Consider the following 116,502-nt stretch of genomic DNA (forward strand, 5'->3'; position numbering starts at 1 on the left):
GGGCTCTCACTCTTCAATACCTCTCAGTAGTTTTTGAATGAATAACAGGACATCCATAATGGCTGCTGCAGCTCCCCTACCCCTCCTGCATTCCCTCCCTCCCTCTCCAGCGTCCCCACTAGCATCCGCACAACCCCAGCAACTGGAACACATTCCTTGGGCCTTGGAAGGGAGTCTGCTTCCGTTTCCCTCATCACCTCCCCATCTCTAACCACTACACGCTCATCAGTCTACACACAAGAGGCCGCTCCTGGGGGTTTTCCTGCTTCTGAAAATTAGAAAAAAGACTTTTAAACATTCAGATTATCCCAAAAAGCTACACGCAGCTGTGTGATTTTAAACTTAGTGTGTATTCTGCCTAGTGACTGGTGAGAAAGCAGGCTCAGGGATACCATTGGCTGGTTGACACAGAGCTGGCCAGCCCTGGGCTCTAGACCATTCAATGACATTTAGGGACTCTTTGGTCACAGTGGACCCGGTCCCAAGTCTGGTGTCTGCACACAGAGAGACTAAGGGGTGGCCAAGAAAAGGGTTTCTTTCTCCGGCAAGTTTTGTTTCCCGATTGTGATTATGAGATTAGAGAGAAGAAGGACAATAGGAAAATCTTCATTTGAAAGTCGGAGGAGATAAAACGCAGAGGAGAATTCAAGAAGGTAGGAAAGGGAAGATGGGGCGGCAGGTGGGGAGTGAGACGGGAAGGCTGGGGTTCCCGGGAGTGGGGCGGCCTCGTCTGTCTGTCCTTACGTCCCTGTGCTTGCTCTGCAGGATTGCAGGGGAGGTTGGGGGTGGGAGGACGAGGAAGGGTATGGGATGATATCAAGTGACACCTGAAGAAACTCAACTCTGGTTAGAGAAGTGAGCTGGAGAAGGCCGAAAACTGCCTCCTGGATCCTCACCTAGTGGCTTATCTGTGGAATGTATAAGGAGTCAGTTTTGGGAGAGGAAGGGCACTGCCCGACACAGAAGTTGGGGCACTGAGGATCCCAATGCTGGTCACAGGAAAGTTTGACTTCCATCAGAGCTGGTGCCACATTTCTCCTCATCTGCACCCCCAGGCCTTGCGTCGCTGCTTCTCCAGGGAGCCCAGTCTTTGGATGGAAGTGGCCGCTGCTTTGCGCTTCTCTGTGCCCCGCTCCCTTCTGTCCTTCATGTTCATCAGCTGCTTGGGCCTGCTCTCAGGTAGGGGCTCCTGCCTCGAGCTCCCGCCAGCTCTTCAGAGGGGAGAGAGGGCACTCCAGTCTACAGAGAGGAAGAGGGAAGAAGGTCTGGGGTTGGGGTCTGGCAGCTCGCATTCTGCACGTGCTCCCCGGATGTCGACCAGCACTGTCAGATAGCAACCCAGGGAGAACCACAAAGGCAGGCTGCAAGTACAATTTTAGGTTTTCCAGTAGCTGCCTTTAGAACAGCAGAAAAAAACAGATGAAAAGATTTTGATCATGCATTTTGTTTAACCCCAAATAACCAGGATACTGTTATTTAAACTTTTAATTAATGTAAAATATGAACAGCGAGCTATTTGACCTTTTTTACTCTAACATTTCCAAATTGTGTGTATTTCACACTTAACAGCACATTCCAGCAGGCGCTGGCCTGTGGCTGCCTTAACGGACAGCTTGAGTGTTAGGGAAAATCGAAGCACAGGGTCTGCAGGAGGTGCTCTAAGGACTCTGTGGTCACAGTGGACCCGGTCCCAGGTCCATGGCTTTCCATATGTGAAGCATATGTGTGCTCCAATAAATACAAGCCTCACTGGGTACCCCCACCAGGCATCTGTGGCTGCCAGTCAACCTCAGCGGCCTGCCCCCAGAATCCTCTGGTGTGGCCTTAGGAAGATTACTTTTGTCCCCTGGAATATCCGCTTCCTTTCCTGCCTTAGATCTTTGATAACTGTGTCTTCTGATTCTGCTCCTTTGTTGAACAGCCCCGTTTACTGTCGTGGGGCCAGCTGACCCTGTCCTGGCCATGGTGGGAGAAGATACCATGTTCCGCTGCCACCTGTCCCCCGAGAAGGACGCAGAGCACATGGAGGTGCGCTGGTTCCGTGCTCAGTTCTCCCCGGCAGTGCTTGTGTATAAGGGTGGACAGGAGAGGACCGAGGAGCAGATGGAGGAGTACCGGGGAAGAACCACCTTGGTGAGCGACCACATCAACACGGGGAGTGTGGTGCTTGTCATACACAACGTCACAGCCCACGACAATGGCATCTACCACTGTTACTTCCAAGAAGGCAGATCCTACGACGAGGCCATCCTGCGCCTGATGGTGGCAGGTGCGTATTTTCATTTTGCTGGTTGCTTTTTCAGGGTGACCCTTAGGGGAGGTTTCTCTCCTAACTTCAGGCCCTGTTGCAGCCCAGCAGGTTTTAAACAGGGAAGGTGGTGGAAAGCCTGGGTGGCTCAGTGGGTTAAGCATCTGCCTTCGGCTTAGGTCATGATTCCAGAGTACTGGCTCCTTGCTCAGCTGGGAGCCTGCTTCTCTTTCTCCCTCTGCCTGCTGTTCCCCCTGTTTGTGCTTGCTCTCTCTCTCTGTCAAATAAATAAAATCTTAAAAAACGAAACAAAACAATAACAGGTAAGGTGGCTTCCTCCTCCCAAGGACCAAATGAATGGGTTTGTCCTGCTACACTGTGGGCATCAGTTCCTGAGAAGCACACACAGCATTCCACTGTAGCCTTGAGCCAGAGAGAGTGTTTAACTCCTACAGATAATTTTTTTTTTAAGATTTTATTTATTTGATAGAAAAGCAGGGGGAGCAGCAGAGGGAAAGAAGCAGGTTTCCCACTAAGCAGGGAGCCCAATGGAAGGCTCCATCCCAGGACCCTGGGATCATGACTCCAGCTGAAGGCAGACTCTTAACCGACTGAGCCACTCAGGCGCCCCGCTCTTCCTCTTTAATAGATTCTATAAATTTGTTTTCTAAATTTCTTTTAAAGTATTTTTTTTTAATTTATTTGACACAGAGAGAGTACAAGGAGGCAGAGCAGCTGGCAAAGGGAGAGGGAGAAGCCTTGTATGGCATTGACCAAAACAAGTCAGTACAGGAGAGGGGAACTATGATCCCCACCTCATTGCCCGGGGAAATGACAATTTTTTTTATTTTTTATTTTATTTATTTATTTTTTTAAAAAGATTTTATTTATTTATTTGACAGAGATCACATGTAGGCAGAAAGGTAGGCAGAGAGAGAGAGGGAAGCAGGCTCCCGGCTGAGCAGAGAGCCCAACTTGGGGCTGGATCCCAGGACCCCGGGATCATGACCTTCTAAAAGGCAAAAAAGAAAAAAGAAAAATTCAGAGTGGGAAAATTTCTTTTTGCACTCCCTCACATCACAGACATTCGATAAGTCTTTCAGAAAACACTTAACAGACCGCTTCTATGTTTAAGTCACTGTTCCAAGTAACAGGTCAAAACATTGAAGGAAAGACACGAAGGTTCCTGTCCTCACGGTGCCCATGTTCTAGAGTGCAGAGAGCCAATTAATACGATATTTAAGAAAAAAAATACGGAATATTTAAACTATCCTAGCTGGTGATGAGCACTGTAGAGAAAAGAAAGCAGAGAAGGGTTGAGACGGCAAGGTGGGGGTTGGGAAAATAGCTTCCCTAACGGGATGGCAGGGAGCACAACGAGAACGAAGTGCGAGTGAATTGCACCCCTGGGGGCTCAGAAGACCCCGCATGAAGTCCCAGCACAGCACCCCGAAGCTGGGTCTGGAGAGGGGACCATAGACTTTTCTCATCGAACTCTTGACTGTCAGAGTGAGAAGAGTCACTGTCCGTAACTGCATGGGGACAACATAGGGACATCCTTCATCTTGATAGTAATTTTGCCGTTTTTGACCTTTCCCCAAATGCCAGTGTAGTGAGAGTGACTGACATGTCCAGATGATTTCTTTAAAGCATGATATAGTATCAAGCCCGTTAGCCCCACAGGAAAATGAGAATTTGACCAGAGGACTTGGGCAAGGCTTCAGAATAGAAGTGGCATATAAACCAGGATTTCTAAGAGTTTATTAATAATGGTTTTAAGGTATGACCTCACTCTTGGGGCCAGTGTATTATACTTTAGAAGAAATGTTTGAAGGCTGGAAGAGCTTTAAAATACACCTAAGTAGGGGCGACTGGGTCGCTCAGTGGGTTAAGCCGCTGCCTTCAACTCAGGTCATGATCTCAGGGTCCTGGAATCGAGTCCCGCATCCGGCTCTCTGCTCAGCAGGGAGCCTGCTTCCTCCTCTCTCTCTCTGCCTGCCTCTCCATCTACTTGTGATTTCTCTCTGTCAAATAAATAAATAAAATCTTTAAAAAAAAAATACACCTAAGTAAATCAATGGCATTTCAGTCAATCTGACCAAAGGAAGTAAGGCTTAGAGGACAGGGTGGCCTCGCCAGGGGGCCTCAACTCGTAGATAGTAGGAGACGCCATCTTTGTCACCTAGAAGGGCATATGTGATTAATAGAAAATATTGAAATACTGTGGCAGGAGGGTTTCTCAGCCCTGGTGTCCTGAGTCTTCGTAGGAGCACTGCCCGGCTCACCACGATGGGTATGTTGGCGGCAGGAACCCTCTGTTCTTTCCCTGTAAACATTACCTTGGCCTGACCTGCCCCAGTCTGAACTGAGTTGTGGAACTGCTTATTGTTTTTGTTGGTTGGTTGGTTGGTTCACTGGCTGGCTGATTTTGTCTTTAAGTCTATTGTCTCAAACTTGCCTTGACTAAACCCCGTGGAACCCCATTTTGTTTGTAGAATTTCCTTCCAACTTGCTGAATTCTTTTGAGTCTTAATCATAGTTCAGAGTTTCTACACCAGCCTTTCAGTGTGCAGTTGTTTTTTGTTGTTGTTGTTGTTGTTTATTTCTTTTTGGCAAAAATCAGATGGAGCAGGTAGTACTGAGACTTACATGATTGCTTTAATTTTGTCTTTTGTTTTCATTTTGTCTTTTAATTTTTTGGATTGCCTTAACAAAGGAATTACTTAAAAGAAGTTTGGATGTGAGGCTTCTGTGGCTCAGTGGGTTAAGAGTCTGCCCTTGGCTCAGGTCATGATCCCAGTGGCCTGGGATAGAGTCCCGCCCCAGGTCCCTGCTCAAGTGGAAGTCTGCTTCTCCCTCTGCCCTTCTCCCCCTGCACTTATGCTTGCTCTGTCTCTCTCAAATAAATATATAAAATATTTTTTAAAAGATTTTTAAATTTATTTATTCAAGAGAGTGGGGGTAGGAGCAAAGGGAGGGGGCAAGCAGATTCCGTGCTTACTGCAGAGCCCCACATGGCTCAATCTCAGGACCCTGACATCATGACCTCAGCCAAAACCAAGAGTTGGATGTTTCACTGGCTGTGCCACTCAGGTGCCCCAATAAATAAAATCTTAAAAAAAAAAAGATTGGATGAGATAGTGTTGTCCAACAATAAACAGGAATTTTATTTTGCTGAGCTGTTCTAAGATAAAATCTAATTTAATTTCATTAAGAACTTTGGATGATCTCTAGACCCCTGGCTAAAGAGGCAGAAGTCTCCTAGGTCTTGAACCACTAATTTATTTTATTAGAAATTTTTTTTCTTTTTAAGATTTTATTTATGTATTTATATGACAGAGAGACACAGCTAGATAGAGAACACAGCAAGGGGAATGGAAGAGGGAGAAGCAGGCCTCTTGATCCCAGGACCCTGGCTGGGATCATGACCTGAGCTGAAGGCAGACCCTTAACAACTGAGCCACCCAAGCGTGCCTTTTAAAGACAAGAATAAGTTGGGAAGAGCCTGGACTCGGGATTTTTTGTGATGTTCTGCTGCCATTGAGGAGGTGATACTGTAATCCTGAGGATCCCAGGAGCACCCAGATCTTTCTAATTGGTAGATGTTGTGGAGAGATACAAGGACATCCCCTGGGTAATTGAGCCCCTGGGAGGTACATGTCTCTGAACTGGGGTAGGGGTTGGTTCTGCATTCTAGTTCTTTCCATTCTCTCAAAAACCAACTACTCCTGATGACCTGTGGTTCACATGCAGCCTTAAACTGGGAGAGAAGGGACTGTGTCTTGAGGTCAAAAAGTTTCCCAAGATTCTGCTGGCCTGGCAGGCTTCTGTCCTTATCAGATTATTCCCAAGCTTGGGAGACAGGCACTGTGGAGAAGTCCTCCCAGGACGGAGAGTGAAATCCTCAACCTGCTTGTTTCAGGTTGAGCAGACACACTCACCCACAAGTGAGACAAGCAGACCCTCTAACTGAATGAATCAGTCGGCAGTCCCTTGGTTGGAGACAGACGGGTGTGTGCCTCTGTGATGGGGTCACGGGTGGCACACGAAGCCAAGTGCATTGTCAGTCTGCCCTCCGAGAGCTCACGATTTATTGGCATATTGGTCTCCTGACGTCCAGCACCAGGGCCTTCTTCCTTCTTTTCCTCCATCCCTCTCTCCTTCCCTCCCTTCACAGAAGGGGGACTGTGGGAGTGCAGGGAATACACCCAATCAGTTCTCTGGCCACTGGCCCCTTGCTGCCTTCCCCGTCCTTGGCTCTCCCCGTGGAGAGCTGATCTAAGACACTTAGGCTGAGACACCATTGCCTTGTTAGCTGCTTCCTGGTCTCTGTCCCCAGGCCTGGGCTCTAAGCCGCTCATTGAAATGAAGGGCCAGGAGGATGGAGGCGTGCGGCTGGAATGCACGTCCGGAGGATGGTACCCGGAGCCCCACGTGGTATGGAGGGACCCTCACGGTACGATCATGCCGGTGCTGGAGGAGGCTTACACGGTGGACACAGAAGGCCTCTTCATGGTCACCACGGCCGTGGTCATCAGGGACTGCTCGGTGAGGAACGCGTCCTGCTCTGTGGTCAACACCCTGCTTGGCCAGGAGAAGGAAACCATCATTTTCATCCCAGGTTGGTTCCCTGCCCTCTGGAGGCTTATCACGCCGAGGTAGGGTCTTCAGACAGACCGGAGCCTGGAACAGAGATGGAGAGATAGAAGCAAGGGACCCTGAACCCCAAGGCCTCTCCTCCTGTCTTTTCTCAAGGAGAAAATCAAAGTCTTCTCTGAGAGTTGTTTCTCTGTCCTGGCCCTTATCCTGCAGCATTTTCTTTTTTTTTCTTTTTTAATTTAAGTAATCTCTGCACCCAGTATGGGACTTGAACTCATAATACCCTGAGATCAAGAGTCCTGCACTGTCCTGACTGAGCAAGCCACGTGCCCCCTGCAGCCATTTTTAAGCATTTAGAACAATCATACATGGAGAGCGGTACAGGCAAGGGAGCCCTACACTCAGGGAGGGGGGGATTTTCTATCTACAGACATGCAGGAATTCATCCAACAAATACTTAACAAAGTATCACCTGTGTTCAAGGCACTGTTCTCAAGACCGAAAATAAATCAGTGAACAGAATACATAAAGATCCCTACCATCGTGGGGCTAACATTCTATGGTGGCAGAGAGCTATAACTGAAATAATTTAACTGTAGATTATATCAGATGGAGATAAGTACTGTAGAAAAATTTAACTGGGGGAGAGGACGGGGAGTGCTAGGGTATAGGGGAGTTGTAATTATAAAGAGGATGGTCAAGGAAGTCTTCACTTGAAAAGATGGCAGTTGGGCAAGTAACGAAGGAGCTGTGCAGATACTTGAGGTGCTTGCTTCTCTGCAACCAGGGAGCAGGAACAGCACATGCAAAGGGCCTGAGGCAGGAGCATGTCTGGCAGCTTTAAGGAACTCCAAGGGGCAGGTGTTGTGTGTGGTCAGGCAGGAAGAGTTGGGTGAGTCTGTGTGACACAGGGTTTTGAGCAGAGAAGTAGCAGAAATTCACTCAGCCTGCTGGGCTGACAGACTGCAGAGGGTATGGACAGAGGCAGGCATTGGGGAATTGCAAGCTTTCAGGCAAAAAGGAGTGGTGGTTCGTGCAGGGTGGTGACTGTGGTGATTCAGTGGTTGCTGTGTTCACCCTGGTCCTTCCCATGGTGACTCCAGGGGTCCCTGCTTTTTTGGCTCCTGGGCCCCCAGCCCTGGCAACTGTTATGGGATGAGTCAGTGCAGAGTCAGGGTCTCTCTCCCTGGTTTTGGAGAGAGGAGCCAATGGAGCACGGACCCCAGGGAGCACTTCCCATGGGCATCGTGAGGGACTCTGTCATTGGGGGTCTCCTTTCTCTCACTGAATGGGACTCTTCTGGTTCCCTTTTCAGAATCCTTTGCTCCCAGCATGTTTCCCTGGACGGCGGGCCTCGCTGTCCTCCTGCCTTCTCTGCTTCTTTTCATCACCGGGAGCATCTGTCTCATCAGGAAACTCCACAGGGGAAAAGAGGTTGAAAAAGAAGAGAAAGAAATTGCATGTAAGAAACTGGAGACAGACCAGATGGAAAAAGAGAAAGAACGTCAAATAAGAGGTAAAAGAATAGGAGGGTAGGTCGCTGTCCCACAGGGCCATGGTTCTGGCAGCTAGAAGCCTGGGGACAGGGAGGAAATGACCAGAGGCCGCAGCGAGGGGCTCAGACCCGTGGCATCTGGGGACCCCCCCCCCAACTTCTGCCTGCTTGCTCCCATTCTGCGGACTCAGCACCACGCTGCCGAACAGACACAAACCTACAGACACAAACCTAATAAGTTCTCATAACATCCAGCCACCAGTGCATGGATTGTTTCTGGAATCTCCAGAAGCAGTGGGGGTGTGGGGTGTGGGCGGGAGTGTTCATGAAGGGCCCACCCTCCCTCGTTTAACACAAACTCAGATTCTCTGATTTCTTCTATTGAAGACATGAAGTGGTTTCTGTTTCTTTGTCAGAGCAACTTGAAGAAGAACTACGTAAGTGTACCATTTCCTGAAGTAGTCCGTGCAGGTTTGCGCTCTGCTCGGTTAGCCAGCAACTCCTGAAGCTCGTCTGTCTGTCTGTCCCATTGCAGGATGGAGAAGAACCTTGCTACATGCCGGTGAGCGCCCTGGACATGCCCTCAAGCCTCTCCCCGCTGGCCCTCAGGCCTCTCCCCAGCCAGCAAGACCTATTAGAGGAAGTGGGCAGGGGGCTCCGGGCAGTGGAGGGGCTGGGATGCGATCACTAGCCACACCCCTGCAGCACTGGGTCCCAGCTCTGCCATCAGGGAACCCAGGCGATCTTAGCATAATTTCGTCTATTACCGGAGCCTCATCCTAACAAGCACTTTGCATCTTACATGTTCTCCCCTTCTGCTCAAAAGCACTCAGGCATCCAGGCTTTACCAGTTACCGTGGTACTCCAACCTTTCCTCTTTAGGTGAATTTCAAAACTCCCAGTCAGACATCTCAACAACGTGGGGAGAGGAGAAAATCACGTTCACACGACAGCAGTGTAGACCAGCTGAGTAGCAGGGAGGTGGTAGTACGTGGGCGATCTGCAGAATGGCAGGACTTGGAAGCCTTCCCTACATCCAGAGAGGTCAGACCCTTGCAGAAGCAGGTTCTGGGGATGTGACCCTCCCGTTTTCCCTTGGGAAGGGGATGCCCTTGGGAGTCATCTCTGTCAGTAGTCAGCTGGTGAAACTGGTGGAATCTGGAGAACCAATGAAAGGAACTTTGACTACCCAGGAATCTGCAGGGGAAATTGGCATTAATTGCTTCACTGGGAGAGGGGGCCGGGTGGGCCTCTTGGTTGGTTTAAGCCAAATTGGAATGTTCCTGACTAAAGAGAGTCCCAGAGACCATATGTTTTGAATAGAAAAGGGGGCAGAGTGGAGAATGTTGAGAGAAAGCGGGAGCCATGAATTTTGGTTCCTTTGCTAAACTTACCACGTTTTTAGAGCCCAGATGATCCCCTACCTGAGGCCAGGCTCCTGTCAGACGGGGTGGAAGTGCAGTCTCGGGGGTTCTGTGAGCCAGCTGCCTGGGAGTTGTGATCAAGTGGCCTTCGTGGAAAAGGCCGCCACACAGGGGTCTCCCACCACCTTTCTGGGACCTCCCTGGGGTCCAGGAATAGCACCATCCCCCAAGACCCCAGGCCTAAACCAGAGACTTCTTCTGCAGCCGATGTGGTCCTGGATCCGGACACCGCTCATCCTGAGCTCTTCCTGACGGAGGACCGGAGAAGTGTGAGACGAGGCCCCTTCAGACAGAGTGTCCCTAACAACCCGGAGAGATTCGACTGCCGGCCTTGCGTGCTGGGCCTGGAGAGCTTCTCCTCAGGAAGGCATTACTGGGAGGTGGAGGTTGAAAACGTGATGGTGTGGGCTGTGGGGGTTTGCAGAGACAGTGTTGAGAGGAAAGGGGAGGCCCTACTGGTCCCCCAGAATGGCTTCTGGACCCTGGAGATGTTTGGAAACCAGTACCGGGCCCTTTCTTCCCCTGAGAAGATTCTCCCCCTGAAAGAGCGTCTTCGCCGGGTGGGCATCTTTCTGGACTATGAAGCCGGAGATATCTCCTTCTATAACATGAGGGACAGATCACACATCTACACATGTCCCCGTTCACCCTTTTCTGGGCCCCTAAGGCCCTTCTTCAGGCTGGGGTCTGATGACAGCCCCCTCTTCATCTGCCCAGCCTTCACGGGGGCACGGGGGGTCCTGGTGCCAGAGGGCGGCTTGATTCTCCATAGGATGGGGACCCATCGTCGCAGCCACCGTGAAGAGTTTCCTGGCCTCAGAGCCAAGTAGAGAAGCCTTGGGCCGTCTCTGCTACCAGAGCACAGCACCCCGGAAGGAGATGGGCCCTCCTTCCCTGTGGACCCATGGAAGAACTGAGGGGAGGGAAGCCACAGCTGGAGGTCAGGGACTGGGGAAGCAGCCGGGGAGGTGAGAGCCACCGAAGGGTACGAGTGCTGCGAGCCTCACCCTCACAGCCGAGGGGCTCGGGAGCTGACGGTCCATTTCCAGCCCTCCCCTGAGCTTTCCAGACCACACAACAAAGCTCTCCCGGCCTAGAACTGAGCTGAAGGATGAAGACACATCTTGGCCTGGCTCAGGTGTCCCGTCAGTAAACTGGGAGTCTGTACTCCGTTCTGAGTATGGCCTGAGGTTTAAGGTCCCTACTGAGCAGGTGAGTACTGAACCAGGTAGATCCCCAGGTTCAGGTTCAAGGGGAAAAGCAGCACTTTCCAACTTTTTAACCTCAGGCTGCCTTTAGACATTAAAAATTATTGAGGGGGGCGCCCTGGTAGCTGAGTCGGTTGAGTGTCTTACTCTTGGTTTTGGCTCAGGTCTTGATCTCAGGGTTGTGAAATTGAGCCTTTCATCCAGCTCCATGCTCAGAACAGAATCTGCCTGAGATTCCCTCTACTTCTCCCTCTGCCCCTCCTCCTATTCCTCGCTGCCTCTCTTGCTAAATAAATAAAATCTTAAAAAATAAATAGATAAAAATTATTGAGGACCCCAAAGAGCTTTTACTCATTTGGGTTTTATCTGCCCGTATTTATGGCATCGCAGATGGAAACTGAGACATGTTAAAATGTATTTATGACACATATTAAATAGCAATAGTAAACCTATTATAAGTTAATATAAAACATGTTTTATGAAAATTATTTCTGAGGCAAAATAAATTGTATTGAGAAGTGTGGTATTCTTTAAGTTTTCTACAAATCTAATATCTGGCTTTTACTAGAAGATGGGCTGGACCCTCACATGCGTGTCTGCACTGAATGTTGGGGTATCACAAGCTGGGTCATCTCTAGAAACTTCACTGTACACAGGTGAAAGAATGAGAGCAAAAACAAATAATGTCATTATTATGTAAATAGTATTAACCTTGCAGACTCCTTGAAAGTGTATCAGGGACCGCCACCTAACCCCCACTCCAGATCTGCAAATCATAGTTTGAGAACCAGGATAGAGAATCCTGGAACGGAGTCAGGAGTCGGGTATCTAAAGTGATGTAAGTTTAAATGGTAGTAATCCAATTGTAAAAAGTAGGCTGAAACAAAGAATATTTAAAAACTTAAGGCAGTGACACATGGCCACCTTCTGGAAAGTATGGGGCACTGAACTAGCTGACTTGGTAAGATGGACGACTGGGTTATCAACGTGAATGTGTTTTTATTTTTGGTTCTCTTGTTACAATATTGTTTGAAAAGGTTTAACCAAAAACACAGGTCTGCAAGGCCAGCCGGAGAACCAGGGCTGCTCGTGAGTAGGCAGGCCAGGTCCAAAGACCTGCCAGGAGGGTCCTGGAATTCGAGCAGGATAGAAATCAAATGTGAGCTGGGAAAAAAGTGAGAGCAGCGTTTATGGAAGTGTGACAAGAGTAGAGCAGGCAGGGGGTCTGGGAGACTGAAGGGAGTGTCCTCTTCCGTTGGGGATTTATGTTGGAAAGGGGTTCCGAGTGCATGTTCCTTAAGGAATCTAGGGTAGGGTCCAATCAAAAGCATCAGGTGTTATTCCATAAATCACCAAAGGTCGGGCATGTGAAAATGGAAGTTTGTTTGGAAGCTAATGTCCTGAAACAGTCTTCTCAGATGTTATCAGGTGTACAGGGGCCTAGGAGGAAACTCAGAATGGTGCACTTTCTTGCCCCCCCCTCCCCCGCCCCCCCTCCCCCGCTTGGAGTGGGAACAGAGCTTCTTTGACTCACTCAGATGCAAGGTGAGATACTGAACATGAGTACGTGGGGCCTGGCAGAGATGGAGCCTTCCTAAAATGCAGTCCTTTCAGCTTCCCTGTCAGTAATAACGCCTGTGCTGATTTTGAGCAACTTGCAGCCTTGCAGTGTTCTGCATTCTGTACAGTAAAGCTTTGAGCAGGTTTGTGTATCCATTAAACGAGTTCACCTATGCCGAACTCAACCCCGACCACCTCAGAAAGGTTTTGACTCTTTCCGAGAGAGTCGAGTGTGTGTTGGTGGAGGGAGGGGTAGGGGGGTTGGGGGGTATGCTGTGGGAAATCGCTTCTAAAATTAATAAAATCACTTGGGATAAGCATTTAAATTTCTCCAAACTAACTTAAGATGGGAAATGAGACAGGGGATGAATGGAGTTAGGAGGTGAGTCATGCAGGCACCCCGGGCAGGTGGCCCCCAGAACGTTCTGATTCTTTCCTAGTCCTCAACGAAGTCCATCACTTACCCCCAGGAGGCCCTTCCTCACTTTGCCATTAAAAGTGGTCCCGAGGGTGCCTGGGTGGCTCAGTGGGTTAAGCCACTGCCTTCGGCTCAGGTCATGATCCCAGGGTCCTGGAATCGAGTCCCGCATCGGGCTCTCTGCTCAGCAGGGAGCCTGCTTCCCGCTCTCTCTCTCTCTGCCTGCCTCTCTGTCTACTTGTAATCTCTGTCTGTCAAATAAACAAATAAAATCTTTAAAAAAAAAAAAAAAGCGGTCCCGAGATAGAATAGGGGCTGCATTCCGACCTCATCCCTCCCCGCACTAACCACAAAGCCCAAGCCTCACAGCGTGTCACCTAAGAAGAAAAGGTTGAGCAATCCTTTTTTTTTTGAGCAGTCTATCTCATAGGAACGCGGAAGCAGGATGTTTGCCAGAAAGAACTTTGCAGGAGAAACCGGCCTAAACCAGCCTGTGCCGCCGTGGACCCCGGCGCTGACCCTTCAGCAGCTCCTCCCTCCGTGGAATCAGAACACTCGCGCCCGGGGGGTGGAGACCTGACATGCTAATGAGACGCGCGGGGCGGGGCCTGTGCCGCCCACTGCGCTGGCGCAGCTTCCCGGCTCGGCGCCCCGCAGCTGGTTGCCTTTTTTTCCCGCCTCAGCTTCCTTGCAGAGCGCCGGCGGTTCGGGTCGCCGGCCGGCACTTGTGCTCCCAGCCTCAGCCCCCAGTAAACGCTGCCGCATTTTTCTCAGCTTCATGCAGTTTCTGTTTGCGCTGAAAGCCAAAGAGCCCTGCGGTCGGGAACGGATTCTGGGGACCACGCAGGGACCCCGAGAGAGCCCCGGTGAGTCCCGGAGGACCCAGAGCCGGCAGACAGCGGATGGAGTCCCTCCGACCCTTGGTACTGGTGAGCGGCCTGGAGCTCTAGTTCGGCGTCTGGGCGGCGGTAAGTTGTGCCTCCTGCCTCAGCGACTCTGCCCCCTCAGTCAGGCCTCGCGCACTGCTTCGCCTGTTTTTGCCCCTCGGTCACTTGGGTTTGAATTTTCCGGCGGAGGAAGGTTTTTTGGCCTCGCGTTCCCGGGTCGAGTGTCCCCCGCCCTCTGACTCTCCCCTGCCTGATGTTGGTGCCCCGCGGGTCACTGGAGGAGCCTCTGGTGGGTTGAGCCTGCTCTGAGTGTCCCCTGACTCTCCCCTCCCTGGTGTTGGTCCCAGGTTGAGCCCGACTTGAGTATCCCTCCGCCCTCTGACTCCCCTCCCCAGTGTTGGTCCCCTGCGGGTCACTGGGGGACCCTCTGCTGGGCAGAGCCCAGCCTGAGTGTCCTGGGCCCCCTGACTTTCACCTCCCCGGCGTTGATCACCGGTGGGTTGAGCCCACTCTGACTGTCCCCGTCTCCGTCGCTCTTAGCCCCTCCCCAGCTTTCCTTCTGGCTGGTCTTTTTCCTTAGGGTTTCTTTAAAACTTGGAATTCTATCCAGACTCTCTTTATTGGGGGGTTCAGATCTGTGTTCTTTAGTCTGTTTTCTCTCCGATCAGGGGTATTGCCCTGAGAAATCTCACTGTTGTCTTTGTGAAAGTGGTGTGTGAGCTTCCTACCATCAGTCTTGTCTTGTCCCTGACCATCCTTTTTGTTTGTCCGGTGAAACATCTGTTAACTTGTTATTCTTTTAAGAGGGAAGGGAAATTCTTGGTGAACCAGACTTGGTTTTGGTGTGTGGTTGAAGAAATACAGATCTTGATCCGGATTCAGGGACTTCAAGGACTAATCATTTTCTGTACTAGAGAGCCACCTTTTTTAAGAAATCAGGCTTCCTTCATCATACTGGCCTGCCTCTGCCAAAGGCCCACATGGAACAAGAAGAGGTCCATTATTCCTATAGACCTGAAGTCCCATGGATTACATCTGCTAGTCAGCTTTCACCTTTTTTTGTAAGTCACCAGATTTTGTTCAACTTCCCAAGCTGGGCAACACCTTAGATATGATAAAGGACTCCCTTCTAGGAAGGGATCAATTTAAATTGGATGGCTTGAAGAAAAGGAAATTGCTATTACTATTTTTAGCATTGGTCCCAGTATAACTTGGGGGGCCAGGAATAATGGCCCCAAAATGGATCATTAAATTTTAATACTGTCTTGCAATTGGGGTTGTATTGCAAAAGATCTCAGAAGTGGAGAGAAATACCAAGACCCCAGATTCAGGGACTCTTGTAGAGTCTTTGGTAGAGTCTTGTAGAGTCTGTGGTAGCTTTGTTGCTACCGCAGGCACCCACCCACTCACTGCTGGGTTGAAACCAGACATTTTAAATGATCCCCGTTTCAGTCAACTGGGACCTAGTGCTCCTTCACTGGAGTCCCCTCCCAACCCCCTCTACTCCTGCAACTTTGACTCAAACAACCTCCCCTCCCTCTCCACCAGCTCCCCACCTCCTTATTTGAGTAGAGCTTCCACCCCCTTCTCTGGAGTGAGCCTCACTGGCACCCACAGCAGGACCACAGACTTAGGCTCCAGCAGGATCTGGTTCCCCTTGGGGAGGGAAGTGCTGTACCCGAGGGAGGGGTTCCTGTTTCTTTCTCCCTCACAGACTTGGGGCTGTGTAAGGAAAAGTTTGGTCATTCTTCCAAAAAACCATCTCCCATTTAGGGATGCAATTATTAAGTTAAATCTCACATCCCTCAGCTGACACTTGGCATTACAGACACATCTCACTGTTGCACCCGAGATGAGCGGGACGAGATCCTTAGGAAAGCTGGGCATTCTGCTGACAGTCAGGGGTCTGCCAACCCAGGAGACAGAGCACTTTGGGTAGGAGGAAACGCTGTCCCTGACTGGGACCCACAGTGGGATCCTGAGGGCAGAACCGACAGGGTGCTAGGGAAGCCCTTTATTACCTGCCTTTCTGAAGGGTTGAGGAAGCGCAAGGGGAAACCAGTTAGTTACGACCAAGTGTGGGACAGAACTCGGAAGGAGAATGAGAATCCAGCTGTCTTTCTAAACCAGGGCTAGAGGCCTTGCACGCGCGCGCGCGCACACACACACACACACCCCCCAGGGGAGACCCAGAGGCAGCCCAGCCTTTTATCTTCCCAACTGCCTCTGATATTAGGGGGAAGCTAGGAAAGTTAGAGGACCGCTCTCAGACCCTGCTGTCAGCCTTGGTGGAGGAGGCCTTCAAGGTCTTGAATAACTGAGACAGGACCAAGGAGACCAATACAGACAAGAGGTTAGTGAACGAGGCACAGATTTTGGCTTCCCTGATACAGCCGCCACCTTGGGGTGATTCCAGGAAGCCCAGAAGACCATAGCCTGAACCATCTGACCAGAGCAGAGGCAGCCTGGATGGAGAAAATGTGCCTGTGGCAAGTGGGAAGGCCAGGGGAAGGGAGCGGGCCCCATCCTGGCCATTCTCTCAGAAGTGGGGCCACCCCACCACAGAGAAGAGGCCGGAGGATGTGCCCAGCTCCATACCCACTGGGCCCCTCACCATCACACTGGTGGAGCCGGGGGTCACCTCTGATGTGGCATTTGGAAAACTAAATTCCTGGTGGATATGGGAGCTGCTGCCTTTGTCCTGCCTCACCCTGTTGGCCCCTTTGTAACTGTGACCATGTGGGAACTGGGATGGACAGATGGACGGACGGACGGACGAATGGATAGCCAAAGGTAAGACAGCTTAATCTCCTTATTGCCTGCGGGGCCTGATCCAGTGTTTTTACTCATTCCATTCTGAGGTCCCTGCGGTTGGGGAGAGATCTGCTAAACAATTCTGGAACCACAATTTATCTTGAAAACAGTGATATTAAAATGGAGATAGAATAGAAACCAGGAATCCATCCACGGGCATTGCTGAATGGTCCCAGGTTTGAGCCCTCAAATATTGCTCTGAACACAAAACCAAGGAGATCCATTTGCATGGATACTCATGTCCAGAGTAAGGTAAAAATGTCTCCTCCAGTCAGATAAAGTTAAAACCCAGTGCACGCTGTCCTTGGAAAAAACAGTATCCCATAAAATAAATCTTTAAGAGGAATCCAGCTGTTAATTTCAAAATTTCTCAAATATGGACTATTAAGCCTTATCAAGCCCCATGTAATACCTCAGTCCTCACACTGAGGCAGCCCAGTGGACAGTTTTGCCTTGTACAGGATTTGAGGGCTATAAATCAAGGAATTGTTCCCACACACCCAGTAGTACCCAACCTATATACTCTGCTTACCCAGGTTCCCAGCTGTGCTTGAGTTCTCACTGTCCTAGATCTAAAGGATGCCTTTATTATTATTATTATTTGCATATTCCTTTATGAGGAGAGTCAGTATTTACTAGCCTTTGAATGAAAAACCCCTGCTTAGTACATCTGGACTTTAGAGATCACCTATTTGGAAAGGTACTGGCAAGAGAGTTAGGACGGGAATTAACAGTGAGACATGGGATCCTCTTACGGTATGATGGTGATTGGTTCATAGCCAGTTTGACCAAGCAGGCCTCTGATCAGAATACTGGAAAAACCTTAAATTTTCTAGGGAGGATATAGGGTTACGCCATCAAAACAAAAACAGGGCCAGCATTTGGGCTTCACTCTGATACCAGGCCGTGGATCCCAAGAGGACCATCAGCGCCTTGCCTGTTCCCTAAACCAGAAAGTGATTCTGACTTCTGGATACAGCCGAGCTCTGATTCCTTAATTATGGCCTAATGGTGGAGCCCCTTATAAGCCTTGAAGGGGGAGAAAGGGGACCCCTACAAAAGACTGATGTTAGTGGGCCTTTTTTTAAAAAAAGATTTTATTTATTTATTTGACAGAGATCACAAGTAGGCAGAGAGGCAGGCAGGGGAAGTAGGCTCCCCGCTGAGCTGAGAGCCCGATGCAGGGCTCTATCCCAGGACCCTGGGATCATGAGCTGAGCTGAAGACAGAGGCTTAGCCCACTGAGCCACCCAGGCACCCTGTTAGTGAGAATTTTTAAAGCCTTGAAAACTGAGTTGGGTGAGGCCCCTGCACTGGGGATCCTCAGTTTGGATAAGCCTTTTACCTGTATGTCCATGAGAGGCAGGGGATTGTTTTGGGGGTCCTAACTCAAAAGCTGTGCCCTGATCAGAGACTGGTGGCCCATTTTTCAAAATAACTAGACCAAGTCGCAAGGGCATAGCCCAGCTCCCTTAGTGAGTGAGGCCTCAGAGCTGACCCTGAGTCATCATCTAACTCCCCATCAGGTTCAGACAGTATTAGAAATTAAAGGGCACTATTGGCTGACTGGAGGAAGGCTAACTAAGTAGGTTAACTAAGTATCAGGCCCTCTTGCTAGATAGCCAGATGTTTTTTTTTTTTTTTAAAGATTTTATTTATTTATTTGACAGAGAGAGATCACAAGTAGGCAGAGAGGCAGGCAGAGAGAGAGAGAGGGAAACAGGCTCCCCGCTGAGCAGAGAACCCGATGCGGGACTCGATCCCAGGACCCTGAGATCATGACCTGAGCTGAAGGCAGCGGCTTAACCCACTGAGCCACCCAGGCGCCCCTCCAGATGTTATTTTTAAAGTATGCCAGACTCAACCCTGCTGCACTGCTCCCATCTGCAGAAGATGAGGGTCTCCAGCGCCCGTCGGTGGAGATGAAGGAACAGAGGGAATATTCCAGCAGACCTGACTTTCAAGACAAATCCCTCGACCGTCCAGATAGAGTTGAGGCGAAAAGCCCACAATGGCCACCTCACTGAGATGAAAGGCTGCCGGAAGTGACATGGCATTTCTCCACCAAGTCACTTCCACATAGCTCTAAGAACTACCACTAGACTCCTGAGCCAATCAGCAGTGAGAAACCGCAAAAAATCTCTAGTTTACCTATAATTGACTTGTCCCAACAAAGGCCAGATGCTCAGACTTTGGGAAGGATCCCGCTAAGCCCACCTGCATTCATAAAGCTGTGTTCTTTCATTTCTCCGAGTGCCGCTTGAGTTTCCTCGGTCGCCTCAGATTTTCCGCAACATTTGGTTCCCTGACCGGAAAACCCAACCGTGCTGGCCCAGTGTGCCACCGATGTGGGACAGGAGACAGGCTACAGAGGGCAACGGAGCACCTGCCCTAGGGTTTAGGTGCGCCCTGCTGATTTCAGCGGACCCAAGGCTGGGTTCTCCCCAACAGCCGTGGCTCGCCTCCCCCCTGCCAGACCAACAACAGGAGACCGGGGACAACTGACCAGAACCACCCGTTGAACCAGGGAAGCCCCAGGGCCACTGTCCAAGCCAGACCCACCCCTGTGGGTGGAAGAGGAGACTGATCACCTCCCATCAGTCCAGGATAACCAAGGGGGGTGTCCAGCCTGTTTGAATCTGAAGAAACACTTGTGTGTATGAATGTGTCTGTACAGCTTCACAGCTTCTGCCACGGATCTAAGTGGGCTGCACCCTGAGCCTCGCGGAGCATCATACGGTGTAATGGTCATCTACTCTGTGAAGTAGCCTGTCCCGGGGTTTATATGGATAGACCTTAGCTAAGACTCTCCTAAGTTCCCACGAGGGACAGGAGCAGGACAGCACCTGAAAGTACCCCACCCTTTGTTTGCAACACTGTTCATGATGGATGGGAAACCCAGCAAACCCATTGTCTTAGATTGCATGCTTTAAAACTTCAGGAAAGGCTTTAGTGCTGACTACAGGGTACATATGACCCCGGGAAAACTGAGAACCCTGTGTGAACTGGAGTGGCCCACTTTTTGATACTGGCTGGCCCTCAGAAGGAACCTTAGACCTCCCCACCGTCCAGCGCATTTATCTTGTAGTCCTGGGAAACCCAGGACATCTGGACCAGTTCCCATACATCGATTCCTGGTTAGAGATAGCCAGGACCCTTCCCCCATGGATATGGTTCTGTGCCAATGGCAAGGGACAGTACAGGATTCTCGTGACACAACCGACTAAAAGCATCTGAAATAAGGCTATACATCAAGGGCTCCCACCATCCTCTGGGCCTCCAACCTTCTCAACTGCCTCAGCCCTCCCAACAGCACCTGAAGTGGGACCCAACACACCACCACCTTCCGTTTCATCACCAGGCATACCCTCTCCACCTTCTTTCACTCGCACGCCATTAGTTGCCCCACCGATGCCTCTGGCTCCACCAACAGCAGCAATTTCCCCACCGCCTCTGACTTCCCAGATACCAGTAACCCTGTAGCCAGCACCAGCCTCTTCGCCAGTTCCTAACGGGGACCCCTCCCCAGACTCTTGGCTGACTGTTCCTGATGAGAATCCCTCCCCAGAACGCGAGCCATGGAACATCAAACCTCGCCTCCGAATGCAATAAATTCCCACTTACCAGATGCCCCTCCAAGAAACTCGAGGTCTTGACAGAATTGGAGTAGATGGCACCCCCCAACCCCAATGGGGCAGACCCATAATCTACTACCAGCCCTTCACCTCCACAGACCTAAACTGGAAGCATAACACTCCTGCCTTTTTGGAAAAACCACAGGCAATGATCAACCTTACGGAATCCTATCTTCCAGACCCACCGACTAACCTGGGAAGACTGCCAGCAGCTTGTTCAACACCGAGGAAAGAAGAAGAATTCTCCAGGAGGCACGTAAATGGCTCAAAGAGCTGGCACCAGTCGGCTCCTTAAACCCAGAGGGAGGGACCCAAGAATCTGCCCCGGACAACCGGCCCGGTTGGGACTTCAACACAGAGGACGGCCGGAATGCCATCAAGTGCTACCAAGATGCTGTCCTGCAGGGCCTCCACCAAGGAGCCAAAAGACCTACTAATATGTCAAAAACAGCTGATGTGACTCAGGACAAAGTAGAGGCGCCTGGTAATTATGATGAGCAGCTCTGCAAGGCTTTCCACATATACACTCCATGTGATCCAGAAGCTCCAGAGAATCAACAAATGGTACATGCAGCGTTTGTGGCTCAGTCAGCCCCTGACATCCGCCGCAAACTCCAAAAACTTGAGGGTTTCGTTGGCATGAACATCAGTCAACTGCTAGAAATAGCAAACAAGGTCCGAGACACTGAAGCCAAACGAGACACTGAAGCCAAACGAGAGACTGAAAATAAATGAAACAACAAGTCACTCTGCTAGCCGCGGCCCTTCAGCAAGGGCCAACCACATGAAACAACAGGCTGATCGGAGACGCTACCTCAGCAGTGCAGAACTCTCAAAAGGGACCAATGTGCATACTGCAAGGAAATGGGGCACTGGAAAAATGAGTGCCCAATTTGAAAGCCCAGGTCACAAGCCCTCCACCCAACCCAAGATACAGGCAAACCAAGGTCCTGACTTCATCGGGCTGGCCAATATAGATTTAGATTCACGGAGACCAGGCTCAGTGATACTAGGCCCTCCAGAGCCCACAGTTAATATGAACATTGGGGGCCAGAAGATCACTTTCATGGTCGACACTGGAGCATAACACTCTGTAATGACCACCCTAGTGACACCCCTAACAGGACGAACCCTAACCATCATGGGGGCCACGGGATCGGGCCACAAGTCAACCCTTCTGCCAATCGTGGACCTGTAAACGAGGAGGACATATAATCTCCCATGAATTCCTATATGTCCCAGACTGCCCAATACCCCTATTGGGAAGAGACTTAATTTTAAAATTACGGGCGCAGATTTCTTTCGAGCCGTCAGGATAGGCCACCATGAATCTAAGCCCCACCAAGCCCTGCATTATCAGGTCCCTAAACACACCCCAAGATGAGGAATGGAGACTATTTGAACAAGAGCATCCTGAAACCAGCCCTGAAGCCTTCCAGACCGCAGTTTCCAATGTATGGGTAGAAGATAACCCATCCGGGCTTGCTGTTGGCGGGCCCATTATTACAGAACTAAAAATTGGAACTCAACCCCAACAGCAAAGACAATATGCGATCTTGCAGGAAGTTCAGTTGGACGTACAGGCTCATCTGCAGCGACTGAAAAAAGCAGGCACCCTAATTGAGTGCTAATCCCCTGAAACACCCCGCTGCTCCCAGTCAAGAAACCTAATGGTGACTACTGACCCGTCCAGGACTTGCGTGCTGTAAATCAAGTTACTGAAACCGTACATCCAGTAGGCCCAACCCCTACACCCCTTTAAGCCATATCCCACTGGACACTGCCTGGTTCACCTGCCGCGATTTAAAGGACGCCTTCTTCTGCATTCACTTGGCCCTAATAAGCCAGCCCCTATTCACCTTTGAATGGATTGATACCAGCACAGGGCGCCAGATGCAGCTAACCTGGACCCGGCTCCCCCAAGGCTTCAATAACTCACCAGCAATATTCAGTGAAGCCCTAGCCTCGGATCTGGCTGACTTTCCCCGAGATGAGACTGGTTACACAGCCCTCTAGTATGTGGACAACTTTCTCATCACCAGCCCCACTGAAGAGACCTGCCATTGGGAAATGCTCGACCTCTTACAACACTTGTCGAAGAGAGGATATCGAGTCTCTTGGGAAAAGGCTCAACTCTGTAGACAAGAAGCTAAATATTTGGGATTCATAATAACTCAAGGGAAGTGAGCCCTCAGCATAGAATGAAAGGCTATAATAACTAGGTTCCCATGGCCCACTGCTAAGCAGGACCTCTGTGAGATCCTGGGAGCCGCAGGATTCTGCCGGATCTGGATACCGGGGTTCTCAGTCATAGCCAGGCCCCTGTAGGATCTGCTAGCGGGACTTGGAGACACAACATTTACCATGGAAAGGCACACAAGACAAAGCCTTTAAGGAGCTTAAGGACCTACTTGGAAAAGCTCTAGCCCTGGGCCTATCTGACATTGGAAAATCTTTCTGGCTATATGTCCATGAAAAGGATAAAACAGCCTTAGGGCTCCTAACTCAGCCCATAGACCCCTGGAGAAAGCCAGTTGCATACCTGCCCAAGAAATTAGATCCCATCGCTTCTGGATGGCCCCCTTGCCTGCAAGCTCTGGCAGCTACCATACTCCTTATCAAAGGAGCCGACAAGCTCACTCTTGAACAGCAGCTAACGGTAAAGGTTCCCCACTCAGTAGTAACTCTAACGTATGGCCAAAGTCAAAAATGGATACCAAATGGCAGGCTCACTCAGTATCAAGGACTACTCCTGGAAAATCCCCACATTACCTTGCAGACTGTACAGGCTCTGAGCCCAGCCACATACCTTTTGACGGCAGAAGGAGAACCAGAACATAACTGCCTGGAAATCATTACTGAAGTATACGCCACCCGTCCGGACCTCAAGGACTCCCCTTTAACAAATGCTGACCTCACCCTATACACTGATGGCAGCAGCTTCCTGAGTAATGGTTCAAGGAAAGCGGGTTATGCTGTCACCACAGCCACGGAGGTCCTGGAAGCTAACGCCCTCCCTGCAGGATGGTAGGCTCAAAGGGCTACCTCTGGGCCTTAATATGGGCACTTACATTATCGAAGGACAAAAAGCTCAACATATACACAGACTCAAGATATGCCTTTGCCACCTTACATGGGCACAGGGCAATATACAAAGAAAAGGGGCCCCTGACATTATTAGAGATGGTACGGGCCCCCCAAAGCCTCGCTGTCCTTCGTTGTTGGGGACACCAGAAAGGGGATGATGAGCCTGCCACCGGGAACTGCCAAGCTGACCAAGCGGCCAGGGAAGCTGCACAAAACAGACAACCTGCCACCATAGCTCCCGTCACTCCCTTCCTGCAAAATCCCACATTAGTGGCTGCCGAAGATAGGTGGGTCAAGACCGAAGGAGCAGTCCAGCAGCCACAAGGATGGTGGATCCTCCCAGATGAGCGATTGTTCCTTCTGGCGGCCCTCGACCCTCATGCACTTGGGGAACAACATTCAACCTCGCACCTGGGAAAAACAGGACTGGAAGAACTTCTGGCAAAACACTTCTACATCACCAGACTCACAACACTGTGTAAGTCGGTCATGGACTGTTGGGTCACTTGTGCTAAACATAATCCAAAAATTGGGCCCACTCTGCCCCCTGGGCTACAATGCATAGGGATGGCACCCTTTGAAGATTTAGAGGTAGATTTCACCGAGATGGTCCCTCACCGAGACATCAAATGTCTCTGTCCTAGTCTGCACCTTTTCAGGATGTGTTGAAGCCTTTCCCACTCAAACTGAAAGGGCCAGAGAAGTCACCAAGGTGCCGCTCCAGGAAACTGTCCCCCGATATGGGATTCCACTGACCATTCACAGTGACAGCGGCCCTGCTTTCATCTCGAAGTTCTACGAGGACTAACTTCAGCCCTTGACATCTCCTGGAAACTCCATACGGCCTATCAACCTCAGAGGTCAGGAAAAATAGAGCCCATGAACCGTACCCTAAAGGAAACCCTCCAAATTACGTGCTGAAACCTCCCTGGGTTGGACAGAGTTACTCCCCTTAGCACTCCTCCGTTCCCACTGCATTCCACAGAAATATGGATACTCACCTTTTGAAATACTCTATGGCAGACCGGCCCACCTTATTAATCCCCACCCCCAGCCATCTCAAGGTCTTAGGGGATACACATCTCCAAAGCCAACTAAAATCCGTAGGACAAGTCCTTTACAAAACTACATGCCCACCTGTTGGAGAGAGCCCCTGTATTCTAGGAACTCCCATCCATTCATTTCGCCCTGGGGATGAAGTCTGGGTAAAAGATTGGAAACACACCCATCCGTCCAATGTGGACTGGCCCACACACAATAATACTTATAACCTCTACCACCCTCAGAGTTTCTGGCCTCACACCACGGATCCACCACTCATGAGTAAAAAGGACCAATCTGGAACAGATCTCTTGGACTTCACATCCATCACCATCAAGCCCCCTAAAAGTTACTCTCAAAAAGGGCCCCCAAAGTACTGGACTCAAAACTGGGGAATCCAGCATGGAGTAATACTCTCCTCCTGGCACCCCTAGAGACTCAGGCCAGTATCCATGTCTGGACACTGACTAGGGAATGGGTGGGGCATCCAGGGGGCAAGGGAGGAAAGAAATTGTTACTGCCAACCAGACCACCTCCCCAACCCAGTGTCCTACCTTCCAAGTACCACAGTGTCAGCTCCTGCCTTGGCCCTGGGCAAGCCTATGTCGCCCTGGGGACAATATACACATTTGTCCAGGAGACAACGGGATGTGGGGGTAAAGCAGATGGCTTTTGTTCCTGATGGGGATGCGAAACTTTTGCCTCCTGGACGGAAACGGACTCACATTTCACTGTTTCCCCTCTTAAAACTGGAAATCCAGCAGCAACTCTGTCTCTCACTCCACTGCGGTGCAAAAGTGCTTATTGGGATCAACACAGGTCCTGGGGACTCCGGCTGGATGTCACTGGAAAGGACCCAAAGGCCATACCTTCACTTCGACGTAATGGGGGACGGACTCCTATTCCCTCCTGTGCTCCCCCTGGTCCCTCTATTGCTAACTATACTCGCCAATTCCTAAATACCACCTGTCACTTCTGGCTTCATTCTACGTCTTCTCCTATAAACACTGCTTGCTGGATCTGCCTCCCCTTAACTGATTTACGTTTTGTCGGCATTCCTGTTCCCCCTGGATGGTTGATGCCCAACAGAACAGATTCCAAAACTTTTGGACCAGTATAGTTAAAAAGAGTTCCATTAACCCCAGCACCCATTCTCACTTGTTTCCTACTTCCTGGTCTTTCTCAGACCCCAGATAAACGCTGCCATAAATTTATGGCCCCACTCTCTTATTGCACCCCTCCCCCGGCATTTTCGAGAGAGGGGGTGCATTTGGCCTCCTCTTGAGATGTTGTAATACTAATGAAACCATTTCTGGTTGCATACTTGTCTTCTTGTCTCCTGTTTCTCTTTACTCGGACTTGAAGATCCAAACCCGAATAACCTCTGGCATACGGGACTGACGGGCTGTAGCATTACCTTTCCTGAGAGCCCGAAGCGAGGCTCGATCCCAGGACCCTGAGATCATGACCTGAGGTGAAGGCAGCGGCTTAACCCACTGAGCCACCCAGGCACCTGAAATATTTTATTTATTTATTTATTTATTTGATAGAGAGAACAAGCAGGGGGAGCAGCAGAGGGAGAGGGAGAAACAGACTCCCCGCTGATCAGAGAGCACAGTTCGGGGCTCGATCCCAGGACTCTGGGATCGTGACCTGAGCCAAAGGCAGACATCTAAGGGACTGAGCTGCCCAGGTGCCCCCAATCAGCTGGTTAAACAGGCCACCTTAGCTCAGGAGCCAGCTCAGATTACCACCATGAGTTCCCCAGTCACCTTCAGAACCCCCGATGGAACAGGAGGCGGCGAAGAGGTAGGAATATACAGAAGAAAGCCCTGGGTGGGTTATGAGAGAGGACAAAATTCTCATTCCTAAAGCCCAGCAGTAAAAGCTCATTCAACATTTCTATGATGTCACCCATTATGGAAGAGACCTCCTATACGACTTGGTGTGAAAGGTCTTTCCAGGATAGGGACTTAGACTATAAAACAAGTTACCCTCGCCTGTGACTTGGTACCCAAAGCAAACCACAGACCTATCCAATCAGCCCCCACTTCTTACACCAGCAACACCAGGGGATGTATCCTAGGGAAAATGGCGAAGTAATCTTTAGTCTGCTTCACCACGAGCTGGCCACAAATACCGCCTTGTATTTGTTGATACTTGTACTGAATGGGCAGAAGCCTTCCCCACCCGATCTGGGAAGGCAGTGGAGGTCTATAAATTCCTCCTAAAAGAAAGTTCCCCAGTTCGGGCTCTCTAAGTCTGCAAAGTGAGAGAATCCTTCTTTTACAGCTGAAATACGCAGAGCCTTTCAGCGGCCCTGGGAATAAATTATAAATTGCATGCTCCCTGGGCCCCCTATTCCTCAGGCAGGTTGAAAAGATGAATCATGGGGCGCCTGGGTGGCTCAGTGGGGTAAGCCTCTGCCTTTATCTCAGGTCATGATCTCAGGGTCCTGGGATTGATTCCCTCATCGAGGAGTCTGCTTCTCCCTCTTCCTCTCTGCCTGCCTTTCTGCCTACTTGTGATCTTTGTCTGTCAAATACATAAATAAAATCTTTAAAATAAAATAAAGAAAAGATGAATTATACCCTAGAAAAGACTTGAGGAAAAGTGTCAAGAAACTCCTGAGCCTTGGGTCCAGTTGCCTCCTACCACACTACCCAGGATTGCCACAGTCCCTAAGACTAACCTAAGACTCAGCCCATTTGAAAGGACATGGGAGACCCCTCCTCACCCCGATATTTTACTGGTTGGGAACATAAGCCAGAGCTTACATCATTTTATTTGGGCCAGGTGCGGAAAGCCACTGTGGATTATGCTAATCACATGCTACCAGCACCCCCTAGAGGTCATTTAGAAGTGACCCCTTCGCCTCCCTGCCACCCCAACCTGTGCAAATTAATCCAGGGGATTAGGTCCTTCTGAAAACCTGGGAAGGAGGGCTCCCTAGAGGGTCAGTTGCTCCCCAAGCCGAAAGTCCCCTATTGACTGATTTTAGCCACCCCAAGAGCAGTTAAGCTGCAAGGAATCCCTAGCTGGGTACATCTTTCTAGGCTATAACCTTTTTCTCCTGGACATCCTCAGAAATGCCCGGAAGGCCCAGAACCATCTGACTCATGTGAGCCTGTGGAAGACCTCAAATACTTGTTCAAGAAGCGACCCTCAGAGTCAGAGAAGTGTTTAAACCTTCGTGGTTTGGTTTGCTGACGTTGCTTTTTGTTGCCTTTGTTTTATTATTCCCTTCTCTGTGAGTACCATTTCGGGTCATCTCTCCTCCCTGGGAAAGAGACGTTCTGCCCCTGCGGGGTCTAGAAGATCAAAACCAATGATGAGACTGATGAAGTGGACTCTTCTCTTGGCCCTTCTCCCCGGGATGAGTTGGGAAGAAAATAACAAAGGCGGGGAAACCTGGAGAGAAAATGCATTTGTCAACATTTCTAGCATTGTGGCCTCAGGAAATAACCTCTCTGATTGTTGGATATGTCATCTTCCCCCACAAGACGGGGTTTCGAAGCTCCAGTTTGTACCTGTCAATGAGGATATTACTCTCACCTTGACTTCTGGTCCTATTAGGAGCGCAGCCTTTCTAGTAGTAGAACTCGATGATCTCAACGATATGAAGTGTGTTGGGCTTACAGACTCTTGGAACCAAACCGGTCTCCAGGTTAAGCGGCCTCTTCTCTGTCGAGAGCAAGGACAGCCCTGTTGCCCCTGCCAGACACGCACTTGCCTTACCAATGTGGAAAGCTTGCCCTCCGTTTATCCTATGTCATTTTCCTTGTCAAGCTCTTCATGTACTCCCAACCAGACCCACTGGTGTGTGGACTCCTCTCTTCTCTCCCAAGATGACAAACCTAACTTCTCCTGTACCTACTGGAAAGGAATAGCAACCCCTTCCTGGAGGCTCACCTATCAGACCCCGTCTGCCTTCGATAGCCAGGAGGGAATAGAAGAGGATTCAGAGCTCGATGGGGGGCCACTGGATGGAGGGCCTCTGTCCCCCAGATGCAAGAGTACACCTAACTGGGGCCGCCTTTTACGAAGCTGGTTTAACTCCCCTTCACCCCGCAAAGCTTGTACCCCACCAGGGTATCTGTTTCTCTGCGGTCCTCCCCAAAATAAGCTACCCTACGAAGGGAGCCCTAATTCCTTCTTCTCCAGGCCACTTCAGGCAGTGGCCTATTCGTGTGTAGATAATGTTCACTTCCGGGGAGAATGCACTTTGGGACGATTGGGCCCTAAAGGGTTAGGTGCCACTATATATAACATCACCTCTCAAACCAGAAGTAGGAGAGCTCTTGGGCGTTTCTTGGCAGCAACTGGAGAAGCCATAGGACTGGCTGCCCCCTGGAGGGGGTTTGCTTATCATGAAACAACCTTAAAAGACCTTACCCAACTCATAGAAAACCTGGCCACAAACACTGGTGGCAGTTTAGAGAGCCGCCAGGAGTCCCTGGATTCCATGGCTAATGTACTTGACACGCGGTTAGCTCTAGATTATCTTCTGGCCAAACAAGGGGGTGTCTGTGCGGTAGTCAACAACACTTGCTGTGCCTACATCAACAGCTCTGGGGAAGTGGAACTAAACGTTCAGGAGACTTACAGACGAACCAGATGGTTGCATGGGTTCGATAATCACACTGCCCAAACTATGGGACGCAGGCAGAGGCTCTCTACCTAACATTGTGTGATTCCTCCCTTTCCTGGGCTCTCTTGTGGTCATCATTCTTTTGTTATTCAGGCCCTGCCCCTTTAATCGTTTGTTTAAGTTTGTGTCTTCTAGATGACAGCAGTTTCCTGTGAACTGTGGTAGCACAAGGGTCCCACATAACCGGTCCCAAGAGGAGCGATGTCCCTATAGGGCGTTAGAGCATTTGGTGAGAGATTTGTACCCCTCCAGGTTAGGACAGGGACAACACCCCACTCGGCAAGAAGCAGTTTCAGAAGATGAGACCTTCGGCCCCTACTCCTTAGGAGTAAGCAGGGTAAAATCTCTCCGGGGGGGACTGAAATAGAATAGGGGCTGTGTCTGGGACCCTATCCCACCCTAACCACAAAGCCCATTGCTCTGCGTATCACCTACGAAGAAAGAAAAGGCTGAACCAACTACTCGTTTTTGAGGAGTGTATTTCAGGGATGCAGAAAGGAGATGTTTGCCAGAGAGAACTCTCGAGAAGAATCCAGACTAAACCAGCCTGTGCCTCAGTGGACCCCAGTGCTGACCCTCCACCTGCTCTTTCCTCCAGACAATTCTAAAGACAATCATGATACTCGGACAGTCCTAACACTCTTGGCCCCAGGATGAAGACCTGACATGCTAATGAGACACACGCTGCCTGTGGATGGGAGTTATCCGCTGCGCCTGCAAGCCGTTTTCTGTATCTCCACCCCTTCCAGCTGGGATGTCCCTGCTCTCCTGCCTCATCCCCTTTGCAAACTTCCTGGGCCTTTGTTCCCGGTGCTGCCTCCCTGGTACTGGGGCATGAGCCTCAATAAACACTCCCTAAATCTTTTCTTGGCCTTGTGTCAATATCTGTTTTTGCTGAGAGCCAAAGAGCCTTGGGGTTGAGAATAGTTTCACCCAGTCGCCTTTCTTGCCTTTCTCCGGTCCCTATTCTGTGGTCATGTGGATGCCTTTTTACTTCTTTTTCAGGGAGGGTATTTTTCATATGGGAGATTTGCTTCCTGCTGTCAGTGGGATGGAGGAGGGTGTGCGTGTCCTTGAACTCAATGTTTTCTAAGTAACTTTAGATAATCAATATTCCAGAGGGGTACATCATGGGGCACCCTGCTCTTTCTCCCTAGATCATTGTTGGGGGGGACTACCACTCCTCATCTTAGGTTTTCAGCTAGGACGGTAGCAAAAAGATTAACAAGAGAAAAACAGTTAACGCATCACAAGAGAGGAACCTATGTGAAAATAACTCTGGGGATGCCTGGGTGGCTCAGTTGGTTAAGCAGCTGCCTTCTGCTCAGGTCATGGTCCCAGGGTCCTGGGATCGAGTCCCGCATCGGGCTCCTTGCTCAGCAGGGAGCCTGCTTCCCCCTCTGCCTCTGCCTGCCTCTCTGTCTGCCTGTGCTCGCTCGCTCTCCCTCTCTCTCTCTGATAAATGAATAAAATCTTTAAAAAAATGTTAAAAAAAAATAAAATAACTCTGAATGGCAGCTTAGAATTCCAACTTATTTACCACCTTCAATAAAGGACAATCAATTTACAGAGAAATGACAGGACAAAGGAATACAAATTTAGGCCGCAATGGAAGGTAAAAAGAAGGGAGGGAGTCAGAGGAAAGTTTGCAGATTATTCTGGTTCTTCTCTGGACAGGTATATGTCAGTCTCCAGTAAAAGGAGAATTTATATCCATCCTTTAGGCAGAAAAGAGGGAAGGTAAAAAGCAGTGTTGGCTGTTTTTTTTTCCTTTTTATTTCTTTTTAAGATTTTTAAAATTTGGGGCACCTGGGTAGCTCAGTGGGTTAAGCCTCTGCCTTCTGCTCAGTTCATGATGTCCGGGTTCTGGGATCAAGCCCCACATCGGGCTCTCTGCTCAGCAGGGAGCCTGCTTCCCTGACCCACCCCCCACCTGTCTCCCTGCCTACTTGTGATCTCTGTCAAATACATAAATAAAATCTTTAAAAAATTTTTTTCATTTATTTTTGAGAAAGCATGAGCAGGGAAGAGGGGCAGAGGAAGAAGCAGACTCCCCGCTGAGCAGGGACCTCAGTGTGGCGCTCAGTCCCAGGATTCTGGGTTCATGACCTGAGCCAAAGGTAGATGCTTAACCAACTGAGCCACCCAGGCACCCTGTTATTTTTTTTCCTAACTTGAAAACCTTTAATTTACACAAGTAACTATTAAGTTCAAAAAGTAGGCTAAAACAGGTTTGTTTGTTTTTTTTTTCTAGCAGAGTTTAAATGCACTTAATGGATATTTCCAAAGAAAATGCATTTTCACGGCAGCGTTCAGAACTAAAATACTGAAGTCTTTGCCTCTAACTGCGGTGTCTGCTTCTAAATTACCTTCAGCTCAGAAGAATTTCTGTGACAAAGTGGCATGTTTGGGGTAGCCTATTCTGCTACCTTGCATCATCAGAATTTCTGGGGCTTCTTTTTTCTCCCTTTCATCTTAAGATTGATTCTCTGCTCATTGGTCATCACATGCCTGAGGCTTCTCATGTGGACAGTATTTTTATTTTGGAATGAAATGGGGCTGGGGAGGGGCACACAGGGAGGAAGGATGAGTTTGATTGCTTGTCATGGGTGTTTGTGCCTTAGACGTGCTTGGATTCCATACCTTTCAAGATGACTGCCAGTCAAAAGTCATCCCAATCCAGAATCTAGAAATAAGATTCCAGGTTTTTCAAAATTGGAAGGGATTCAGGGTGACTGGCTGGCTCAGTCGAAAGAGCATACAATTCTTGATCTTTTTTTTTTTTTTTAAACAAGCAAATTTTTTTTTTAATTTTTATAAAAAATTTATTTGACACAGAGAGAGAGCATAAGCAGGGGGAGCAGCAGAGGGAGAGGGAGAAGCAGGTTCCCCACTGAGCAAGGACCCCCGATGCGGCACTGGATCCCAGGACCCTGGGATCATGACCCGAGCTGAAAGCAGAGGCTCAACCATCTGAGCCACCCAGGTGCCCCAGAAATTCTTTATCTTGATTGAGGTTGCGTTCTGGCCCCACGTTGGGTATAGAGATTACATAAATAAGCCGCCGTTTTTAAAAAATTGGAAGGGGTTCTCGAGGTTGTAAAATCCCAAATACATTTAGATCTGAAGGAGATTGTGGTCTCTGAGAAAGCAAAAAGCAGGTATGACCGCTGCTGTCAACATCAGACTAGACCATTCCGTAACTGTGGAGACAAAACACCTCCCCTCTGTAATCAGGCCGGAGCACAGACAAAAGTACAAGACCACATGCAAACCACAAAAAGGACCATATGTGCCTGTCTCGGCTCGCTGCTGCTTTACCAATTACAATTTTAACTGGCTCTGTTCTACTTCCTAATAAAAATTGGAATATTGGATCCCAGTCTCCTGGTTTCCAACAGCATCCATCCAGAGCAACCTTTTCCAACCCCCCAACCAAACTGAAATCCTCTAAATTCCTCCCACACCCTCTCACTGAAACCCCCCACCTCCCAGCCCCCCCCCCCCCCCCCCGCCACTGTTCATGCTGCTTTCACAAGTACCATCAAATTCAACTGGGTTCCGCCACAGGTGGGCTTTAGCTGGTGGTGTCCAGCATGACCACAGACAAGTCAGAACCCCATCAGCCTCCCAGCCCTCGTTCCCATCCATCCCGAAGTTGGCTCCAGACTTTTGGGTAAGTTCCCCATGTACAGCAACATTTCTTAACATCCAGAGCCAAAAGGAACTTCCTGCAGATTTCTAAGAATTTAAACTGAAAAAGTGCATTCTTGTTCATGATTTATTGATCCATTTTCAGTAATCAGGTATTCACAGAAGGGAACAGTCACGCCATTGTGTGAATCATAAGCACTTACCATCCTCCTTCCCACGTCTTAAATCTTAATTACTTTAGTTCTGTTTATTTTCTAAAGAAACTCCTAAAAGAGCTTGGAGAATTCTGGGGTTATCCCACATTTTTCTTTCTTTTTTTTTTTTTTTTTTTTAGATTTTTATTTGTTTATTTGACAGATCACAAGTAAGCAGAGAGACAGGCAGAGAGAGAGGAGGAAGCAGGCTCCCTCTTGAGCAGAGAGCCCCATTCGGGGCTCGATCCCAGGACTGTGAGATCATGACCCGAGCCGAAGGCAGAGGCTTAACCCACTGAGCCACCCAGGTGCCCCCCACATTTTTCTTTAAACAAGGCTTTGCATCTCATAAAAGCTCTGTTATGGCAGAATGGAAGAACCACAATTGTACATACATCAGTGACTCTTCATTACTCTGGGATTCTGGGCTTCTGCTTACTGGATTTGAAGCCTCAGGATACATGAAAATGAAAAATACTGACAGCATTTTAGCAATAAGGGCAGAGAGAAGACAGCGCAGATTGCCTCAGCTTTCTCCTTAGGAGATATATAGGCCTCTTGGAAGGTGGCCCTAAGATTAGCGAACTCATTTCTCCCAGAGTAACTTGAAGGCACACTCGTCTGTAGCTGATAATTAGGAAAGAAGTTGAGGGGGAATGCGGTTGCAGGCAGGAGGGTGGTGGCTACAGGCTGGGCGTGGAGGCCAGGGAACAGGCCGGAAAAGGTCTTTTTGTGAGGGTAATAGACAGTTCTTAGCATGGTGTCTCATTTCTTTGGAGAAAAAAAAGGAGCCTTCAGAATCTAGCATTCACCCTCCCTCCCTCCCTCCCTTCCTCTCCTTACCTCTTCTCAGTCTCCCTCTGTGTGTGTGTGTATGTGTGTGTGTCTGTCTTGTCTGTTTCTCAGTAATCACCTGCATGCATGCACTTTTCTGTGATACTCACCCTGAAAGATCCTCAGCCAAAAGGGGCTAACCTCTGTTTTTTCAGGTTTTTATAGCCTCCCCACGGAGGGTGAATGCATGTAGCCATGCTTTGGAGGGTTTGCCTACCAGGTAGCGGGAAAAGAGGCAGGGGGTACATTCTCGAAAGAACTCAAACAGTGGCCCACACAACCCTGACCCTTTCCCAGGATCCTCCTATTTTCCCCTGTTCAGTCCAATTGCACTTGGCCGGCTCCAGAAAGTTCCCTGTCTGCCCCTCCTCTCTGTTTCCTGGAATTCTCCATTTCGAAAGCATTTCCAGGAATATGACTCAAAGATGTCCCCACTCAACCAGACCTCAGTGTCTTCTTGCTCCCCAGGGCACACTTCATCTCCATCTGCCTCCACGAGCCCCTCTAATACACAGAAATCCGTCTGTATGGTCTCCGAGTCTCCCCCCACTTTCTTTCTAGCTGCCCTTCATACATGCAAAACCTGGTGTGGCAACTCATGTAAATTGAACACAGGCTGGGTAAATAGGGGAGTGGGATCACTGTTACAATGTGGACATATCATTAGATCACTTCTGATTATTACCAATGTGCCAACCATGTGTGCCCCAAGAAAGAGCAGTTGACCACAAAGCTCCCTCGCAGGCCTCTGCATTCAGTACAACACCTGCTCCATGCCCATTTGCTCTCATCCTTTCTCCTAGCTCAGTTCAGCAAAAGAAAGAAGCCTGAGACCCTGAGCCAGAGCAGCCCCTCAGGGCCATCTCCACAATCATGGAAAGCCCGGAGCCGCCGCCTCACCTGTGGCTTCTGAGTAAGGATCGAAGTAAAGCTCTGCGGACCAGCAGCGGGGTGAGAACTCGGATCCTGCTCCAGACTGACCGGATCCGAATCTGCTATTTAGAAAACCCTCCAGGGAAGCAGAGGCTCAGGTAAGTTAAAGAAGCCTGGCTCTGGGAGGGACGGGGTGGGGCGGGGATGACCGAGTGCTGATAAATCACCCGGTGCGTTCCGCGGTGGAAACAGTACTCGGGCTGTTGGAGGGTGGGAAATATGCCTGATGAGAGCACAGAAAAGTAAGCAAAGGAACAGAGACAAACCATTTAATGCCCTCCCTCCTCCGTCCCTGAAAAGCTCAAGAAGTTGTACAGGAAAAGAAATTGACATCAGATGTGATACTTAGATCCATAAAAATCACAGCTACATAACCAATAGCAATGGAAACATTGAACAGAAGGAATCTATTTCTGTTGTATTAGGGTTCCCCAGAGAGACAGAACCAAGAGGATATATACAGATATATAGAAAACCATGTGTTAGGAGCGCTGGTTCCTGTGATTATGGAGGCAGAGAAGCCCACTGATCTGCCCCCTGCAAGCTGGAGGCCCAGGAATAGTGGGAGCGTAGCTCCAGTCCAAACCCCAAGGCCTGAGCACCAGGAAGCCAACGTCTGACAGAAGGACATCTGTCCACCAACTCAAGAAGAGACCAGACTGTCCTTCCCCCGTCTTGTTCCCTTCAGGCCCTCAGTGGAGTGCATGAGGGCCATGCACACTGTGGAGGGAAATCTCCTTTAACAGTCTGCGGATTCAGATGCTCGTCTCTTCCAGAAACATCTTCACAGACACACCCAGAGATAATGTTTTACCAGCTCTCTGGACATTGCTCAGCCCGGTCAAGTTGACACAGGAAGTTAACTGTCTTAAGAATTAAATTGTCATTGACTTCATTGATAGGGCTCTGCAAAGTAATATCGAAAAATGGGTATGTCGAGAAAAAGCGACAGAAGCTGGGGGGCTCAGTTCGGTTGAGCGACCAACTCAGTTTCAGCTCAGGTCATAATCTCGTGGGTTGGTGGGCAGGGGGATCTTCTTGAAGATTCTCTCCCTCTGCCCCCACCTCCCTAAACCCATCTTTAAAAAAATTATGTTAAAGTCTTGAAAAAAATGTAGGTAAATGCCAGATAAAACAAGCAAGCAGGTGAGGAGCTGTTTCTGGGGAATGAGGAGAGGGGAAGCGGGACTGACACTTTTCTTAAAAGCTCTTTAACTGTTTGTTTGTTTGGTTTTTTTTAAGATTACTTATTTTTTTATTGACAGAGAGGAAGATCACAAGTAGGCAGAGAGGCAGGCAGAGGGAGAGGAGGAAGCAGGCTCCCTGCTGAGCAGAGAGCCCTATGCAGGGCTCGATTCCAGGACCCCAGGATCATGACCTGAGCTGAAGGCACCCAGGCACCCCCTGAGGTTCTCTTCTAAACCCCTGTGGTACTGAGCACTTTACCTGTGTAATCTCATTTAATCCAGTGCCTTTCCAAAGAAGGCATTATTAATGACATTCCTAATTTAGAGGTAGAAGAAGTGAGCTTGAAGAAGTGAATGAACTGGTTTAAGGCCTTAGGATCTTGTTTTAGTGTTGTTTGACCCTCTTCTTTTTTCACCTGACTGCCTTTGATTTAGTCCAGCTCATCAACATATACTCTGGTCTTTGAGCTGAAGACCACAAATGCAGACCCCTCATCTCTCTGGGAAACTACAACCCCCCAACCCAAAGTAAATGCATCTGGGGCCTGGGGGCAGGCTTTGCTGAGAGCACTTCCCCCTTCCTTCTTCCTGCCCTTTAACTTTGCCCCTGGAGCCAGGAGCAGCTCTGTCACTCCGTGGTGAGTCTCCTTGGTGCCTCTTCCTCCAAGATCCGAGGTCAGTACCTGCGCCTGCCCTGGCTCCCTTGAGAGAGCCAGCAGCCAGGAGGGCATCTGCTGTCCTTCCCGCTCCTTGCTCCCCAGTCCTGGGCTCTCTAGCCTGGACCCTGTGCTCTCTCCAGCTCCCCTTTCTGTGACTTTCCTGTTTTCTCCTCCAGGTCAGTCCCCGGGCTTCTGTCTCTGCCTGCATTGCTTCGTCTTTATGGTCATGACAGAAATTGAATATCAAACTACCATATTTGGGGAAAAAGAGGCTTTTTGTAGAGCAGTGAGTGGTTCCAAGACTTGTTCATTGACAGGCAACCTATTACGGGGTGCTGCACCTCACAATTCCCTTCTCCTAGGATTGTCTTGGGGTTTTAGGGCCTGTGATGTGGTGGTGTACATGCTTGACTGTTATGCCTGAGTTTTTGCGTCTGAGAGACCACCCAGGAGCCAACACCTATGTAATCACACAAGGGTTTATTTGGTTTATTTGCCAAGCTTAAGCTTGGGCCCAAGTATACCCGATGCAGTGGAGTAGGGACTTGGACCCTGAACCAGACTACAGTCAGAATTTCTAAAGGCAGAGTAGGGGTGGACTCGGCGGTGGGTGAGGACAAAGGGGGTGTTCAGAAGGGCTATCAAGGTAAAGAAGACTGTCAGAATATTGGAGGCTGGGTTATTATCAAGCCAAGGCCGTTTGTCCCTCTAATGAGGCACTATCATGAAGACAGTTGGGAGTTTCCTGGTGGAATGTCACATTCCTCCTATCAAGCGTCCTTGTTAGTGAGATTTAGCATTGGGACATTTGTAAACCGAGGGAGATTCCTGTCTTGTAGGATTGTGATTTCTGCAAGTTAACTATTTGTTCACACGTACTACCGAGGGGAGGGGAGCGGGTGCAGAGGGGGTGCAAGGTGCCAGCTTTTGTTTTGTCAAGATGGCTGTACTTACGTCAGGGCTAGACTTGAGGTGGGTACAGCCTTGTTTTTCTTGGCCTCCGCATGACCAGACCAGGTGGTGGGTGTGCGGTGCCAACTTCTGGACCATGGGAGATTCTGCAGTGGGAGGAGGCAAGGGGGAGGCTTCAGGTGCAAAGATCTAGAGCGTCCCAAGTTGGAAAGAGCTGGAGGGAGGTCGCAGCAGGAGAAGGTTGAAGAAACTTCGTGATCTGTGCATTCCTCTCCTAGGCGGAAGTTCTGACACCGGAGGCCACCAGCAACGTGCTGCCCCAGGAGGGCTGGAGATGGCGGTTTCCCCGAAGTCCTGCCTCCACAGTTCTCTGCTCATCCTCGCTTTCCTCCCGCTGTCCAAGCCGGACTCAGGTAGGTCCCGCCTGGGTCTCCCTCTCTGTGCCCCCGGCAACCCGGGCTGAAACCTCTCCGAACGGGTGAGGCACCGCCTGGCTCTGGCTACGCCCTCCGCGGGGGGGGTGCGGGTGGACTCGGAGCTTCCGTCGCGGGGACCGAGTCGGGTCGGTGTCGGTGCTCAGCTCCCCCCGCACACCCCGTCTGCCCCCTGCTTTTCGCAGCCCGGTTCGACGTGATCGGGCCGCCGGAGCCCATCGTGGCCGCGGTGGGTGACGACGTTGAGCTGCCCTGCCACCTGTCCCCGAACATGAGCGCCGAGCGCATGGAGCTGCGGTGGTTCCGCGGGAAGGTGGCGGCCGCGGTGCTGGTGCGCCGGGACGGGCGCGAGCAGGACGGGGAGCAGGTGGCCGAGTACCGCGGCAGAGCCACGCTCGTGGACCGCGACATCGCGGCGGGGCGTGTCGCCGTGAGGATCCACCCGGTCAGGGCCTCGGACGACGGCGAGTACCGATGCTTTTTCCGGCAGGACGGAAGCTACGAGGAGGCCAGCGTGCACCTGAAGGTGGCCGGTGAGCGTGCGGGGTTTGGCTTCTCCGGTGACTTCTAGGCCGGGTACTTTTTCTTAGGGCCCCGTGACTTCGGAAACCACCGGATTCTTTGCCTAAATCCCTCTTAGGATGGAAGGGGTTGGCAGGCCTGGAGTGGGAGGTGACTGGCAGGTTGAGAGGCGCAGAGCATTTCCCCTGTAATTAGTTCAGTAAGTGCAGCCTTCTCCGGGAGCACACCCTAATATGCTTGACCCGGTCTCGGAACTGAACATGTAAGTCGTGTCCGGTTTTCACCATCAGGTGAGGCTGTGGTTCGCATCTTTTGAGGCTGCTTCCTGGATTCGTACCTAAGGTTGTATTTCCTGAGGTCCTAGATCCGGGCTGCTCCTTACATTCTTGATCCATTGAGAAAAGTTTTTGGTTTTTGTTTTCTTTTTGGCATCAAGCCCAAGTTCGGGGTGGAACCCATAATGGAAATGGTAAGCAGCCAGGAGGAAAGCCTGCCTTCAGCTCTGACTTTCCCACTTACCGGTGAAAAGAAGCGAACAAATCTCTTTCTTAGCCTTGTTTCCTACTGCAAACCTGGGCGTGCATCTATCAAAGATTTTGCAAGAATGAAATAAACTTAGACAATACCTAAGAAACTGCCTTGTTGAAGCTTGCAGAAGCATTATACACTTGTGAGATATTATTACTGTGCCTCAGACTGCCCCATGATTTGCAGCATACAGATGCATTGCCTTTTATGTATAGATTAAAGGTAAAGTTTAAAAAATACTGGGGTGTGATTGGGGTCCCTGCCTCAGAACAGGGTGTCCCGTGTGGTGGCATTATGTATAACTCACATTTCCTTTTCAGGGAATTCGCTTCAAAGTTGATTATAAAATCCTAGAGATGTGATGACATAAAACTAACATTGTTATCTTTAATAGACGTCTTTTTTCACCAAGTGGGGCTCGATCCCATGACGTTGGGATCATGACCTGAGCTGAAGGCAGCCACTTAACTGACTGAGCCATCCAGGCGCCCCTGGATGATAGACATCTTTGAGATTCTGCTGAAAGTGGGAGCCCTTTTCATGAAAAGAATCCACATTGTCATGTAGACACACACCCTGGAACTTGGATTTCAACTAACAGTGTGGACATGTGTTTGAGGACTTTTCTCTGCAGCTTGATGTTTTTCTGTACTCTATAGAATTGTAACAAAATAATCAGGATGAAGACAGAAGGGAAAAACAGCTTTATGTTGATATATGTTAGGACATAACTGTGTGTGGGGAAGACGAGGTTGAAACCCATTTAAGGAAATTCCTGTATCAGTATCACAGATACAGGAACTTAGACTGTCAGCTACAATCTCAATGCAGAGAACCTCTAATCCCCTTTCTCCTCAAGGATACTCCTTCTCTGATCATCCTCAAATACCTACTCCTAGTTCTCCTCCTCAAAGTCATTTCATAATACCTCCAACCACAAAGCCCTCTCCCCTCTCTGGAGCTCCCTTACCCGCCTCTAAGTCATTGAGCTCTCTGCTCCTACTAATTAGAAAAGCTCCTCATGTCTGTCCATCAGACTCCTGCCCTCACTTCAGACCCTAACTCCCAATATGGCATCCCTCTGTGATAAGGTTATGAAATGCCTTTTATGGATACCACATCTTCTTTGTGTCGTGAAATAGGGGATGAGGCCCTCCCACTCCCAGTCCCTGTGCGCTTCTCTTTCTCAGACTGTGTAACCCTGTGGTTATAAGGCTCCCGGAAGGCTGTCCGCTGAAGGACTAAGGCCAGCTTCTCTCGCCACAGCTCTAGGCTCTGATCCTCACATCCATATGGAAGTTCGAGAAAATGGAGAGGTCCGGCTGGAGTGTATCTCAGTAGGATGGTACCCAGAGCCGCATGTCCAGTGGAGGACGTCTGGGGGAGAGCAGTTTCTATCCACCTCAGAGTCTAGGAATCCTGATGAAGAAGGCCTGTTCACTGTAGCAGCTTCGGTGATCATCAGAGACCCCTCCATGAAGAATATATCCTGTTCTATACAGAACCTCCTTCTTGGCCAGGAGAAGAAAGTAGACATTTCCATACCAGGTCAGTGAAATCGATGCTGGGGTCCTATCAGACACAGTTTCAGGGCCCATATTACCCGGGACACTTGCCCAAGGCCCTCATGGTAGTTGTCTGCTGTCCCTACCTAAGCTCCTGACCACTGACATGAAGGAGTCCCACGAATTTCATTAGAAGAGAGAAGATTCTAAATGCATAACATCGGCCTCAATCTCAATGAAATTCTGGATTTTCCATTTTAGGAGATATATCTTAGATACAGAAGCTTTGTCTCTGGGACCTTCTGTCCTTGAGTAAAAGAAAACCCATTTCCAACCTTGCCCCTCTGTCTTCCCCATCCCATGCTAGAGCTCTATCTAGGGTTCCAGGGTCCGCAGGAAAGCAAATATTCTTATTATTCACCCCAAGGCTATCTGTGGTTCAGGCATGAACCTCTCCTTATTCTTTGGTCATTGAGTCCCGTTCTGTCACACACGGAGGTGACATTTTCCCTTCCTGATTTACTTCCTACATCCCCTTGGCTCCCATTCTGCATTGATAGTTAAGAAGGAATTTCCACATTAACATGAATCAATCCATTACTTTCTTTATTTCCCACATCCTCTCCCAAAATGACGCTGCTTTTTTTCTTGCCCATGATCAAAAGTTTCTAGGAAATCAGATACTGAAATAGATCACTGTTGTATGCCTTACAGAATTAAACACAATTACATTTTCTTGGAACATTAACTGGGATTACTGAACCAGTAAGGCTTTCTGGAATATAACAGAAGTTCAAGAGGTTGTGGGGACCATTAGTGTTGCTTTCTTCTAAATGAACACCCTTCTGCAAGTCTGGCCTTTCCTCCTGATGCCTGGCCCAGAACTGTTGATCAGCCTATACGAAGAACCACCGTCTGAGCACGGCTGACATCCAGGGTAGTCTTGTAGCAACTGGACATTTTCCATCCATAAAATAGGAATTGGGGCTTTGAACTAGCCTTTTCGTTTTGTTTCGTTTCGTTTCTCTTAGGGTTTGATTTATTTGACAGAGAGAGAGAGCACAAGCATGGGTGGGGGCAGAAGCAGAGGGAGAAGCAGACTCCCTGCTGAGCTGGGAGCCAGATCCCAAGCTCCTGAGAGCACGACCTGACCTGAAGGCAGGTGCTTAACCAATTGAGCCTCGCAGGTGCCCCTAGCCATTTCTTTTTGTTTTTTATTCTGCCCCTTCCAAGGGCAGGCTTAGTAAATCCCTAGCCAAAGGCCTAGCCAGTCATCACCTCTAAGTCCCCACCTCACCCCTAGGGAGCAGCACGCCATCAGGCCCAAAATTTTTCTGAAAAGCTTAGAGCAGCAGCCTTGGAAGTTCTGTGGTTTGCCCTGGGAGGAGTGGGAGAGAACCAGGTCATCATGAGATGCAGAGCTGGACCTGTTTGGAGTTGCCCAGCAACTCGTCCTTCTTGGGGCTTTTGTTTCAGCTCCCTTCCTCCCAAGGTTGACTCCCTGGATGGTGGCGGTGGCTGTCATCTTGATGGTCCTAGGATTTCTGACAATTGGGTCCATAGTTTGCACTTGGAGACTCTACAAGGAAAGATCCAGACAAAGAAAGGACGAATTCGGCTCTAAGGGTAAGTCACAGGCTGCTTGTCAGGCGTGCTACCAAGTGGGGTTGGACCCAAGTCCTTTGGGATGGCTGCCAATGGGAAGATACTCGATTCCAGAATTCTGAGAGTTGAGGAAGGGGGGATTATAAGGCACCAGAAGCCACTGATACCCAATATGAAGGTCTGGGGTGTAGAAGGAGTCAAAAGCAACGCTAACTGAGATATCAGACTGCTGTTTCCTTACTGCTCCCCCCCATCAGACTCTCTCCTCACTTCTAACTCGGTTTCCCAGTAAAGATAAAAGATCTGATCTCAAGCCAGTAGGAACTTCCTGCACATTTCTTAGGAAAAAAAACCATAATCCTTGTTCCTCATTTATTGATAAAGTTTCAGTAATCCTGAACTGACCTTTTGCTCCTTTGTGTGTCCCTCACACCAGTTTTCTCCCCTCCCTCATGTCTGCTTTCAAAGGTCATTAAGGTATTTTTGTTTGTTTTCCAGAGAAACTCCTGGAAGAGCTCAGTAAGTTCTCTCTTCTTGTCATGAATTCAACAACAAGGTGTTCTCTCTCCTGTTAGGAAACCCGTCACTGACTCTCTCTCTTTCATTGCAGGATGGAAAAAGGCTACGGTGCACGCAGGTCAGTGGCTCTGAACTTCTCAGACTCCTCAGGGGCTCTGAGGCTCTATCCCCCAGGGATTCGAAGTCCTGTCATACTTGGAAATAAGAACACTAACCCATTGTTGTGGTGAGGACAGATAGGGGAAAGATGATGGCGAACGGCCTCCACATTTTCCTTGAGGCACGTAGAAGGCCCTTGGAAGACATTTAGAAGACAAGCCCCTCTGACAGGGACCCAGTAGGCATTGGTGACAGTCAGCTCACACATGACGGGTGACAGGAGGAGGCCAAACAGCTCTCCTCCTGAGGGGGCCTGACAGCTTCTCGAACAGTCCTCTATTTCTTTTTGGAGAAGAAAGACTAAGTCTTCAGCACCTCACGCTCACTGATGCTGAGACTTGTTCTCTGTCTCTCTCTAGTGGATGTGACTCTGGATCCAGACACCGCCCACCCCCACCTCTTTTTGTATGAGGATTCCAGATCTGTCCGGCTGGAAGATTCACGTCAGGAGCTGCCTGAGAAACCAGAGAGATTTGACTCGTGGCCTTGCGTGTTGGGTCGTGAGACCTTCACGTCGGGGCAACACTTCTGGGAGGTGGAGGTGGGAGACAGGGCTGACTGGGCAGTCGGGGTGTGCAGGGAGAATGTGGTGAAGAAAGGGTTTGACCCCATGACTCCAGAGAATGGGTTCTGGGCTGTGGAGTTGTATGGGAATGGGTACTGGGCCCTCACCCCGCTGCGGACCCCTCTCCCCCTGGCAGGGCCCCCCCGTCGGGTTGGGATTTTCCTGGACTATGAATCAGGTGATGTCTCCTTCTACAATATGACCGATGGGTCCCATATCTATACTTTCTCCAATGCCTCCTTCTCTGGCCCCCTCCGGCCTTTCTTCTGCCTGTGGTCCTGTGGCAAAAAGCCCCTGACCATCTGCCCGGTCACTGATGGGCCTGAGAGAGTCACCATAGTTGCTGATGCCAAGGCCTTCACTAAGGAGATCCCACTGTCCCCCATTGGGGAGGACTCGGCCTCTGGGGATACCCTCCATTCTAAACTAATCCCCACCCAGCCCAGCCAAAGGGCACCTTAAGGAATATCCCAGCCCAACTGCTTTCTTTTGTCCTAAGCCCTCCCCTCTGTCCCCCCTGACACACCAGCTGCCAGGTCTACCCAGGCCCTGTTTCTCCCTGTTGGGTAGGAATCAGTTGGTCTTGGGGAGGTAGTGTTGTTGCTGCTAGAGAGTGTGGGGTCTAGGGCCTTCCTCCTCTGTTTCTGTGCTGATACTTGGGGCAGGAAGGTGACTCCGAAGCTGCTTCTAGCATTCTCCTATTCCCAGAGACCAAATCCTATAGGGAGAGAGAACTCAGCGATCAAGATGGGGTTAGACTGGCATGGGCTTATGACAGAAACATCTGAGTCTCCAGAATAGGGATGTGTAGAGGAACAGGTTTTAGGCAAGCAGGGGACTCAAAAGGTTCTGGGAAGATAAGATTCAAGGCTGAAATCCCATAAAAGAACTTGGAGGGACATCACAATGGAGGACTGTGAGGGGAACCCAGGCCAATGATGAACACCTGGCTGGCTTCTAGACTTTCTGGGCCTATATGTCCAGCTGTCAAAGACACGTCCTGGAGAGTAGAGGAAACTGGCCCTACTAGTGTGGGATCTAAGCCATTGGCTCGGGGGCCTGGGAGGGGATGAAATGATCAAGGCTGGGGACCAGACTGAAACTCTGATCCAGGAGAAAACTTCAGATGAAACCCAGTCTGGGTGGCTGGACTTGCCCCTGCTCCTGTTGTCCTGCCTGCCTCAGCCGGCCTGTTTCCCCCTGACCCCAGGGGTCCTTCCAACCTCACTCCACAGACCCCACACAAGTTTCCAGCTCTCTTCCTCTTTTGATATAGAATCTCTCCATCCCAGAGCCTTTCCAGGACCCTTCTCAGTGACATCACCTCTTTATCCACTAGGGTCGGGCCTCGGGGCCTCTCAGCCCTCCACCCTGCCTCTGGGTTAAACCCACAAATGCACCTTCAGTTCACTCCCCCCACCAGCCTTCACTCCCCCCGCCCTTCATCTCCAGGTCTGCATGTCCCCAGGTCTGCTCCTCCCCAGGCCCCAGACGCTGTATCCATCCCTGGGTGGGCCCAGCTAGGCTAGGCACTCCCGCTCAGTCTGCATTTTCCTGGCTACACGTGGCTCGTCATGCCCACGGACTGCAGATTTTTCCGGGCTCACACCTTCCATTTCCAGAATTTATTTTCCAGTTTCCAGAGTAGATGTTGCCCACTGTCTTAAGCTAATAAATAAGTATGTTGATTGCTGAAGGCGGCATCTGCAACTTTTCTTTATCCCGACAAGTGGAAGTGACATAAAAACAGGAAAGCAGCTGCGTGGGAATGCAACTGGCTGACCACTGGGGGTCTGTGTGTCTAAGACTCCCCTGCAGGCCGGGTTGAAGGGGTGGGGTTGGGTGGGAAGGTGGGGTTAGGGGGGACCCCATCTCTCCTCCTAGAAAGGTAACCAGACTCCTGGTGTAGGTGAGTGAGGCTACCTCTTCAAATGTTAACAGTACTTTTCCAGGAGGAGGCAATATTGGGGAAATTTTAAATGGTAATACCTTGTAATTGGAAAACAAAACAAAACAAAAAAAAAACCTTGGTGATCTTTAGAAAGCCCTTTTCCGAGGATTCCTGTTTGAAGAGCCTTAGAAGTTACCAAGGTGACATCTGTTGGCTTGGGAGAGTCTTAGGCGTGAAGGAGGTCAGGAGAAGAACAAAGCAACTAAGTGGGCCACATTTAACTTGGCCCAAGGGCCTGCACCCGGAGAACCAGATACAAAGGGCCCCTTCCTCTGTCATTTCATGGATCCCCAACACCCAGTGTCCTCTTTCCCATGCCCCTGCCTCTAACACTTCTCAGCTGACGCTGTCTACCCCATGCCACCCCTCCCCCGCGGTCCCCCTGGGAGAAAAACATTATTTACCTAGCTTTAAGTGTTCATTTGTGCTCAAATTATTCTTTTAGAAAGTCAAAGAAAAACAAAGTCCAAGATTTCTTTAAAAATACTTAAGAACCTCCGGCAGTTGCTCTGGTGTTGTAACGTATAATGTGGAACCTGAAATGTACACGTGAAATCACCCAGAACAGACGGGACTGCCCCCAAGAACCCCGCTCTGAGAACAGAAAGACGATCACAGATTTTAATAATCTCTGTGACTCCTCTCCCCTTCCCCCTTGACCTCCCCAAAATCCATGATTTCTTTGACCATTCAAGGAAAATGGCCACCAGACAAGAGTATTGAGCTGACAGTAGATTCGTTGGAAACATTTGTGTCCCTTTCCACCTCTTCCCACCTCCCCCAGGTCTATTCTCTTTGCATGAGACACTAAGGAGGAAGAACTTACCTGATAAGACTTGAGGCTCTCTTTCCAGCTGGCACCAGCTACCAGCGTCTAGAGGAAATGATCAGTGTTGGTAGGTCTGGCTTTATTTCCCAATTTTCTAAGAGACGACAGTGGTCATTGCTGTACCTCTAAAACTCAGAAAGTTTATCTGCATCCTTGAGAGAGATACTTGTCTTCAGAAAATGCTTACATACCATCTCCTCCCATATAACCACTCCAATAATCGGATTCTAACCTTCTCTACAGATTGTTTTCATTTTTTCCTCCCGGAGAGGTTGGGTTCTGGCGTTTCAGGTACCGGGGAGCACCTTCCTTCGGGGATAGTCACCATGGCTATATGCAGTGAGCCACGTGCAGACATGGCGGCACAGGTGGGCGCGCACACACGGAGCCCACGCGCATCCCTTGCAAGAGCCCTTTGAGCTCCTGCACTCTGATTCACACCTGTTGGGGCCAGAGCCCTGTAGCACAGAGGCCTGAACACTTCTGAATGCGGCTCTTCCACCTTGCCCTTAAAAGAAAGATTCACCCTAAAATAATGATCTCAAACTTGGGTGCATAGGAACATCCCCTAGGGGTGGAGGGAAATCTTACCAAATGCCATTCCCGGGTGGCACTATCCACAGGCTTTCCCGTTTCACCTCCTGCGGATGGCAGAGCGGGGCGTCGGTGAAGAGCTACAGGGTTGTTGTGCTTTAAGCCTCGCACACCTGGGCACGGCTGGGAATTACGCGGAGCGCCTGCTAGCCGCGCGCGGCTGGACTCTCCCCCCGGCGTCCGATTCGGTAGGTCGGGATGGGACTGGGAATTTGCCTTTAATTGGTTCCCTGGGGGTGGAGATTTGGTGCATAATTGAAGAGGCGAAGCACTGGAGTCCTTCCACGGAATTTAGACGTAGCCGCGAAGCGCCCAGGAAAGCAAGTTCTCGGGTGGACAGAGGCGAGACGACGGGTCTAAAATCCGCCTGGCGGTCAGCGGACTAGTTCGAGCTTGGTCTGAAACTCGCGCTTCGGGTCGGTGCTCTTCTGGGCACAGGGTCCTGACCGTGACGCCGGGCGAGAAAACCCGAAGCGGGTCCCGCCTGACTTTAGGTACGTTCGGAAAGTGGCTGCGGAAGACGCCTGGTGTCAAGGGCGCCCCCCGCCGGGTCTACGAGATACAGAAACGACTCGCTTTTTGTTTCCTTTGGGAACTATTGCAGTAAAACGCCCGTACAGCAACGCCCGCAGATCCTCAGTGCAGAGAGCTAAATGCACTCCGAACGAGACGCCGAACCAGCCGGTTCCCGGGGTGGGGGTCGGGGCTGGGGGGCTAAGCACCGGCTGGGAGGTTTACAGAAGAGGCTGGGGAGTCTGCGAGCACCTGCGGGCCCGGCCTCCGCCGCACTCCCCGGCAGCGACCTAGCGCCTCCTGCGATAGCGTGTGCACTCCGGCATCACGGGGGCTTTCACTGCCTCACTAGCATGCGGCCGAGAGGACGGAGAGTGCCCTGCCCGCACCCGGCCCGCCCCTCCCGGGGGCCCGAATCCGAGGTTGCACGGCAGGTGCCCATCGGCCGCTCGGCCACCGAGCGCCCCGGGCGGCTCTCCAAGGCGTACTTTCGGTCACTCTTTCACTGGAGTTCTCGTGTCTTGAGCAAAGGGAATAGTGTTTCCGCAGACCCAGAAATAAATTTGGAGCAAGACTCGCACCCGCAGGGTCAGGATGGCCGAGCGGTCTAAGGCGCTGCGTTCAGGTCGCAGTCTCCCCTGGAGGCGTGGGTTCGAATCCCACTCCTGACAAGCCGTCATTTTTCAGTGAACGTATCCCATCACCTTTTCCTATATTCCCCACCGTGGAATAATCAGTTTTTAAAAATTTCTTATCATCGCTCTAGAATTAAGCACTCTGTACCTGGAAGACATTTAAAAACTAATAATTTTCATCTCATCTCCTCTTTCTTACATTCAAGAAATTGAAGGAATGTCGACTCCTAAATTACACTGATCTTCCCAGGGCCCCTCTTTTGTTTTGTTTACTTACAGATTTCTTTTTAATACCCTTTTCTCAATCTCATTTCCTATCCCCCACCCCCATAAGAAATTACTGGAGAAAGGTCATCTTTTTCTTTCTAAACGTGTTTGCAGAACATGTACTTTTGGTTTTAGCTCTTGCGTTTTTAATTCACATAAATGACGCTGTTTCATGTATCCCATTCTATTTTTACTTTATTCCTGCCCTACTAGGGTGTTTAGGTTTATTTATGTTGCTAGACCAATCGCTTTTAATTGCTACACAGAGATGGGCAAGTCTGTCTTTGCCTACTCACACAGGGACGAGTCCCAAATTGGTCCCCACGCCTGGTCACCACAGAAAAGGGCGCCATCAGTGAACATCTTCTACATACTCCATTGTGAAGCTTTCCTTGACATACAGTGGGAGCCAATGGCAGGTCATGAGGGCCTGGCAGTTTGCAAAATTTGCACTTCATAACAGGATCCAGGACCCAGGGAATGTGATTTAAAAACATAGAAATTCGTGTTTAGTGACATCTTCAGAAATATCCCTCAGGTTCAAGTTTTCTGATGTCCAGCCTGTTTATTTTAAGCATTAATAGCTAGTTACAAATATTAGCATACAGTGTTTCTATTTTGAACTCCAAACTTGAGGATATTATTATTCTTACATGATTTATTGCCAAGCCGCAAGTAATGAAAAATCTCAGGTAACTAGAATCTTCTCCTCACCTTTCCTTTTTTAAAAAGAAATCCAATCTAATACCTGCTTACAAAGATGGTAATGATCTGTTTTATGATCGCTGATATTCAGAATCATTCAGACTTCTCCTAAATTCCTCAAAATTCACAGAAGCGTCCATACATACACTGAAAGAAAAGTGAATTGGTATTTCATAGAAAGATTGTCATCAGTAAGGTTAGAAAGGAACAACCAAACAAGGTTTTTCCTCTTATTGCCTAGGTGGCCACAAGTTCAGTCCATTTCTTCCCATTTCAAGTCCCCACTTGGGCCTCGGCAGCATATGACAGAGGAGGAAATGGCAAATAGGTGCAAAGAGGAGAAGCATTTAGAGATATCTGGAGGCCCAACAGGTTGGTTCAATGCAATTCAGGCTACATGGGCTTACCCCTGACTCTGCCACTTCTGAGCTGTATGACCTTCCAGGCTAGTGACTTTGTACCCCCGTACCTTGGTGCCTCCTCTTTAAAGTAGGGGAAATAATGGAACCTTCCTTTGTAAGGATGCAGCGGGCATTGTGTGACTTAGCATATATCGAGTGCTTGGCAAATAACAAATGCCTGGAAAAGAATAAACACCAGATAAATGCTACCTTTTCCCCCCATAGGGCATCTGCTATCTCTGGGGCCTGTGTGGAACTCTGGAGATCCAGAGACAGCCCTTGCCCCAGGACGTAGACAGGTTGGCGATAAAGTCAGATAAAAAGCAAGTAGAGGAGTGTTGCTATCCAGGGTCAAATGGGAAACACAGTCCCTTCTTTCTCCATCTCCTCCCAGGAGAACCATAGCAGTCCAGCTAGAGACTCGACTTACTTCACAATCAGTAAATTCAAAAGCCACCCTTACTGCTTTGGTAACACATGGTCTGTTTGAAAACGAAACAAAAACCCACGAAGCAAAAACAAAACAAAAACCCATGAAGCAAAAACAAAATAAAACAAAAACAAAACCCCATGAAGTACATGATACTTCTCAACTGTCAGGTCAAGTGCATCTGGGGTCTTCATGAGGCCACACATGGTGAGGATACTCAAAGGCCTTTGGTCATGTCCACACAAAGAAGAGTTTGAGGTGCAGACACACCTTCTCCCCTCATTGCTTCCACTTTGTAACCTCTGGTCACATGTCATTTCCTTTGCCTGGAGCACTTTGTCTACGTCTTCTCCCCAGCCTGCAGAAGCTGGTTAGAATTCTCACCCGGAATATTCCATTGCTTCAGTAACCAGTGCCCTTACCTCAATGGTGCAGATCTACTGAGGGCCTCTGGGCAGGAAGCATCCCAGGAAAGGCATTCCTGGACCCTGATGGATCCGGAGAGTGAAGCTTAAGTCAGATTCAGTAATAGTCATGGTCTAGTGTTGACTTCTACCTGGTGACTCAGCTGTCCTCTGCATTTGATAGACGTCTGTACTCGAGACCTGGAAGAAAGGCTTTCGTGAGCAGAGGATGGGAGGATGTAGTGAAAAAAATGCCTTTCCATTGCTGTTTGAGGCCTATAAAGAAAAGTGGGAGTTAAGTGGAAGAGTGCGTGGAGCAATTCTCCATAAGAATAGAGTTGTTTCCTGAACTAGTCCTCAAAGTCCTGGGACATTTTGTTTCTACAGATAGGACAAGAGATCGTAGTCAACCCTTGACCATCTACATAAAATAATGTGCTCTGAAGGTAAAAGCCAGCTGGTGGAACTTTCTGCACGGGGTGGTGGGGAGCTTGGTGGTGGGAGATGAGCAAGAGAGTTGCTAACAGCTACAGTGAGGTTCCATTTCTCTTGATTTGGTTTCTGTAGGGCCCTGGCTGCGAGTAGAACTCCAGACTACTTTTCCACTTCCCCTTTTTTTCCCTTCCCTCTTGGAGAGTTTGGGAGTAGGCGCCTCAGCTCTTCTGGACTTCCTCAAATCAGCCTGGAAGCTGCCATTTTCAGGTCTGCTTGTTCTAGGGGGCTAGCCACTCTGATAATATAATCAAGTAGATGCTTCTTTTCTGAAATCTTGATGACAAATATGTGTTCCTGTTTGATTTTCCCATCCGAAAAACTCCGGGCACAAAACCACCTTTTAAATTACTTACTTATGGCTTGTGTTATGCGGCTGGGTTTTAGTGGCTGCCAACAACACATTTATCAATCACAGCTGAGGTTGGCCTTTCTAAAAATACCGCCTGCAGATTGGGAGTGTGCATCGGTTTAGAATTCCCTCAGGAAAGAGAATAGAATGACCTGAGATGATGCTGTTGCTTGTAGTTTAAACTTGGTGATTTTGCGTGCTGCTTTCCCCTGTTCCTTGAGTAATGTGCTAAAATGCATTACATGCGAAATAAAGATGTTGAGATCAAGAAAGATAGAAATTCTTTCTCCCTAAAAGAACGCAATTCATCTTTATACCCTCTCTTTGCAAACAGTCAAAACGCCTACCCTTAGACCCAAATGCTTGAGTTAAATTCCGTAGGGGAATTTACCCCTAATATTACACTTGCATGGCTCGTCCTCTTCATTGAGGGTGGGAAAACCACAAAAGGCCCCGCTGGGATTCGAACCCAGGATCTCCTGTTTACTAGACAGGCGCTTTAACCAGCTAAGCCACGGAGCCAGCACGAGTCTTTGAGTTCAAATCGACAGTGAAAAGGAATGATCTTTGTTTTTCTTGGGTGCATTTCTGGATTTTTTCACCATTGAGGGTCAGGAGCAGCCCAGATGCTTCTCCAGACCCTAAAGATGAAGCAGTTCCCGCTTCGCCCCGGGAAGACCTAAGAAACCGCGCGGCTACAGGAAAACTGAGTCCCCTTCCGGCGGCGCCAGAGGCGTCTAGTCCGAGAAACTGCTGGGAGGGCGGTTCTCCTGCCTCCGAGGGGAATGTGACCTGCGGCCCGAGGCGGGGAACGCGCTCTGCTCACCCCGGAACACTTCCAGCACCTAGAATTGGTCCCTCGGGAAGCGAGCTCTCGGTCCTATAGTTCAGTGTTAATTAAAAGTCCAGTTATTCCTAACCCCATTTTTTCCCGTAAAATTGGGTTTCACCTGCTTGCTTCTTGCTTATAATGTTGGCTAATGGAATTCCAGAGTCACACCTTAAAAATACAAGACTTCATATTTAAAACCCAGTCTTAGACAGAAAGGAGCGACCCCCTCTCCTCTGCAACTAGAGAGGGAGAGAAGCTTTCTAGTCCCAAAAACTTGTCCAAAGGATCTGTTTGATAAGGTGTCAAATTGAGAGCATTCACAAGAATTTCTATATTGTCATGGGGACTTGTGTATTTGTAACTGTTTCCAGTTTATTCTATTCTCTGTAAAATAAATCTGTCCTTGGGAATGAAATTTGAACAGAGAGCATCAGTGAAACTCCTAAGATTTTACAAATCATGGGGCCATAACTGTGAAAGTAGCCTCCCCAGTGAAATTATGATTGACTATGTTGCTTGAAATTTATTGTCATGGTGATAATTCCCAAATCCAAATTTCAGTTTTTCTACCCTGTATCAACATTTGAAGGATTTTGCTGTCACACTCTAAAAGACAGCAGTTGGCACTTAACCTCCACCTACATGCATGATGGGGAGTGAGGGGCTGAGTGTGAAAACGTGACTCTACTAGATTTCTTATTTCAGTAAAACAGACAAAGTCTCTGAACCAGTTTGAGACTCCATGAAGTAAGCACCTATTTCTTTAATATTATAAGATTAACCATCATGTTATTATTAGCGTGCCTGGAGTCAGTATAATCACAAACCGCACAGTCACTTCTCCAACAGCTTTGACCTAACTGTGGCAGGCAGAAAGATGATAGAACCAACAGTATTTTGTTTGGGTTTTTCCTTTGGTGAGCAGCTGTCAAAATGTGCACAGCAATTCTTGGAAGTCAGCTGTTTAACAAGCCATACACAAATCTTGTGGCGGGGGGGGGGGGGGGGAATAAGACTTAGAGCAGTCATTTCCAGAAATCTGGGTGTGAATTCTACCTTCTACTCAATTCCCAGTGTGACTAGCAAAGACCATGGAAGGGACTCTCACATTGGCTCTCTTGAACATATCTGAAATTGAAGAAGGTGCAGATCTCCGTGTCATAGACAGCTGACAACAGGTGAGCGGCAGATAGTGCCATTTTCCATACACTTGAGAGAGAAACCCGAAGGACAGTGTACTGAGACACAGAGGACAGAGAGGAGTCCAGCACCTGATGTGCTCGCTCGGCTAGGCTATGCTATCCAGTTATTCAACTGAACACTAATCTACAGATTGCTACAAAGCTATTTTGTAAATATGGCTAATATCTACAATTAGTTGACCATAATATATATAATATAATATATATAATATAATATATAATACTATAATATCTACAGTTAGTTGACAGTAATATGGGTGAGACTACCAGCTGAACCAATTATTATTTCCAACCAGTTGAAAGGCTTTGAAAATAAAATGGAAATTTTCCTGAGGAAAAAGAAATTCGGTTTCAAGACTGTCACATCAGATCCTGCCTGACATTTTCTAAAGTACAGGCCCTCCCAGCAGAGTTCAGACTTGCCAGTCCTAGAAATACTTCTTCATTCATTCATATTCTCGTACTAGTTCTGTTTTATCTGGACTCTGTTTCTCTGACTGGTATAGCCGCTGAAGAAAAGACTGGAAACTAGAAACTGGAACTTTCAGAAAAGAAGGCACGGGAGAAAGCTCTCCAAAAACGAATGAAAGCTTGCCTCAGCTCAGGTCGGGTTGTGAGCCCGAGAGAGGTTTGAAGCAGCAGGAGAAGCTTTCAAAATCTGCACAACAAAGGGAGGTGTTTGTAGACACTGAGGAGAGAGCAAATGTGGACAGGGCCTCCAGTTCTCTGAGCTGAAGCCCATTTTAGTGGTGCAAGATGGAATCAATGGCTCCAGTGACACCTTGGGATCTGCTCTGTCCATGCTGGGTATGTGATTAGCATAAAATAGGACCAAGAATCACCTGTTTGCTTCATTTCTGAAAATTCAAGCATCACTGTTCATGTTTCCAAACTTCATTTTAGAAATCTTTTGCTTCTTATAGGGAGGGGATAGTCTCTGAACTGGGTTGGGAAAATACATTTTTATCTTGACTAACTTGTTACTGAAATTATGGGTTTTCTTCGATTATGAATGTAGGCAACAGATCATGGTTGTATTTCAGACTTTTTGACTTTATCACTTTCAGAAATCACTATTGTACATCAAAGTACAGTTGTTACAAATTGCTTTAAATACCATTTATGCTCATGCGTGCTTTGAAATTACAGTATTTATTAGGCCTCCTGCTGTATATTGTCATTTCGTGCATTAATAAAGGAGCACAAGTATTACCATATCATACATTTTTAATATTTTAATAACATATTCCAATACAATTGATTGCCCTTTGACATCTTCTTTATTTATCTTTTTTCGTTATATTTAAAAGTTATTTTGTGAGGCAGCCCATAGCCGCCAAAGTGCCCTAGGGGTACAGTACAACACCTCGTCAGAAGTCCTCTGCTCTACTGTCCTGGGGGAAATTCCTTGGTAGATAGACCTTAATGTTACGCAGAAAGAGCAGCAACCTGTATGATCTTCCTAAGGGCTGCTGACATCTTATGAGCTGAAAACAACTATTTTCTAAACTCATCGCGTATGTCCTCAATATCGGGCAGTTTCATTCGGTCCGTTAACAGCCCTCAGCATGTTCGCAGCGCTCCCCCAGGCATGGAGATAACAATTACTTCTCCGAAATACAGAGAGACCGACATCGCACACGAAGAGATGCTTCTGTGCTTGCTGAGAAAGCGAACGCGTGAGGGCATGCATGTGCGTGCGGGCCGATGCTGTTTCCCTAGCCTTCCGGGTTTGCCTTCAAGGGCTTATCGTGATTGTTTTACTTAGGTAATGCTTCACGGTCGTAAGCTTCGCGAAGGGCAGGGATCGTATCTTTTTTCTCCTCGGATCGGCTTCTAGCGCCTCGAACGGCAGGTAACACAAGCTGGTGAGCTAACGCGTGGATGCGGGGGGGGCGCGTGCAGAGAGGACGCGGCCGCTGGGGCGTGAGCAGGCGGCTGTAGGGGACCCGCCGGGCGCGCAGCCTGGGCAGCGGGGAGCGCGACCCCAGCGCGAGCGCGCCTCGCCGGGACCTGCCGGCGCCTGCGTCCTCACGAAAGCGGACAGGCGCCCCCACACTCTCGCGCGGGCCAGTGGCGCAATGGATAACGCGTCTGACTACGGATCAGAAGATTCCAGGTTCGACTCCTGGCTGGCTCGGGGTGCGCGGTTTTCTTTTACTCCTTTCCTCTGCGCACACCGCCGAGGTCTATGGAGTCCGAAAATTGGGGCAAAGGGAGGTTTACCTGCAAGTTCTCCGCGGCAAGAAGCCGGCGCTTTTAGCACAGCTGGGGTCGTCACCCCCTGTCGAGCCGGGTGGGCGTCGCTTAGGTGTGCGCGGAATATGCATGGTGCCAGGGCATGCCCATTGCGGTCAAGTTTCATAAAGATTGAGGACTCTATTGTTTTCCTCCAACTGGTCATTTTCAGAATAAATGGGTAAAGATTTGGTTTTAGGTTTGTACACTGCAAGAGCTTGATCTGCGTTCAGTGGCGCGCTTCTTGTGAGCGCTCGGGGTGCACGGACGCACACGCATCTGAACACTCATCTGCAAGGACGCAAGGGCGTGTTGGGCAGGGAGAATTGCGCTCTGGAGTATTCCCTTGCTATAGCGTTTCCGTAGTGTAGTGGTTATCACGTTCGCCTCACACGCGAAAGGTCCCCGGTTCGAAACCGGGCGGAAACAAGTGGGATCATGACTTTTAACTAATTAAATTAAAAATTTTTCTCACGCATTAAAAAAAAAAAATATATATATATATATATATATATATATATATATATCTCACATCTTCGTAAATACGTTCCCCGCCTTCTGTTGTCTTGTGGCCTGGCCGCGGTGCGGAAGCTGCACCGCCCGAGGTGGGTCGGAGTCCCGCGGCCCCGGCGGCGGCCTGACGTATTGCGAGGGGAGAAGCGGCTCTCCCCCGCTCCGACGCGAGGCGGCCGGCAGCCCGCAGCCCCGGAAGCGGTTCCTCGCCGCCCGCCACCTTCCTGTTCCCGGCAGGGCCCACTGCGAGCGTCTCCCCTCGGCCCCACGGCCCGCGCCGGCCCTGCCCCAGCTGAGGGCACCCGCGCGGCCCGGGCGGCACCTGGGCGCCCGCGCCTCTCGGACGGCCGCGGGACTCGGGTAAGCAGCGGAGGCTTCCGCGCGCGCCTCCCGACAGTGGGGGGGCCCGGCCGCCCCCCGCGTGCTGGGGACCCTCGGGCGGTCGGGCCGGGTCGCGGTGAGGGCCGCCGCCGCCCGCCCAGCCCGCCTCTCCACAGTAACGGTACCGCTGGCGGCCGGGAGCGCCAGTCTCCGGGAGCTGCGCCCGCGGCCCTGCGGAGACGCCAGGGCGGAGTTGGGGGCGGCGGCGCGAGCCCGCGGCTGGGAGCGGTCGGGCGGGTGGACCGGCCTGGTCTGGCCGCGGCCTCGCCCTCCCCGCTGCCCCGCTCCGTGAGGCCTCGCCTTCGGGAGAGCCCACCCGGCGGACGCCCAAGGCCCGCGGCTTCCGCCACTTGGCCCTGTGCGCTCCCCGCCAAAAGAAAGAAAACGAACCCAAAGTTAAGAAACGGACCAGCTGTGGATTCCGCGCGTTGCCTCGAAGCTTGAGGAGAGCCCCTGGCAGCCCCCGTTGAAATTCAGATCTTGAGCGCTGTGTGTGGCCTCCGACCTCTGGCTGACACACGGCCTGCTTCCGTGGCCATTGCATCCATCTGGGGCTTTCCCGGTGCAGAAGGTCTGGATATTCCCTGACAGCCTCGGGTATATCCTAAGGGTTGTCTTGGATGTATTAGGACTACTCCCGCTTCCGTTGTTTTTGTTCCTGCTGCTGCTACTACTACTACTTTTAGGCCTAGTCTCTCAGGCCCCATTGCTCTACGTTCCCTGAAATGAACGACTACTATGAATATGGTGTTTTTACGGCCATGAAAAAAGAAAGGATAATCTTTACCTAATGAGCTGTGGTTTTGTTTCTCTTCCTCTCTCTCCGCAGCTCCGTCTTCCCCGTCCATTATCATACCTTCTCAGAAAAACCCTTGCTTTTACCATCTTGTTAATTTCCTTGTTAGCAAGACAATAGTTAGCTTTGGTACGTGCTCCTAGAGTTGTATCTGAGACATTTTCATTTCAAGTCTCTTCTCGACCGCTCAGAAATACGAGTAAATGTGGTGCCCTGAAAGGACGCATGGGTCTCAGGGGCCTGGGAGGTGCTGGGAGATCTGTCCTCTCCCATCCCTCTGTGATGCCTATGGACGGGAGTCCTGTAGCTGGAAACGGAGTGTGCCCCAAGACCACCACTTGCAGATGGGTGACCATTTCATTGAAAGTCTGTGGCTCTCTGCTTCTCTTTCAACTAGGTGTTTTCTGGCAAAATGCAGAAGGAGACCTACGGTTTCAGACACTCTGCCCTTTCTCACCTCTTTCTACCACCCTTTCCTCCCCCAGTCTCCCTCAATGCCAAAGGGAAGCTCAGGCTGCCCACCGTGGCTGATACTTCCTTTGGAAGGTGGAGAACAACTGGGCTCTAGATTGTGGCCGAGAGCTCTTGCTCCTGCGGCACACTGCACCCTACCTACAACTTTTTATTTTGTTATAGGCTTTATCCTCTCTTTCCTAAGCTTGGTGTTAGCAGCCTTCTCCCAGGTCTTCCCTGCAACCGCAAGGTACAGAGCGAAGAAGGTGGCCTTCTGACTTTGGGGGTGGGATCAAGACTAGAACCAAGTTAGAACTATTTCCCAGAAATCCGGGTCAATAACAGCCCAGGGAACCAAAGGATGCTGCTGAAATGTGCCTTGTACCCGTTTGCTGGGAATGGGGTGGGGTGTGTGGGATGAAGTAGGATTTTCTGCATGGATACTGGAGTCAGGTCTATAATGAAATAGAAAAAAAATATATGGGAAAAGGATTTTGAGAGCTATGCAAAACCTCAAAATGAATCTAATCCTAGATGTGTTGTAGGTCCCTAAGGTCTTTTTACACTCCTTCCTCCTGTCGTAGTCCACTAGGGCTGCCGCAACAGGATTTGTGTGGTGAGCCACGGAAATTTATTTTCTCACAGTTCTGAAGGCTGGAAGTCCAGCATCGAGATGGTGGCACTTTGGTTTCTTCCAAGGCCTCTCTTCTTAGCTCACAGATGGTCACCTGGCTACCTCTTTGCACGGTTACCCCTCTGTGTTGTCTGTGTCCTCATCTACTCTTATATGGGATTGGGACCCACCCATATGACCCCATTTTACCTTAACTACCTTTTTAAAGTCCCCATCTCCAAATGCATTCACAATCTGAGGCCCTGGAGGTTAGGACTTCAGCCTATGAATTTGGGTGGGTGGGTGGGGGCACAAATTCAGCTCATATCTGGGGACTGAGATTGACGTATTAAATATATTATTGACAGAATTTGGAGATTTCCCAGCAGTTAACCTCACAGAAGACTGTAGCACACCTGCATCTCCTCATTTTACTCATCATTTGCATATTTTTATTGCAGCTGAAATAGACTCTTTGCTTTTTATTTGACTTTTGTGTTTTTAAAGCTACTTCTACCAGTTAATTTAAACTTCGTGGGTCTGCTTCTAATGAAAATATGCAAGTCTTCGTAGCTAATAAAAGTATTTTTTAAAAAGGCTGGAGTAGATATTCCCTCTCCCCTGAGGCTCCTGAGGGAGAGAAGCTTTCCACATTAGAGGACAAGTAGTCTGGTTAAATGAAGAGTTAAATTGTGAACTTTCACAGGAATTTCAGTCAGATTCTTTGCAATGTGAAGATGAATGATTCAACGCTTTCACTATTTTGTTTGTTCTGTTCTCTGTTCATATAATTCTGTCCTTGGAAGTGTTATTTTAACAAAGGGGAATTGTTAAATTCCCCAAACTTTAAAAATTGTTGCCATGTCTTGATAATTTCTTGACTTGGCGATTGCATTGAAAGTCCTATCTCTGTGTTCCCGAAGTTATACAATTACTTATATGTTTTATCTTCCCGTTCATAATATTTCTTTTCTCTCACATGCATGATGGAATATTTGTAGTCCTGTGACTTCTCTATTTTATGGCCTAACAAATTATTTCCCCCTTTTTTAATTCTTAAAATAGGTTTTTTTTTAATTAGTTGACTTTATTTTTTTAAGACCAGTTTTAGTTTTTCAGAGACTTTATTTTTTTAAGACCAGCTTTAGTTTTTCAGACAAATTAAGCAGAAAATAGTTTCTCCTGTTCTTGAAGTTTCTCTTATTAATAACAACTTGCATTGGTGTGGTGCATTTGTTACAACTGATGAGCCAGTGTTTCCACATTATTCTTAACTGAATTCGTTGTTTACTGTAGACTTCACTCTTTGTATACAGTTGAGTTTTACTAAATGCATAAGGTCATGTATCCACATAAGGTCATGTATCCACAGTTATAGTGCGTACAGAACAGTTTCATTGTCCTTAAAAGTTCCCCGGAAAAAAAAAAAAAAAAAAAAGTTCCCCGGTACTCCACCTCAAGTAATTTCTTTTCAGTGAACACCACTGTATGGTGAGAACGCTGCCCTCCCCATCCCTCCTTGGCCTTCACGGAAATGAAATGTCTTTTATCCCACTGGCCCTTTTTCCTTATTTGTGTATCTGTCTCCTAATTTGTAAGGTCTCTGGAGAGTCAGCCCGTGGTCTCCTGATAAGCTTCCTAAAGGTGAGTTTCAAGGAACTAATCCATATTTGTGTACTCAGATACAGCATTCAGACAGCGGCCTGTTTTCCTTGAATTTATCTTTATTGTTACCTGCTGTGTTTCGGCCTTTGACATGTGGAGATCATGGCCCCCCTGCTTGGGATGGACTGCAAGGGATCTAACATGAAGAAGACTGAGCCCAGGAAACAGACTGTGAGCATTCCCACACCAGGACTTGGGCTAAGAAACACAGTTTTGGAGTGAGATGGAAGGAGAATGGTATGGAGTGTCCATTCTTGAGGGAAGTGTGTCCTAGAACAAAAGCTCACCCTTTGGTTTCCTCTCTCATTCTCTGGTAACAGAAAGGTCTCTAAAAATATATGCAGAAGGTTTAGAGTGACATTTTCATTTTCTCTTCAAGCTGGCACACCTTTGAGATTGAATGGGAGCATTATAAATAATTATGCCAGGGCAACAGGTATAAACCACGTGACCCTAATACTAGATGATTTTCATGCCATAAAATATCTCTCAATGTTGGTTTGCTCATTTTAAGAACAGCTGTCTTTTCCTACCTGTTCCTTTATGGGCATACCTTTACCATACCCAGAGTTGACCAATGTGACCTCTGGCATCTTTCTCAATTATTTTCCTTCAAAATTATTTTCTTTATTGTGTCAGAATTTGGACTTAAAAAAAAGTTCTGTAAGGATTGTTCACACATTTCTTTAGTGATACATTTGGGAGAGAGAAAAAAGAGAATAAATTAGGCATAAATTCATTCAATGTTTAGGGAAGCATGTTCTCGGCAGAGAACATTCCTGGGTTGGAATGGCAAGCTTGCATCTGTGGCAACAGGGACTTTTCGGCCCTCAGGAATTTAGATATTTAGAGGCAAGGGAAGAGCACAGTAAGGGAAGAGAAGGGTCCAGCTAATTTCACATTAGCTTTTCAGTGAGTCGCTTTCAGCATGAGAATGTAAGGGTTTCTCCTCTCCATTTCGCTCTGTCCCCGAAGTTTCTTACAAGGTTATCAAGGAAAAAAGACTGATTCAAGGCACTTTGCTTCTCCTTTCTTCTTTATATGAACACATTTCTCCCTGTATTGCACGTGAGTGAAAGAAAAAAAATGCAGAATGTCCGGTCATTTTAGTCATGGTGAAAAAAATGGGGAGAAAAATAGATAAATTTGATGTTTTAGCACCATTTGTAGGTGCTCACTTTAGTTAGCCAAGGAACATGTTTGCCCACTACATATCCACATGGTGAGGCCCGGCAAAAACAAAACAGAACAAAACGACTCTGGAGCAATTTAGGGACAAGATAACACATATTTTTTTCCTTAAAACATTGTAGAGTGGGACGGGGCATACGGTTACAGAAATCCCCAGGAAATGTTTTCGAGGGTGGGGCAGAGGTGTGAGGAGCTAGTCCTGGCCTCAAGCTTTAAAAAGCTTCACACAGGGCTTGTGAGTGCCAGCCATCGGCCCAGGTCCTAATGACCCAGACTAAAAATAAATCACTTTCCATTTCGTGTATCCCTGAACCTGTCCTTTGGGCTACATACTTTTTAAAAGTAGTTTTTATTAATTCTTGGGCAGATACATAAAATGTCTCTGTGTAGAATCTAGAGAGGAGTACACCAGCCATGTCGTCCTCCCTACCCCACCTCTGTTCCAGGGAGAGGATTTTACCCCCACCCCTTTCTCTGGACCCTCTTCCTCTCTCCAACCACCATCCCTTTCTCAACCCCCTTTGATGTGACTACTGTCCCAATTTTTATCTTTATCCCTTGTTTGTTTGTGTTTTTTTTTTTTTCAGTTTTACTACATGCTTGTAGCCTAAACGTGTCATTTACTTTTGTACTTGGAAATGGATCTGTACTACACATATCTTGCAACCTGTCATTTTTGCCCAACAGTATGTTCTTGAAGATTCATCCGTGTTTTTGCATGTCACTGTCATCTATTCATTTCTGCTTCTGAATATCATTCCCTTTCAGAGATGCTACTAAACATATTTACTCTCTTATTGAAGGCCAGTGGATGATGTCGGGTTTTGAAATTACAGAGTCACCATGAACTTTCTTGTAGGGATCTCCTCTGCATGTCTCCAAAAATTCCTCTAGGGAAACATTCAGAAGTAAAATTGCTTTCAGAATGTTTTCAGGTTTAATACACTAATTTATACACACAGAAACACACATCCCGGCAGTGTATAGCACTTTAATTGTTTTATATCTGCTGAGTCCTTGATTTTGTCAATTTAGTTTCCACCGGTTTGATGGGTGTAAAGTGTTAGTATACATTTCTCATACTACTAATGAGGTTGAGCATACTTTATGTACTCTTCACCATTTCTACTACACCTATGAAGTACTTGTTTACACTTTTGCTCATTGTTTTAAAATTTTCCTTTTGTCCTTTTCGCATATGTCTGTAGAAATTCTTTATATATCCTGGATTCAAATCCTTTGTCAGTTCTGTGTGTTAGGAATATCTTTGCCCTGCTTATGTCTTATATCTTATATTTTTACTTCTTCATACTATCTTTGATTTACACAAATTATTCATTTTAATATAGCCAAATTTGAATTTTAATGTAGTTAAATTTGTCAGTCTTTCCCATTTGGTTGACACTTTTTGTGTTTGTTAAAGAAATCTTTCTAGGAGCAGTGTGAGGAAGACAGAAACCACCCCCCTCCCTGGACTGGCCAAGCCACCTGCCCAGCGCTGCTGCCACCATGCCCAAAAGAAAGGCCAAAGGAGATGCTAAAGGCGACAAAGGGAAGGTGAAGGATGAGCCGCAGAGGAGATCGGCACGCTTGTCTGCTAAACCGGCTCCTCCAAAACCAGAACCCCGGCCTAAAAAGGCCCCTGCAAAGAAAGGAGAGAAGCTACCCAAAGGGAGAAAGGGGAAAGCAGATGGTGGCAAGGAGGGGAACAACGCTGCAAAGAACCTAGATGCTTCCACAGTCCAGTCACAGAAAGCAGAAGGCAGTGGGGATGCCAAGTGAAGTGTACTTTTTTGATAGTCTGTACTTCTAGTGACTTTACTGTTTGAAATACTATTTTTCTTTAATCAAGTTTTATAAAAATGTAGAATTTGGGTGTTTTCTTTCCCCAAACTTAACGTTGTTAGCATACAAGACGCATTGTTGTTGTCCTTTGTGCAAAGTGCAAATACCACTAATAGAATGTCTCAGAAGCTGGCTTGAAATGGGGGAAGTTGGGATCTTCTCTCCTTGTTTTTGAAGATTATTCTTGGTTCCCAGGAGAGATTCTCTGACATTCACACATGTCAGCGACTTGGGCTTAGAAGCCTTACAGCACAGAGAAGCAAAACTTCATGTCTTCTTTCCTGATGCCGTCAGCATATACTTGACTTCCTGAAATAGTTGTGATGTGGCCTTGGCTCCCCTAAAATCCCATGCTGGGTAACAGTACTCAGGCTTCCTGGTGATAACATCAACATGGTGTTGCTCCAAAGAGCCAAGATTCCTGTTTGTAGTTTGTAGATCATTGCATTGATGATCTTAGAGTTTTTAGTTCCTTTCTTCCGTGTCCGAGTTGACCTGTGAAAAGATCTTACATGCCTCTTGTGAAATATCCACCCCTTCTGAGAACTCCCGCCTTTTCAAACACAACAGAAGACTGTTGACTTTTGGGGGAGGGGAGTTTGAAAGTTGTGAAATGTTACGGATTGTCAACCCTGTCCTCCTGGAAATAACTGGTTTTGAAAAGTATCTGATAAAGCTGAATACAAATTAGCTTGGTGGTAGGGGGATCATTTCCTACCCAAAGTCATAGAGATATTCTTTCCTGCATTGTAAACCTTTTATAGTCTTGCTTTTCACATTTGTCTGTAGTCTGCTCTGAACTGATTTTTGTGAAAAGTAAGAGATAGAAGTTCAATAGAGTATTTTTTCCATATGGATACATGGTTGTTGCCCCAGTAACCATTATCTGAATACTTTACTCTTTTCCCACTGATCTATAACACCAGCTCTTTCATAAGTAAACTCTCTGTGTGGGTGGGTCTGTTGATTATTTCTTTTCAGTCAGTTTGTCTAACCTTGTGGCCGTACCATACAATCCTGAGTACTACAACTTTAGAAACAGGTCTTCATATCTCAGGACAAATCCCACCTCCAAAAAAATCATCACCAAATTTTTCTTCCTTGGGAGTGTCTTGGCTTTTCTTAGCCATTTGCTCTTCTGTACAACTTTTAGAATTAGATTGACAAGTTCTAAATCAAAACAAAAATGTTGGAATTTTTATTGGATTTGTACGGAATTTATAGACTAAATAATACAATGTTGAGTCTTCCAATCCATGAACATGATACAGTTCTTCATTTACTTAGCCTTTTTAAGTGTCTTTCAATAAAGTTTTATAATTTTCTCCATAAATGTCTTTTGTTTATATTTCCTAGGGACTTTATACATTTTGATGCTGTTCTTATGGTGTATTTTTAGTTACTACATTTTCCGTTTTTAGCTAAAGCTGATGTTTTTATCCAGCAACCTTGCTAAACTCTCACTAATTAATATGTCTGTATGTTCTTTTGGGTTTTCTACATAGGTAAACTGTATGTTGTGTATGTGCAGGACAATTTTGCTTCTACACAGTTTCATTCCCATTTTTACTCTTTTTAATGCTAGGAATTGTCCAAGAGCTGGGGGCATAGCTGTGAAAAAACAAAAGTCTCTTCTTTCACCAAGCTTATGTTCTGGTTGAGCCTGGGGAGAGAAATAGAAAATACACAAATTTATGGGAGGAGGGGCCTTAAGTAAACAACTAAAAGGGGGTGTAATTTCAATAGGGTGGTTAGGGAAGTCCTCGATGATGAGATATTTGAGCAGAGCCCTTAATGAAATAAAGGAGGGGATGTCAATATGTGGGGAAAACACTCCAGCAGACAGGAGGTGAACATGTGTTTGGCTATTTGGCTCACTGAGGAAGAACAAGGAAGCAGAAGGGGCTGAACTGGAAAAAAGATAGATAAGGATGATAGCTGATATGATTGCAGAGATAGCGAGAGGCCAGGAAATGGAAGATGCTCCAAGCTGTGATTTTCTCTGAAAGTGATGGGATACCGTCAGAGTTTCCAACACAGAACACAAAGTGTTGAGGGTGGGGGGTGGACAATAGGCTGTCAGGGGAGGGCAAGAGTTGAAGGAGGAAGACCATTAGATGGCTGTCAAACTGAATTGCAAGAAATCTACTTTATATGCTGGATTACTGTCCTTCCCTCTGTTTAACTATTCCCACTCCATTTTCTTTGGTAAACAGCAAACATGTATCTGCTTTCTCTTTGCTAAGCAACAGGTCAGGACCAAAGAAAAATATCCCTGTCCTCAAAGTCCAAAGTCAAATGCAATAAAGTCACCACAGGGTACTGTGCTTAGTGTTGTGGTAGTAACTGCAGGAGCCCTGCCCCTGATGTCAGAGTATAAAGGGGTTTTCGTGAGAACTTCCTGGGTCATTTTGACACTGAAGCAGCAAGATGAAAACAGGAGTTGGTCAAGCAAGGAAGGAGTGGGGGAAAGCCTTCTAGTAAGGGTAAAAACATCTGCAAAGATGTTAAGAGAATATGGTGCATAGAAGATGTTCAATAAATTGTTGAATCAGAAAAGATTTAATTGCATAATCAAATTCTAGTAGGTTTTTTTTAAATAAGGTATTTCTTTTCTTTTTAAGATTTTATTTATTTGACAGACAGAGATCACAAGTAGGCAGAGAGAGAGGAGGAAGCAGGCTCCCTGCGGAGCAGAGAGCCCAATGTGGGGCTCAATCCCATGACCCTGGGATCATAACCCGAGCTGAAGGCAGAGGCTTTAACCCACTGAGCTACCCACGCACCCCAATAAGGTATTTCTTAAGTCCTCATTGTTTGCCACTGTATCTGTCCAATGATTTCCATGCATAATTTTATTTCCACGACCCTATGAGCTGAATATTACTATCCCCATTTTACTTTACATTCAGTGAAACTGAGGCAAAGAGAGATTAAATAATTAAATTAAATTAATTTGCTTTGAGATCAGACAATGAATAGAACAATCCAAATTAAGACCCAAGTCTACAACTCCAGCGCCTAGAAGATAACTCATTGTTGAAAGATCAGTGGTATAAATTTCAAATGTAATCCATCCAGTTTCTGAGTAAACCAAGGAATTTCCCAAGATACCATTAGGAAACAATGACATGCAAGAAATAATAATGCTGTTGGCTAAACAGCTGTAATTTCCAGTGAAGAAGGGTAGTATTGAAAGGACCCTAAATTCTAGAGGGAAGTGGTCATATGGAATTTAGGCAGTAGTTCTCTAGCAACATAAAGCTAGAAAGGCTTATTTTTTCTGTACAAAGATGCTAGTTTTTTGGACAAATATTTCTAAGCGGGGAAGAGCAGATTAGGAAATAATAAACTACATTATAAACTTCCTTGTCCACTTTTCCGGTCCACTTAGCACTTACATTCCCATCTGTAAATTCATAAATTAACATCCCGGTTTATGAATATTTTGAGAATTTCGGTGTCTGATACCAAACAGACTGAGTGCTCCATAACTAAATTTCTGGCCCTCCAAACTGAGGCATTGGTTCCCGGAAGAGCTGGAAAGACGTGGGAGGGAAAGTTCTTTTCCTGTGTCCACCCTTGTCCCGCTTAGTTCTGTTGGCTGGTGAGCTGGGGAGGCCCCTGGCCTCGTCATGAGAAGGAATTCAAGGACAGAGTCGCAGCACAGCGGACAAGCGACCCACGTGGGAAAGTTTATTAAAAAGTACAGTCTCTAGACTTAAGAGAAGACAGCTCGAGAGAGAGAGAGAGAGAGAGAGAGAGAGAGAGAGAGAGCGCGAGAGCGCGCAAGCTGTGCAACCTAGGGCTTGTCCTCCTTTTACACACCGTTGTTTACTAGGGGGCGGAGTGTTCCTCACTCCGGCCGGAAGCAGGGTTTCCCGCTTTTTCCCTCCTCCCTTGCCCAGGGGTTTCCGGTCGTGGCGCCGCCATCTTGGGCCTGCCTGGTGGGATCCGGCTTCTCGCGGACACTGCCAGGACGGGCCCCTGACCTTCCCCACAGCCGGCCGTGGCCTCCTCCTTGCTGGCCTCCGGGCCTCGCGGCAGAGCCTCACTGGCCACTCTAGAAGTCCTGTCCTGCAGAGGCATCACAGGGACCTCCGTAGCACCTGCGCCGGGCCTCCGCAGCCGCAGCAAGTTGCTGCACGTGGGTCGTCCCCGGGAACGCCGAGGGCCCGCGGCATCCGTCCGGGGCGCGGCCCGCGAAGCACTTCCGGCCCTTCTAGGCCCTTAGGCGGCCTCCGCAGCCCCTCCCCGGGAGCAAAGGGAGGCTGGGGCTGTGAGGCTCCTGCCCTTATCACTGCTCGGACCCCGCGCAACCTTGCTCAGGCGTGGGGTCCCGGGCGCTCATCCCAAGTCCCCTTAAGCGAGGGGGTGGTCGGAACCCGCCGTGTCTCAGTGCGCGGCCTCTGCCTCTGTTGGCTTCCCGGGGGCCCGCTGGCCTCCTGAAGCGGCCCAGGGAGCCCTTCTCGCGACTGCTTCTAAAGAGCAGTACGAAACCCCTAGAAGGACGAAAGAGCCAGTCATGCGACACAGCAGTTCCCGAACTGAGTGAAATAACAAGTGACACGGCGTGAACGCACTGTCCCCTCAACGACAAGACCCGTCTCAGGACGCGTCACGTCGAAACAGTGAGTAGGAGATGTTGACGTGCTCTGAGGGGGGGGTCTGGGGCGAAGGACCAGGGAAGAATTCTTGGGACGTTTTGGGTGCCAAAAGGTGTTTCTATGACAGCACAGGGTTGGGACCGTGGGCAGGAAGAGCCGCAGCTGTGATTGTGGGAGAGACCGATGCGACACGTTTACGTTTGTAGAGGGAGGGAAGGTAGAGCTCAGGGAAGTTTAAGGAATTTCTGGGTGCTGAGAGCAGGGTGCCCCAGGACCTTGGAGGTCTGGCTATTGTTAAGGGAGCCTTAGGTTGTTAAAAACACGTGCGCATTAAGGCAGCCGTGAGTTCCTTGGGGACTGTCAGGTGCTGCGTGTCTCAGGATTTTTGAATCCGTGTGCTGCGGGTTGTAAGGAGATGAATTAATTCATTAAGCTACATCTCTCTTGCCTGTGTTGCTCTCCTCAATGAGAAAATGTCAGTGATTTTCCTTGGTGACAGAACCACAGGAACTTCGGACTATAGTTTGTTCCCTACATTCTTACGGGAAGGGTACGCCAGATTTTGGTTCGAGGTTAGAGATTCTGAGAATGTAGATATTTTTCCCATCCAAGTTCACCAGTCGCCAAGGTAAGAAAACCAGCAAAGGTGCTGACCACAGTGTCTGGCTCCTTGAGGGCTCCCCAACCCCCAGAGATGTAGATACTAGTGATTTAACTTTTACTTTTCTTGGGCATGGTGACATTTCTTATAGGTGACCATGATGAAGTTTTGAGGGATCCTAAAAATAAATCAGAACTCACCCCTTAATTCGGTCATTTTTTTAAATTTTATTTTTTTTTCTGAGGTACAGTTGACATACACTCTATTAGTTTCAGCTTGTACAATGTAATGATCCAGTATTTGGGAACATTGTGAAGTGATCATCACAATGTCTGGTAAACATCTGTCACTTTACATAATGCCAAAAAAATTTTGTGTGTGTGATGAGAACATTCCAGATTTACTCTCTTAACAACTTTCAAATATGTAACACAGTATTGTTAACTATATTAATTTTAGTTATATATATGACTAAATATATGTACTAAATATATAACATAACTGTATTTACTTATATGTATGAATTCATTTAGATAGGGGTGCTAAAGGATGCTGTCCACACCCTTCCTTCCCTGAAGGAAGAGAGCATGGGGTTGATGAGTGCCAGGAAATGCGAAGGGTCGGAAACTTCACCCTAACTTTGCAAGCTAAGCTTGCCGCACATAGTTTCCCGGATACTGGTATAACTCACTAGACTCCTGGGTTAGGGACAGTTGAAAGTCTATTATTCTAGTAACAGCACTAGCCAGACTATCAGCATTTTTTTTCTCTGGTTTCCTGGCTCTAATTCTCAGAGGGCAAAACCATGACATCTCTGCATTCAGTGGGTTCTAAGAGAGAGACCCTAAACCGTGGATCCCCATTAATTTATAATGAGCTGTAAGCATGCCTGTCGTCACTCTGGAGAGACTGTCTTCCGGGGATGTTTGCTGTATAAGCACCCTTAAACAGAAAATTCAGAACAAAGAGCATTCAGTGCCTTGCTAGCAATACATGCAGAAATGTGGGAGATGCATCAAAGAAAGATTATGGCCCAACAATGAGTTGCTTTCACTCATTGAAGTTTTTTTCTTTTGTTTTCTTTCTTTCTTCTTCATCTATTTTTTTTTTTTTTCTTAAAGAAGCTTGGCTTGGGAAATTTAAATCTGAATGTTTGCCTAAACTCACTTGCTGAATAGAAGGGACCCAGGGACACTTCTAGCAGCTGTTTCCTCTGGGCACCAACCTCAGGGCTGCTGGGTTTCTTGAGTGGAGGGTGCCAGCCACGCATTTGGCTTTGTCTGGTAAAGCAGATGATTAGCACTAGTTGAGTTTCAGGTGGTTGAAGGTTCATGGAGACAGGTTTAGAGATCGGACAATAGTGTAGATGGAATTACAATGTGTCTGTTTCCTTAATCCAGTGTCAGGTTATAATGATCTAATGTGTAAGTCCCTTGTCTCCTGGAATTGGGATAACATTCTTGGCGAGTCTGTCATTTGACCAACTGCAGCCAGGTGGGCTCTTGTTGGAGCACAGATAATAAGCAGCACAGCAGGGCTGGGGTTTCAGCCCACTAAGATCCAGAATGGAAAAGTGGAAATGGTTGTCTTCTCCTTCTGTCCCACACTTCCCCTCAAGACAGAGAAAAGAAAGGGAATCTTTCAACACTCATCTAAGTAGGCACACTGATGTATTGGTAAGTCCTTTGTCTTAAACAGTGTAGCTGCTCAACACTGATTACTGCTTAGCACATTCTCTGAGACCATGTTGGAATCATTTTGGAATTAATGTGACTCCCTCCCACTGCTTATTTTAAAAGGTTGTGAGATACAGTTGCCCTGTTGTGGTTAATTAAAGTTAATGGAGGTTTCTTTCCTTTCAAAAAAGCTCTGAGCATTGTAAAGAAACCATGGGGTCACAACCCAAGTGGACTGCCTAACAGGCAGGAAAAGTTTTCAAAAAGTGATGACCCTTCAAGAAGATATTTCTCCTGTGACTCTAGTAGCAGTAATAATAATGATCATATTGGGTTTTTTTTCCCCCCTGCAAAATGCTTTCCTTTCTCTGAGGATTGAGCTCAAGGACCTCATATTATGAGGCCAACATGCTGCCGACTGTGCCAAGGCAACTGACAAGGAATGTTCTGTCCTTTTTTCTCAGAGGTTTTGCAGCTACTTTGATGATTTTTCATAGCAGTGTAAAATCCACTTATCTTCTGGATCCAGTGGGATGAAAATTCTGCTTTGGGCAGTGACCAAATGAAGTCTCAGTCAAGGGCTGCCACGTCCTGTTTCCTCAGTGGTTCCTAGCAGGGCAGAGATGGTGTTCGTACCAGTGTGCTCAGGGGACTTGAGGTTTTGGGTCACTCTAAGAAGGGGACTGGGATTTAGGGGAGGGGCAGGGCAGGCAGGTTACTCGGCACAGGACCCCATCGCCCTGTACTAGATGTTACATTGCATCTTTATGACGACTCTAAGCCCAGTGTTTCCCGATGAGGAGAATGTGAAACCAGTTTAATGGTGGGTAGCTCCCAACATGGTAAAGAATGGGATGGAATCTGAAACATCAGAATGCAGCGCACGTGTGCAAGTAAGTGGTAATTCAGGCAATTTTTGTTCCTGCTACATTTGTGTGTCTGGGTGCAGATGTAAACTCAACTTCAAACTGGACATGGGCCAAAAAGTTTGGAAGCCGCTGACCTGAGTTCAGAGTGACCCCTGTGGTTTATGTGGGTATCCCTGGGACTGAGCAGAGCAGAGGACTGGAAAGGAGCACCTCAGTGTAGGGCAGAGGGAGCAGTTCTGCGTTTTTGTGGCTTTTCAAATAAGAGTTTGACTTTTGATAATTTGTGGCCATTTTTAATGAAACTTTTACTTGTGCTCTAGACAAAATGCTGAGAGCGCTGTGGCACCTTACTAAAAGGCCCTTCTATTTCCTGAACAGGTCCGATATCTGTGCCATGCTCAGGATTCCCTCTCAGTTTTTAGTTAGCCTGTGATTTGAGGTTATCTTCTTTCCTGTTAACTCTTTACTGGGCTAAAAATTTAAGAACAGGGAAGAAAAGTGCTAACGCCCGAACAGGGACTTGAACCCTGGACCCTCAGATTAAAAGTCTGATGCTCTACCGACTGAGCTATCCGGGCTCACAGGGAGAGCACCTAACACATCAGTTGTAGTCAATTTATCTACAAACTTGCAAGGAAATTTACAAGTTTATTGTGTGATTCTGGTTCAGAACGACTCATTCAGGAAATGGTTATAAGTACACCAGGCAGCATAGAAATTCAATCACAAGGAGGGAGCTTTTTAATACTGAAATCTGTGTTATATTAAAATAATACTGCCCCAAATTCTTTTTCTATATAAAGTATAGTTGAACAGTATATGTATAGGTCAATACTGTATATATAGATATATACTATACTGTACAGAATTCAGTGCAGTCAAGAGCTACAGAATGCTGGCCTTCAATTCCTAGACTTCCCAGAGACAAATCTCAAATATTCTACATTTGGGCTCAAATAGAGCATTTTCAAAAGAAAGCTGATCCATTGCCAGTGCTTCTAAGGTTTTAGACAATACTTTGGACACCTAAGTATGGATTGAGAAATGGAGTGGTTTGATTTTGTGTTGGGTCTCGGCTGTCTTTATTTATTTGTTTTTTTATTTAAATAAATTTTTAATTTTTGAGGAGTTTTAGATTTACTAAATTACAAAAATATACAGAGTTGCCATATACCTATTGTCCTTGGTTATTCACATCTTAAATCATATATGCATTTTAAGAAGACTAATGAGAATACTGTGCACATATAATTACAGATATATTTCTCAGCTTAGAAAGATAATTCCCAACATTCATTTGTCCCCCAGGGTCCTATCTCTTCATCTTTCCAGGTAAACACTGTCTTGAATTTGGGGTTTATTTTCTATCTCATGTTCTTTATAATTTGGCATCTATTACAGTGTTTTTAAGTTTCTGAACAATATACTGTGGAAACTTCCACGATGAAATTCAAACTTAAGGATTTATTAAAACAAAAGCAAGACCAATCTCAGGTTTATTTAGGCATCTCTGTTTACTTAATCATCTTCTCAGTGTCCTTCAGTACCAGCACATTTTGGGCATGAAATTCTATTAATCACTGACCACATTCCCTCAAACACTAGGGTTTCCTAACGTTAGCAGGCCTGGGACCAATGGTCCAAAAGAAAGCAGGAGGCCTCCTGCTAACCCACTCCTCCCTCCTCTTCCCAGCTTTGTGCTCCAGAGACTCCATTCTTTTGGAAGCCATCTTAGGGGTTTGGGGCTGGGAATTCTGGATTCTGGGAGTGGAGTAAAGGGCATCGGGGTGATTAACTTTTTCTAGGTTTAGTACTGGACATCCTGAGTCCCAAGGCAAACTGTGACCCTAGAAGACCTGCTTCATGTGGGTAAGAGGTTCCTGTGTTACTGGGATCTGTTTTACCTAGGTGGAAGACTTTTCTTAGGTCATTAATTCCTCAGCCAACTTATCTTCAAGTAAATAAATATCCCATGTTGTGAGACATTTCTCATCAGTTCTCTATCACTTGTCTCTCAATTCAACTGCAACTTTCCTGTGATCTTACCTGCCTGTAGACAGCCTAGCATGGCTGCAGTACCCCTCACTTGTCTTTAAAGTAAAAGAAAAAAGGAAAGAAAGAAGCTCATTTTATTTTCAAATATTTAAATTTGAGTTAGATAACATATAGTGAGAAAGAAGCTTTTGAATAGTGCCCCCCTCTCCCTTTTCTCATCAAATTTTTAGGTATTTCCAGGTTAAGTGCTTGACAAGGGCCCGATGGCTAGACGACTTACTTTACTTGGAACACTGATGTTATCCCTTTAACCATTTCATGATTTAGCTAAGTAAGTAAAGGAAAATGTAACTAGCATTCAAAAAATTTTGTAGTTGCTGGGGAGAAAAATAGGATTCAAAGAACTGGGAAGAGTTACAAAGATACATGCTCTAGGGTTGGGGATGTAGCTCAGTGGTAGAGCGCATGCTTCGCATGTATGAGGCCCCGGGTTCGATCCCCGGCATCTCCAAGCTGTTTTAGCTACGCGATCAGAAACTGTTTTTAAAATGTGGTATCATTGGACTTCTATCCTCCTATTCATCAATTTCCTACAGTGTTCTACCCACTTCATTTAGAGCTGTGTATAGAGAGAGGAAAACATTTGGGGATATCTTTATCTGAAACCAATAAAACTGGAAACGTAGATAAAAGCACCCAAGGGAGAGATGGCCAAAGCAGAGCAGCCTGGAAATCAGCCCAGGACCCATTAATATCAGGTAGTCTTTAGTATCTGGCTGGCCTTAAAAGGCAGAGATCATCTTGGCCTGAAAATACAGAGAGGAGATAAAGGGTTGTTGCTAGAGTCTTGTTGCTGGATCATGGCACGAAAAAAAATAGGACAAGTATTGGGAAAAGGAGGAAGCCTAGCTCGATGGGGGCAAAATGGAAGTCAGCAGCTCGGATGATATACTATGCAGCTCACAACATAAAAAGTAACAGTAGCATTAGTACCTTCTTACCAGAACTTTGGAGGTATGTTTCTTGTGGTTGGCCGGTTAGCTCAGTTGGTTAGAGCGTGGTGCTAATAACGCCAAGGTCGCGGGTTCGATCCCCGTACGGGCCAGTGACTTGTTTTCTATCCTCTCTCCGTGACCACTTTTGGGTGGAAAAGGAGGACCACCATCTAAGGTAAGACAGTTCACTGTGTCCCCACAAGGAACGTTTTGCCACGAGTCCAGACCATCCTAGGAGAACTCAGAGAACCTCTCTTGGAAAGCCAGCGAGCTCAGAAAAGCAGCAGGACTCCTGAGGGACAATTAAATTCATTAGAAGGAAACATGTCACCTGTTTGTGCAGCGCCCTATACACTGCCCTTGAAATAGTCCAGAAACAGGTTTCCGCCCCGGGGACACCTGTGAGATGAGAAGACAGGGCTCGTTTTGCTGCTTGGCTGAGGATTTGGGTTTGGGTCCAGCAGCACGCAGGACAGGGGGGAGTCCGTCTAGAGGCAAGCATGTTCTCAGGGAAGGGAGGACTCAGCCCTTGCGCCCCGTCTCCGTGCGGATGCCTGCAGCCCCGCGGTTATGGCAGTGTCCCGGGTCAGCCTCATGTCCCACGGAAGCCAGCTCTCTGCTCCCTAACTCTGTGTCTCGGTCTTCCTGGCACAGCCGATTTCCTTTCTTCATTCGCGACCCCACCGATTTCAGTCTCGTTGAGGGGCTCCCACGCGTCCGCTCTGGGCCTGGAGAACCCTGGGATCCAGCCGGCAGCCTCCGGCAGTCGGGGGCGTGTGCGGCCGGCCCGGCTTCCGCTGCCGGGCTGGGGGGCCTCTCGGGCCTCACCCCCGCACGCCAACAACGTGCAGGGGACCAGGAGCACCGGCGGGTGCTGTCTGGACAGCCGCCACCGTAGTCTGTCTCCTACCGAGCAGGGTTCGCGCTTTGGGAAGGCGTCGTGGGCTCCTTATGAGGACTGGGTCCCGAGAAGAGCTGGGGAGGTGCTGGGAGCTATGTTTTCCAAGTTTCAAAAGTGGAAGGGAAGGAGGGAGAGTCAACAGTCGGTTATGGTTGTATGCACCTAAACGTGCATGAGATACACACACACACACACACACACACACACAATTTTTTTTAACTAAATATTTAATGTATTCAGAGAGAGACATGGCATGTGTGGCTCGTTGGTCTAGGGGTATGATTCTCGCTTAGGGTGCGAGAGGTCCCGGGTTCAAATCCCGGACGAGCCCGTCTTTTGTTGCCCTCCCATCGCTCAATTTTTACTAACTCAGCGTTAAGTTCTAACACAAATCAAACGCATACAGCCGCCATCCCATTCAGCAGCTGTAGAAATGTGTAGGCTGCACACGCACTCAATCCCAGGAAGTAACGTGCTGACTCACTTAAAAGGGACAAGCACTTCTTAGTTTTACCTTTTATTCCGTGTTCTATCAGCTCAAAAGTGATTTTTGCAAAGGTTGATGTTTCTGGTTCTTCTAGATGTTCCAACAACACAGTTGTGATCGTGTGAAAGCATAGGAAGACCGTAGTCACCTCTCAGTTCGAGGTCATCCACCATTCATGCATCACTTTTTTATTTAAAAATAAAACTGAACTATAGAGTTGGGGTTTTGGCAACCTTTGTACAAGAGATCTGGGCTTTCCTTGTTAGCACAGTGTTGACTGTTCCCCCATCTTTCGGGGGATTGGGGTTCTGCTTCCTTATTGCGAAGGGGAGCTTTCCCCTCACCTTCTGCAGGTTTGGTTCTCATTAAGCACATATTTATTTAGCATCTATTATATTTAATAAACTTCTGCAGTCAGTGGTAGACAAAACAAACAAAAAAAATCACTGGGTCCTGTTTCAGGGGTTGTCAAATATTTTATATTAAAATGAAATTGCACCTCCCCTCGCTTTTCTGTGTGTGTAAGCCTTGATGGTGGAGAAGTACAAAAAATTTCAGATAATGCTTATAAGCTTTGCCTTTCATGTCATCCTCCTTAGAAGACAAGATCAGACAAAAATCTAGAATTCTGTGCTCCTAGTGGGGCAAGAGGAATTTGTATGTCCTCATAATAGATTGGGGGAAGCCTTCTTCTAACTGCCCGGCTAGCTCAGTCGGTAGAGCATGAGACTCTTAATCTCAGGGTCGTGGGTTCGAGCCCCACGTTGGGCGCTTACTTTTGCTTTCTCTTCCAGTGTTTATTCTTAACTGAATTTCTGCACATTCAGAAAGGAGGTCCCACACCACTGTCAAACAAGAGGAGTTTTGAAGATCAGCACTTCTGAGGTGTGGGATTAATGGAATCACAGTGAGTGGCCACAGCTCACTGGCTCTGCGGGGCTCCTCGGACCTGCTCTCTTAATCTTGCAGATTGGGCTCGTCGCCCCCTGGTGGGAATGCATTTTTTTTTTTTCTGGCCTCTTAAGAGATTTTAATACTGCAAGTCTGTGGTAGGCAACCGGCTCTGTACATTTAAGCTCCTCAGATGATTCTGAAGTACTACACCCCGAAAAAGGGTTTAGGATACGGGGAGAAGGATGCAGAGATGTTGGAAAGGGTAAAGTCTGAAGGTGGAGGAACAATTCAAACACAGGGACCGGTTTGATGGGCAGCATTGTCCACGCAGTTTTGAGAATGGTGACTCCACTTCCTGGCCCAAGCAAGTGTCATTTTCCCCTTTTCTTTTCTTTTCCTTTCTTTTTTTTTTGGTGGGGGGTTCCAAGGTAGAGTTCAGTGATTCATCAGTTGCATATAACACCCAGTGCCCATTACATCACCCACTTACCCTCATCCCCTGCCCCAGCAACCCTCATTTTTTTCCCTAGAATTACCTCTCTTATGGTTAAGTCTCCCTGTCTGATTTTGTCTTGTTTTATTGGGGTGAATTTTCTCTTACCACTGCCTCACACACCTGTTCAGTTCCTGATCACCACACTGGGACAGCTCAATGAACCTCCCAAAACAATGCTCTTTCCAACCTTTCTTCATATATGACAAGTGGAAGAACCAAACAACCCACAGCAAATTGCAGTTGCCTACACAATGGAATCTAAAGATGCAGGCTTGTTTTCAAAAATCCAAACTGCATTTCTACCTCCAGCTTGTCTGAACTCTCCACAGTCTCAAAAAAAACCTGCCCTGTCCAGTCCCTGATGTTCGTTCACGTCGTGCCTACCGTGTACCCTTTTTCCGCCTACACCGGTTGTGGACAAGGTCAACTCAGCTCTGCGCAGGGGCGCTATTATCCCAGATACGAGTGGACTTTGCTGTTAAAATCATTCCCATGGTCAAACTGACGAAGACTTATTTTGTGAGATTTCCCTGTCCCTCTGTGAACATTCCACCATGCCAGTCTTCCTTTGTCATTCCTTGGAAGCCATCGTGGACTCACTAGCATTCACTGACAAGATGCCCCGGCCATAACAGAGAAAGCACACACATACGTACCTCTTCCTTGATTCTAAAAGCCCAGTTAGCCGCATGGGTTCCTCTCTCTTCGCTAACACTGTCCTGATGTGCTCTTCAGGCCTCAGGACCGTCCAGTGGAGGTGCTGTAACTTGGGTTTTCGGATCTGGCTGTGCATGTGAATCATCCGGGGAGTTTCAAAACTTTGATTCCTGGGCCCCATCTCAGCTGCTGTGAAGCTGAATCTCTGGTGGTTTAGAAACCGGTGCTTTTGAGGTGCTTCTTTCTAACATGATGGACATGGCAACTTGGCGGCCTAGTCAGGCTAGAATTCCACAGGGAGCCAAGATCTTACAGGCAACAGTGATTCTAGGTGTGTAACATGAGCTTTTGGGTTCAGAAACTTGATGTTATGGGCTTTTCTGCCCCTCTCTCTCTCCATCCCTCTTCCCAGTTCAGGTAAATTCTGGAGGGATGAGATGCCGATGACCCAAATGAAACATCCTTGGCCATTTATTCATTCCACACATGTACTGCTCGCTCCTGTGTCAGGCATTGTTTTGGGTGTTTGGGATTTATCAGTGAAAAATGATAAAAAGGGTCCCTGCCCCTTACAGTCCATAGGGGGAGGCAGACAATAACAAATACACATACGAGTCAACTGAACTTGATGTTGGATGTGGTCAGCGTGCTGCGGAGAGCGGAGGTTTGTTGTGGCAGCAATCAGGGCTGTCGGGTTAGGTGTCCTGAAGGGGACATTTGAGCACAGAGAAACCACACTGCCTTTTTCAAGTTTCTAAATAGAGGGATCAGGCACAACCGAAGGCAGGAGCATGTTTGCGGTAGTGTGGCTGCAACAGAATGTTTGGAGAGAAAGTAGGGGGAGGAGGTAAAAACGTGTGAGACCTCACAGGCTTTGTAAGGACTTTGAATTGGGTGAGACAGGAAGTCTCTGAAATTTCTGTGCAGAAGGGTAATAGGATCTAATCTACCTTTTAGAAAGGGAACTCTGGATGTTGTGTTGAGGACAGAGCTCAAGGGGAAAGTGGTAGAAACAAGGACACCGGTTGGGAGGCTTCTGGCAACCAGAGTGTCAAGTCAGACCAGAGTAGTCACGGAGCAGGAGTGGAGAAGTGAGTGGTTTTCTGGGTGTGTGTGGAAGGCCATTCCAGGGCTTATGTGGTGGCCATGAAGGATAGCCGGGAATCACTAATTTAGGAGTGCCAGCCTGACAAACGGAGGCCAAGAAACAAACTTACGCAGCCCTGTGTGTGTGTGTGTTTATAACTGCCCTCATCTCAGAGGCCAAAATTCCCATGGAAGGTTGACTAGTGGATAATCAGAGCAAAAGGAGTCAGACACTAACATTATTTATGTTGTTGTGAACACCTGATACTGCTCACCGTCCGCCCCCCACCCCCAGACTACCTTGAACCCTGGCGTATCTGGGCACAATGGCGTCAGCACAAATTACCACTCTCCATCCTCTCCCAACCAAACCTTCCTTTTTTCTTTACCCAGTAGCCTGAATATTGTCCTTAATAGATCACTTGCTCCGTGTGAGGTTATATTTAGTTCTGAAACTCTTCTGTATTTTGCCTATTTAGCTCAGTCATACCTGTAAGTTAGGGACAGGGAATCACATGGTTTAAACCAGGCGGACCCCCTAGTGTTTGGAGATATTGTCATTACATACACAATGAAACGAAGAATCAAGAGTCAATACAAAATGCACGAACAAAAAGTAACTTTCCTAGAAGGGTACACTGAACCCTGTTTTCCAAGTCTCTTTTAACAAGGCAGGGTTTTTCAAATCAACTTTTAGTAAGCACCTTTCTCGTGTTGGATACCTAAAATGGAAACACACATACAACATGGTCCGTGCCTTCTTGAGGGCTGTTTTCCACCTACTGGGTGAATGTACCTGGCTCAGTGAGAATTAAATCCTCTGCTGTGTTTCAACTATCTGGCCCTAGGAAACGAGGGGGCTTGGTGTGACTGATTTAAAAATAGATGACAGTGACATGATTTGGATAGTTAAGAAATCACCAGCATTTACCAAGTAAAATCAAAGGAACAGAGGCCTTATATCTGATTCATATATTCTGCCCACCTGACGGACAACCGTTGAGGATTTCCGGACCACATGTCATGGATCTCCCTTTCCTCACCTGATAGCCTCTGCTTGATGCTTTGATTTCCAGGGTGCCGCAAGAACTGTAACGGGTTATCCTGGGTACAACAAGTTTTACTAGTATTAATAAAGCACATATCCTTCTGTCAATAAACTTATTAGATTTTTGGATTATAAACATCTTTTGGGTTTCTTGGAACATATGGATTTTTCCTCTGTTTATAGCTCCTTGGCTATATTATTAATAAAACTGAGTTGACATATTTAAAAATTGAATTTCTGAACCTAAGACCTGTGGCATCATCTCCATGGCCAAGGCTGTCCCTAAGCTTGGTCCTGAGCACCAGCTAATCTAACTCCTTTGAAATATCATTCTAACTGCAAAGCAGTCCTTGATGAAAGGAGGTGAGAAAGGGCCTGGGGAGGGGGCGGGTCTTATTAGCTGGGGCTTGCCAAAGCAAAACACCATACACTGGGGGGCTTAAACAACAGAATTTATTTTCTCAGTTCTGGAGGTTGAGAAGTCCAAGATCAAGGTGCCATCTGATTCATTTTCTGGTAAGAGCTCTCTTCTTGGTTTGCAGAAGACTGCGTTCTCATTGTGTCCTCATGGAAAAGAAAGGGTGAGTTCTCTTCTTGTAAGGACACTAATCAGAGTGCATCAGGGCTCTACCCTTATGACCTCATTTAACTTTAATTACTTCCTTATTCTGAATACAGCCACACTGGGGGTTCAGTGTATACGTCAATAAAGCTTTAACATACGAATATGGGGGCACAATTCAGTCCATAAGAAGGGGACCAAAAAAAACCCATTCAAAACACAAGGTGACATTTAGAACTCAGAAAGTTCTCTAGCACACAGTAAGTACTCAGATATTTTTTGAATGAATGATTTCAACTTTAGTATGCTCAACACGATCTTTAATACATATAACACTATATTATAAATACTACAGAATTTTAAAAAGTCATCTTACAGGGGCTTTTTCTCAGGACAGTTAATCTGGAAGTAGAATGTACAGACTCTGTTCATGACTAAAGCTTGAACGGTACTGGACTGAATCAGGGATGAATAAAAAAAGCCAGACCTTAGGAATGTGAGGGGCTGCCGACCCAGCTGTGGAAGTCCAGAGAGGAATCTGAACTTGGGAGGTCAGTCTCTGGAAAAAAGCAATGGGGGGGCAGAAACACAGTGTTGTGAACACAAGGTTCTGGTCCGGCCTGTCCAGGGAAGGAGGGCAACACAACCCGTGCAGCCCAGTGGGCTTCTGAGGCCGGGCTCGGTGGGCCAGTGGGCGGAGTGAAGGGTAAAGGAAGGCAAGGGCTTCGTCCTGTTTCCGGGGCAGACTAGGAAACCTGTTAGAGACCCAGCCGTAGGCCAAGGAGAAAGGAAGCATCTAAATCAAGAGTGGTTATCTGTACCAGCGCCCCAGAGGATGACCCCCCAGGCATTCCAGAAACAAAAGATAGTAGTATTTCCAGAAGCGATAGAGAAGAAAATGTAACGAATGACCTCAGCTACTTTCAGAGACTATAGCTCAGAACTGCTGCATGCATGACCGGATTCCACGGTAGCGCCTCTGGGAAAGGGGCCTCAGCTGTCCTGTAACAAAGAACAAGGAAAGCAATTAGTTCCAGGTGTGGTGTAAAGATTAAATTAACATGCTTTCTTTCTAGCCCGTCACACTCTTTCGAGTCTCATTAAGGATAAGGCACTGCCCCCTTTGCTTAATGCTTCTATGAATAATCCTAGGATCTTAGTGGAAGAAACAGTATCCAGAAAAAGCTAGCTATGTCTGGGAAGGTTCCTCCATAAGCCCCCTTCTAGGAACATGTGTTCTCATTTGAAATATATCAGCGTTCAGTGCGGAAAACAAGAGACTCAAAGTAGGCTTCAGAAAGGGAAAACAGTATGCTAAAAGGAGGCCAGAAAAGGGCTACCTCTCAGGGAGCCTGCTCTCCCCACCTCTCCCTGCCTGACTCTACCTGCTTGTGATCTCTAATAAAGTCTTTTAAAAAAAAGGGGGGGGGGAAGAATACCTCTCCCCAATACCTAGAAGAATCCAGGTAGGAGACACCTTCCATAGATCTTGGCTAATGACTCAGTAGGCGTGGTGGGGGCTGCCCTGCGAGGCAGGACCAAGAGCCGGATAGGCCTGAGGGAGCTATGTTGTAATAAGGCCTCTTGAGGGAGAAGTCCCTGCATTACTGGGGGGAGGGCACTGTATGAATATAAGAGGACTGGGGACAATCTTTACCTTTCAACTCAAAGTCCTCTACCACCAGTTCTCTATGTTGTACCTTCTCTCCAGAGCATCAGCCAGATGCCCTCCTGATGCTGTAGTTGCTGTGTTCACACCAACAGGTGACGGTATCACACGGGTCATCTTGTGTCAGGTTTATTGCTAAGAAACTGTGAACTGTGACTGTGTTTCTTAGCAATAAACTCTTGGACAAGTTACCTCTTTGAGAATATTAACTCCTACCTCATACAGTGTCACAAGAGCTACCTATGACCATTCTTTTAGTCACCAAAACTTCCTTATGAAGCACTAATAACAACAATGACCAATTATAAAGCCCTTGCCGCACTGAAGGCACCACGCTTTATGCTCAGGAGCCAACTTTTATTTATTTTTTTTAAAAAGATTTTTATTTATTTATTTGACACAGAGAGAGAGATCACAAGTAGGCAGAGAGGCAGACAGAGAGAGAGGAGGAAGCAGGCTCCCCGCTGAGCAGAGAGCCCGATGCGGGGCTCGATCCCAGGACCCTTCGGAAATCAGGGAGGAAGGAGAAATTCTAAAATCAATTAAAAAACCAAAAAACTCAGGGGAAAAAATGTAAAATTTTACTTTGAGAAAGTCCTGGAAATACTTACGTCTGTTGATATTTTAACCATCTTATGACAGTCTTCATGTGAGACATTTGCAACCAACCTACACAGTGTACCAGAGGCCAAGTGACCTACCTTAAGGCAGGGCTCATGTGGACAAAGATTGGTTTACTCTGGCCTTGGCCAATCATCTTCACGACTTGTGTTTCAGCACATACGCATCAGCAAGTGGAATCTCGACTCTCTGGAGTCGAGAGTTCAAGGAATTCCAGGACTTTTTCTGAAAAACAAATGTTTACATTAGTAGAATACACTTTTGTTGAATATGGTCCAACCACAGAGGTTGCATTAAGTTAAATACCACACATCCTGAGTTAAGCCTTCAAAGCTACAACCATTAACTCCATGACCTACTCAAACTTATTCTTTGAGCTCTTAAATTCTGACAGCTCCTGGCGACAGAGACTGTCCTATTTACTGCCGTGTGTTCCTAGCCCGCATAGTAGCTGGATAGTCAGTGCCTGATGCATGTTTGTAAATATAAAGGTCACTGTTGTGTATGTACTGCTGCTTTTCATTAATTGAGTCTCAAAACTCTAGCAGCTGACTTCTCATTCAATTATGACAGAGCCCAATGTAAAAAAAATTTAAAAAGTAGCTTTAAGACATTGTTAACACACACACATGATCTTGGAATCAATGAAAAATGTCTCTACGTTTGTCAAAAGTGGTTTTTATCAATCACCTCTTCAAAATTCCTGCCTAGAGAATTTCATTCCATCTAGGAGGGTTTCCTTAATTAATCTCACTCAAATCTGGTCATTAATGTAGTCTAAATTCCATGTACCTGTATTTTTTGTGAAATTGTTTGCAACCTGTTGTTTTAAGGAGTAAATGGTTACCCTTATGCTTCATATGAGACATTTTTGAACTTTTCCACTCTGAATTACGCAGAGGTGGGACCTGGATGAAAACCTGTCAAAGCCCCTGTGAGGGTTCTCCTGCTTGAACCAGTGAGGGGGGGTGGCTGGAGTGCACCCCATACACTTTGCTTTACAAATGCTGTTTCATTTCAGACCCACAATAAAAACCCCTAAGGATATGTATTATCTGTATTATCATGATCCCCATTTTGCAAGGGCACAAAGAGGTTTGAGGGGGTCATATAGCCAGGAAGAGACAGGATTCAAAGCGGCCTAAGTATTCTAAACACTAATAATGAAGTAGCAGAAAGAGAAATTAAGAAAATAATCCACTTACAATTGCACTAAAAAGAATAAAATACCTAGGAAGAAACTTAACCGAGGAGGTGAAAGACCTGTACTCTGAAACTGTTAAATTCTGATGAAACAAACTGAAGATGACACAATCACATGGAAAGAAAATCCACGCTCGCGGACTGGAAGAATTAATATATTTTTTAAAGATTTTATTTATTTATTTGCCAGAGAGAGAGCGCACACAAACAGGCAGAGTGGCAGGCAGAGGCAGAGAAGCAGGCTCCCCGCTGAGCAAGGAGCCCGAGGTACTTGATCAGGACCTGAGCGGAGGGCAGACGCTTAACTGACTAAGCCACCCAGGTGTCCCTAATAGGCTAAAAATGCCTACACTACCCAAAGTAATCTACAAATTTAATGCAATCCTTATCAAACACCAACAGCATTTTTCACAGAACTAGAACAAAATACACTAAAATTTGTATAGGACCATGTGGTTCCATGCTAATTTTAGCACATATGTGTGTGTGTGTATATATCTATATCTCACATATAATAAGATGTACTTCAAGATTACTACAAAGCTGTAGTAATCAAAACAGTATGATACTGGCGCAAAAACAGACACACAGATCAATGGATTGGAATAGAAAACCCAGAAATAAACCCACATATATATGGTCAATTAATCCATGACAAAAGAGGCAAGAATATACCATGGGGAAAAAGTCTCTTCAGTAAATGGTGCTGGGAGAACTGGACCACCTTCTTAGACCATACACAGAAATAAACTCAAAATGGATTAAGGATCTGAATGTGAGAAAGGAAACCATAAAACCCCTAGAAGAAAATACACATAGTCATTTCTCTGACATAGGACTGAGCAACATTTTTCTAGATATATCTCCTGAGGCTAGGGGAACAGAAGCAAAAATAAACTGGGAACACACTAAATCAAAAAGCTTTTGCACAGTGAAGGAAACCATCAACAAAATGAAAAGGCAGCCTACTGAATGGGCAAAGATATTTACAAATGACGTATCTGATAAGGGGTTAATAACCAAAATACATGAAAAACGTACACAACACCCAAAAAGCAAATAATCTGATTAAAAATAAAGGAGGGGTGCCTGGGTGGCTCAGTGGGTTAAGCCTCTGTCTTTGGCTCAGGTCATGATCCCAGGGTCCTGGGACTGAGCCCCACCTCTTTACTCAGCGGGGAGCCTGCATTCCCCCAACCTTCTTGCCTCTCTGCCAACTTGTGATCTCTCTGTCAAATAAAGAAAGAAAATCTTAAAAAAAAAAAAAAGGATTCAAATCGACATTTTCTCAAAGACAACTTACAAATGGCCAACAGACACATGAAAAGATGCTCAACATCACTTATCAGGGAAATGCAAATCAAAAGCACAATGAGATATCACCTCACATGTCAGAATGGCTACAATAAAAAAGACAAGAAATATCAAGTGTTGGTGAGGATGTGGAGAAAAAGAAACCTTCATGCACTGTTGGTGGGAATGCAAACTGGTGATACAACCACTGTGGAAAACAATATGGAGGTTCCTCAAAAAATTAAAAATAGAAATACTATATGAACAGGTAATTTTTTAAAAAAGATTTTATTTATTTATTTGATAGAGATCACAAGTAGGCAGAGAGGCAGGCAGAGACAGAGGGGGGGAAAGCAGGCTCCCTGCGGAGCTAAGAGCCCCATACAGGGCTCAACCCCAGGACTCTGGGACCATGACCTGAGCCAAAGGCAGAGGCTTTAACCCACTGAGCCACCCAGGCGCCCCCGAAATGGTAATTTCACTGCTGGGTATTAACTGAAAGAAAATGAAAACACTAATCTGAAAAGATATATCCACCCCTACATTTATAGCGGGATTATTTACAATAGCCAATATATGGAAGCAACCCAGTCCATCAACAGATGATTGGATAAAGAAAATGTAATATATAAGTACACATATAATGGAATATTACAAAGTCATAAAAAAGAATGAGGGTGCCTGGGTAGCTCAGTTGGTTAGGTGGTCATTATTCCTGGGTCCTGGGATGGAGTCCTGTGTCTGCATCCGGCTGCCTGCTGGGAGTCTGCTTCTACCTCTGCCCCTCTTTCCTCTCAATCTCTCTCTCAAATAATAAGTAAAGTCTTAAAAAAAAATGAGATCTTGTAATTAATGACAGCATGAATGGACGTGGAGAGTATAATTTTAAGGGAAATAAGAGAGAGAAAGACAAATGCCACATGATTTCACTTATATGTGGAATCTAAAAACAAAACAAATTTAAAAAGCAGACTTAAATACAGAGAACAAGCCAGGGGTTGCCAGGGGGAGGTCGGAAGGGGAATGAGTGAAACATACAGGGAAGTAAGAGGCACAAACTTCCAGTTATAAAAGTAAGGGAGATGAAAAGTACAGCATAGGAAATGTAGTAATACTGCGCTAATACTGTCTGACGACAGATGGTCGCACTTGTCATCCTGAGCAATGAGTAATGTTGAATCATTTTGTACCCCTGAAAGTAACACTACACTGCTAATTATACTTAAAAAAAAAAAAAAAGTTGCCTCAATGGCTCCAAAGCCCTTGTTCTCTCCATTACATCCCCCCCACACACACACACTAAATAACCGGCCATGTCGCTGTAATTTCTACCAGCGAAATTCGTTCTTTACTTTTAAATTGTGTTAAACCGGCCCTGCCAACAGAAAAGGTCAATACATGTATTTTTGGAAGTATCACAGCACAGCAGCCGCGAGGGCACAGGTCACCGAGAGGCGCCGCGCACTCCCCCGCACTCCGCACCTGCCCAGCCGGCTCGCGCCCCAGCGGCCTCCTCACCGCGCAGCCCGGCCCGCGGCGGTCGGCTCCGGGTTCCTACTCGCAGGGCCTCGGGCCAGCAGGCGCGCCAGGAGCCTCACCGCAGGGACAACGGAAGGATCGCCCTGTGGCGCGGCAGCGGCCGCCCCACTTAAAACGAAGGGACACTTACCTGGCCGACAATGCGGCGTGGCTCCGCTCAGCCGCCGGGTCTAGGCGCCGAGCCCAGGGAGCTCAGCGGCACGGCCCACGGGCCGTACGTCGCGTCTCGTGCGGCCGCCGTGCGCCCGGCCCACCACGTGACCCCGCCCACCGCTCGGGCCCGCCCTCCAGCCGAGGGACCCCGCCCCCCGACCCCATCGGGCCGGTGGTCTACTCCCCCCGGCTGCAAAGACTGTCCGCAGTCCCACGCGGAGCGAGCCGGCCGCAGGGGGCGGTGAAGAAGCGGAGAGAAGTGGAAGAGCGGGAGAGTGCCTCCGGGGGGACCCCAACATGGCCGTCGGGGCGCGGCCACACGCAGACCCCCTCCGGCCGAGGGGCGCTCCCGGGTGCTTCCGTTTTCTGGGGGAGCCTGCAAGCCGTCCCACCTCCGTCTCCAGACTCCCGCGGCTCTCTGGGGAGGCCGGGAGTGCGGAGCGCGCACGCACACCTGCGGCCGCGGCGTCCCGCACAGCCTGCTGCGCTCTGATCCCGCGCGGGACGTGGGACCCGAGTTCCTCCCCAGCCCGCGCTCAAGAATACTTAGGAAGGAGAAAAAGGGACACCAGCGCTTTCCTGCTTCTTCCCGTTTTTACACTGAGTTATATTTTATTTTGAAAATATATAGAAAAGAATATATATAACTTAACATAAATATAATTAATTATACACAAATTATATACTTTTGTCTGGTAGATATATTTGGTATATGTATATCAGGTATATATATACCAGAATTCACCCGCAAGAATGCAGGTTATACAAACCCACATGCCAGAATCCCTCAAATCTACTGTTGTACCCTCCCCTCTTCCTCTCCCTCAGGCTCCCTTGAGTTCTTTTTAATCTCTGAATCTTCTCTAATGCGGAGCGGAACAAAATCAAGGATTTTTTTTTCTTTTACATTTGTGTAAGTGTCACGCATATAACTCTGAAAGGTGTACTTTGACAAAATGGGGAATGCTACATCTGCAAAATGACTCAGTCAATCGGGCTTGGAGAGGAGACAAGATTTTATATTTAATTCATTCAGACCGACCCCTCTTCAAACAGATGTTTTTCATAAAGACTTGAGGAGGTTAATGGCCAAATTAAGTGAGGAACAACTTGTATTCAATTCTTCAGAAAAGAGAAATCTTTCTTTTTGCCACAGATGGTCTCAATGTCCGGCCTACACAAGGAGGATCGTATTATTCCTGATGTCGGATGCCACTTCGGATCGATTTCATTAACAAAGAGAGTAACAGACCTTTTGAGATTCAGACAGTCCCGTCTGAACTAGAAAACTAGACTAAAACCTCACATTTTGCAAAATTACTAGTATTTGAATGGCATTACTTTCTACCTTGTGTTAAGATACAGAATTTAAAAACATTGTTTTAGCTCCCTGTGGATAGGTTTTGCCGAGTTTAGATTTAGTGTGATGGGTTGGTTTATCTACAAAGACTAATGTCAATTAAAGAACATTTAAAGATGGTTTTGGAGAGTTTAATCCTATATTTCTTTCTTCCTCCTCCTCATTCTGTTAATTATCCTGTTAGAATTGCAGATTGATGTACTTAAAATCCTATTTATAAGTTGAGTTAAATTGGGTAAATTCATTTCTCATAATAAAAAATGCTCATTGCTAAATTCTTATCAGTTCCTGTGTCTCCTTTTTTTTTTTTTTTTTTTTTCCTTTTCGAAAACCAGTGGATGCTCCCGTTTTTCTTCTCCAGGGCTGTGGATCTTTGAGTGTCAGTTCCGACGGGGTGCTGGATTATTTTAAAAAAAAGAAAAGAAAAAAAAAAATTTAAAAAGTGGGCGCGGCTAGGGCAGACCCGGGAACAATACCGGTGAATCACCAACCAGCACCGACACGCTCACAACCTCACGCAGAGATGGCATCCTCCGCGAGTGAGGCGGTCAGTGTGATTCCTTCGATAGCTCAGTTGGTAGAGCGGAGGACTGTAGTGGAAGCTCTTCAGGCATCCTTAGGTCGCTGGTTCGAATCCGGCTCGAAGGAGTTCGTGTTTTGCGTTGTTTTTGTTTTTTTTTTCTTTTTAAATCCCTCCCCCTTGAAAAGGCGTATCTCAGCTACATATATCCTCGGTGTGCATCTACTAAGGCTATTCCCAATGTACAGCGAACTCAATTTTTAAAATTATTAATTTCTGTAACAATGACTAATACACGCGATCAGACGTCCACCCCATACTTTACATACAATACAGCTGGGGGCCGCCGAGATATACCGAGCTCAGACCAGGCGGAGCAGAGGCGGCCCCACTGGGCAAGGGGTGTGTAGACGCGTCTCCGAACCCGCACCCGGGATCCGCAACTCCCGGGAGGAAAGACTCTGCCTGCGTAGGAAGGACACGACCTGCGGGTAATTGGTGGGACACGCGCGCCCCCTGGTGGGCTTAGAGTCCCGGGTCTCTGGAAAGGTGTTTTTGCCGGTGAAGGATGCGGAACGGCTGGCAGTCGGTTACCTCAGGGCGGGTTGAAATTCAGGGGCACTGCTCCTCCTTATCGGTTTAATTCTGTAACCGTGGCTTTCAATCTTGGCTGAGAAAAGTTGGTGGATATAGAATCGCCTGGGCAGATTTTACAAAGCGCCTTTGCTTGGGCCAGTTTGAAGGTGGGACCTAGGTACTGGTAGTTTGAAAACCTTCCGGGTGACATTTACTGGGCCGCAAGGTTTGAGAACCACTGGTACAAGAGAAACAAAAATTCTAGAATTAACAATGACAGACGGGGGGATGGGTAGAATTTTCTACCCATTTGGGGAACTAGCTCAAAAGATAGAGATTTCTCTTAACAAAAGAAAGCATTTGCTAATTTGGGGCCAATCTCATTAAGATATATTACTCCCACTTCTGCCCTATCTCAAAAATGTGATCCCAAACACCCGTGGAAGAGTCCTCAACTACAAAGATAATAGATCAAAGTAAAAAGAGCTGTGTGAGAGTTTCGTCCCTGGCAATTTTTTGTATTTTCCTTCCTATGCTTCCGGGCGTTCATTCTTGAACGATTCGCAGACTCTGGTGTATGTCAGAACACAGACGCCCAGGCGGGTAGTGATTTGAGACCTACTCCCTAAAACGAATTGGAAACTTACCCCTATGAACGTTGGTCTGAACTGGTAGCTCCTGATTAACTTCTCGCTTCTTGAAAGCGACCTGGGACAAAAGAATAAAGAAGGAAAATGGTCCGTTTTTCTTTTCAAAGAAAAGAAATGCAAAGTTTACCAAATAGCCCTGGGCTCAGCTTCTCCCTAAGGCACCACAGAGGTTCTCCATCCTCCCGTAATTGGGCGACATTCTGCTATAGTCCAGGATCGAAATCAGCATTACCGTCCGCACCTCCGAAGACGCGGCCAGACGACCCCAGAGGAGGAAGAGGGCATGTATAAAAAATAAGTCTCAAACATACCTACACATCATATGACTTCACCATCATTAAGAAATGGGAATCATTCGTTCCAGTTTGAAGAACTTGAGGTTGCCCTCAGTAGGTCGGATATGTGAGAAATAGATTCCGAGAATAAAAATGTAATATTAATGCATAAATAACTGAAGTGTAGATTTGTAAATCCACCTGGCAGGGACCGATATTCAAATCTGCAAAAACGTGAGAAATCCTAAAGAACTCAGCCACGCCTATCCCAGCACTGTGTGGGGACGAAGGATGGAGAGAGCGTAGCTTTGGAAGGAAACGCCGTCCCTGTTAGGAAATGGGTCTTGCTCCCGGCTGTAATGTGTTACATTTTAGTAATTAATAAATTTAGTAATACAATTTCATTAATTGTATTTAATTAATTAAATTAATTATTTACAATATCAACAATTTAATTAATTAAATTTAGTAATACAATTAGCTCGGTATTCAGAGCAGGCGCACAGAGAACATAAAATTGGAGAATGCGGGCATCGATCCCGCTACCTCTCGCATGCTAAGCGAGCGCTCTACCATTTGAGCTAATTCCCCGCTCCGGCGCGCGGCCGCGCCTCTCTTACTCACTCCGCTCCCTGCGCTCATTCACCGCGCGTCGCCGGCGGTTTGCAGTCGGCCTTGACCACGTGAACCAAGCGCCGGGCCGCAGACAAGAGGCTGTCGCGTCCCTCGCCGCCGCCTACCACCCGTCGTCCTACGGATCCGGATCCCGTCGGTACAAGATCTCAGACGGCAGGCGGAGTCCGGGCCAGGGAGGCCTCGGAAACTCTCGTCTTAGACACTGGGCAAGAAGTCAACCCGGAATCCGCTCGGAGGAAACAGGGAACCGGAAGGAGATGGCAGGTGCATCCAGGAGGGAAAACCAAGCTTCTCAAGCTTGGCTTTGGCTTTTGCAATGGTTCCTGACAATCCCTGCACCCCTAAATTTTCCACCAGTTGACTCTGCTGGCTCCAGAAGCAGATTCTCCAGAGTCCCTACAGACACTTCTTAAGAACAGCTGTCTGGCTTTAAAACAACAAAACGACGACAACAACACACCGCCTGTGGACACATGGCCAGGAGGGGGCGCGCGTCCCAGTTAATTTCTCCATTCTGGCTTTTGGAATCCCGAGTTTGTTCAAAGGGTACAAGTTGTTTTCTGTTTTTCTAAGGTAAACATTACTAGGATGCTAAGATAATTATGACTGCAGGCTTAGATCCAGAGTCTTTGCAAAAAGACAGTAGTCGTGTCTTTTTCTTCTGGACCTGTTGGGTACCAGGTACCAGGGACTGTGCTAGGGGCCGGTTGGGAGCCAGGAGCCCATCCCATGCAGGAAATCCTTCTGAAGGCCTTCAATCGACGTCTACACCTTCAACTATTTCTTTGCCTGATAACCCATCTTTAGAGACTTCCTCTCTTTGATTTCGTTATTTTTTACTCTCAATAACACTGAAACAAGTGATCAAAATGCAAATGCAGGAGAAACATCTCATTTAAGAAAGTGAGTCTATGTCTCTACGCAGAGCAGGCCTTTGCAAGACCCTTAAAACACCCTTAACATTTGCTCTTCTTTTTTGCCTTTTTATTGCAATCAGGGCTGATAAAAATGGGTGAATAACTTTCTGAGGGGAGAAACCTTCCACCTACTTTCCTCCCCACAACTTAGACAATAGAGTTCAGGTGTTCCAAGTGGGTGTAGAAACCACTATTCATTCCAAAACTTGTTGCAAGGACAGCTTTACCCGGATTCTCTCCATTATCTAGGTACTTTCCCCCTACTTTTCCCGCGACAGAATTTGCAGTGCGACAGAAGTCAGCTTGGCCTTCACTCATTTTTTTCCTCCCTGTTCATTTTCCATGTAGGTGTGGGTGTAGGTGTGGAATTTTAGTGACAGAATGTAGCCCAATTCCATAGCTCAGATCCATAGATTGGGCATGACTGACTGAACTGGGAGTGACTGGTTTGTCTGGGAGCTTTCAACCCTGAGCTGGGAGTACTGGTTTCCAGTAATGCTAGATTAGGGATTACATTTTACAACACTCAGTTTCCACAGAGGCTACATGAAAATCAAGACTATTATTTTAAAATTCACATGGAATGCTTACCTGGTAGGGGAGATACCATGATCACTAAGGTGGTTTTCCCAGGGTGAGGCTTATCCATTGCAATCCGGTTGTGCCGACCCCTGCGATTTCCCCAAATGTGAGAAACTCGACTGCATAATTTGTGGTAGTGGGGGACTGCGTTTGTGCTTAAAAATAAATAAATAAATAAAATAAAACTCACATGGAAGTTTTACCAGTTGTTAGGCTATTGACTCAATGCTAACTTCCCTGCTCTGGTCTGAATTGTGTTCCCTCCAAATTCTTGTGTTTCAGCTCTATCCCCCAATGTGTCTGTATTTGAAATGGGGAAGTAGTTAAGGTTAATAAGGTTGTAAGGGTGGGGCCCTGAGATCACCGGATTAGTGTCTTGATAAGGGGGAGACGCCAGAGAGCTCACTGTGTGTGTGAAGACACAGCCAGGACACGACCATCTGCCAGACAAGAAGGCTCTCACCAGGAACCGAATGACCATCACCTTGGTCGTGACTTCCAACCTCCAGCACTGTGAGAAAAATTAATTTCTGGTACTTTGCCATAGAAGCCTGAGCGGACTAAGACAATAATCCTTTTTAAACCTGCTGTGATATGAAGGAGATGAGACTCTGTAAACCACATTACTGATGTCCTGCTTGGCCCCCCGTTAGGCTTTGCCAGAAGGGAAGCTAGAAGAAGAACGCAAGGCTGGAGAAGGATGGAAGGTGGGCTTACTCATTCGTGTTTCCCTTCTGGGAATTTCCTGTTTCTTGAAGCGTTGCCCCAGTAACCAGCACCAGCCGGAAATTTCACCACTTATTGGCAACTTTGCTATTTTCCACTTGGTATTCAAGGCATGGGAAGGACACCCGATAATGTCAAGAGAAATTGTCCACTTCTTAGGATTCTTTTCCTCTAGCTGCGAATTCTCTATTAGGTCAGGAACATTGAAAGAAAAGTTACTAGGCGCTATGCTCTTAGTTTCTCATGGAAAGGGATTTAATTACTGAGTTCCAGAACAACTATGTGCTTTGAACATTTCTCGTAGGAGGCATTGGTGATGGCCATTTGAAGAAAAATTTGGAATGCTTTCAATAATATAGTTGTGGAGAAATTTTATTTTAATAAGCACACATGTTTTACAGATAAGTTCACTTATTTTTTCCTTAAATACATTAGAGGAAGGCCTTTTTGTTCCAGATAGTGTAGCATGTTCTCCCTCTGTGTCTAGTTTTTGCAGTTGGTACAGGGAACTGATCAGTCTCTGTTGAAACTTGATGTTGGGCGATTTAATTTGGAAAAGGAATATTTATATTTCCATTTAAGAATTTTAAGGATTTGTGTTTCATTTTAATCGCCCTATTATAGCTATGCAATATAATATGAACCACCCAAATCAATTATCCAACTAAAAGTTTACATACACACAGGCACACACAGAACATACTTTTCATCATTATAGTTATGAACATGTATGATTTCCCATTAGACTTTCAGAACGGAGTACTGCAGGGTGCCCAAATGCGGGGGGCATTGCTCTGTTCACAACTCCGAGAAGATCCAACCTAGTTGTCTGCATTTAGGGCAACTATAACATTTATTGAGCAATTTTTGACACTTTTTAGAGAAGGAGGAAATAACCAGAGAGGAGGGAAGGAAATCGGGTGTAATTCAAGGCATTACTTTCAGCTATATTATTCCTAGGGTAGAAGGATATGGGATATGCTTTGGGTTTTTTCTTGAAACAGAGATGTACAACTCAATGAATTTATAAACCCACGGGCCAGCTTAACCAGATCACCATATCAAATACATTCGGTGTCTAAGCAGACAGCTTAAGGTTGTACTTTTTCTCTACAAGTGAATATGAACATTACCAACACAGAAACCATCCGGACGGGCATTATTTTAGGAATCCTATAATGGCCTCTCCCATGAGTCCTTCGATAGCTCAGTTGGTAGAGCGGAGGACTGTAGATGTTGACAGTTGGGCATCCTTAGGTCGCTGGTTCGAATCCGGCTCGAAGGACGAGACTTTTGGAAGTCCCAGGCTCCTCCAACGAAGCCACCGTAAAATTTAGATCCTTCGGGAGGACAAGGGGCACTTTCCGTGGACACGAGGACGCGCTGAGCTCTTATTTGTGGAGCGGGCGGCCACGGTGGCGGTTGTAGGGAAGGGCCGCCGGCTCTGCGGTGGACCTTCCCAGCGGGCTTCGTCCACCTTTTCCCGCGTGAAGCGCAGCGGTGCACACGGCCGCCCGGGCTCTCCAGCTCCGCGGGTCCCGCACGCAGCTCTCGGGACCCGCGCCCGGACTCCCGCGCCACACCCCGCACCGGAAGGCGGGCGTACGCGCGTTGCGGCCGGGCGCGCCCCGCCCCCAGGACTCCAGACCCCGCCCCCGGGGAGCTGTGTCCTTGTGGCCGCGGGGATCCCCGGTCGCCCTGGTGATTCCTGAAGAGGCCTTTTATTGGAAAAATTTCAGACCCACCCAAAGGTGGGCAATAGCATCATGAACTTCACCGGACCCGTCGCCCACATACAGCCACCCTGTTGGCACCTTCTACCCCAAATCCACATCCCTGACCTTTCCGCACGGATCTGAGATGTGGACAGGACCAGCCCATCACCTCTGCCCCTCTGCACACGCCAGGAGTGGAGGACAATTCACATACTGGGGAGGTCCCCGGGCTGGGACGCGGCCGCAGAAAACAAGGTCGAGCGCGTCGGCGCCCAGCCATCGGGACTAAAGGTGGGGAGCAAGGCAGCGGCCCGGTTTCCTGCAGCTTTCAGCCACGAAAGAAACACGGCACACACGTGACCCAGTCATGTCACCTCTCAGAACAGCATGCTCAGTCTGTTTACTCAGAGTTTGCTGTACCACTCAGCATTTTAAAATGATCTTGAATGGTAGTTTTCAGGAGCAGCGAGGAAGGAGGAGGGTTTGAAGACTCCTGCTATAATCTCGTCTGTCTCTGGGAAACTTGTTCCCACTCAGCGGCTAGGAGAAGCTACCAAGAAAAAAGGAAAGCAGTCTGAATTCTGAGAGGAGGGCAAGGGCAGTCACTGTGGCTGACCTGGCGGGTGACAGAGCCAGGGAAATGCCTCTGTCCAAGCATTTAAATGAAGTCCTTTCTGCCGGAACTCCTGCAGTTTCCCATCTTGAAAAATTGCCGTGGTTTGTTCAAATTCCAATCCAAGATTTGTATTCACTCCAATAAATTGATTCTACTTTTAGCTCAACACTTAGGAATTCCACAAAGAACCTCAGCCTTTTATTAGCAATTATGTCAGAAAACTTTCCTAGAACCCATTCCTTGGAGTGACTGAAAAAAAAAATACATCTCTTAATGTAGTATAAAATGACACCAGGCTAACAGGTAGACTCTTGGCAAAAATTGAACGGCCTTCTTCTTCACTCACTGATAAAACATGGACAATTGTAAAAAAAAATAATAAATCTCCAATACTCTTACCATATATCTTGGCACAGAAGTTCATACATTTTTGGTTGGTATTTTCCTCGGAGAGGAATAAGCCTTCTTAGTGGATTCAGACTTTCAAATTTCCTGTGTGTATCTACCTGAATAGGTTACCTTACAGTGTAGCCACGAGCATTGCCCCCACTCCCGCGATCATGGTGGCTCATAACCAGAAACTCTTACTTCTGTGACATATAAATCATGGTTTGGCTGGCGGGTTCCGCTCCGTTCTGGGACACTGACTTGTAGATCCTCTACAGCTCAGATCGTAAGTAATTTTGTCAGAGTAAGGGTACGGAGAGGTGTGGTGGATTACGCATTAGCTCTCAAACTTCCAGACGGGACACCCCATTTCCATCAGTGGCATTTTGGAGAACTACAACTGTTAGATATAATACACTATTATACCAGCTTGAAAGTACTGGAACTTTTAAAATGTGGTAAAAACAAATTTGTGTAATGGTATATAATATGTTGAGAATAAGTACCATGAGCAAAAGGAAAGAAAACAAGTTAACTGGGAATCTGACTAGGAGGGAGTGCGCAGCAAGACATGGCCTGCTCAGAAAGACATCAAACTGATGTTGACGTTTTTGTGTGGCTGATTAGTTTTGTTTTGCTTTGAATGACCTCTCTGGAAATGTAATTTAAACACAGCAAAATTCCTTCCTTTCTAAGGAGTTTGATGAGTCTTGAAAATTATGTGCAATCTTCTAACCACCACAACACTCACGGACCTTTCCATCTCTCCAGAAAGCCGGCCTGAGCCTTCAGAAGCACTGACCTGCTTTCGGTCGCGGCACTTCTGCCTTTGCCAGATGGTTCTAGGACAGACTCGTACAGGCTGCATTGTCATGTGTGTATCCGCAGTTCAGTCCTTATCGTCCAGTCCACTGTAGGGCTGTGCTGCTACAATTTGTTTTTTCATTCCACAGCCGATGAAATTTTTTAGTTTTTATTAATAAAACTGCTCATTATGGACTGAATTATGTTGCCCCCCCATTCATATACTAAGGCCCTAAATTCCAGTACCTGAGAATGAGACTGTATTTGGAGACAGGGCCTTGAAAGAAGTTACTACATTCAAATGAGGCTGGTAGGGCGCCCGGACCCAATCTGACTGGTTTCTTTGTAGGAAGAGATTAGGATACAGAGACACTAGGGGCAGGAGTGTATAGAGGAATGACCATGTACACAGGAAACAAGAAGGCTCCTTTCTTCAAGCCAAGCAGAGGTCTCAGAAGAAATCAGTCCCACTGACACCTTGATCTTGGACTTCCAGCCTCCAGAACTGGGAGGAGATGAACTTCTGTTTAAGTCTCCCAGTCTGTGGTACGTTGTGAGGCCAGTCTTCACAAATTATTACATGGCTTTATGTATTTTGGGTATAAATCTTTGTGTGGCCATGTGTTTTATTTTCAGTAAATGTACAAGAATGGGACTGCCGGGTCCTACAGTAGGTGTATATTTACCTTTCAAGGAAACTACCAACTGTGACCCAGTGTGGACCGCACCATTTTACAGTCTTATAGCGAAGGACGAGAGCTTGTTTTTCTACATCTTGGACAATACTTGGAACAGTCTTTTAAATATTAGCTATTCATATTTTTAACTAACAAAACAAATTCACATGTCCTACCCACTTTTATGGGGCAGGGATTATTCAGATATTTTGAGAGGTGGGTGAAATCTTGGGGTCGTCTTAGACTTTTGCCTCCTACGATGAGTGTAGAGGCATCTCGTGTGGTTTTAATTCACATTTCCCTCGACTAACGATGTTTACCTTTCCAGGTAGTTGTCATCTGTATATCTTCTTTGGTGACGTGTCTGTTGAAATCCATCTCTTTTTTTAAAAAAATTGAATTTTTTGCCTCCTTACTGAGTTCTAGGAATGCTTTACATATTCTGGATATAAGTCTTGTCTATCAGGGGTTTGTCCTGCAAATATTTTCTCCCAGTCTGTGTTTCTTTTTCTTTTTTTCATTTTCTTAGCAGTATCTTTTGAAAAGCAAACATTAAAATTTTGATGAAGCCCAATTTATCATTTCTTTTTCTTTTATACATTGTATTTTTTGTGTTCTTTGGTGTTCTAAGAATTTTTTGCCTAAACAAAGGTCACAGAGATTTTCTTCTGGAAGAAGACATTTAGGCCTCCGGTCAAATTTGAATTATTTTATGTGATATTGATGTAGGGTCAAAGATTTTTTTGTTTTATATATGAATATCCAGTTGTACCAACATCAGTTACTGAAAGCTTTTCTCTATAGAATTACCTTGTTGTCTATGTCAAAAATCAATCAACAGTATCTTTAACAAATGGTGGTTGAACTGAATATCTACATACCAAAAAATGAATCACAACAGTTAACTCAAAATTATCATACACCTAAGTGTAAATTGCAAAACTATAATATTACTAGAAGATAACAAAGGGAAAAATGCATGGGTTATCCCTTGAGCACAGGGATAACTTGTGTGTGTGTGATAACTTTTTAGATGCAACACCAAAGGCGTACGTCATGAAAAAAAAAATTGGTAAGTTGGACTTCATTAAAATTAAAAACTTCTTCAAAAAGACACTGTCAAAAGAATAAGAAGAGAAGCCACAGACTGTGAGAAAATATGTGCAAAGAACGTATCTGATAAAGGACTGCTCTTTGCTATAAAAAGACCTTTTAAAACGACAATAAAATAAACTTGGACAAGAGATCTGGACAACTCACCAAAGATATACAGGTGTCAAATAAAAGATCCCCGTCATATGTAATCAGGGAATTGTAAACTGAAAAACCAACAAGAAGCCACTACATGTCTATTAGAATGGCCAAAATACAAAACACAGCACCAAGTGCTGGTAAGGATATGAGGCCAACAGGAACTCTCATTCTGAGGCTCGTAATTTGCATTTCCCTAATGAATAATAACATTGAGGATCCAGATCATGGGCTTATTGGCCACCTGTACATTTTGTTTGGTGAACTATCTATCCAAATCATTTATTTGCCTATTAAAAAAATGGCTCATTACTGAGTCGTACAAGTGGGTTATACATTTGGGATCCAAGACCTTCATTACTTATCACTTAGTAAATGTTTTGCATGTATTTTTCCCCTGGCCCGTCACTTGCCTTTTACTTAAGTTCTTTAGCATCTTTTGAGGTTGTTTTTTTTTAGACTTTGATGAGCCTAATTTATCATTTTTCTTTGTAGTTTATGTCTTTTGTGCTCTAAGAAATTTTTTGCTTAACCTAAAGTTACAAAGATTTTTCTCCTAGAAGTTTTTTTTTTTTTTTTTAAGATTTTATTTATTTATTTGACAGAGATCGCAAGTAGGCAGAGAGGCAGGCAGAGGGAGAGGAGGAAGCAGGCTCCCTGAGCCGAAGGCAGAGGCTTTAACCCACTGAGCTGCCCAGGCGCCTCCTCCTAGAAGTTTTATAGTTTTAGTCATTATGTTTAAGACTTCATCCATTTTGTGTTCTATCCATTATGCTGTGGAGGATCTGAGTTCATTTAGTAGCATGTGTTTATCCACCTTGTCCAGCACCATTTGTTAAGGTCTCTCTGGTCAACACTGAATTATCTTGGTGCTTCTGTCAAAGTCCACTGGTTATGTGTATGTGCTGGTATATTTTTCCGGACTCTCTCCAGCTGTATAGTAAGTCTTGTAACCAGGTAGAGTCAAGTCCTCTAACTTTGTTCTTCCCCTTCACAATTATTTTGGATATTTTGCATCTTTTGTAGTCTATATAAATTTTAGAATCAGCTTGTCATTTTTACAAAACTGCTCATTGAGATTTTGATTGGGATGGCATTACATGTGTAAGTCAATTTAGAAGACTTTGCATCTGAAAAATGTGGAGTTTTCTGTTATAGAATGTGTTATTTTTATTGTACTTTTTGTTAAATCTATCCCTAAAAATTTCACTTTTTATACCCCTCCAAATGGTATTGTATATTTCAAGTTCAATAAACCAGAATACTTATTAATAAATAGGATTATATTTTATTACATCTGTGTCCTATAGCTTGGGTAAACTTATTATTTGCAGTAGATTCTTCAGCATTTTTTTCATAATCATCACATCATATGTGAAAAGAGACAGTTTTGCCTTTCCTTTTCAAATCTATGCTTTTATTTGTTTGTTGACTTGTACTGGCTAGAACCTCCAGGGCAATACTGACTAGAAGTCAAGGTCGGATATCCTTGTTTTAGACCTGATCTTACTGACAAGGTATTCAGTCTTTCACTACTAAATACACTAATGGTAGGGCTTTTCAATGTCTTTTACAGGTAGATTAAATTCCCTTGTGTTACTAGTTGGCAAAAATTTAATCCATGAAAGCATCCTAATTTTATCATGTTTGTTCTGCTTCTATTGAGATCATTATAGAGGTCTCTTCTAGTCTGATAATAAGATTAAATTGCTTTCTAATAAATTCTTACTTACACTTTAACTTTTCACCTGGTTTTGTTTTTTGGGAGCTTCTTTTCCCACTTGAAAAATTCAGGCAACATTTACATAAAATGTCCCTTTTTAGTGCCATGAGTTCTGACAAACGTGTACAGTCACATAACCACACCCACAATGAAGATATGAAATAGTTACATCATACCCCCAAGCCTCTCTGAGCTCCTTTTGTAGTTAACTCCTCCCCCTGCAATTCCAACCTGCTAACTACTGGTGTTTTCTATTCCTTTAGTTTTGTGCTTATAAGAATGTTCTATGCAGCCTTTTGCATCTGCCTTCAGGATAAGGAAGATGCATCCAGCATTACATCAAGAGTTTGCTCCTTGTGACCGCTGAGCATTCCCCTGGAATATGGTCTGCAGGCTTCAGGAGCCGGCGAGTTCGAGTCAGTTAGCTAGAGAAGCACTTCAGACTTGAATCAACTCTGCGACACCACGCGACTGAGACAGAGCCTCTGGGATCTCAAATGAGCACTTGGACGTTACCTAGCACTGGCTGATGAGAAACATACAGAACCTTTCTCAGGTCCCTTTGTGCCCTTTGTGCAAATTGGGCTGGAGGGGAGGGTAGAGGGGATGGGGGGACTGGGTGACGGGCATCGAGGAGGGCACTGGATGGAATGAGTATTGTTACATGAGACTGATGAATCACTAAATTCTAGCCCTGAAACTAATAATACACTGTATGTTAGCTAACTTGAATTTAAATAAACTCTAAAAAAAAAAGAGAGAGAGAGACTGGTAGATCGGGTAAGAGGAAAGTTTTGACTGACCTACTGGAAAAGCCAGAGTTACACAAGAAAAAGGACAGATCCTAAAGATGAGTAGACATTTGGAACATCAAAAGCCAATGAGCACTGGCTAAGAGAGAGAGTTTGGGAGTTTATAAGAGAGAAAAGGGAAAGAAATTTGGATTCGCTGCTGTGTTATAGCAAGGGAGGCTTCTGAGATGAGGAGAGATGTCTGATAGGAAGCGTCCTGTGTGATCAATACTGTGTCCATCTGTGTGTGTTCGAAGACACTTAAGTAAAATTTAAATATTTTTTTTCCATGAAAAACAAGAAAGAAAATTGGGGAAGCTTTTATTTGAGAGACAACATGAACTTAGATCCTAAAGTTTGGCTGCTTTCATATTTGTGGTGTTCAAGGCTCTGCCACAGCATTCAGTATATGGAAGCGATGGTCGTTTCTCTGAGGCTTTTCTACTCTAGCTTCTCACACTTCCCCCAGAATAAATTAGATTATTGCAAAGAAATGTACCAGCCCATATGTTCTTAGTTTCTCATGAGAGATCTGAATAACTGAATTAAATATGAATTCTGTGTTGCAGATTCCTCATGGAAATCACTGGATAGGACCTTTTGAAGAAAAATTTGTTTTTTCAAGACTACAGTTATGAAGTATTTTGATTTTTAATAAAAAATAATCTTTTTTAAGTTCACCAGAAAGCCTTCCTATAGATACATCATCAAGAAAAGTCTGTCCAGATGGCTTCCTGCTTTCTTCACCAGTGTTCAGCCAGGAAGCCAAATGCTGTTATAGGTGTTCATTAGCAGTAGACAGCATCCCTACAAACACATGTCTACAGTACTTTTTTTTTATTGGGTATGGGTGTTTCATTTATTTGCCCCACTAAATATAAGCCACTCAATTCCTAAACACACACACACACACACTGCCGCTCATGTTTTGGGTGGAGTACTTCTGTGTCTATACATTATTTTCGTTGTCTTTCAAAAAGAGTTGCAACGTTTCCAAAGTGAACTCAGCAGTATGTCCACTTCAAGACAATAGATTGCTCTTTAACCCAGCTGTCTATATGTAGGATAAATTATCATTTATCCGCCATTTTAATAGAGACGCGGTGAGTAGAAGGGACAGAGAGACAGCAGGAAAAATAACGGTGATGGCCCTATCTATATTCTACATAAGCAAGCAGGATATGGAACGTGGATGGTATTTTCTTTTTTAAAGATCTAAATCAGAAAGTAAAACACACAAAACTTAAGTGTTCAAGGGTATTAATTTTTCAATATACCTCTATGATTACCACTCCTACCAGTTTTAGAACATTTCTAGCACCCTAGAAAAAGCATTTGCTTGTAATTTTTAAGATTAAAACCACGGGGATAAACATTCTTAGACGTATTCTAACCACCCCTACCACCAATCCTTCGATAGCTCAGTTGGTAGAGCGGAGGACTGTAGATGCTTCACTGTGGTCATCCTTAGGTCGCTGGTTCGAATCCGGCTCGAAGGATTTACCCTTTTGATAGGTTTTCATTGACGCCGCTAGCGGCGTGGACCCTTCGCGCAGGGAAAAAAAACAAAAACAAAAACTTGAACAGTTGGGAACATTGTCATTTGTGCTCACAGACGAACTTGTAAGGCTGAAAATAATAATAAAAAATAAATAAATGATCCACAGGCACATACGAGAAGCGGCATCTTTGTAAGATCTGGTCTCCAGGGAGACTGACTTCTCATGGAGTTTAGGCAAGGGTCATGGGGCGCGTGGAGAACGGGAAGGACCTCTTGGCCCAAGGTTTTCATTTCATTTTGGAGGTCCCGTGGTCTTTCTGTTACGTTGATATTCAAGTGAATAAACACTTCATTAATGGCAGTTTCAAATACACACAAAGTAGAGAAAACAGCATCAATTACCGGCAGAGGCGTCACACCTGCACACTGGCACCCTCTAACCTCCCACGTGCCCCCTTCCTTCTCCCGACCTTTTAGAAAAAATACCAAGATACGCTCTCCTCTCATCCAAAGTCGCTCAGTGTTTTGAAGACACGAGGAATTCAACGCGGGCTCGAGTCTGTTCCTCTCACTAACCCCCTCACTCCTCCAGAAAAGAAGTTCACTTCCATAAAATTAGTGAAACTGGTGCGAGAACTCGAGGAGGCTGGTTTCTTAGGCCTGTCGCCCACTCCACGGAAGAGCGAGGCGCCAGGATCCGGCAGAACTATACTGGGAGGCTGCCTGGCTGGAGCTGTCCCCCCTCCGAGGGGAGCCATGCACCTCTGGCCCGGTTCTTTTGCACAGCCGCCAGTTCAAGCAGGATAGGAAATTCTGTCCCGCTGCAGCGAGGACGGATTTATACTCTCCTTACAGTCGCCCGGGGCCCCTTCCAGAGAGCCTGCTGCACCTTCGGTCCGCATCCCTGGCCGCTGGTTTCTGCAGGCGGCCCCGCAGCAGCTGCGCGTGGGAGGAACCGCAGCGCCACGAGCTCGCGGACGGCGCCCCCTGCCGGGCGGGCTCCGCTCTGTGTGAAGGGGCTGTGCCCGGCGCCGGCGGGACAGAGGCCTCGGCCGGGGCGCAAGGACAGCCCACCCCGCCGCGGCTGGGCCGGCAGCAAACACCCACTCCGGGAGAGCGGGGTTAAGCGCGCCGCCCCGGGGTCGCCTCAGTCAGGGCCGTGTGTACACATGACAACAGGTGTTTATAGTATCAGCACGCATCACGGGCCAATGCCAATCGCGCTTTGGAAAACAAGAGAAGTAACTGTGGCTCACTAAAATTTTTTGGACATCTTAGTCACAAAATCAAATTGAAAGTTAATATTTTAAAGTAAACAAAAGGTTTTAAACTAAATGAGGTCACAACTGAAGTCTTTAAAATCTGAATTTCCAAAACTTCCATTTGCAAAGTTAAACTACATTTTCAAAACCAGAAACACTCAGAACTCGAAGTTTTGAAAAATAATTCAAATTTCAAAGCTCAAGACGGTTTTAAAAACTGAAGTTCAAGTCCACTTTAAAAGGTGAATCACCCCGCCGCCCCCCCACCGGAGTCGCACCCGGGTCCCTTGGATAAAATGCTGTTTTGGTCGCTGAGACACACAGAAACCTCTCCCAACTTCCCCAGGTTTTCTCACATTCCCAGAAGAGCCCGCCTCCCGCGTTTTTCCCATCTCGCCGAGGCGTTCTCTAGGGCACGTTCCCTTGGGGACCTACCTGCTCTACTCCTATCGCCCAAGTCCGAGCCCCGCCACTTCGGCCATTCTGAGCCTAAATCCTGCCTTTCGGCTTCAAATCCCGCGGCTGACCGGGCCCCCACTTCCGCTCTCTCCACCCATTCCGGTCCTTCCACTCACCTCCGCCCCTTCGGCCCCGCCCCCTTCCTGACGGCAGTCGCACGCGGGGTGCGGCAGACGGCGCGGCGCTTTACGGCTGCCGTGCTTCTCGTCTCCGCCGGCATGGAGGGAGAGGAGTTGGAGGTGGAAGATGTGGAGCCGGAGGCTCTGGAAGGGATAGATGAGAAACCAGAAGTGGTGGAGGAGCAGGAGGAATCCGAAGAGGCGGTTTGTGGCGCCAAGAAGAGGGTGGTGCCTGGTATTGTGTACTTGGGCCACCTCCCGCCCCGCTTTCGGCCTCTGCATGTACGGAACCTTCTCAGCGCGTATGGCGAAGTCGGGCGCGTCTTTTTCCAGCCCGAGGGTAAGTCTTTTTCACAGGCTCTGGCTTTGCGGGGAGGAGGGTGGCGCTTGCCGGCGAGTGGGCTCGCTTGTTCGGGCCCGAGGCTCGGAGGTGGGGGGCACGGGACTCAAGGCAGGTGCCCGGCCCCTGTGGGGAAGTCGGGATTGGGTGTGGGTAGCTCAGTAAGCACAGATGAGTCTACTCCGCACACCCCCCTTTCCTAAACCGATTTTACCGGCTTGTTAAATGAGTACACACTGAATAAAAATCTGAGAGGCGTTTTCACAAAACTGAATCCATCCCCTTTGTCATCGTGACCCAGGTCTAGCGACAGGGTATGATCACCTGACCCCAGCTTCCCTACAGGCACTAATTGAATTGGGATTGGGGTGTGTGTGCATCTCTGCACATGCATTGGCGTGTGCATGTGCAGAGTTGAAGTCTGAGGAAAAGATTGAGACGTAGGGATAGGATGGACCTTGGAGTTCTCTTCCGGACAAGGACCTCGAGGTGGGATCCTGGATCGCGGACTAGTGGGAGGTGAAGTTGATTGGGTGCCACGCCGGCTTCCTAAACCACTGCTGTGTTTTTGGCACAGACGGGTTCGTGAGGCGCAAGAAGAAGGCAGCGGCAGCCTCGACAGCGGGAGGCAAAAAGCGGTCCAAGTACAGCAAGGACTACACCGAGGGCTGGGTGGAGTTCCGGGACAAGCGAGTAGCCAAGCGCGTGGCAGCGAGCCTTCACAACACGCCCATGGGGGCCCGAAAGCGCAGCCCCTTCCGTTATGACCTATGGAACCTCAAGGTGAGGCTGTAAGCTTCTCTGTCGCATCCCATCCTCCCGCCTTCCCAGCCCCAGCCCGGGCATCTCATTTCCTTTTGTTGACCCCACTCTCTTTCATCTCCTCTCCGCTCCTGACATGTCCTACCCAGATCTTTTCATATTTTCCTGTCCACAGTACCTGCACCGTTTCACGTGGTCCCACCTCAGCGAACATCTCGCCTTTGAGCGCCAGGTGCGCAGGCAGCGCCTGAGGGCCGAGGTTGCCCAGGCCAAGCGTGAGACTGACTTCTATCTTCGAAGTGTGGAACGGGGACAGCGCTTCCTTGCTGCTGAAGGGGACTCTGCCCGCCCGAATGGCACCTGGACCTTTGCCCAGCGTCCTACTGAGCAAGAGCTGAGAGCCCGGAAGGCAGCTCGGCCAGGGGGACGCGAGCGGGCTCGCCTGGCAAATGCCCAGGACCAGGCTCGCTCCAACCGAGGGCTGCTTGCCAAGATCTTTGGAGCCCCACCGCCTTCAGAGAGCATGGAGGAGCCCTGAGTAGTCAAGGACTCTTGAAAGGCAGGGAGACCCTTTCCATCTCCTAGCCCTGCTTCCTGTCTACCTGATAATAACTACTGACAGTGATTATATTATCTTTCTAAGACCAGGAGTCTGGTGGGTGCTTAGGCATAGATGTCTTGTGGGGCTCTGGTCCCCCCTCCAACTCCTGTTGCCTGGCTGAGGCACCCAATTCATACTAGCAAGAGTATGACTACTACAGGATGCCAATTTTGCTTGATTCTTGACTGTCTACTTCCTGCCCAGTGAGATCCTCTAAAAATCCCACTTCCTGGGCCGAGGAAGAGCCTTTACTTCAAGCTAGAGTGATAAAGCCCACTCTAGGCAGCTGTTCCACCAACTATAGATGAAGGGAAGCTGCAACATCCTTTTTATTTGAGAAGATTAACAGGGCCTGGGGGTAAAGGGGTGGGACTGGGTTGGGAGCCACCTTCCAAGTAAATGTATAGAAAAGAAAAAAAAAAAAATATATATATATATATATATATATATTTATATTTATATGCCTTTGTAGTTTATTGGGGCATGGGGGGTGTTTTATAAATTCTGACTTTTATCCCCTCATGTCCTGTTCATTTCCCCTTAACTTCATCTCCTGGTCTCATAGCCACCATTCCTCCCCGACCCTCCCAATTCAGCCTGGACCCTTTTCTGTTTATCAGATTAACTTCTTAGCCCATATCTATTTCAGCCTTTACTAAGTCACTATATGAGGACGTAGGGATAGTAGGTAATAATAACGCTTGGCTTCAAGATAGCCTTTGGCTTCAAGAGTTGCCACTAGAAAGAGACATTAAAGAAATAAATGTACAGATGGGGCGCCTGGGTGGCTCAGTGGGTTAAAGCCTCTGCCTTTGGCTCAGGTCATGATCCCAGGGTCTTTGGATCAAGACCAGCATCAGGCTCTCTGCTCCGCAGGGAGCCTGCTTCCTCCTCTCTCTCTGCCTGCCTCTCTGCCTGCTTCTGATCTCTGACTGTCAAATAAGTAAAATCTTTAAAAAATTTTTTTCAAAAAAAAAAAAAATGTACAGAGGTACTGCAGGCATCACGGTAGATGTATCTGACGGGGAAAGTAGGGGCCCTGGGAGGGTGTGGTTGACTCTCCAGGAAGGTAAGCAGTGCTAAATACGCAGCTGATACCCGATCACACTCTTCAGAGATGGGTCCATTTTCACCAGGCTTTCCAGATCATTCCTGAAAAGTGAACAGAAGTCTGACTAAAACTGATGTAGTCCTGTTGGAAACAAAAGTTGGTGGGTAAAGTGTTGGGTTCAAATCACTAAAGGTAGACAAAGCCTGGGAGGTAGTTGGGCAAAAACGATGCTCCACAGATACACTTCTGGGAATTAGGGCTCACATGAGGGACGGTTCCCAGGCAACATGCAGAGCAGGCCTGGAGGCCACAAAGAATGTATGTAAGCCACTAAGAGAAACTGAAAACAAGTGTCACAGTAAATGAAAACAAATTCAATAAATAAATACATAAATTAAAACTGGTCAAGGGTTCCTGGCTGGCTCAGTTGGTGGAACTTAACTCTTGATCTTGGGGTTGTGAGTTTGCCCCATGCTGGGTGTAGAGATGACATAAAAAAAAGTTAGAAAAGGAACACAGGGTAGCTCAGTTGGTTTAAGAGTCTGCCTTCGGCACAGGTCATCCCAGGGTCCTGGGATCGAGCTCCACATTGGGCTCCTTGCTCCACCAGGAGTCTGCTCCCTCTGCCTCTCCCCCTGCTTATGCTCTTAAATAAAATCTTTTAAAAACTGGCCAATATCTAGGAATTATAGGAAGTAGTGGAGTGATTATAATAATTTGGGTTTTGCTTGTGCTGTTTTCCCCCCCCCAATGTCCTCAATATTTACTGATTTGTTCTTTGGGTAAAGTGGATTAATCCACTTATTTGGCTCTAAAATAAAATTTTGGTCATGTTAAGATTTTTATCTGGTAGGTGCACTTAATTTGGGAGAATAAAAATGACCAGTAAGAGATGATAGATACTTGGTGTAACATTTCCCACAGTGCCTATACCTCTCCTGTCCACCAAAGAAGTGTAATTTTACAACCTCAGTTTTAGGAGCTCCATACCTTGTTTCAATGTTCTTGTTCTGTGTTTCTTGTGAGTTTCATGTGGATTGTTTTCCTCTGGTCATGATGTCTTCCAAGTGAACCAGAAAAATCCAGTGTCGGAATTGGATAAGCTATTCACATACTCAGAATTCTAAGTTCCCATTCCCCCCCTTTGCTAGATAAAGAGAATATCAAGATTAAGAAACTTCTTATCCCTTAGGTTGCTGATGACTTCACATAATAGGGCTTAATTTTTTGCATGCAATAAACTTTTTGGGGTGGCATTAGGTCAGCATCAATATATTCGAGGTCAGCACTGCAGGCTCCAATTCAATAGTTATGCACAAAGCTCATCCCCACAGCCTGGTAAAGGGTAAATCAAAGGTGGAGTGAGAAATGGAAATAAGAATGTCTGTCTGGAAGAAGATGCATTTCCCAGGAGCTGTCAGCCTGATTCCCTGGAGACAGCCTTTTGAGGGCAGGAAAACACCTTTTTTACATTTAAAATGGTATTCCTCTTTAAAATGTTGCCATGAGTGACCCTGACATGGGTCAATTTTAGTTGTACAAATATAATAATTGTATATACCTTTCCAGAAGTGAGCTTGCAGAGTAATTTTGGTAGATAATGTCAAAATTGCCTCTTACAAAAAGTGTAAGCAACCATTTTTGGGATTCCACTTATAAGCAAGGAAACGGATAATTTAGAGAAATACCAGTCGCTGGAAACCAGCTATCCCAGACAGAAGCCTCCAGCACTCTTCGCAGTCTCTTACGGATGTTCCCACGGTGGGACTCAGGGAGAGGGTGGCCCGCTCCGTGTGGAGGGCAGGCTTTGTGCGGCTTTGGCCAAGTGGCCGCTGCTGCTCTTGGCGCTGTGCACGCTGCGGGTGGACACAAACTGAGTAGAATTAGGTACAAAATGACGGGGCTGGGCTCATGTTCGATGGCATACTGAGGGCATTCGGTACATTTTTAATCACGGAACAAGAGAAAATTACGCCTATCTCTGGATAGAGATAAATATGTTAGCTAGATCTTAATTTGTGAGAATGGTCAGAAACAATATCGTCAGACAAAACTTAGGAAGGAAAGCCGCAACCGAGAGTGCCGTCCCTGGGTGGGCTCGAACCACCAACCTTTCGGTTAACAGCCGAACGCGCTAACCGATTGCACCACAGAGACGAAGTTGAAAGTGCCTCTCTTGCTAAACATGATCTTTTCATTTTTCCAGTCTGACCTGTGAGATACACTTTACAAATAGTTTTCGTTGGGTATATGTATTGAAGAAATGTCCCCTCGTGATTTTTGTTGTTCTTATTCTTATTTTCAAATAATATAGATATTATTTAACCCACTGAGCCACCCAGGCGCCCCTCAAAAAATATAGATATTATTAAGAGAGGAACCTTGGAATGTAGATTGGGTGAGAAGCAGGGCGGGGACTGCTGTTTACCCAAATACATGTGAATATAATAATTTAAAAAAGGACATCTAGCCAGAATTTATTTTCAGTCCAAAAAGAGAGTTTTTACTGACGCTTCAGTTGCTGGAACAGCCCCCATAAGGATTCTGTTTAGATGAACATACATTAAATGGGAAAGATACCAGGAAGAGGAATGAAGGAAATACAAACCATTTAGGGGAAAATCTAGAGGATCATCAATGCATCCTTAAATTATCAGGTAAAAGTGTGCTTCCTGGGAAATAGGATATTCTCATGTACCAAAGTATCAGCGCAGACCTATCTTGCTAATTGGAAAGCAAAAAACAAAACTTATGTCTCCACTGAAACTAGGGATCAAATTTGGCATCATTAACAATGGGAGAAATTAACATTATGTGCTTCCTGATGAAGTCACAGGAAGTCCACAGCACATGATATTTTGTCAAAAAGGATTAACTTGGATGTAATTTGCACTGTTAGACAACTTCTAGCCTTGTGGCTTCATGTAGCTATTGCTGTGTAACAAGATACTAAAAAATGTTAGTGGCTGTTTGATGGTTCTTCAGAGAAGCAGAACACATATGGTCAATCTGCTTCTCTAATCTCTCCACCTCAGTCCCTCTCTATAGAGATCTCCCCGCTTCTGTCTCTATGTATTGATCAATCCATCTCATCACTTACCGATCTAATTGGCTTATATGTAAAGTGGGCCAGCAAGCTGGAAACTCAGGCAGGATATCTATGTCACAGTCATGAAACAGAATTCCTTCTTCAGGAAGAAAAGATGTGAAATATTAAGAATTTAAAATGTTGGTTGAGTAAAATAAGATCTTGGAGATTTCAAAGTCAAAAATCAAAAATCCACTTAAGTGTCCTTGGCAGAAACTTGAGTATTTTGGAATACAGGGTACATGGAAAGGCAGTGCAGGTACAGGTACAAGGAAGGTAGTGCAAAATAGACATGAATATGTCCTAGAAAGAGACAGCACCAGCTGGGAGCAGGCGTAGAGGCAAGTGATCAGAAATATTATAAAATCATAATGTAATTTTCTTTGCTAGGAGAATAATAGGTAGCCAAATAATGTGCTATTTTGTCTTAGATAAAACCTGGACTTGGAGAGGTTGAGTGACACGCCCAGGGTAACACACTGTTGGATTTCATCATGAATGAAGTCCCAAAGCTGAGCTCTGACCTGTTAAGCTCTAGTATATTTCCTACTCCATTTTGACAGTGAGGAGTACTTCAAAGAGAGTTTCTGATCTAGGGTAAAGAGAATAGTGTCGTGTAAGTTAACATACTGGCTAGTTTCAGGATAACAGATCTGAGGAATGGAAAGCTGAAACACCGAGTCTCTTCGCTTAAAATGTGCTTTAGAAATATCTGACCCCACACCAGAGAGAAGCCAGTTAAGTTCTTGTGATACGTCAGCACTATTAACAGTCAAAAAGAGGCAACGACGTTCCTAAGGGGAAAGGAATTTGGGACCAATGAGATCAGATGTCTATAATTCTCCATCATCATATCCCAGCGTAAACCCTTCTGTTCAGAAGCCAGTGGAACCTTGGTGAATTCTACAGCCCCATCCTTGAATGTCGCTGTTTCCTGAAAAATCAAACAAACCCAGAAATGCCTCACTGAGGGGTTACAAGCCCAGAAGTGAATGGAATGTAGAACAAAAGAAAGCAAAGCAAGATATAGTTATGACAGAATAAAATATTCTCAGTCAAGAAAGCCAAGTCTATTCATTCTTACTTTGTGTCTAATACTGTGTTTGAGTCCGTGTGAAGTACAAAAACAAAGAATACCTGTCAGGTGACAGGAAATTGTTCATGTGAAATAACTTCAAAATCATAAAGCACATGAAGAAATCGTGAACTTCTCTGCTACAGAGAAAAGGTACTGGGGGCATTCCAGGAAGGATGATGCCGGCGTATGCAGAAAGCGAGGGAAAGAGTTCACTTAACAGTTCTCCTCTTTAGATGGACAGTCCAAGCAGCTAGAGAGTCTCTAAAGCATAGGGGTGTCAAGGCCCAACTCACTGGAATTCTGATTTAAATTGTCGAATGGAGGGCCAAACATCAGTGGTTTTTTTTGTTTGTTTGTTTTAGAAGCACGCACGTGGATGTGTGTGTACACAGAGACCCAAATGCCAATGAGAAGTCACTGGTGAGAACCCTGCTTTTAAAGAAAAAAAAAAAAAAAGCAGGACTCAAGTCCTACTAGATTCACTGGTGAGCTTGTTTGCTCAAACTAAACCAGAGACCACAGTAGCAGAGTGAACGAAACACCAAGCACAGGCTCAGATACTGATGCTGATTCTTTGTTCTGTTGTTTATTGGCTGTGTGAATTCTCTTTGCAACTTTTGTTTTTTGTTTTTTTTTTTTAAGTAGGCAAAGAGACAGGCAGAGAGAGAGGGGGAAAGAGGCTCCCCTCTGAGCAGAGAGCCCGATGTGGGGCTTGATGTGGGGCTTAATGTGGGGCTTGATCCCAGGACCCTGGGATCATGACCTGAGCCAAAGGTAGAGACTTTAACCCACTGAGCCACCCAGGCTCCCTTTAACTTTATTTATTTGAGAGAGAGAGAGAGCACAAGTTGCGGCAGGGAGCAGCAGAGGCAGGGAGAGAAGCAGACTCTCCCCTGGGCAGGGAGTCCGACAGGGGGCTGGATCCCAGGACCCCGGGATCCCTACCCCAGCCAAGAGCAGATGCTTCACGGACGGAACTCCTGGGGGCCCCTGCATCTCTTAGGAGCAGCTCTTTCTGAATGTTCTGCCCCAGGCCTTTGCTTACGTCTCTGACTGATGGTGTATGGATGAGAACATATTCTTTACATCCATTCCAAATCCAATCTTCCTCAGTACAGTGGTCTTACAGTTTCCCAAACAAATGATCTCCATTTTCCAGGAACTTCCTTCCTACTCTGTATCTCCACTTTTTTCATCGAGTCACACTTCTTTCTCGGAACCCCTGTTAGGGTACAGGGAATGGGCCGGTCGTTCACCGTCCTCCCCGCTCTGGCTCACCCCTGTTTTTCTCAGGAACTTCGGTCTCCTTTCGGGCCCTCACGCACGGTACACCCATCCCTAGCACCGCTGGTCGCGCCTCCCACTCTGCCCGCAGCTCCTGAACCCGCACCTGTGATTCGAGACCCACTGCAACCTCCATGTGCGATATGGAGCTTTCCCTGCCTCCTGCAGCCTCTCCCTTCCCAAAACTCCTTTAACACTTACCTTGCCCACTTAATCACATACTTATATATACTTTAATATGTATGTATAAGCGCACGTGGATGTGTGTGTACACAGAGACCCAAACGCTTCTGTAATGCTCGTGCAAGGGGACGAGGGCTTGGCCCAATGCACACTTTCTACTGCCGGCAGGGCCACGAACAGAGCCGTGCGTGTGACTAGCCCAGATGATGAATGGCCGCGTGTAAGAGAAAGACAGTGAGGGGAAGACTCCAGAAGAATGGTTAGCGTTCCTTTCAGATACTGCCTCTACCACAAAGTATTCCATCTAGTTATCTACCAAAAAATAGAGCTCAAGTTCCAGGGCAGGAACTTGATTAGTCATTGGTTGATTGGCTGGTTCCTGGCTAGTCACTACAGAGCCAGAATCGAGGAAGAATACCAATGTTTAGGAACTGAAAATAATAAATAAATCAAGGAACAGATAAATCTACTTATCCCAACCTACCCGGTCCTGGCTATCATAACAGTATTCTTCTCCAAAAGCTAGAGCAATTCTAAGGCCTTAGTGTCCCAGTAGGACAGGGCTAAGGGAATAAGAAAGGCATGACACAGCTTTCCCTGCTGAAACCTCCAGCCTTCAATCAGAAATGTACTCATTTGCTTGATACATATTTACTGAATGTCCTTCACGTGCCCTGGGCTCAGGCGACACCATGACGCATGGACACTTTTCCAGACTTCAAGGATCTTATGGTCTAGAAGAAAAACTACAAGAACTTGGGTGAGGAGAGAGCTGGGGATGATGTAATACACGAGGTTCACATACACAGTATGCAGTATGGGCGTGTGGACTGATTGTGTGTGTGTGTGTGTGTGTATACACGTGTGTATATATATATACATATATACACACATGTATTTTAACTAAGCCATATACAGGACCAGTATGTTGGTGAGTATGGAATTGGCTCAAGGCGGCCAGTCCTACCCTACACCTCCCCACTTTCCCTCTCCCACAGCTCACACCTTTCTCCCGAGGTCTTTGGAGCTGTCTTCTCATGGTCCCTTGTGTACTATCACTTCTGCTTTGTTTTTTTTTTTTAAGATTTTATTTATTTATTTGACAGAGGGAGATCACAAGTAGGCAGAGAGACAGGCAGAGAGAGAGGAGGAAGCAGGCTCCCCGCTGAGCAGAGAGCCCGATGTGGGGCTCGATCCCAGGACTCTGAGATCATGACCTGAGCCGAAGGCAGTGGCTTAACCCACTGAGCCACCCAGGCGCCCCTCACTTCTGCTTTTTTCCCAAAAGGATGGATCCAAAAGTTCTCTAACTCTGAAAGCCGCAGGGTCTGTTTCTGCTTGTGCATTTCTGCCTTCTTTCCTGAGTCCGAATCTGTCTGGAGCAAACGGCTAAATCTGTCCAGGCCTGTAGCAAAAGCATTAAACCCACCGGTGGATGTAACTGTGAGACGTTCTGTTTCAGAATATTCCGGCTAGATGGACTGTCTGCGGAGTCGTAGTCTGTGGGGTGGGGCTGGGTCGATGCTGTAAACTTTGGGGAAACTGAAAGTGAAGAAATCACAGAAGGTGAGGGGTAATGTATGTTAGGTACCAAGTGATTTAATTCCATTCATTTTGCTGAGGACGATAGGGACCAAAAATGTCTTCCTCCCTCTCACGCGGCTTCTAAGTAGAAGAGCGAGTGTGACTGACCTGACTTCCGGATTCGATCTCAGTATTCCTTGCACAACGCCCCGTTTCCAGAGCTGCTCCCCGAAGTCAGGCTACATGAGTATTAGGACTGTTTGCTGTGTGTACCCCAACCTCCTATCAGAATGGAGGAGAACGAGCCATTCGCTGCTATCTCTGCAGCATCTAAAATAATGTCTGGCATTCAGTAAATATTTGTGAAATGAAAGAAAAAGTTCTATCACCATGATAGGTCACATTCAATCTGGTTAAAACCCTGCGCTTGAGGCAAACCCCTGATAAGATACTTTTAGGCCAAACCACTGCCTGCTCCTTTTTTCAAATGGGTGGTTGGCTCATTTCGGATGGTTCGCTACTACCAGACTGTAACGTTCTTTGAAGGAAACAATAGCACTTCTGGCGTAGTAAGTGCTTAACAATTGTCACTTCCTTTCCACCTCTCTTCTAAGGGAGGCTTCTTTCCCTGCAGCTGTTCAATTCCTAATTAACTTTACTAATACTTTACATCAATGCTTTAACTCCCAAACTCTCTAGTAGGATAGTGGATGACGTGTGAAGAGAATTTCCACATGGAAACCCCACAAGAGATGTATTAGACAAACTACTCACTTCAAGCTCTAAGTTTAGCTATTCGGAGCAGAGAGGCTGAGAGGTTCTGGCCCTCCCGTGGGAACTCTGACCGAGATTCTGTCTCTGAGAGGTGGAGCTTCCAGAAGGGACTTTTTAAACCACGGGTTCAGCTGGGTGATGCCTCCCTCCTCTGAGATCTGCCTGGGGACAGTCTGTATCACAATTAAGTTCTTCATTGGTATCTTATTTTAACAGCATTTTATGTGTAAGTTTTATCTCCCCAATAAAAGTAAACTGTGTAATTCTTGAACATGGAGGAAAAATAAGCACGGAAAGACGAGAAGAACATGAGAGACACAGGAGACACAGCACCAGAGAATCCTCTCAGGGACGTTTACTAACTTAACAGCTCCCCACCCCTTTTTTTTAGAGGACAAATCTAGGATTGCGTGGCTGGCTCAGCCAGCAGAGGGTGCCTGGGTTATGAGTTTTCGCTCCACAGTGGGTGCAGAGATTACTAAAAACAAAATCTTTTTAAAAAATAAGAAAAAATAAAAAAGGAGGATCTAGTTATCAGCTTAATTTCATAGGCAAAAACATAAGAACGTTACTACATCAAGGCCCTAGAAGCTACATGAGGAATTGTTTTTCAAATAATGGATTAAAAGGTAAAAACAACCCAAATACCCACCAGCAGGTGAATGGATGAACAGAATGTGGTGTATCCATACAACAGAATAGCAGTCACCCTTACAGCGAAATTCTGATACGTGCTGCACAGGGATGGGCCTTGAAGACATTGTGCTAAGTGCAGTAAGCCAGACAAAAAAGGATAAATATCGAATGATTCTACTTATCTAAGGAGCCTATACTAGGCAAACTCATACAGAAAGGAAGATAAAGGTTTCCAGGGATTGGGGAAAAAGGAAATGAGAAGTTACTGTTTGATGGGGTCAGAGTTTCTGTTTGGGATGATGAAAAAGTTCTGGAAATTGATAGTGATGATGGTTGTACAACATTAGGAATGTACTTAATGCTATTCGTACACTTACAAATGGTTAAAATGGTGAATTTTATGTTATATTTTATCATTATTTAAGAAAAATGGATCTTGCATTTTCAATTTCAAAAACATGTTCACTATTAGATATTTGGGAAAAAAACTGTAAACCAACAGAGACAATCACTGTTATCATTTTAATGTGTATATTCCCCTTGTTTTCCCTCTCTCTGTCTGTATGTATTAAAATGGAGTCATATAGGGGCGCCTGGGTGGCTCAGTGGGTTAAAGCTTCTGCCTTTCTGGGATCGAGCCCCACATCGGGCTCCCTGCTCAGCAGTGAGTCTGCGTCCCCCTCTCACTCTCTGCCTGCCTCTCTGCCTACTTGTGATCTCTGTCTGTCAAATAAATAAATAAAATCTTAAAAAAAATAAAATGGAGTCATATAGTACATATCATTGTATGACCTGCCTTTCAGTTCATAACACTAACTAACTAACTAACTAACAGGTCATAACACTAACCCTTAGTGTTAGACATGTACTTTTTATGACTGTGACAAGCATCCTTGTCTGTGTATTTTGTCACACTGCTTATTGCTTCCTAATGGTAAATTTCTTAAAATAATTTAAGATCAAATCCAAGAGGATGTGAGGGTTGAGGAAAACTAAGGGATAAATTCCTTGGACATCCAGGGTCGATATAACTCTTGCACAGACAGAAGAAAAATGATGAACAACTAAGAAAAGATGTTGGGTTTTAAATACTATGATCTAAAATATCAACAGTATCCCATGCTCTATGCTATGGCTATGCTCCATGCTTTGCCCTACTCCAGTAAAATAGTTGTATTTTAAATGTTCTGTTCAGACTATTTTTTTCCTGAATTGTAACATTTAAATAATGAAATGATATGAAATACATAAATTAGAAAATGCAGATGTCCTCTATTTGTCCTCTATTTTTAAAGATTTTATTTATTTATTTGTCAGAGAGAGGGAGAGTGAGAAAGCAAGCACAGGCAGGCAGAGGCAGAGGCAGAGAAAGAAGCAGGCTCCCCGCTAAGCAAGTAGGCCGATGTGACACTAGAACCCAGGACCCTGGGATCATGACCTGAGCCAAAGGCAGCTGCTTAACCAACTGAGCCACAGGTATCCCCTACTTTGTTACTCTTTATACAAATATATTTTGGGTATTTCATCAAATGGTATCACCTTAGTTTATTTAAAGAGAATATTTAACTTAGCATTTAAATTATTTCTAATTTTTTGCTATTTCATAAGCAATTTATATGATACATATTTATAGGATAAATATCCACATAGATATAGAGACACAGATTTTTATCAGTATATTTCTGGAAACATCCTTAATGTGA

At 46.8% G+C, this 116,502-nt stretch overlaps 4 protein-coding genes, 3 long non-coding RNA genes, 15 other non-coding genes and 1 pseudogene across 29 annotated transcripts; 15 read left to right on the plus strand and 8 right to left on the minus strand.

Annotated features, from left to right (window-relative positions):
• The first annotated feature begins 1,094 nt into the window (after positions 1 to 1,094).
• LOC122909310 (butyrophilin subfamily 2 member A2-like) lies at positions 1,095 to 10,596 on the plus strand. Its single transcript, XM_044253345.1, has 7 exons — positions 1,095 to 1,179; positions 1,922 to 2,269; positions 6,588 to 6,869; positions 8,163 to 8,363; positions 8,759 to 8,779; positions 8,878 to 8,904; positions 9,971 to 10,596. The coding sequence occupies exons 1-7, from the start codon at positions 1,095 to 1,097 to the stop codon at positions 10,594 to 10,596; spliced, it is 1,590 nt and encodes a 529-aa protein (XP_044109280.1).
• Positions 10,597 to 13,612: 3,016 nt separating this feature from the next.
• BTN1A1 (butyrophilin subfamily 1 member A1) lies at positions 13,613 to 44,973 on the plus strand. 4 transcript variants are annotated; one of them, XM_044260262.1, is made up of 9 exons: positions 13,613 to 13,920; positions 34,553 to 34,780; positions 37,719 to 37,853; positions 38,060 to 38,407; positions 40,191 to 40,472; positions 41,906 to 42,055; positions 42,533 to 42,553; positions 42,645 to 42,671; positions 43,072 to 44,973. In XM_044260262.1, exons 3-9 carry the CDS (start codon positions 37,775 to 37,777, stop codon positions 43,737 to 43,739), a joined length of 1,575 nt encoding a protein of 524 aa, XP_044116197.1. In that variant the 5' UTR covers positions 13,613 to 13,920; positions 34,553 to 34,780; positions 37,719 to 37,774; the 3' UTR covers positions 43,740 to 44,973. The 4 variants fall into 4 exon arrangements, with proteins under 4 accessions (XP_044116197.1, XP_044116199.1, XP_044116203.1 ...); XM_044260264.1 differs by having other exon boundaries at positions 34,558 to 34,780; XM_044260268.1 differs by lacking the exon at positions 42,533 to 42,553.
• On the minus strand, positions 41,243 to 41,400 carry LOC122914253 (annotated as a pseudogene).
• Positions 44,974 to 47,752: 2,779 nt separating the features above from the next.
• TRNAL-CAG lies at positions 47,753 to 47,835 on the plus strand. The gene has a single exon. It is a non-coding gene; the product is annotated as a tRNA-Leu (tRNA).
• Positions 47,836 to 51,298: 3,463 nt separating this feature from the next.
• TRNAT-AGU lies at positions 51,299 to 51,372 on the minus strand. Its single transcript has one exon. It is a non-coding gene; the product is annotated as a tRNA-Thr (tRNA).
• A 3,579-nt stretch (positions 51,373 to 54,951) lies between these two features.
• TRNAR-ACG lies at positions 54,952 to 55,024 on the plus strand. Its single transcript has one exon. It is a non-coding gene; the product is annotated as a tRNA-Arg (tRNA).
• Positions 55,025 to 55,478: 454 nt separating this feature from the next.
• Positions 55,479 to 55,551, plus strand: TRNAV-CAC. The gene has a single exon. It is a non-coding gene; the product is annotated as a tRNA-Val (tRNA).
• A 243-nt stretch (positions 55,552 to 55,794) lies between these two features.
• HMGN4 (high mobility group nucleosomal binding domain 4) lies at positions 55,795 to 63,908 on the plus strand. 5 transcript variants are annotated; one of them, XM_044260849.1, is made up of 4 exons: positions 55,795 to 55,995; positions 59,478 to 59,522; positions 59,643 to 59,780; positions 62,158 to 63,908. In XM_044260849.1, the coding sequence occupies exon 4, from the start codon at positions 62,244 to 62,246 to the stop codon at positions 62,514 to 62,516; it is 273 nt and encodes a 90-aa protein (XP_044116784.1). In that variant the 5' UTR covers positions 55,795 to 55,995; positions 59,478 to 59,522; positions 59,643 to 59,780; positions 62,158 to 62,243; the 3' UTR covers positions 62,517 to 63,908. The 5 variants fall into 5 exon arrangements, with proteins under 5 accessions (XP_044116784.1, XP_044116799.1, XP_044116804.1 ...); XM_044260864.1 differs by having other exon boundaries at positions 59,643 to 59,714; XM_044260869.1 differs by lacking the exon at positions 59,643 to 59,780.
• Positions 63,909 to 70,837: 6,929 nt separating this feature from the next.
• Positions 70,838 to 70,910, minus strand: TRNAK-UUU. Its single transcript has one exon. It is a non-coding gene; the product is annotated as a tRNA-Lys (tRNA).
• Positions 70,911 to 72,766: 1,856 nt separating this feature from the next.
• Positions 72,767 to 72,838, plus strand: TRNAA-CGC. Its single transcript has one exon. It is a non-coding gene; the product is annotated as a tRNA-Ala (tRNA).
• Positions 72,839 to 73,358: 520 nt separating this feature from the next.
• Positions 73,359 to 73,432, plus strand: TRNAI-AAU. The gene has a single exon. It is a non-coding gene; the product is annotated as a tRNA-Ile (tRNA).
• A 1,050-nt stretch (positions 73,433 to 74,482) lies between these two features.
• On the plus strand, positions 74,483 to 74,554 carry TRNAP-AGG. Its single transcript has one exon. It is a non-coding gene; the product is annotated as a tRNA-Pro (tRNA).
• Positions 74,555 to 75,408: 854 nt separating this feature from the next.
• Positions 75,409 to 75,481, plus strand: TRNAK-CUU. Its single transcript has one exon. It is a non-coding gene; the product is annotated as a tRNA-Lys (tRNA).
• Positions 75,482 to 79,322: 3,841 nt separating this feature from the next.
• Positions 79,323 to 86,009, minus strand: LOC122914332. Its single transcript, XR_006385781.1, has 3 exons — positions 85,909 to 86,009; positions 81,824 to 81,968; positions 79,323 to 80,455 (listed from the first exon to the last, which is right to left on the minus strand). It is a non-coding gene; the product is annotated as an uncharacterized LOC122914332 (long non-coding RNA).
• Positions 86,010 to 87,106: 1,097 nt separating this feature from the next.
• On the minus strand, positions 87,107 to 90,255 carry LOC122914407. Its single transcript, XR_006385794.1, has 3 exons — positions 89,937 to 90,255; positions 89,035 to 89,095; positions 87,107 to 87,688 (listed from the first exon to the last, which is right to left on the minus strand). It is a non-coding gene; the product is annotated as an uncharacterized LOC122914407 (long non-coding RNA).
• On the plus strand, positions 87,851 to 87,939 carry TRNAY-GUA. The gene is given in 2 exon segments: positions 87,851 to 87,887; positions 87,904 to 87,939. It is a non-coding gene; the product is annotated as a tRNA-Tyr (tRNA).
• On the minus strand, positions 89,831 to 89,903 carry TRNAA-AGC. Its single transcript has one exon. It is a non-coding gene; the product is annotated as a tRNA-Ala (tRNA).
• A 1,193-nt stretch (positions 90,256 to 91,448) lies between the features above and the next one.
• Positions 91,449 to 91,607, plus strand: LOC122896744. The gene has a single exon (XR_006382427.1). It is a non-coding gene; the product is annotated as a U1 spliceosomal RNA (small nuclear RNA).
• Positions 91,608 to 93,369: 1,762 nt separating this feature from the next.
• Positions 93,370 to 93,458, plus strand: TRNAY-GUA. Its single transcript is given in 2 exon segments — positions 93,370 to 93,406; positions 93,423 to 93,458. It is a non-coding gene; the product is annotated as a tRNA-Tyr (tRNA).
• Positions 93,459 to 101,380: 7,922 nt separating this feature from the next.
• On the minus strand, positions 101,381 to 102,495 carry LOC122914392. The gene is made up of 2 exons (XR_006385792.1): positions 101,813 to 102,495; positions 101,381 to 101,683 (listed from the first exon to the last, which is right to left on the minus strand). It is a non-coding gene; the product is annotated as an uncharacterized LOC122914392 (long non-coding RNA).
• Positions 101,548 to 101,636, plus strand: TRNAY-GUA. Its single transcript is given in 2 exon segments — positions 101,548 to 101,584; positions 101,601 to 101,636. It is a non-coding gene; the product is annotated as a tRNA-Tyr (tRNA).
• A 1,052-nt stretch (positions 102,496 to 103,547) lies between the features above and the next one.
• ABT1 (activator of basal transcription 1) lies at positions 103,548 to 105,978 on the plus strand. Its single transcript, XM_044260366.1, has 3 exons — positions 103,548 to 103,818; positions 104,396 to 104,601; positions 104,756 to 105,978. Exons 1-3 carry the CDS (start codon positions 103,578 to 103,580, stop codon positions 105,116 to 105,118), a joined length of 810 nt encoding a protein of 269 aa, XP_044116301.1. The 5' UTR covers positions 103,548 to 103,577; the 3' UTR covers positions 105,119 to 105,978.
• Positions 105,979 to 108,315: 2,337 nt separating this feature from the next.
• Positions 108,316 to 108,389, minus strand: TRNAN-GUU. The gene has a single exon. It is a non-coding gene; the product is annotated as a tRNA-Asn (tRNA).
• Positions 108,390 to 116,502: the final 8,113 nt, after the last annotated feature.

The sequence above is a fragment of the Neovison vison genome, chromosome 1 (genome assembly GCF_020171115.1).
Source record: "Neovison vison isolate M4711 chromosome 1, ASM_NN_V1, whole genome shotgun sequence".
NCBI lineage: Eukaryota > Metazoa > Chordata > Mammalia > Carnivora > Mustelidae > Neogale > Neogale vison.

Excerpts from the sequence above, each read along its gene's own strand:
- BTN1A1 (XM_044260262.1), top strand. The coding sequence starts at position 37,775 with ATGGCGGTTTCCCCGAAGTCCTGCCTCCACAGTTCTCTGCTCATCCTC. Across the intron at positions 38,408-40,190 it reads CGTGCACCTGAAGGTGGCCG|CTCTAGGCTCTGATCCTCAC; the intron begins GTGAGCGTGCGG and ends CTCTCGCCACAG. Across the intron at positions 40,473-41,905 it reads AGTAGACATTTCCATACCAG|CTCCCTTCCTCCCAAGGTTG; the intron begins GTCAGTGAAATC and ends CTTTTGTTTCAG.
- LOC122909310 (XM_044253345.1), top strand. The coding sequence starts at position 1,095 with ATGGAAGTGGCCGCTGCTTTGCGCTTCTCTGTGCCCCGCTCCCTTCTG. Across the intron at positions 6,870-8,162 it reads AACCATCATTTTCATCCCAG|AATCCTTTGCTCCCAGCATG; the intron begins GTTGGTTCCCTG and ends TTCCCTTTTCAG. Across the intron at positions 8,364-8,758 it reads GAAAGAACGTCAAATAAGAG|AGCAACTTGAAGAAGAACTA; the intron begins GTAAAAGAATAG and ends TTTCTTTGTCAG.
- HMGN4 (XM_044260849.1), top strand. The coding sequence starts at position 62,244 with ATGCCCAAAAGAAAGGCCAAAGGAGATGCTAAAGGCGACAAAGGGAAG.
- ABT1 (XM_044260366.1), top strand. The coding sequence starts at position 103,578 with ATGGAGGGAGAGGAGTTGGAGGTGGAAGATGTGGAGCCGGAGGCTCTG. Across the intron at positions 103,819-104,395 it reads CGTCTTTTTCCAGCCCGAGG|ACGGGTTCGTGAGGCGCAAG; the intron begins GTAAGTCTTTTT and ends TTTTTGGCACAG. Across the intron at positions 104,602-104,755 it reads ATGACCTATGGAACCTCAAG|TACCTGCACCGTTTCACGTG; the intron begins GTGAGGCTGTAA and ends TCCTGTCCACAG.